The sequence below is a fragment of the Acinonyx jubatus genome, chromosome X (assembly GCF_027475565.1).
Source record: "Acinonyx jubatus isolate Ajub_Pintada_27869175 chromosome X, VMU_Ajub_asm_v1.0, whole genome shotgun sequence".
Taxonomy (NCBI): Eukaryota; Metazoa; Chordata; class Mammalia; order Carnivora; family Felidae; genus Acinonyx; species Acinonyx jubatus.
Window position 1 is genome coordinate 32,740,869 of NC_069389.1, and position 121,896 is coordinate 32,862,764.

The window sequence follows — 121,896 nt, forward strand, 5'->3', positions numbered from 1 at the left end:
TAAGTACTTCTAGAAGTATCTCCCTGGGATATTTTTTCTCCTCCCCTGGTTTCTACCTTTCTTCTTGGTTCATAGGCTCACCCAATCTGTGCTGGCATCTATAAAGCTGTTGCTGATTTGGCCTTGTTCCCAATGTCTCACCAATTGGCATCCTCTCTGTGACCTTTTGTCAACGGTAGAGGAGCCTGAACTCTCTGGGCTCGTAGGTCTGCTGGTCCCTGTAGACTTCCTGTTATCTCAACCACGCTAAGTTCCCCTCCCCCAGCTGAGCTCCTCAGGCCAAGTAGCACCAGGCTCTTCCTAACCTATTTTTCTTTACCCTCTCCACATCCTGACCACTGCTGGAGGTTTCATTTCCTTTTTTAGTCAGGAGAAGCTGTTCCAGCGTCTTATCCTACGTTTTCTCTTTACTGTCTTCTAATAAAACTTGATGTTCTGACCTCCAAGCTTTGTTCTTGGTAGAGAGAACACCTCGCTTGAGGAACATTTGAAGAAAAAGAAAACATCGAGAACAGTGTTGTTTCCCAAATGATCTGTGGCAAAGAACCAGTTCCTTTGTTTTTAATTTTCCAAGCCACCTCAGACTAACACTTTTTTTTTAAATTCTGTTGTGTCGTGATTCCACAGATGACACACTCCTTTGGCATGTCACTGTCAAATTTCTATAAAAGTTTTTAAATGTTATCAGTTTTGTATGTGTCTTGTCCCAGCACCAGTATGTAAACCACGTTTAAATATTTTTATTTTTTTAAGTTTTATTTATTTATCCTGAGAGTGAGAGAGCACACGTGCAAGTGGGGGAGGGGCAGAAGGAGGGAGAGAGAGAGAGACCCGGGCAGCCTCCACACTGTCAGCGCAGAACCCGATGTGGGGCTCGAACGTATGAACTGTGAGATCATGGCCTGAGCCGAAGTTGGACGCTTAACCGACTGAGCCACCCAGGTGAACCACATTTAGAGCAGCATTGCCACAGACCCCACCTTTCCTAGGAAGAAAGGATCTGTATTTACTGCAGTCCATCTTTCATTTTTCTGATGTGTCTGTATGTCCATCTTTGTACAGTCTTTTGGTACCTACAAATGTGCACCCTCAAAAGCAGGAGTACTGGGCCTTGGTATAAGAGTGACCAAGACAAAATTATGTGGGTATATAATACAGTATAATGGTCGTGAACACAGTCACTAGAGGAAACCTGGCTTATTTGGAATCCCCCCTCCACCACTTGTGCGCTGTGTGGCCTTGGGCACGGGTTTTAGTCTCCCTCTGCCTTGTTTTCCCTCTCTGTAATATGGTAATGATAAAAATAAGTAACACCAAGTGTTGATGTGACGATTGCATGACTTAACGTATGTAAACCAAGACCCTGCAACAGTGCCTGGCCTTTGTAAGTAAGTGCTATGTGAGTGTTTACCATCATTTTTACCATGAGCCATAAGGTAAAGGAGTTAAGGCAAGTGTACTAATGAAGCCGGAAATATACAACCCAATGTAAAATATAATGCCACATGGGTAACAGAACAGATATAATTGATTATGACTTGGGTAACGTGAGGTATAATAATGGTTTCTTTTTGGCTTTGCATTTGCTATCTGAGGAATTCTGTGGCTTCACATGGAACAAGAGTATGTGACAGGGAATGATGCTAGGCATTTGGCATTAGCCATTCCTTTTGATTCTCCCAGAAACCCTACGAGGTGGATATTATCAGTATCTCCAGTTTACGTAAGAATAAACAGGTTCAGAAGGATTAAATAGCTTCTTTAACATAGTAGGTAGGAAAGCTGGGATTTCCACTCAGAGCTTCCTGACTCCAAAACCTGGAGTTCTTGCAATTGGCTGTTTGAGTTGTCCTTTGGAAACCCGTGGGAAGTTTTAAAACTACAGTGCCTTACCACCAAATTCTTTAATTTGATTAAAAAAAAAACCCTAGCTCTACTGAGAGAAAATGCACATACCATGAGATCTACCCATTTGGAGTATGCAGTTCAATGTATTTTTAATATATTCATACGTTAAACACCATCCCCACAATCTAATTTTAGAACATATTCATCCTGGGGTGGGCCTGACATCAAAGTCCCTGAGGTCTTAGCTTCAGGGCTACAGACCCTGTAGGAGATCTTGAATGGACTTCAAATGGTCGTGAACCTTTTTTAGGATCCACAGCTCTTGTTATCTTTCCCAAAGGAGTAGAGACGCAGGGGTGCCTGCGTGGCTTAGTTGGTTGAGCCTCCACCTTTGGCTCAGGTGATGATCTCACTGTCTGTGAGTTCGAGCCCCGTGTCGGGCTCTGTGTTGAGCCTGCTTCGATTGTGTGTCTCCATCTCTCTCTGCCCCTCCCCTGCTCATGTTCTGTCTCTGTTTCTCAAAAATGAATGAACGCTAAAAAAAATTTTAAGGAATAGAGATGCAGCTCAGATGGTACTAAGAGACTCTAGACTGGTGTGTTCTCAAACTTTAGGGTGCATGCAAATCACTGGAGCCTCTTGTTAAAATTCAGGTTCAAATTTAGTAGGTCTGGGATGCAGTCAGGCACACAATAATTTTGATTATAGGAATACTAACATGAAACAGATAAGTGAAACATTATCTGCCCTACAATCCCATTCTTCTCATTGGTGAATCTGTGTTACCAAAAAACCAATCAACAAACAAAACAGACACGAATATTCAATCATTTTTTGTTTTTTGAATTTTGTCAATAAAATATTTCTGGGCATCTGTTTTCTCTTATTATGTAAGTATCTACAAAATAGTTTTGCCTCTTGGACCAGAAAGTCTAAAATATTTACTGGCTGGCCCTTAATAGAAAAATTGTGTTAACTCCTAGTGTAGACCAAAGTATAACCACCTTCGAGGAATAAATGTTATTCATCTTACTCTCCACAACTCTTTGCTGCATTTGGCAGACATGGCGTTACCAATCAGATGGCTAAGAATAGTAAATATGAGGGGCAGCAAGCTGGCTGCATTTATGGATACTTCTTCCTCTAGAAAAGAGGTCTGGGTAGGTGAGAGTCAACTTTTGGTTTAGTTTACACATAGATCTTCCTGGAGTTGCAAGCTACTTGCCTGAATAGCATGGATAGCTTTCCACAAAGGATCTAGTGTCTTCTCAGCTAGGTCATGTTGACAAGACTTTGGAAGCGGGATTCTCTAGGAACAATTTGCAATCCACAAAGACAGCTTGGTTAATTGGGGTTGGATGCCAGTTAGCTGAACTTATTGGCAGAATGTTGCATCTTCTTATACCGGCCTTCAAGCCCCCTAATGTTTAAGGTGTTTGTTAAGGGTTAGGGTTATCTGACCATGAATTTTACATGTATGAAGACATTTCTGCTGATTTTCCAACATTAGCTCACTTTGATTCCTGTGAAAAGGATCTGCTAAAACATTATGACTCTTCGAAATTCTCCAGGCTTCAAGTGGTCTCCTGCGCTATAATCTTTATTATCAAACTTCTTCTCAGGTGTCCATCTTGAACTATTCTTTCCTTTGGTTTTTGATAAACAACTTCAGATATCCTTACCAATAACTCATTTTTAGCCTGGATCTCTATTGTCTGTCCATGTATCTATCTACCTTTGATGCAAGACGTTGTCTGTTCTCAACACCCATCCCAAATAATCCTTGTTACCACAGGGTCCATAACTGATGGCCAGATTTTAGCATGCTCCAGGGGGACAAGTACAAAGTGTGACCTTGACGGAATTAGATTATACACCAAGATAATTGAAGGATTTACTAATTATATTATTAGAAGGTAGGTTGTTAGGGCAAGGAATTTGTGATATAACCCTGGATTGGGGTGAATTTACTGATACGGTGCATTTTCCAAAGATCCTGGGTTTAATGTAGTACTTCATGTAGCTGGAGGGATTTGTAACAGTTTACTTGATTGGCTAATTGAAATATTAACGGTGGCCTACATAGAGTCTAAGTGATATACTTGACTCTCCGTTCATTAGACTCAACTGCATACCCCACTGTGTTGATTATCCCTTCTTAGTGTTTCATCAGCTCATTTGTTCCTTTGTCCCTTCTTTAATCATTATTCATCATGCTCCTATCCCGGGCCCTCTTCATATGTTCTCACTTGCATAACCTTAGGGACCACATAAGCACCAATGATTCCCACTGAAATACCTCTAGTGTAGATTTCTCTGATACACTGTAGTTCCATATTCCAACTGCCCTTTTGGACAGATCTTTGTTGATGTTTGCCTCATAAGCACTTCGACCTCAACGTGTTCAAATTTCAATTTTTTCTCTCAACTTCTTCTGTCTTGTATCCTCTATCTCTGTTAACAGCATTACCATCAGCATTCCATTTACTCCAGTCCTATTGAATCAGAATCTCTGGAGATGAACCCTCCGGAATCTGTTTTTGAACAAGTCCCATAGGTGATTTTTATGTACACTAACATTTAAGAATCTTTATAGTTCCCTATGCTGGAAGCCTCAGAGTCATACCCTCTCCTGTTTACCACCTACATCTAGTTGGTAGCTGGATCTTATTGAGGTCATCCCCAAATGTCTAAAAAATGACCCTTGGGTCCTTCCCCACTACCCCACTTTTACTTCCTAATCTGTCCCTGGCACTCCTGCAGGAGCCTCCATGCTGTCTGCATAACCTCTGCCCTCTCTTTTGTATAATCACTGAATGCTGATGTCTTTCAAAAGCCAAATCTAAGAGAGAAAGCTGACTGTGCTCTTTCTTGGCTTAAAAGCACTCAACAGCTTGATGGCATGGGAGCAGTTTTCAGACTTTTTAAGGTCGTGGAACTCTTTCTTCAAATAAAACCGTGCCAGGAAATCTAACTTATAGAACAGATAAAAGCAGAGCTGCTCTGTTTGAAGCAGGGGTCGGCGCCACAGCCTTGGCCACTCAACCTGCCTTGCTGCGTTTCCTAAGAAACCATTCCCAAAGACACAGTTTGAAAAACACTCGATAAAGTCCAGATGCTTTATTTGGATACCACATTCCTCTCTGGCTGGCACCCTCCTTCTTCTCACCTCTCCACCATTAACTCGGACCCCAGCCCTGGGATTATTCATTATTCCCTGGACTAGTTGTATGTTCTTGTGACTTTTCGTATTTACTGTCTTTACATCCTTGAATGGCTACTCGCCTCTTCCTAATTGTTATTTTTCTTTGAGTTCTCAAAGCCAAATTGGCATTTATAAGACTGTTCTTTTTATGTGTATGTCTGTCTCCACTAGAAAATAGAAAGCTCCTTGGGATATAGCCCATGCTTTCTTCCTCTGGGTATCCCCTAGATCCAGCATAGTTTCTGACACATGGTTTTACACATGCTTATTGTGACCCATTCTCTCTCTTCTTTGGTTTTATTTTTTTCCAGACTGAACATGTCTTAATGAATTAAACATTACCTTAAAAAACAACTTTATTAACCTCAAAGCTATATGACAATACTACTGAAATATTTTCCTGTTTGATATCCGAGCATAGTAATCCATGGATATATGCATTGTGTATCATGGCATATGAAGCTGAGCTAATACTGGTACAATGTATTTTTGACAGCATTGACATTTGCTGTCATTTTTTATGGATAGTGTATGTTATGTGTATTCATTGTAGAAACGTGAAATTAAAGACAATTATAAAGAAGAAATTAAAATATAGCCATAATGTAACTCCCCAGAGATAGACCTAATATTTTGACTTATTTATTTCCATTCTTTCTTCTGTAATATTTAGGTGTGTATACATTTCCTTTTAAATTGGAGCCATAGTGGCACCTGGGTGGCTCAGTTGGTTAAGCGCCGACTTCGGCTCAGGTCATGATCTCACAGTTTGTGGGTTCAAGTCCTGTGTTGGGCTCTGTGCTGACAGTTCCAAGCCTGGAGCCTGCTTGGAATTCTGTGTCTCCCTCTCTCTCTGCCCCTCCTCTGCTTGAGCTCTGTCTCTGTCTCTCCCTCAACAATAAAATTAACATTAAAAAAAATTAAAAAATAAAATTAGAGCCATAGTGTGTAAGTACTTTTATATCCTGATTTTTTTCACTTCATATTATGAGCCCTCCATCATCATATAGTCATCATATACGAGTCATCATGTACTAGAATCTTAGTATTGTTGAGAATCTTACTAATAAAAATTGTGGACTTTCTAAGCAATTTCCAAGAAATTTCTGAATTCTTTTTTTTAAATGTTCATTTTTGAGAGAGAGAGAGAGACAGGGAGGGAGTGAGGGAAAGAGGACATAAGCAGAGGAGGGGCAGAGAGCAAAGGAGACACAGGATACAAAGCAGGCTCCAGGCTCTGAGCTGTCATCCCAGAGCCTGACGTGGGACTCAAACTCACAAACCGCAAGATCACAATCTGAGCTGAAGTTGGATGCTTAACTAACTGAGTCACCCAGGTGTCCTTGAAATTTGTGAATTCTTAATGGAAAGTCTAGGAAAGTAGAGAAACACACCTGTAGGCATTTTGTGAATCAAAGGGAATGGAGGAACATTTTGACTGATCTTTCTTAGTGACATATCGCTTAACTTCAGTGTAAAGGCAAATGGATGGAGGGGTCTAAGATTTTCGAGCATCTGTTATGTGCCAGATACTGTGCTTTATATACATTTCACATTTTATGTACATTTTAATACATGTATGTACATTTTATATATACTCTGTATACAAACATTTGAATATTCACAACAAACCAAGGAAGTGGACATATTCCCATTTTGCAGATGAATAAACTAAAATGCAGGAACGTAGAATAGCTTGTCCAGGTTATTATCTCAGAGAGTCAGATTTTAATTCCATTTGTTTCTCAAGCTTCACACTGCCTCTAACAGCAACTCTGAGAGGGTACACCGAGGTTGCCTTTGATTGTGAAGGCTTTGTATTAGCAACGCTTATCCTGTGGGGTATAAACCTTTGGGTAACCACAGTTTTTGAGCCCCTGAAATTACCTCTCTTTGTTAGACATTATACATGTCTATGATACATTAGAATATATTTATACTTTTTCAAGGTAGAGAGTCTGTGGTTCTTGGCTGTCTAAGGTATCCTTCAAAAAGCTTTATCTCTATTGCAGATAATGGAGCATCCACAAGTCTTGCAGAAACCCTTTGAGGAGACTGTAGTTTTACTTGCCAGGCCCTGCACTGAGAACATTATATTTTCTTGCTCTCTTACCTTTTCGTGTATCCCTGGAACCCATGGAATACGTTTTCTCTGGATACTCACCAGTACCTTTGATACTGTTTGTTTATAAGAGAGTCTCATACAATTTCCATGTCTGCTAACTGTGCTACCAAGTCACTGATATGCGTTCCTGTGTGTAAAATAATAATAACTCTTGCATTCTTACTTTTTCACAGCTGAGCATTTCAAACCAGGCTTTGCACATCTAAAAGTACCTATACTTGTACTGACCCAGTAGCTTCATTCCTATCAAGAGCTCAAAGAATGCATGACCCTTGATTTGCAAACTTCCTGGTCACCACACTCTTATACACCTAATATATTAGGAAGTGACATATGGTAAATTAGAGAAGGGTACAAATTCTTCACTACAATTCCATTCCATTGGGATTGAATTCACTTCCTTTAATCTGGGATGACTTTAGTAATTTGGTTGACAAATAAAACATGGTAGAAGTACTGTTCTGGGACTTCCAAGGGTAAGATTTAAGACGTCTTGCAGCTTCTGCTTTGGCCTTTAGAATGCTTGGTCTAGGGAAAGACAGCTGCCATGTAAAAAATCTGACTACTCTGAGACCACCATAAGGGAGAAATCACATATGGGTGTTGGGGTCAGTAGCCCCAGGTGGGCTCCCAGCCAGCTGTTGACATCAAGTACCAGATATGTGGGTGTGTCGTCCTTAATATCCTACCTAGTCCAGCCTTCAGATCACTTTAGCCCCAGCTGCCATCTGACAGCAGCAACATCAGAAACACAAAAATGAAAGCCTCCCAGTTAAGCCCAGTCAATCCAAAAAACTGTAAAAAGTAGCGATACTTTGTCTGAAGTCACTAAATTTGGGGATAGTTTGTTACTGAACAACAGGTAACTGAAACATGAAGGAATGAGTGCATCTGTTGTATTTGGAGCTAATAAGCTCCACTTATATAGAAGGTTTCCAAGGAAATTCCAGTAATGTTCTTCCTACATTTTGTATGGTGGATCCTTCTCTTGTCCTCACATTCTCCCTGCTAATTTTTTTTTAATTAAGTGAACTTTTCTGTTCATTTTGCATACATCTGTTGTAAAGACGGCAATGTTTTATGACATTCTGTAACAGAATTATTGGAAGAGGGCTGTCTGATTAAATAGAACCTACTGCAGTCTAAGAAGATGGCATCCATAATAAAGAGGCCACCATCATGTCCTTTACAGTCGTTTCAGGGGTAAATTCCACTATAAGCCCATTAGTATCGCACTGATTCCCACTGAGTTGGAATATTGTCCAATTTTTCCATCCCAAGCATCTGCCCAGAATATAGTTTCTTTTTCCCAATTTCGTTTTGACATAGAGCATCACCCCAGGCTGATTGAATGTTCTCCCCTGAGATAAGATGGTATATATTCCAAGTTTTATTGTAGGCATTGCTTCTAAGATGTTTTATTTTTTATCTCATCCGTTAGATGTCCAAAATAAGTCTTATGGCTAAAATCATGGTGTTGGCAGGACTTCCTTCTGGAGGCTCCAGAGGAGAATCCATTTCCTTGTCTTTTCCAGCTTGTAGGGGCTACCTGCATTTCTTGGCTCATGGCCCCTTCCTCCATCTTCAAAGCCCATTTCTCCAACCTCTACTGCTATCATCACACCTTCTTTCCTGACTTTAACTCTGCTACCTCCCCCTACTAAGGACCCTTGTGATTACATTGGGCCCATCTGGATGATCCAGGATAATCTTCCCTTCTTAAGATCCTTAGTCACATCCGTAAAGGTTCTCATGACTAGCACATGAGCGTCTTTGGGGCTGTTATTCAACCTATCAAAGGTACCTAAGCTAGATTAGGAGTCAGGCATTTAAGCAGATGCCTGTGGATACTTAGGAGTTAGAAGGTGAAGAGGTAAGGATAAGGTATTCCAGGCACAGAGGCTTTTAAGTAGAAAGATCTGGAGGTGAAGAAGCCACAGCTGTTTTAGAGGAATCAAGTGCTGAATGTAGTTAGATGGTAAATACATGAGAGAGATGGTAGGCAAGAGCCAGATAATAAAGGGTTTTTAAAACCATATTAAACAATTGGAACTTCTAAGAGCAAAGGGAAAACACTGAAGGATTTTAAGCACGGGAGCAACACTGGTCAAATTTGTGTTTTGGAGGAATCTGATGTAGGAGAGCAAGATGGAAGCAGGAAACTAATACTGAAAAGCCAGGGTGGTATCACCCAATGCGCAATAAAATTCATTATTGACCATCAAAACCAGCGCATCTACCCAGCTTCCCTGTTGCTGGCAATGTCACCTGTACTCTTTTAAGTTAAAATTCTTAAAATTATTTTTGGCTTCTCTTTTTTCCTTCTAACCCCACTCAGCCACCACACCTTCCTGCTTCTTGAATGTTTTAAATATATAAAACATATGACTATATGAATGTGTCTCAAATAATAAACAATATGGAAATAAATTTCATTTTTTCTCTAACCCCTGACAGCCTAGCTACCATCCCTATAGGCAACATGATTAGCAGGTCTGTATGTATTATTCTATGCCTTTTCCTATGTCTTTGTGTATATTATAAATATGCATATATCAATGTCATTGCATTAGACACATATGCATTTGAAATCATAAATATAATCCCTATTTTTACTAGCAATGTAGTTTAGATATTCCCATGTTGGTACATATTTTTAAATATTTTCCTTTAATATGGAACCGCAGTATTTCTGTAACATGAGGCTATTTCAGAATTTTCACTGCGGATAATCAGGCTACAATGAATAGCTATTCATTATCCTCACATATACACACAGTTATTAATTTTTCTGTAACATAGATTCTTGGGGTGCCTGGGTGACTCAGTTAAGCATCAGACTCTTGATTTCAGTTCAGGTCATGATCTCACAGTCTTGAGATCAAGCCCTGCATCAGCCCCCATGCTGGGCATGGAGCCTGCTTCAGATTCTCTCTCTCCCTCTCTGTCTGCCCCTCCCCTGCTCACACGTGCGCATGCGTGTGCTTGCTCACTCTCAAAAAAAAAAAAAAGATGGATTCTTAAAAGTGGTCAAAAAATGCATGTCTTAATTTTTATTTTTTTTATTTTATTTATTTTTGTATGTCTTAATTTTTAAAACTTCATTGAGGTATGAATGACATACAAAAAGCTGTACATAGTTCATGTACACAATTTAATGAGTTTGGAGATGAGCATACACCCATGCAGTTATCACCACAATCAGTGCCATACACATATCCATCACTTCCAAAAGTGTACTCCCATCCTATGTATATGTGTATATATATATATACACACACACACACACACACACACACACACATATATATATATATATATATATGAATGAAGGGTAAGGCACTTCGCAATTTTTTTCAGTGTATAACACAATGTTGTTAACTGGAGGCATTATGCTCTACAGTGGATCTCTGGGGATTACTCATCTAGAATAACCGAAACTTTCTACCCTTTGACCAATTTTGAAAGATTTAACTCATCCTCTAAGAAGGGTGACAAGAGATGTAAAGCCTCTGAGATTTTACCCTCCTTTCAAGCTACCAAGTAGGACTGTCATAGTTTTGTGGATGGTGATTAAAGACCTCCCACTCCGGGGTCAGATGCCGTGGACTTGATTACTCAGAGCACAGAAAGTCTCATGAGCTTCGTGTTGGCATCGGTTGCCCTTGTCCTCGAGTGCCCAGGTGAAAATAGTGCATGCAGTGGACTTGTGTAACAGCTGAGGAACCCTGAACTTAGGGAACCCAAATTTTTTACAGTGAGCTTCCAGCAAATCTGCCCTCTGCCCTGGAGAGAGACTTTTGCTTTGTTGAACAGATCGTAAGCAAATCTGTCCTCGGCTCCAGAGACAGACACAGTGTCTTTCCTGGCTGGTCACCAAACAAACATCCTTGGAAGGACTCCCCAGAACAGAAGGGCAGCTAGTGCCTCTCCTCACAAGACATGGTAGATATGGAAGAGAGCCACGGAGATTTCTCTCTCAGCTAGGGATTGAACAGATTTCTCCTTCCATCGGTGGGGCCTAAGCCTGCCCATTTCCACACACTCTCATTAAACGATTGGATGATACACATTTTTGTATTTTACATTTTTATAACCTAGTGGGAAAGCTAAAATGTTTTCTCCTTGTTATAATTTGCATTTATATAACTAGTGAGCTAACTGAGCCTCTTTTCATGTTTCTCTGATTCGTTTCTGAATTGCCAATACTGTGAGTTGCCTATTCTTATTTGCACCTTATTTTATTGGTTCATTTTCTTGTATTTATCTCTTTAAATTTTTTTAATCTTTATTTTTGAGAGAGAGAGAGACAGAGCACAAGTGGGGGTGGGACAGAGAGAGAGGGAGACACAGAATCCAAAGCAGGCTCCAGGTTCTGAGCTGTCAGCACAGAGCCTGACGCGGGGCTCGAAGTCACAAACTGGGAGATCATGACCTGAGCCGAAGTCAGACGCTTAACCGCCTGAGCCATCCAGGTGCCCCTTGTATTGATCTCTTTATATTTTCTAGATATGAATCCTTTTCCTGAATTATATGGAACCATCACTTGTTTTCACCTTATTTGCAGTGGCTTCCTTGGTACACTTACTTTAAGTTTATATATGATCTATTCTCTGAAACTTTTGCGGGGGACAGTATAGAATTTTATATAGGTCTTGGTAGTTAAAAAGCATGTAGAGGAACTATCAAATAAGATTTAAGTCTGTCTTCTCATTTTTCTTTAAAATCTTTCTCTTTTGAATTTATTTAGATTTTCTCCTTGCTGATTTCTCTCAGGATAGAAATAGTCTTCTAAAAGAAGTAGGATAAAAAGTCTTTGCTTTAGAAATACCAAAATACGTGATGCTGAGATAAGAACCAGTTAATGTCAGATATCTTTTTTCCAAACTGAGGGTTCTGTGAAAGTTCACAATTAACATTAGAATATTAAAGACTCTGAGAAGTTCTGTAGAAGAAAAATAATTTGATTTAACTCAATATGGAAAAATTTTTGTTGGACTGAAGAACTTTTAAAAAAATTCCATAGAATATCTCATGACATCTTACGGGATGCTATTGCTTCCATGGAGGCATTGAGAGACAGTCACATGTCACATTAGAAGCAGGGTCCCTGAAACCACAGTGCTCTGAATTACTACCTGAGCATGTTAATTAACTTCTCTAGGCCTCAGCTTTCTCATCTATGAAATGGGGGTATTAGGATTTATTTTGCAGGGGAGTTATAAGGATTAGTTGAGTTCTATAAGTGTTAGCTATTACTGTGTAACATTCTGAGGATGCCACTCTTGGAGCATCACTGTAAAGCTGGTAATATTTTTAATTGGCCTCCCTAATAATGTTCAGAAAATCAATACATTGTGAAATTTAAAAAAATTCAATTATATTCCCATTGAATGTTGCACACAGTTGTCTATGTAAGAATAAACTGCTGTACTGAAAATAATGCTTATAATTTCACACTATCTGCCTTTGAGTCTATCATAGTGACAGAACTATTTATTTCGCTCCCCACGGCGTGTTTATCTCTATGGTCATTCTCACCATTTGACAGTCATGTGGATTCTTGCCTGCTTGTCTATTTGAAAGACACTCCCAAGTGAATTTTGCAAATGCTGTTTCGCCTGTATCCTGAGCATTTCTAAGTCAGCCAGAAATCTCCCTAACCATTGTGTTGTCATACAGTGACAGAAAAACAGGAAATTGATTTTATTTTTATTAATTTCATCCTAAGGGCACTGCCAGAAGTAGTTCACTTCTAAAGCTGCATTTCAAGTACTCCTTAATAAGATATGTTTAGGTCTTTCCTTTGACAAAAATATCAACCTGCATGATTTTTAAGTGTGTTACTCAAAAAATATGCTTTTAAAAAAAATACGTATGTATCTTGGTGACGCTGTGAGAATTTTTTATTATTGCGTCTTTTGTGGTGCTCAGCAGTTAATGATCTGTCCCAATCTGTCTATGCTGAAAGGCAGCAGAACGACTTAGGAACAATTCTGCCATCTTTTTGAAAAGTTGTGCAGTTTGTCAAGGCTGCTGGCCAAAGAGGGGAAAATCTACATCTAAAATGTTGACGTAGAGAGATATGTTGAAGTGAAAGTATTGAAGAATAAAATAAAAACGGATTCCTTCTCCAAATCTGACTAGTGTTTTCGCAGCACATTTAACGAAAAGAAAGAGGATCGACTCTAGATAAAATGCTCTTAGGGTTATTTTTACTTCTTTTTTCTTACCTAAGTAAAGGGTGTAGAGGGTACAAGATTCTCCAGAAGGGTCTATGAATTAGCTAAAAAGAGGCATCAAGAAATTGTACAAATTTAGGTGAATTCATCCCACGCCAACTGCTGGTCCTCCAAAGGCTCATACTTTTTTTTTTTTTTGGTTGGTGTACAGAGAACAGATTAGACATAGGTTCAGACTAAACACAGAGGGTTCCATTGGCAGGACCAGGACATCCACTCCTTAAAAAGGAGAGCTCTATGGGAAGCCAGTCCACAATCAGAAGTGTCCAGGAGGAAGTGAAATTCAAGCAAGAGGATATTTCCCTTTGGTTGTATGATTTGAGTGGTTGTGTGTGTGTGTGTGTGTGTGTGTGTGTGTGTGTATTGAAATTCTAGTTAACATACAGTGTGATATTAGTTTCAGATGCACAATGTAGTGACTCAACACTTCAATACATCACCCTATGCTCATCACCACAAGCGCACTCCTTGATCCTCATCCTCTATTTAACCCATGACCCCACCCACCTCTTCCTCTGGTAACCATCAGTTTTCTATAGTTGAGTGATTAATGTCATGAAATTTGCCACACTGACGCCCCATCCTGCAGCATGGAGCATGCACTGCAGGGAGTAAATGGGTTATTTTCATTTTGAGGCCCGAGTGATTCTCCTGTGCTCAGAACCTGGATGGGCATCGTCAGCCTCTAGCTCCTTAGATCTCCTATGTCTATGCCCAGGCTCACTTTCTCCTCTGCCCCATATTTCTCCAGGACTGTCACCAGTTAGATTCCATCCTATTAAATTCACAGTCCAGTCCTGCCGCCTGGAGGACACACTGATTTTCTTAGTAAAGTTTTGGCTACTTCTTATCTATCTCTTTGGCCACTCATTCATAAATCAGCTCTGTCAGTCCTGGTACAAATGAGAAAAAATCCAATTAGGGCTAATTTTGTTAATTAAAATCTTACAGGGAAATTTTATTTCTTTTATATCCTTGTCTGATTTCCCATCTTCTCTGTCACTTTCAGATGCTCCGCCACGGTGTCACTGCCCTCCCTCTTTTTATTCTCTTCACTGGGCAGAGCCATGGACCTTTAGAGGGCAGGTCTGCATTTCCAACCAGCAAGGATAACCATAGGCTTCAGATCAAGCATTTTTGTGGCTCCCAACCCCTTGGATAATCTCTAAATACAATTCTATGGAACATTCACATATGACTTTCTAAATCTGACATTTCGAATATAAATATGTCCTAAGTGAACCAGGCTATAATTATAGCATATTCATTCATTGAGTTACCAAGTGGTTTTTCCATTTCAGTGTGAAACCAGATGAACCACACAAGGGGTGGAAAAACCAGTTCCGCTCTTTATCTGAGGAGACCACAGTGGACGGTGATGCAAAAACCAAACCATTAACCTTTCTGAAGAGCCCTTTTTGCTGTAACCTTGTGGCTTTCTGTTCTTGTCAGCCTTGGGGCTCTCTGATCCCTGCTGCCTCTAGGACTTTGGAGATGGAAGAAAAGGCCTCGAGTCAATCTGGAAAGTCTGTGCTGACCAGGGCAGTTTTCTCAGAGGGGGCTAGCTCTTGACCTATAGGAAGAGGTTCTGTTCTGAGTCATTTCAGCAAAGTTATGGTTTGGTGTATACTGTATAAAACAGACACCTAGGGACTTGGAAAAGTTAGGCTCTGGACAAGATCCTGTCCTTTCATATCACCTGAGATTTTGATGTCAGCCTAAACTTAGGGCAACTGGGAGGCCCCAAAGCAGCCTTTGAGTAGGTATCTAATTATGCTTGGAAACTGGCTATAACCAAGCAAGCCAAGCGTAACTTGCACGTAGACTGTAGTCCGTAGACCTGGGAAGGAAGCTGAGGGACAAGGTCATGGGATGAGGCCACATCACAAAACCAGATAGATCACTCTGAGAGTCCTCATTCGTAAGGGGATGTACAGAGAGAATCCAGGTACCAAGCCAGTGAAAGAATGTGCTCAAGAATTAGGGTGAGGAACGCAGCCTGGAGTGCTTCTTATGTTGACATGGGGTAGTTTTGTAACATCTGTTTCACAGTATGTAATACACACCTGGAATAATTCACAAATCTGTACATCATGAGATATAAACACTCATCTTGAGAATAAAACATTATCCAATATGGTTGAAGTTCCTGTGTTCTCTTTGATTGGATCTCTGAATTCCCCATGAAATCCCTTGTATTTACACTACAAATGTATATATTCCTAAATTAGATATAATGTTGTAACAAATTGTTTCCTTCACATATATGGCATCATTCTGCATGAATTCTTCTGTAACTTGATTTTTTCCCATTCAGTGCTATGTTTGTGAGAAACATTCCAGTTGATACACGTAGCACCGATTTATATTTGTCTTGACAGCAGTGCTCTTTGCACAGTGGTCCTAGTTGGGGGAAGAAGGGAAGGAATAGGAGGGAGCCACTTAATGGACAGTCCAGTCTGTGCAGTTAGTGTTCCCCAATCGTGACCCCGTTCACCCATGGGTCAGCCACAAGGGTGGTAACAGCACTGGCTGGCAAAGGAAATTAATTATAATGGAAGAAACTGAATTTGCACAAAGAACCTGGAATCAAGGAAGTATAAATTATATTTCATGGTAATAAAACACATAGTAATTATTTAATGGTTGCATGTTGATTTTTTTATTTTTTTTGAGTAAAGTGGATCACTGTTTCAAAACTTAGACACTATGTGCTATGGGAACATGGCCTAATTAATTCTAAATAATTTTTCTCTCCTTTGCTTTCTCTTTCTTCCCTTTGTGTTCTGTATTCTACCCCAGGTCATCTGATTCCTGCTTTGTAGCATTCTGAAGGATTGACCTTCTTGGAATGTAATCCCAGTGGCGTCTCTTTTCTGTGTAGCCCACTCTGCTATCAAACAGCCGAGTGACTCCGGGTTGATCAGGGGCGCCTCAAGAATTGCAGATATCACTTCACCTGGAAGATTCACCCACTGCTACTCAGAGCGGTTTCTGAAATACCATGTCTAAGAACTCGGAGTTTATCAATCTGTCATTTTTGTTAGATCATGAGAAGGAAATGATCCTGGGAGTCCTAAAGAGAGATGAATATTTGAAAAAAGTGGAGGACAAGAGAATAAGGTAATATTCTTTTCTCTTTTCTGCCCTTCCCGACTGCTGTCTGTTGGAAGCAAGCTAGATTAGAAATTGGGCAACTGCGACCCTACTGGAGACAAATGTTGGTCAGTGCCTTCGTGGGTTCCCAGCAGTAACCCACATATTAGAAAACATCTTTGATGTTTTATCACTTAGCTGGATTGAAGGATGGAATTGAGCAAATAATATAGTGTTTTTTTCAAAAAATATTCATGTTTATTTATTTTTTGAGAGAGAGAGAAACACAGAGCACGAGCGGCAGTGGGGAGGGCAGCGAGAGGGAAGACACAGAATCTGAAGCAGGCTCCAGGCTCTGAGCAGTCAGCACAGAGCCTGATGCTCGGCTTGAACTCACAAACCATGGGACCATGACCTGAGCTGAAGTCAGATGCTTAACCGACTGAGCCACCTAGGCGCCCCAGGGATAATACAGTGTTGATGAGAATGCCCATTCACTAATATCATCATAAGTAGTAGTTAAGTGGAAGGACTGCCAAGGTTTGAATTCCAGCTCCTGGATGTATTAGTTGTGTGACCTTGAGCAAGTTACTCAATTTTTCTGTGCCTTGGTTTCCTCATCCATAAAAGAAAGATAATAAAAGTGCCCACCCCAGAGCATCATTGCAAGGATTAAGGAAGATAATACATGTACAGTGCCTGGTACCTAAGTTCACAGTTATTTATTTATAATGCCTTTCTCAGGTCAGTCTTTCTGGGAATTTGTTCCCACCATAGCTGAGAAAAGAAGAAGAGGATCTGGAGAGTGAAAAATTCTCATTTTACCCCAGAAGTCACCTGAATTTTTAAGAATAAGTCTCTAGGGGTGCCTAGATGGCTCTGTCAGTTGAGCGTCTGACTCTTGATTTTGACTTAGGTCATGATCCTAGGGTTGTGGGATCGAGCCCCCCATCAGGCTCTGCCCACCCTGAGCATGGACACAGCTTAAGATTTTCTTTCTCTGTCCCTCTGCCCCTCTCCCCTGCTCACATGCTCTCTTTCTCCCTCTCAAATAAAATTTAAAAAATAATATGTCTCTGTATGAGTAACGTGGAGAAATATGGGCACAGTTGAGTTTCACATCAATTGTAGGCAAGGTTGATATTTAGCTGGATCCCCAAGCATGACCTTCCCTATGTTTCAGCTAGCATCCATTCTGATTGGTTGCATCTTCTGTTCTCAATGGTCACAGCCTTGTTCTGATTGGTTGTCACATACATTGGGATTGGTTGCAGCCTGTACTGTGCTGCTTGTGAAACATATTTAGATATTACATCTCACCCTGATGAGAGGAGCAGAAATAAACACAGTTCCCTTCTCAATGACCACCTACTGTGCAACATATAGATTTTGTGTTTTATGTGTCTCTCCAGACTGCAGTTATTCTGACCACAATGCTGTGAAACTAGATGTCAACCACAAGAAAAAATCTGGAAAGACCACAAAAACTTAAGTTTATTCTCTTTTTTTTTACTCAGGAGAAAACTTGTCATAAGATTATCTTTATATATTGCAAAAGTATTCAATGTGCCTAAAGGAACCAGGATCCTAGAATTGGAAATACATTGAAATATTCTTGATTGATGCTTACTTCATAGTTAAGAGTCCAGAATTTTTATTTTCATCACTAATAGGATTCAACCAATCTTAAAGAAATAAAGGCTTTCATGAAAATTATTGCAATTTTTCTATGCCTAGAATTCAGGTTAGTGCAGTTAATGATTTTTAAAGAAATCAGAAATTATGTTTCTGGCATTTGTATTCCAGTCACGAAAACTGACTAAATTTTCTATTCTGCAAAAAGTTAAATTGTTTATGCGAGGTGAGGTACTAGCTAGTAACTGATAACATGCTGTGGGGAATTAAAAATCACTCTATTCAGGAAAATACAAAATATTTTTTCTTTGTTTTTTTAAGTTTTATTTATTTATTTTGAGAAAGAGACAGACAGTGAGAGGGCAAGCAGAGGAGGGGCAGAGAGAGAGTCTCAAGCAGGCTCTGTGCTAAGAGCACAGAGCCTGACACAGGGCTCAAACTCACGAACTGTGAGATCACGACCTGAGCCAAAATCAAAAGTTGGACACTTAACCCACTGAGCTGCCCAGGCACCCCAGGAAAACCCAATTTAATAACCAGATCCTCACAAACACTGAAGTACAATGAATAGGGATTTGTTCAGAATATTTGCTTCTGTCATTCACAATATCTTTTCCTAATAATCTGTTTTACTCTGTTTTCCTTGTTTTCTTTCTTCCCTTGCCTTTTTTCCTTACTCTTTATAAAGAAATGTAGGCAAATGTGTAACATACAACAGAGCTATTGAGAATAAAGTTGTTGATTTCCTGGCCCTTCAAACTTGTTTCTGGAAAGCAGAAGAAAGGCTTTAATAGATCTAAGAGATACTTTTATAGAAAATAGATATTTTTAAAGCTACTATATCTTGTTGCCTTCTTTAATAGCAGCAGTGGCTAATATTTTGTTGAGTTATTTTCTGCACTAACTGTATTAGATATGTTGTCTCATTTTGTCCTGAGCTACCAAGGTATGAGCTCAAGCCAGATGACTCAGGCTCTGCTACTCTTTTTTTTTTTTAATGAGAGAGAGAGAGAGAGAGAGACAAAGTGGGAGTGGGGGAGAGGGGCAGAGGGGGGAAAGAGACAGAGAGAGAGGGGGAGAGAGAGAGAGAGAGAGAGAGAGAGAGAGAGAGAGAGAATCCCAAGCAGGCTCCATGCTCAGTGTGGAGCCTGACACAGGGCTCAATCCCACAACCCTGGGATCATTACCTAAGCTGAAATCAAGAGTCCGATGCTCAACCAACTGAACCACTCAGGTGCCCCTGGCTCTGCCACTCTTAACAGCTTTGTGTATTGAGAAGCTACACCGAAGTGAGTGGCATGGTATTTAGAGTGTGTGTTGTTGAATCACATATCCACATTTATTGATTGAAATCTTCGTTAAGCCATGAAATCTTTGTGTCACTTTAGATAGGTGTGTTCCATGAATAAATCGCTCATTTGGTGAAACAGAGATAATAATAACATTAGGTACCTCATGAGGTTGTTGTAGGGATTAAATAAGCTGATATCATCAAGAGTTTAGAAGAATGCTGGCATACAGTAAGTACTTACTAATTGCTGGCATTAATCATTAGCCCTATTGTTGGTATGTGCTGTAGTGAACACTGTCAGTGCTCCACTGAGATCCATTAGGCTCTCTTGTTGGATCCATGCTCTTATCTTCCAGTTTCCACATGCTTTACTGCTAAGGATGGTCTCTATTACCTTCTTTAGAGGCCTACTTTGAGTGGCCAGAGTTTCTCCTAGGACTAGAGAGCCACCAGTGCCAGGTAACTTTGAGTTTATGTCCCTACTGGGCATCCCCAAGCCAAGCCAATGGCTTTGCAATGCGATTTCTGCCTCACAGCTTCCTGTGGAATCATACTGCCGTCACCCAAAGACCACAACCTTACTTGGCCCCTCTCTGCTTATTTCTCCTGCCTTCCCTATTCCCTTACAGGTTCCTCCCAAGAGGACTCTGTAAATCACTTGCACACAAATCTACTTCTCAGATGAGCTTTTGGAGAACCCAACCAGGAGATTTGCCAGATGGAACAGGGAACTTTGTTCTTTTTCCTTGTTATCCTCTAAAATCATCAACATAAGGAATTTATGGTGTAATCAATTTCATTACAACAGTAAACATTTGTACTAGCTGTTGCAATAATTGTTTTCACCATGCCACAGAGGTGTAAGTTGATATTTTGTTGGCATCTACAGGGAAGCATAATTAATTATGAATAAGATAGAAATTGAAGGACTTGTTTCACAGAAGAGGTAACACTTGAGCTTGCCCTTGACATGTGAAAAAGATTTGGCATTGGCAAATATGTATCAACCGCATTTTAGCTGTTTACTATGAACCACAAAATTGCCTTCAAATGCTGCTAATCGGTTTCAGAAGGAAATGGAAGCCAAAGAAAATTTTTAAGAATTATGACGGTTACAGAGAAGTAACTGATATGGAAAGTTAGTAAATTGGACTTTTGAAAGCAGTGGATTTATTGTTTCTTTCTGTGTTTACTTGTTTAAGTAGGTTATTCTTAAAGAAAATAGAAAAATGGAAGAATGTAAAAATTGTGTTGAATCAATGCATTAGGACTGATGCTCAACTTTGCTCTATGGTACACATAGCCACTCAAGTGTAGCATTAATTAAAATGGGATTTGGTGCTCCTGAAGGTGCTCTGAACCCAGAAGGCACATGGCAAGCCTGATAATTATCTCCAGTCATAAATTATAGGCTGTGAAGAGGGGTCTACCTACTAACAGAGCATTTTAGGTTCACCCAAGGGGCTTAAATGTATTAATTTTCCTTCAGACCAAGCAGGAAGAAATGGTAGGAGATATCTAGAACCAGGTTTCAACTACTACAGAATAAGAATATTTTAAATGTTCTCTTTGAAGAACAAATCACGTGGTTTTAGTGATGGCTTTAATGCAGTGAAGACAGAGGGCGGAAGTGATGCTAATAAAATTGAGTTATCAACAGTGAATGCAAATGGAAAAAAATATAGTTTGGAAGCACACAATAAAGACCTTTGCTGACATTTTGTACCTTAAGTTTTTCTAATTTTGGAAGAACTCACTCTAACGTAAAAGATGAGATGGTTCATGGTATCTACTCTAAAAAAATCTCATTGACAAAAATCTTACTCTGCTTGATCTTCTCTGTGTAAAAACAAACTGCTACATGTATAGGTTGTGGTATTGGCCTATATAAGAAATCTTCAATTTGTAAGTGACTCTTCATTTCAGCAGTTCATTTGGGCTTTATCTTTACTAAGAAGATTTCATTTCCATTTGGCCACAATACATGAAAACATATCTGGACTTAATGTTCTCTTTGGCACCTATTCTTGGGCTTGTCTCAGTCATGAACTCTGTTGGTTGCCTTACATCCCCCTTTTGTTCTTTTCTTCTTCCCTATCCAAATCTTGATTTTGCTCAGCTCCAGCAGTGGATTTTTTAAAAAAAATATTCATCCCTTGACTAATATTCCTCTAGCAACTCTCATTGGTCTTGAGGTAGACATGAGACCAAAGATGACCCACTCAAACATATAGCCCATATTTATAGAAGGTTCTCTTTCCCACTCGACATATTCAATGAGACCTGTTGTCATTGTTGCTCTTGAGAGTGAAAGCCAGCACAGTGATGAAGCTGAACCAAAAGAATGACAGAAAATTGTCGTTAGTATCCTGATATACTTGAACCTGCCACACCTTTGGGCTTCTTCTTTAAGCAATGTAATAGATTTCCATGTTATTTACAGCAGTTTGAATCTGGCTTTCTGTTACATGCAACCCAAAGCATCCTGTAATCTCTAAGAGCCAGAAGTAATCAACATTTGTTGAAAACCTTCTATAGGCCAAATGCTATATATGTATTATCGGAATAATAAAGGTGAGCAGAGACACAATATTAATGTTTGTTGGGTCCATAAACATAAAGAAGTTTGCAGTCATGGATCAGACTATACATGGCATAGACCAGAGGTCAGCAATTTTTTTTTTCTGAAAAGAGCCAGATAGTAAATACTTTAGGCTCTACAGGGTATATGTTCTGTATTATGATTATGTTAGCCTGCTTTTGTAGTATAAAAGCAGCGATAGACAACATGTAAACAGACGTGTATAGCTATGTTCCAATAAAACTTTACTTACAAAAACGTGGTGGGCTGGATTTGGCCCAAGGGCTATAATTTGCTGACGTTTAGTGTTGAAAACAATGCCTTGGTAGGTTCTCGCCTCAAGAATAGCTGTATACACCTAAAATCCTTGGTAAGCCATCTCAGTGAGCAGCAGGACATTTATAGTCTAAGAGAGAAAATGGTGTTAGACTAGAATCCATCAGCTATCAGAGATAGAGCATGGGCTTCTATCTGGGAGGCTAGATGATTTCACAGAGTCCTACCATCTCCAGGAGATTTTTATGCCTCACTCAATCTGTAGTGGCTTATGTGCTGGAACAGCTTAAATGTTTCATTGCTTCTCTAGGAGAACAGTACAACGAATTTGGAGGTAGAGAAAATACCAAGAACTAGCCGAAGGTTCTGCAGAATTGTGAGGGACAGATTACAAATTCATTTTCCCAATGAGGTCAGAGCTATAAGTATCCTATTTACAGATGGCGAAACTGAAATGGAAAGTTAAGTAACTTGTCCAAGGTCGCCCAGTTAGTAAGTGGCAGAACTGTGGTTTGTAGCCCCACCATCTGGCCCCAGAGCTCACAGGCCACTCTCGGTCACTTTTAACTTCTAGGGGATGTATCTGACCCTTCTGAGGACCAGGACAAAAAAGGAATCGTACACTATTCAAGACCTGCCTCACAAAGGAGAATGTATTACTCACTTCAAAAATGTATCCCCACTTAATCCCCATGTCATCTGTGGGGTAACTACTGTTATGATGGGCTACAGCTGTGGCAACTGAAACTTGTTAAACAATTGGCCAAGCTGGTAAACATCAGAGACAAGGCGCTCACATTCCATATTGCTTCCCTTTTCTCTGTGTTGTGTTGTTTATGCAATAAAGGCACCTCTTCAGATCCTATTGAGAGTCCACCCATCGCCTTACTCTTAGAGAAATGGAGCAAAACAGAAAAAATTTCTTTAGCCTGGTATTTATGGACAGCTCTGACCTATGAGCTGTGTAACATTATCTCAAGTTACTATGACCTTTGTAGAAGCATCGCTTTTACACAGTGAAAACTGACAAGAGTTCCTCATGCTGTTCTAGTCCTTATGCTGACTGAAACCAAAGGGAAAGTGTATTATGCTTTGTTCCAAACAGTTGGCTCAGCTGACATGGGCCACTGAGCAAGCCAGAGTCTAGTGTCATCAAGAGACCACAGATCCCAGCCTGGAAATTGCCATTCATGTTATGGCTTTGTCTTTGTGCAGTTGGTTCCATCATTTTAGAGCAGGGTGGGGAAGGGAAGAGAAGGGAGAAACAGAAGGGGAATGTGTATTCAAATTGGCTATTTGTAATCCTGCAGATAAGTTAAGTATTCAGTTCAAATGGATTTGAATTGATTTCAAGAGTTACACATTCAGCCTGGAAGTTAGGGAGACCAGTAAGTGCCAAGTGGTAATATCCTCTTAATCCTCTACAAATATTTGATCTCTGGGGCTGTTCGTTTTTCCAAATCTTAGCACTACCACTAGGAACAAAATTAGTTTGACCTTCTGAAAAGCCTAAAGACTCACTGTCTCCATAAAACACCAAGAGAACTATAGGAGTGGACTTTTAGTTTGGTAAACATTTTGTTTCAATCCTAATAGAATTGCCATGAAGCTTCTTAATGGATTAACAGAAACTCCCTGCCTGAACATACTGGCTCCCTAATAAAACCCAAGCTCTTTGTGAGTCACAGAGAAATGAAAAAAGAAAATCCAGCTTTGCTTTAAGTGCGTTTATTTATTTATTATTATTATTGTTTATTTTTTTTATTTTTTAGTTTCTACAGATGTTTTATTCAGGCTTGGAGTGAGTTTGTTCTGATTAACAAGGTTTTTGGTTTTTTTTTCAATTAAGTACACATATTTTTTTTCTTTTTTTTCTTTTTTTTATTTTTTATTTTTTTTCAATATATGAAGTTTATTGTCAAATTGGTTTCCATACAACACCCAGTGCTCATCCTAAGAAACTTAAGAGAAACCCATGGGGGAGGGGAAGAAAAAAAAAAGAGGTTAGAGTGGAAGAGAGCCAAAGCATAAGAGACTCTTAAAAACTGAGAACAAACTGAGGGTTGATGGGGGGTGGGAGGGAGGGGAGGGTGGGTGATGGGTATTGAGGAGGGCACCTTTTAAGCGTGTTTAAAACCTTGAAGATTTTCCTACCAAAGAACTTAAGAATTTCGATATATATGCATATTTAGGGAAACTAACTTCAGTTTTTATTCTGCATTCTCCTCCAAGTAATTCTTACTTGTAGGGCTCACCATGGGAAAGGGCCACAAATACCTGGTATTTGGGGACATTTCCAACGTTGGATTCTCCAAATAAATAAATATATTTGCCAGACCGTATTTTTTTTTTGTTTGAAATAATGTCACCATAGTAATAAGTAAAACTGTCACATATGTAGAATGTGTGTATATACTATATATGTATATCTCTCTTTATGTGTGTATCTCTCTCATCTTTGACTCCTCTCCAAATTCCTCTTTTTGTACCCTTTTTCCCGTCTAATGTACTGCTCTAGCCAGAACTGGTGTAAAGGACATGCCCCCATGCAGCATGGGTTAATTTGCACTCACATCCAGGAAACTACCATTCCTTTTTATTGTAGGTTGAAGAAACAAAGATCTCTAAAGCCCATGTTGCCCAAAGGTAGGTCAGTTCATTAGGGAAAATCTAATTAAATAAATGCCAACTGAATTACTGAAAAAATAGGCATTTTATTTCTAAGGAAATAATACAAGTGAAAACTTCACTAACAAAAATGTCACTTCTTTTTTTTTCAATTTTTTTTTAACGTTTATTTATTTTTGAGATAGAGACAGAGCATGAAGGGGGAGGGTCAGAGAGAGAGGGAGACAAAGAATCTGAAACAGGCTCCAGGCTCTGAGCGGTCAGCACAGAGCCCGACGTGGGGCTCAAACTCACAAACCGCGAGATCATGAATGACCTGAGCCGAAGTCGGACGCTTAACTGACTGAGCCACCCAGGTGCCCCAGCTTCTAATATTTTAGATTTCAGGCATATGACCATTTTATGTCAATAGTTTATGTAAATGTTTATATCTTAATAGAAATTAGGGCTTAATTTATTTAAGTCTATAATAATATTAGGCTGACATGCATTTAGTAATTTTTCTAATCATTATTTCATTGCAGAGAAATTGTCACTGGTAAACATTCAATGCAAATGTTTAAAATTAATGAGACTTTTATACAGTAAGGGATTTTTCAAGTGTTTAAACTCACTAGGATCTGTAAAGGGCATAAGTGTGTACAATATTTTTTATATCATAAATTCTCAATCCAGTGATAGAAATATTTAATATCTTCTGATACATTTTTCATTTTAGAAGTAATGTATTCATTATAAAAAAATTAGAAAATACATATAATTTGAACTTTAAAACCTTACTTCTCCTCTTCCCAGAGATAGTTTCCTCTTGTTGAATTTCCTTCCTGTCACTTTGCTGCATATACATTTAATTTTCATATAGTTGGAACCACATTATATATATAATTTTTATCCTCTATATTTGCTTGATATTATTTAATGCACATTTATCATCTCACTTAAAAATTCTCTGGAAGCATCATTTTTATTGTCTGGATAAGATTTCATAACATGGATGTGCAATATTTTGTTCAATTTCCATGAAAATCCTTATTTGCAAGTCTTCGGTCTTAATTTTTTTATTATATTCTAATTCATATTTTGATTTATATTTCTTTTAAATTGAAAAGTTGTTTTCTAAAAATATGTCAGTTTCCTCTTTACTAAACTATTACATTGTACCACTGCCTACATCAAAATTGTTGCTATAAATCTCTAATATGACAGTGTCCTATGTTAATTTGCACTTATGTGTTTATTGGTATTTATAGGATTTCAAGCCATTTGTATTTCCTCTTGTGAATTTTTTATTCACATTGTCCATTCACTATCAGGTGTTAGTGTTGTAGACAATATATATTTGTTTGAATTCTTTTTGTCATATTTGGGAGATACATTTCCAAGATTGCACAGAAATTCATTGAGTACTTATATGCAAGGCATAGGATATGGACATGAATTAGTTTCTAATTTAACAGAAGCAAAATTGTATTTTATTGGATTGTGCAGTCTCCACTTTCACAGTGACTTGAGCCAAATTGATACATTCTTTGTGTAAAATATAAATAATTTACAACTTTGACAGATGCTATATGCATTTATATTTTACAACCAGGATTTGCATTCTCCCCTAGTTCTGTAATAGTATCCATACTATTTGTAGGTGTACAAATTAGGGTAAGTTTAACTCTGAGTGTCATAAAACCAGAATAATAGTAGCTTAAATAAGCGAAGTTTATTTATTTTTTATTTTTTATTTTTGCCTTGGTAAAGTCATGACGAAAACAATCCAGGACTGGTAATGGTGACTCCATGCTCATCAGAGGCCTGGGGTCCTTCTAACTGGTTGCTCTGCTATCTTCAACATGGGCTAACAATCTGTTAAAGTAAACTTAAAAAGTTATTTTGACACTTATTAAAATGGTAAGGAAGACTTTTTATTCAGGACTACTGAAATACGTTTTAACTCTTTCACACAAAAAATTAAAAACAAAATATTATGTTATTTTGGTAGGGATTGCATTGAATGTGTGGATGGCTTTGGGTAGTATAGACATTGTAATGTTGAAAAAGAAAACCAAAGCTGGAGGCATCACAATTCCAGACTTCAAGCTGTATTACAAAGCTGCCATCATCAAGACAGTATTGGTACTGGCACAAAACAGATCAATGGAACAGAATAGAGAACCCAGAAATGGGCCCACAAATATATGGCCAACTAATCTTTGACTAAGCAGGAAAGAATATCCAATGGTAAAAGACCATCTCTTGAGATGGTGCTGGGAAAATTGGACAGTGACATGCAGAAGAATGAACCTAGACCACTTTTTTACACCATACACAAAAATAAATTCAAAATGGATGAGAGACCTAAATGTGGGACAGGAAACTATGAAAATCCTACAGGAGAAAACAGGCAGCAACCTCTTTGATCTCGGCTGCATCAGCTTCTTACTAGATGTGTCTCAGGAGGCAAGGGGAACAAAAGCAAAAATAAAACCATTTGGACTTGATCCAAGATAAAAATCTTCTGCACAGCAAAGAAGACAATGAAACTAAAAGGAATCCGACAGAATGGGAGAAAATATCTTCAAATGACATATCAGATAAAGGATTAGTATCCAAAATCTGTAAAGAACTTAACAAACTCAATACCCAAAAAAACAAATAATCAAGTGAAGAAATGGGCAGAAGACACAAACAGACACTTTACTGAAGAAGACATCCAGATGGTCAACAGACACATGAAAAGATGCTCAACTTCACTCATCATCAGGGAAATACAAATCAAAACCACACTGAGATACCACTTTTCACCTGTCAGAATGGCTAAAATGAACAACTCACGGAACAACAGATGTTGGCCAGCATGTGGAGAAAGGGGAACATTTTTGCACTGTTGGTGAGAATACAAACTGGTGCAGCCACTCTAGAAACCAGTACGGAGGTTCCTGAAAAAATTAAAAATAGAACTACCCTACTACCCAAAAGTTGTACTACTAGGTATTTATCCAATGATACAAAAATTCTGATTCAAAGGGGGTACAGGCACACCAATGTTTATAGCAGCACTATCAGCAATAGCCAAATTTTGGAAAGAGCCTAAATGTCCATCAACTGATGAATGGATAAAGAAGATGTGGTATATATATACACAATGGAATACTACTTGGCAATGAAAAAGAATGAAATCCTGCCATTTGGAACAATGTGGATGGAACTGGAGTGTATTATGCTAAGCAAAATAAGTAAGAGAAAGACAAATATGATTTCACTCATGTGGAATTTAAGAAACACAACAGATGAACATAGGGGAAGGGAAGGCAAAATAAAAGAGAGGGAGGCAAACCATAAGAGACTCTTAAATGCAGAGAACAAACAGCGTTGCTGGAGGGGAGATGGGTGGGAGGTTGGGCTAGATGGGTGATGGGAATTAAGGAGGGCACTTGTTGGGATGAGCACTGGGTATTATATGTAAGCGATGAATTACTGGGTTCTACCCCTGGAACCAATGCTACACTGTATGTTAACTAACTTGAATTTAAATAAATAAATTTTAAAAAGGACCATGGCAATAGGGGAGAGAGATCCAGGCCACCTTCAGATGCAGCAAAGGCAGCTGGGGATTTATAGCCAGTGAGCAGAGTGAGGGGGTCAGTGAATGGAAAAACTTACTGAAGGCAAGCCAGGGTGACATCAGATATCAAGGGTAGGGAGATTCTCGCTATACCGATTTAGCAGGATTCTTGCTAAATCTGGTCTATGCAAGCTAAAAATAGGGCCCAAGGACAAGATCTAGTCAATGAGTGGCCTCAGAAGAAACCATCTAAAATACGGTCAAGAAGACCATCTTAGTCACACTTCGTGGTCCAAGATGGCTGCTGCAGTAGTTGTCATACTGTCCTTATTCTAGTCAACAGGGAGAAGGGCAAAGGGCAGAAAAAAAGGTTTCCTTGCCTTAGGATATTTCTGAGAAGTTTCATAGATGGCCTTGCTTTCATCGTGTTGGTCAGAATGTAGTTGCATGACCGTACTTAGCTGCAAGGAGTTTGGATATGTAACGGAAATGTATTCTTTGTTCTGGGTGGCCATGGGACCAACTACATTTGGGGTTTTTTATTGGTAGAAAAGAGTGGAAGGAATATTGGGGAAACAACCAACAATCTGAAACAATGGGTGCAATTAAGAATTATGAATTAGATTTGTTTATTACTCGGCATGAATTATATCTTCCGTTTCGTCAAATCTGAAAGCAATTGTCAGTGATTACTTTCAATGAAGCATATAAGAAAAAGCACATAAAGAAAACACTATTGCTATTCATACTCAATGAATTTCAAAGACATAGTGACTTTACATTCCTTGTTCTATTTACTGATGCTGATAACCAGGAAAAGTGCTGGAAGTGGTTTTTTTTTAATCACCTTTAATGAGTGAAAATATGTGAAATATGTAAAAATATGTGAAAATAAAGGTGAAAATATGAGTTCCCATAAGCACCACCCTAAAGAGGTAAAATGGAAAAAATTACAACTGTCTCTGCTGGGCATGTAAATCCTTCCTTGATGCATTTAAAATAGTTTACGCAAATTCAAGTTATAGACATTTTAGAATAAACATCAGCTCTATGGTTTATAAAAATTAAAACCAGCATGTACCCATATTCAGTAGCACAAGTGGTTTTAAAGAATTTTTCAAGGGCAACATGTTGTCTTTAAGTTATCTTTTTCTGGTGTGTGAAAGCCCAATTTCTTCCCATCAAGATAATCCTCACATTGTCAGAGCAGTAATCTTTAAAAGCCTAGTATTTTATCCATGTTTTTTCTTTTTTGCTGCACTGATTCTATCTCCACCCCCTCTTTTTCTGAATAATTTACCATATCGATAACAGAATTTTCTGCTGTTTTTGAAACTCACGAAATGTATCCTTTGGATTTTAGATTAGCAAAACACTTCCTTATTTCATATGAATTATGGAACTTGGTTTGCTCATTACATACGGGATCAGTTTCTGCCACGATTTTAAGACGATAGTCAATAAACAATTGTTTGTTTACATAGCTTTGTGAAATCTCCCAGTATATTCCAATGAGCTGAGTGTTTTAGTGCCAGTAAGTGCTTGGTGTCACCTGCAGACATGAAGGTTCCACAATGCCCTCCATCCTTGAGACAATTTCTAAACACATTAACTTGGCACAATTCACAAGATTTGTCTAGATAAGTGTTCTTTCAATCTTGTTCTTTATTTTTCTGAAGTAACTTTCTCTGTAGACAAAACTTTTTCCCAATTCTCAGATGGTCTTGATTCTTTTTAATAGTCTTTGATGTAGGGGCGCCTTGGTGGCTCAGTTGGTTAAGCATCCAACTTCGGCTCCGGTCATGGTCTCACACTTGCAAGTTCCAGCCCCATGTCAGGCTCTCTGCTGTCAGTGTGGAGCCCGCTTTGCATGCTCTGTCTCACTCTCTCCCTGTCCCTCTCCTGCTTGTGCTCTCTCTCTCAAAAATAAACATTTAAAAAAAAGTCTCTGATGTGAAACTAATCAACAGCTTTATAAAGTTTATTAGGACCAGAGTCGTGTTTGTTGAAGAACAGCTCCATTGGGGAATGTTTATCATAAGAGACTTTGTGATAAGGGGTTACTTGGGCAGATGCCATTTGGTGGGAGAAGTCAGGCAAAAACAACTGTTCATGTTTACTGAGGCTTAACTTTTTGAAAAATTTATTTTGGAGAGAGCACAAAAGCTTGGGAGAGGGGAAGAGGGAGATAGAGAATCTTAAGCAGGCTCCACACTCAGCATGGAACCCAACACGGAGCTGGATCCCACAACCCTGGGATCATGACCTGAACTAAAATCAAAAGTCAGACCCTCACCTGACTAAGCCACCCAGGTGCCCCACTGAGGTTTAACTTTGAGCGTATGCAGCATGGCTTTGCACAACTAGGGAAGAGATAGCAGTTTTTAATACACGCAGTGTCTTTTCTGAGCAAAAATATGTTAATAGAATAAGAATTAGCCAGAAGAATCTGAGGGAAGAATGCAGATTGTGAAATATAAATTTCTGGACCTGAATCCTGATAGCACCGCTTAATAACCTTGTGACCCACAGCAAGTTTCCTCTCTGAAATTACACTTTCATATTTATAAAATGGGAATAAAAATGTCTTTCTCATAGGACACTGCCAAAGCTTAATGACATGGCATGTAAAACTGTGTGCCTGTCGTTTTTGTGGCCAAGTGTTGTGCTGTTTAGATTTCAATAATAAGTTCTGCACACAGAAGATACAATCAAAATGAAAAATGTATTTTTATATTCAGAGTACAGAAGGGAGATCTGATCACCCCTGGATTTTCCTTAGGCAATTATGAAATAGCCCCGGCGTTGATGGCATTGCCTCTGGGTGCGAATGAAAGATGGGGGTGCTAGGAGCACAATACTTTTCATCAGCCACGGTGGTTTTGCTGTCTCAAAGGAATATCAAACTCTAGTTCTAGAGAAGGATTTAGCATGCAGGCATTGCAGCAGAAGCCGAAGCAGAACCTGATGGCAACGTTTTTGAAAACGCCTAATATTTACTGAGTCCCTATTGTCTTTATTGGACAATAGTTCTGGCTATAGGTGACAGAAATACATTATAATAGCAGCTTAAGGGGCACCTCGGTGACTCAGTTGGTTAGCGCCCAGCTTCAGCTCAGGTCAGGATCTCGCGGTTCGTGAGTTTGAGCCCCACGTCAGGCTCTGTGCTGACAGCTCATAGCCTGGAGCCTGCTTCAGATTCTGACTCTCCCTCTCTCTCTGCCCCCTACCCCAACTCATATGCTATGTCTCTCTCAAAAATAAATGAACATTAAAAAAATAGCCTCAATAAGATGGAAATGTATTGCTCGTTAATATTAAAGCCTGGATTGGTTGGCAGCTTTGTGATTTTGTTCTGGTGGCTCCATGATAATATGAGTCTGGGTGCCATGCCTTTCTTGTTCCACCACCTTGACAGTTTAGCACTTAATCCAAGATGGCTCATTCCTATGTTCTCATCCGAGCCTCTGGAAGGGACGAGGGGTTCAAGGGAAAGGGCTCTTTCCCACTAGGCCATGACCTTGAGGTTGCCTGTGTCATTTCTGATCATATCCCATCAGCCAACACTGAGTCTCAAGACAAAACCTAACTGCAAGGAATACTGGGAAATGTAATCTTCATTCTGAGCGGCCATGAGCCTAGTTAGACATTCCATTAATATAGAAGAGAAGAACAGGTGGAGAGACACCTACCAGAATTGCCTATTCTGTAATTACTACATGTCAAGCTGGGCTTAACTTTTTACTTAATGTTCACAACAACCTTATGAGGTTGCAACTATTATAATTCTTTTTTTACAGAAGGAGTATCTTGAGGCATAGAGAAGTTAAGTAATTTTCTTAAGGTCTCAAATGTAATAAGTGGCAAGGCCAGCATTTGAACCTAGGCAGTCTGCCTCCAGAGTCCTATCCTCTTGGCCACTAAATAATCCTTGCTTATTTATTTCTCTCGGGCCTTGGTGTGCTCTTCTGGATGAGATTGGGGATTGTCTAAGGCATCAAGGAATCAAAGATGCTTTGTGAATTGTTATTTATAGCTTCCTCTTCCAGGCAGCTAATTGCGTCCATTCCAAAATTCCCATCTTATTTGGTTCAAAATAGAGTTCAGTACAATGGAGTCTAGATGGGGTAACAAAAGAAAAATAGTGCCACACGAATGTGACAGGAATTTTAATGAAAGAAATTCCTGATTTGAAAGAAGTGTGTCTATGCAATGATAAAGCAAGCAGTCTTTGTAATACATTGAATGTTTTTGATGGGATGGAAAAAAATGAATTCAGTATATCACCAGGGTACTGCAATGAAAAGATTCTATCATTTAACTGAAGTTGAGATAGTTCATCTCTTCAGTCTTTAAGATTTCAATTACATATAGCTCCTCAATTTGCATGTTAATATCAGTGCATCTGTGTAGCAAGAAGGAAATCTAAAGAATAAGCTGATATTTTAAAATGCAAGAGCATCCTGAGTTCATCTCAAGTAAAGAGCTGGTGTTAGCTAATATTAAATGTCTTAAACTTTTTTCTTTTTCTTTTTCTTTGTGTTTTGCTTATGTCTGCTACACTTTGTATCTCCCATACTCTTTTTTAAAAACAATTCATTTATTTATTTTGAAAGAGAGTATGAGCAAGAGGAGGGGCAGAGAGAGAGAGAGAGAGGGAGAGAGAGAATTCCAAGCAGGCTCTTCACTGTCAGTGTAGAGCCTGACACGGGGCTCAATCCTATGAACCGTGAGAACAGGGCCTGAACCAAAATCAAGAGTCAGACGCTCAACTGACTGAGCCACCCAGGCACCCCACACCTCCCATACTTTTTGTACCTCTTCAGAGAAGACCCAACAGTAAAGGGTTAGATTTTTAATATTTGCAAAAATCAAAATATTTTTCCTTAACACTGTAGGAATGAGGTTAAGAAAGACAGAAAAAGTGCTGGAAGTAATTACTTAACAAGTACTTGAGAGAATTCTGTAGTTTGCTCAGGCTTGAACTATTTTTTTTTTTTCAGAGTATTTTTGATCTCAATTTTAGCCAATTTTAATTTAACTTTATCCTTAACAGACTCAACATTGTACTTTGTTTCCCTCTCATTCTCCTTTTAATAATGATGACTTCATATTGTAAAGGCTTTTATAATTCACAAAGCACACTATCGTACTTTATTGCCTCTGACTCTTACACACACCTTCAGAGGGAGATATGAAAGTAATTCTTATCTTTATTTTGAAGTTGAAGTAACTGAGACCCAGAGAGGTTAACTCATATGCCCAGTGACATCTGGTAAGCAGCATGGCTGAGTTTTCCTTCCTTCCTTTCACTCTTTATCTCTTTTCTTTCTCCTTCCTCTTCCTCTTTCTCTTTTTCTGGCACTTGCTATTTTGTGCTCATGTTTTCTTTTATTCATTTAACATAATATCTATTATGTTCCAGGCACTAGGTTGCAGTGAAATGCACAGCTGAACAAAGCATATATAGTCTTGCCCTAATGGAGATTACAGAGGAATTGACAAGACAAACCTTAAACTAGTTAAAAAAAAAAAACCTACCGAATAAATGTATAATTAAAAATTATAGGAGTGCCTGGGTGTCTCAGTCGGTTGAGCATCTAACTCTTGATTTCTGCTCAGGTCATTATCCCAGGGTCATGGGATCAAGCCCCACATTGGGCTCCATGCTGAGCATGGAAACTGCTTGGGATATTCTCTCTCTCTCTCTCTCTCTCCCTCCCCCCCCCCCTCTGCTCACATGCTCGCTCGCTCTCTCTAAAATAAAAATTACAGGGAGTGAGAATGAGATGGGTATCTGCTGTAGATTTTGTCATCAGAGATAGCCTCTCTGGGGAAGCAGAAATAAAGCTCAAGTAAAAAGGATATAGGGAAGTCAGGTGAAGAACCAGCCAGATGAAGAACTAGGCTGGACTTAGCAGTGAGGATTGGCTAAGTGATGCTGCAGTAACAGCCTCAAACTTTCAGTGGCTTAAAGCAATGAAGGTTTATTTCTCATTTGTGCTACGTATCTGGAAGAGGATGGCTGAGGACTCTACTTCATAGCATCCTCAGACCAGGATTTAGACTTACGGAGTGGAAACTATCTGGGACATTACCATTCTCCATGCAAAGAAGAGGGTATGTGGTAAACCACGCATTCACTCTAAAGCTCTTACCTGGAATCACACACCACATTTTGTGGACTGGTGCAGGTCACAAGACGACGTTTAATGTCAGGAGGGCAGGGATGTGCCATCTGACTTGTTATACTTTCCCAGCCTCCCTTGTAGCAAGTGGTGGTGATATGACAGTGCATGATCAAGGAACCCAAGGAGAAGTCTGAGGTGAGGAGCTCTAAGTCAAGTTTTGTTTTCCTGTTAAGAGACAGGTACAGCTGACACAGCTTGCCCCTTCCTCCTGTCTTTTTACAAAAAAAATTTTAAATGTTTTTATTTTAGAGAGAGAGTGTGGGGGAGGAGGGGGGGTACACAGAATCTGAAGCAGGCTCCAGGCTCTGAGCTGTCAGCACAGAGCCCCACAAAGGGCTTGAGCTCACACAGGGCTTGAACTCACACACTGTGAGATCATGTCCTGAGTCGAAGTAGAATTAAGCTCACTGAGCCACAACGCACCCCACCCCTTCCTCCAGTCTCAAACAAGGATGGGGTTCTCCAGCTGGCTGGCCATTTTGCATAAGAATAAGTCACACCTTGAACATAGGGGACCATTGGGATGAAAGGATCTTGAGTCTTTAATGACCTGATTTGCAGCTGAACTAATGCAAGAACTGCCTAATTCTGGATTTCTTGTTATGTAGGGAAAAAACGAAATCTATTTTTAAGCCTGTTACTTGGAACCAGAAGCATTTCTAGCTTACGTGGTTGGGTGGGGGGGGGCGGTGATGAATAGATACTGTGCTCCAAACCCAGAAAGTCAGCTTCCTCAGATACCTTTCTGAGACTGGGTCAGCAAGGCAGGAACAAAAGAAGACCCGCCTTGATTTTTGTAAATGCTGGCTAGTAAGGAAGAGGGAAGAGCCTTCTCTCATCCTGTTCCTCTCTTCTAGCTGCCTATACTCCCTTTCTCCTTGGTGTTAATTCTCCACTTGCATACTTTCTTTTCCCAGTTGCAATTACCCTCCCTCAAACCTTCCTCCTCTTCTTGAGTGTCTGAAAATGGTTATGTCCATTTAATGTAAATTATCCTAGGCATGATTAAATTAGGACAATTGCTAAGAGAGATCTGAAAAATCAGCAGGCTGTTTAGTATTTTGTGCCAGTCTATGGAAGTCTTCCCATCTTTTCCCACAGTCTCAGCGATAGCTTCTAGAGTATGTGGGACACTTAGCAACAATTGCCTTAGAAATTCCATTACTGTGTTGGGACCTTTACATTCTTGTTTCCTTGTGGCATGATTTACATGGGGCCCCGAGTCTTTTCAGACTTTAGAAATGCCCTAAGTCAAACCTGATTGCTAAATAGTCTTACCAGTAGAGCACAAAGAAAGATGCGATGAAAATGTTTCACTCTATGGCCATAATTTCTCCAAGTGGTCTCACCCATTCTGTGGAACTAAGTGATTAAGGAACTGGTAAGTGATTCACGCAAGTGGTCATGGAATTTTTTTTTCCAGAAGAGGATCTGCCCATCAGCCTATTCAGCTAGGACTGCTATCCATGATTGCTGTCTTTGCTCTACCCATTTTAATTTGTTTCTTTATCATTGTTGCATGAATTGTTGTAGATTTCAAATAAGCAGTGTTTTATTTCTCCTGTGCCCTGAGGTATTCAGACATCTGTTGTGATTCTCCGGACAATATAATCGTGGTCTTCGAATGAGAACTCATTTTGTTATCTTAAAGCTTGTAGCTTCTGCAAGTTTTCAAAAGCAAATTATGTGGAGCTTTTCTTACATTCAATTTCTTAAGCCAGTTGTTCATGGAAAAAAAAAGGGCATAAGGGTACTTTGTAAGCTCTAAATCAGGGATTAGGAAAATTTGCTGTGGGTTCTTGTCATCTGCGTTTTGGTGGACAAGAAGGAGGACTTGAGAGCATTCTGTATGGCTGCCTGTTGTAACGAATGAATCATCTTGCATCATTTGTCCTCTTCGTAACTAACATTGAGGATACTGGGAATCCTTAGCAGATCATCCTGTTTTTACTCGTTTTTTGTCTTTGAATGCGAGTGCCCAGCATACACTAGGTAGTCAAGAAATGTTCGTTGGATGAATGAATGAGACAGTTAATCAAAGGTTTTGGAAACCTTATTCCTTTTTTAAACTCCCCGTTAGGAATCTCTCATCAGACTAGCAATTAAAAAACCTAGTTTCTGGTTTTGTATAACAGAGCTCAGTACCACAAATGTAAAAGGAAATGTTATGAGATGTATGAAGTGATCCCAGGATGTTTGTTTCTTCTGGAACATAGAAATGTTGTGTTCAAGAAGGGTCTGGAGATGAGCCTATCTTTTAGAGTATTGTTTCTCCAAATTTGGCAGTATATTAGAATAAATAGTCACACGTTGAAAAAAATATCAGAGTCCGGGGGAGGGGAGACTAGAGAATCAGTACTTTTAAAAATCCTCCCAGGTGATTCCAGCATATAGCCAAATTTGAGCACAGATGGTCCAAAGCTGTGCCTCTGAAACTCGGATCACCTGGAGATTTTGTGACCATGCAGACTCTGATCCACTAGGTCTAAGGTGGGGCCTGAAATTATGCATTCCCAGTAAGTTCCCTGTTGCATCACTTTGAATAGCTCATTTCTATGTGTATATTTAAAAAAATTACGTGTCAGGCATTAAACAAAGGGACGTAGAACTAGCATTTATTTAGTATATGCCAGGCACCATGCCGGTAACTTTACGTATATTATCTTGCTCAAAGTTAAAAACAATCACGTAAGAACATTATTACCCCTATTTTAGAAATGAAGAAATTAAGGTTTAGCTGACAAATCATTGCCTCAGTTTGGACAGCTGATTCCTGATAGAACATACATACAGGTCGGCGGTAGTTGTCGGAAACCATACAATGCTGAGAAGTGTTGGGACATGTCTTTGTAGAAAACTGTTTATTGGATCGCTTGGGGAAAGTGTCAGTGATTTCACACTCTTGCTTCATGTAGTGTATCCAGGCAGGTAAGGAACATGGTACTGGGCGAGCTGCCAGATGGGTTGTACTCCCGCGTTAAGATATCGGAGACGTACTGGTGAAGTTAGAGTAGCATGTGAATCAGTACTAATAGCAAAATAGTAGTGGCGGTGGAGGACGTCCGAATTCAAACGTAAAACACAAGCGCTGTGGTTTTCCACTACTGATATCGAAAGATTACCGATGTTAGAGAAAGAAATTGTGTTTCCTCAAAGCATTTGGCTCTGACTCCTTGATTCTCTCAAGTGTTCTTCCAAGTGAAAATACCCCTTAAGTGAAGAGAGCTCTGTACCTCTGTTTTCTTTTTGTGTTCAGCGATGTTTTTTCTCCCTCTCCTTCCAGGAAGCTGAAAAATGAACTCTTAGAAGCAAAACGTAGAAGTGGGAAGACTCAACAAGAAACCAGCAGAGTCTGTGTCTACTGTCAGAGAAACCTGGGCTTAATATTCGACCGAGGAGACCCGTGCCGGGCCTGCTCACTGAGAGTGTGCAGCGAATGCCGGGTCTCGGGCCTTGACGGCAGCTGGCAATGCACCATCTGTGCCAAAGTCGCGTGAGTTTCTTGTCTTTGTGCGGAATGCCAGATTTGATGACTGAAAGGATTGGAGTGGGGAAAGAAAAACAGAAAAAAGTATTTAAAATTTAGGGATAGAGAGTAGAATACAAATATAGCCCAACACAGGCTCAGCAATGCCTTTGTAGAATTCTGGAGAGGGGTGTGTGTGTGTGTGTGTGTGTGTGTGTGTGCGCGCGCGTGTGCGTGCGCACGCGCGTGCGCATGAGTAAGCATACACTAGCAAAATAGAGAACAGTATTTTTAGTTTTAAAGACTGTAAAACAGTCAAATTGGAAGCCTGGCAGAATGAGGTCTCTTTCTACATTTGAAAACCATGCACAAGCTTTCTTCACTTATAGCCCCACTTGGCTCACATGTCTTCTCAGAAGGCACAGGCAATTCCCCGAAGCCATCCTTAGATGTGTGGGGTGACTGGCAGGAAGAGTACGAAATATCCATCCAGCCTGCTTTCCACGTCACATGCGGGGCAAAGCTTTTTCTGCGTCTATTGAAATGAGCATATGGTTTTTATCCTTTCTCTTATTGCTGTGACGTATCACATTGGTTGATTGATTTGTGAATATTGACCCCCTGCCTTGCATCCTAGGAATAAATCCAGGTTAATCATGGTGAATGATTTCTCTGATGTGTTGTTAGATTCAGTTTGCTAGTATTTGTTGAGGATATTTGCATCTATGCTCATCAAAGATATTGGCCTGTAGTTCTCTTTCTTTTTTATTTGTAGTATCTTTATCCTGTTTTGGTATCAGGGTCATGCTGACCTCATAGACTGAATTTGGAAGGTTCTTCCCTCTACTATTTTTTTTAGTACTTTGAGAAGAATAGGTATTAGCACTCCTTAAATGTTTGGTAGATTTCAACTCTGAAGCCACCTGGTTTCTTGGGAATTTTTTGAGAACTGATTCAATTACAATTGCTGATAACCTGTTCACATTTTTTTATTTCTTCCTGATTTAGTTTTGGGAAGTTACATGTTTCTGTGAATTTATCCATTTTTCTAAGTTGTCCAGTTGTCCATATAATTTTTTAAAATATTCTCTTATAATTCTTTTGTATTTCTGTGGTATTGGTTGTTATTTCTCTTCTTTCATTTCTGTTTGAGTCTGCCCCCACCCCCACGTTTTAGGCATATATTGTCATACTTGACATTGTATTATTTCATGATTACCTTGATTGAATTTTATAGATATGCTTAATTTCACTGGTTTTCTGCTTCCTACTTTTCTTACTCCTGCCTATGGTCCTTTTTTCCACTCATTGGATCTCCTTTAACATTTCTTGTAGGATTGGTTTAGTGGTCATGAATTCCTTTAATTTTTGTTTGGAAAACACTTTATCTATCCTTCTGTTTTGAATGATAGCCCTGCTGGATAGAGTATTCTTTGCTGCAGGTTTTTTCTTTCAGTACTTAGGCTATATCATGCCACTCCCTTCTGGCCTGCCAAGTATCTGCTAAAAAAAAAATCAGCTCAGGGAGCCTGGGTGGCTCAGTTAGTTAAGCGTTCGACTCCAGCTCAGGTCATGATCTCACAGTCCGTGAGTTTGAGCCCCATGTTGGGCTCTGTGCTGATAGTTTAGAGCCTGGAGCCTGCTTCGGATTCTATGTCTCCCTCTCTCCTCCCCCCCCCCCCAACTTGTGCTCTGTCTTTCTCTCAAAAATAAATAAACATTAAAAAAAGAATTTACAAATTTCTTGGAAATTACTTAGAAAGTCCACAGTTTATATGTTTTCTATTCATTTCTTAAGGGTCTCACTGAGATCCTCCATTCTTCTCAAATCCAGTGAGTATCTCTATGATGATTGCTTTAAATTCTCTATCAGGCATATTATTAATTTCCATTTTGTTAAGCTCTCTTTCTGTGATTTTGCCCTGTTCTTTAATTTAGGGCACATCCCTCTGTCTCTTCATTGTGTCTGTCTGTGTCTGTTTCTATGTGTTAGAAAAGTCAGCCATGTCTCCTGCTCTTAAAAGTAGTAGCCTTATGAAGAAGAAGTCCTAGAGTGCCCTGCGATGTAGTGTCCGCTTTTCACCAGAACCTGGTGCTTCAGGGGTGTCTCCTATGTGTTATGTGCACTCTACTATTGTGGCTGAGCCAATTTGCCTTCAGTACACTTGTCTGCAATGGCTCTCTTTGCCTGTTGTGGGCAGGGTTTGCGCTCTCTGGGGTTAGTGGGCCACTCTGAGGCTGTCTTATGCTTCATTTAAGTCAGACCTGGCATTTGCCAGGTATCCAATGGCACCGAACTGCAGGGCACTCTCCCTGAGTTGTCCCCTGGGAATCTTTTGTTGGTGAGCAGTCCCTGCAGTCAGACCAGGTGTCTTCCCCCCAGCCCACTGTTGGGTCTGTAGTGGTGTGTGTGGGTTATCTTCCCCTCTTCCTGGGGCAGGGGTCACTTTGGAGTTTCACCGGCCTCTGTCAGGGCTGCTTTCACACTGCTAGGCTTGTGGCAACACTTTGGATGAGCTCTGGTCAAAGCGTATTGGAGGCGGCAGGTCCATAGAAGAATGCTAGGGCATGGCACACTGTTAGCAAGGTGATGCCCTTAGGTGACTGTGTGTCTAGATTGGGGGTGGCGCAAGAGAGGGAAATGGTGCCTGCCAGCAATGTTGTTCTAGGAGAAGTCTCCCAATGATCCCTGCCCCTCCAGCACATGCTCTGAGATTAAGAAACAAGTCTCCGTCCCATATACCTCAGGTGTTTTTCAAACTGCTTCTCTGCTTTATCTCAGTGGAGCTGTTTGTTGTGCTCCTTAAGGATGGGGACTCAGTTTCCTTTCCCCCTCCTGGCTGTCCCAGAGCCACGCCCCCTGATTTTTAAGGTTCCAGGTGTTAAGCCCCGCTGATTGTAAGAACTCAGAAAATAAGGTCCCTCTGGTTTTCAAAGCCAAATGTTACGGGTTTTGTCTTCGCCATGCAGGTGCCTGGTGTGGCGATCTCCTCCTCCATGCCTGCAGTGTTCCTTTCTCCCAGGGACAGTCCTGTGAGTCTGTTTAGCTCCGAACTACATCTGTGCTCTTCCTACCCTCTTCAATGTGTCCTCTTGTCCACATTTAGGTGTGGAAAGTCAGCTCCGCCAGTCTTTGGGTCATTCTCTGGTTAAGTACACTGGTGTGGATGTTACCTAGTTGTATCCATGGATGAGGTGAGCGTAGGAATCCATCTTCCTCAGAATTCCCAAATCTGTATTCATTTTCTAAATGAAGTTTAGTCATCTGCAAATCAGGATGTAAAAATAATGTTAGACATCTTAATTTCACATGAAATCAAATCGTTTCCTTTGGCTATTTCTCCTTATGCCTGTTAAGAAAAGCTATCAAAAGTTGATCACTTTGCTTTCTCGTCGAAAATAACACGATACATCTGTGAGTCAAGTAAGTAATGCAGAAGTTGCTGTTTTCAACTCTGGACATTTTTTAGAAAGTTTGTCTGAGTGTGTTGTAATAGCTTTCTCCAATTCTGCTCCCCTTAATTTGGCATTTCAGAGTTGGCTATAAAGGCTCTTCCAGTACAGTCAGATACTAAGTCACCAAGGAAATAATAAATTAATGGACAGAATTTTCTCAATTTTAGTTTTGCGTCTACACAATTTTGAGGGACATTTCTCCCTCCCCATTCTTAGTGACCACTAGCAGGCAACAAATCGAATTTAAAAATTAACAAGAAGCAAAAAAGAGAAATAGAAAAACTTGGATGGAGACTAATGTCCTTGTTTTTTATTGACCCTTATACAAATGGCCTTCTGGGTTTCTTTTATCAGAGTTAACTTACACAAAAGAACACAAGTAACAAGCATACAGCGGAGTTTGTCAATTTCAGCATTACTGATATCTTGGTTGATATAATTTGGAGAGTGACAGTGTCTAACGCACTGCAGGATGTTTAGCAACATCCCTGGCCTCCACCCGCTAGATGCCTGTAGCACCCCTCCTCCACCTTCCAGTGTGACAATGAAAAATTCCTGCAGAAGGTGCTGAATGTCCCTTCTGAGGGAGGAGGAAAATTTGCCCCTGCTTGAGAAGCACTGGTGAACGGCTTAGGGAATTGTAACAATTTCTGTGCCGTTATCTCTAAGGTAAAGAAGTAGAACATTATTAATACTCCAGAAGCCTTTCCCATTCCTCCTCCCAGTCACTGCTCCCTTTTTTAATCTCCCAAAAAGAAACACTATCCTGCTAACGTCATAGATGAGCTTTGACTCCTTTATACTTTATGTAAACTTAATGACATGGTGTGTATTTGTTTGTTGGTAACTTTGTTAACATTATACTTGTGAGACTAGTGTATTTTGTCACCTCTATTAGTCATCTATTCGTTTTTACTGTTTGGTAATGTTACAGTTTAGAAGTATACATGAATTAGGGGCGCCTGGGTGGCTCAGTCGGTTAAGCGTCCGACTTTGGTTCAGGTCATGATCTCACGGTTCGTGGATTTGAGCCCCACATTGGGCTCTGTGCTGTCAACACAGAGCCTGCTTGGGATCCTCTGTCCCCCTCTGTCTCTGCCCCTCCCCTGCTTGCTTGCTGCATGCTCTCTCTCTCTCTCTCTCTAAGGTAAACAAACATTAAAAAGAGAAATATACATAAATTGATAAACTATTCTGTCATTAATGAATATTTGGGATGTTTTCAGTTTTCACCTCTTACAAATAATGTTACTATAAATATTCTTGTACATGTCTCTTAGCACACATGTGTATGCATTTCTGTTGGATGTATACATAGGACTAAAATGGCTGTGTCCCAGAATACGCATGTGTTCCATTTCAGTAGATGATGCCAGATCAAATTTTAAATTTTCCGGAGTGGTTGTGCCACATTACCTTTTCATTAGCAGTGCACGGACATTGTAATTGTTTACATTTTTACTTTTTTGCTTTTATAATTTTGTTGACTGTATAGTGGAGTAATTTACATTTTCTTTATTACTAACGAGAATGAGAATATTTTCGTATATTTATTGACCATTTGAACATCCTTTCTGGTGAAGTGCTAGTTCAAGTCTCTTGCCTATTTTTCTGTTGTCTTTTACTGACTAATTTGAAGAACCTCTTTATATATCCTGCATGCAAACCACGTCGGTTATTTCTGTTATAGATACTTTTCTGACTTGCCTTTTTACTCTTAATGGTGCCATTTAATGAACAGATATCTCTAATTTTTAGTGGCTCAATTCGTTTATCTCTTCCTGTTTGATTAGTGGGATTTTTTTTCTATATCCTGTTAAAGAAAACTTTCCCTAACTTTCAAATCATAAAAATATTCTCCTATGTGATCTTCTGTATCGTTATAGGTTTAACTTTTACCTTTAGACCTACAATCTGCCTGGAACTGATTTTTGCGTATGCTTATGATTTAGGGATTTATTTTTATATTTGAATATGTATATGCACATGACCCTGGAACATTCATTAAAATGGCCATCATTTTTTCACTGTTCTACAGTGTCATTTTCACAAATCAAGTATTATTTATGACTAATCTATCATTCTGCCAGTGCCGCAGGTTTAGACTTGCAACCCTGTTCTTTTTGTTCAGAATTCCCTGGTTATTATTGACCCCTGGCATTTTCATATAAATTTTAGAATCAGCTTAACAGTTCCCACAAAATAAACCCTGTTGGCATTTTTATAGGAATTGTATTATATCCACAGATGCTTTTGGGGGAGTATTGACATCTTTCAGAATTTAGTCTCTCTGTACACAAACACTATGTGCCTATTTATTTGCTTTTAATTTCTCTCAATAAAACGTTATAGTCTCTGGGTACAACTTTTACACATTATTAGATTTATTCCAAGTATTTGATTTTTATGTTATTCCAGACAGTATCTTTTTAAGATGTTTATTTTTAAGAGAGAGAGAGAACAAGCGAGCAAGTGCATGAGCAGGGGAGGAGCAGAGAGAGAGGGGCACAGAGGATCTGAAGTGGACCCTAGGCTAACAGCAGTATGCCAAATGTGGGGCTCGAACTCACAAACTGTGAGATCATGATCTGAGCCGAAGTCTGACGCTTGACTGACTGAGCCACCCAAGTACCCCGAATAGTATCTTTTTTAAATTTTATTTTCTAATTGTTGCTATGTGGAAATACAATTGATTTGAATAGTCTGACCTTGTATTTAGCAATCTTTTTAAATTTACTTGTTGTTTATAACAGTTTCTGCGGAGCCTTTCAGATTTTATTTATATACAATCATGTCATCTGTGAAGAATGACTTTTATTTCTTCCTTTCTAATACTTGTATCTTTTTTGCCATATTGCATATTTGTTTTGAATTTTATTGCTTTCTGCCTTCTTTATTTGTTTCCTTCTTTTTGCTTTCTTTAGATTTAATGTATCTTTCACTAGTGACTTTTTTGCATCTTGGATATTTAATTTAGAAATTGTGAATATAATTAATATGTTTAATAAAAGTCACTTTAAAGCATGGCCAGTCTATAAAAGAAGGTTATTTCAGAATAATATCATTCCATTTCCCTACGTGTATTGGATGACTTTTAGGTGAATAAATGTTATAGCCTTGCGTCCCCCTATGGAATCCTCTCTATGACATTTACTCTGGACTGAGATTTGGATCCCAACTCCTTCTCAAGTGACTTTAAAGCTGTGATGACTCAAACTTTTCAAGTTTCTATATTCCCTGATATTTGAATGGATATATTCTCATCCTTTAGTACATCTAGGTTCCATATTTTATATCTCCTTCTCCTTTTTTTCCATTTTTTTCGTTAATGATTTTTTTGATTCAGGTGTTTAGATACTTGCTTTCCTAGCCTTTGTTTTTTCTAACATATGCATTTCAGAATATAAATTTTCCTGTTTTCACTGCTTCAGCTGCATCCCACACATTTTTATGTCAATTCATTTTAGTACCTTTACTGCATTCTGTTTAATAATTTCCATCATCTTTTTCGATATGAGATCTTTATAATTGTCTTTTTTCTAATTTTATAAAACTTTATCTCTTTTTGATAGTGATTTCTAGCTTAATTCAATGCAGTCAGAGGAAATTCTCTGATTTCAGTCTTTGAAATTTGGCTCAGCAAATGGTCAGTGTTGTTAAATATTTCCTATGCCATTGAAAGAAAAAATTCTGCAGTGTTTATTTGAATATCCTAGATATATCTATTAATGATGTTTGTTAATTGTGTTGTCCAAATCTCCCATATTCTTACTGATTTTTTTAATCTGTGTATTCTATCCAATATTTAGAGAGGTATATACTAACCTCTCTCAATTAATGATTATGGATTTTCTATCTATCCTTTTAGTTCTTTTTTTTAAGATTTTATTTTTAAGTAATCTCTATACCCACTATGGGGCTCAAACTCACAACCCCAAGATCAAGAGTCACATGTTCTACCAACTGAGCCAGCCAGGTACCTCTCTATCCTTTTAGTTCTGATAATATTTTATTTATATATGTTAAAGTGATCGTCTTGAGTGCTTAAATATTTTGGATTTTGATATTTTATAGGTGTACATTATGAAAACTTGATCCTGATGGCAAGTTATGATTTTTTTCCTTAATGTTTATTTGTTGTTATGGCTGCAGCAGCGTTTTGTGTGTGTGTGTGTGTGTGTGTGTGTGTGTGTTTCTTTTAGTGTATGGTTGGTAAATCCTCTTTTATCCTTTTACTTTCAACCCTTCTGTTTCCTCATATTTAAGGTGTCTCTTCTGTAAGTAGCATATAATTGTGCACGTGTGTGTTAAATCCTATCCAACAGTTGTCATTAATTAAGATATTTATTCCATTTGTACTAAAAAAGTTACTCATACATTTTACTTAAAATCTACCACCTATTTACTTGCTCTTTGTCCCATGTATTCCTTTCTTTATTTCAAATTATTGGCCTTCATTTAGGTTGTCTAAGTATTTTTTCTATTTCTCTTCTTTATTATTTATAGATTTTTTTTATCTCTCATCTAGTGATTACTTGAGAGATTACGACATACATTCTTGACTTACTAAAATCTAATATAAATGAGTCCTTTTGGCAGTTCCAAGAAATACCAGAATGTTAAAATCCTTTAACTCCCTGTACTCCCCTTCTAGTGCTATCGTACATGTAGAATATCTGCATATCTATCTATATCTATACATAGACATACACATGTATTTGTACTTACAGAGATACACATATACACTTTGTCTTAGCCCATTCAGACAGCCGTAACAGAATAACACTGACTGGGCGGCTTATAAACAACACAAATTGATTTCTCACACTTTTGGAGACTGAGAAGTCCAAGATCAAGGTTCTGGCAGATATGTTGTCTGCTGAAGGCCTGCTTCTTGGTTCATAGACAGCTGTCTTCTCATTGTGTCCTCACATTGTGAAAGGGGCAAAGAAAGTCTCTGGGCTCTCTTGATAAGGGCCACAGTCACCTGCCAAGGGCTTTACCCCCAAATACCAGGACATTGGAATTGTGTTTCAACATGAATTACAAGGGGGACACAGACATTCAGACTAACATACTTAATCACATAAGACAGTACTGTTATTTTATAGTTAATATTTACTTAGATTTATTGCACTGTTACCCTTTCCATTGCTCTGTATTTTTATTACTACATTTTGTGCTTCCTTCTGGGATAGTTTTCTTCTTGCCTAAGGGTTACCCTTCAGTGTTTCCTTTAGTGTAGTTCTCCTGGTGATAAATACTCAGTTTTTGTTTTTGTTTTTGTTTTTGTTTTTGTTTTTGTTTTTAGCAATGCTTTACTTTATCCTTAATTTTCAAGCATGTTTTTGCCAGTTACTGAACTCTAGGTTAGAAGTTACTAACTTTCACTTATTTGAAGACCTTATTCCATTGACTTCCGGTTTCCAATGCTTCTATCAGGAAGTAAGATACCACTATATTGTTGCTTTTTTGAAGGTACTGTTGGCCCTTGAACAACGTGGGGTTAGGGGCACTGATGCCCCACATAGTTAAAAATCTATGTATAACTTTTGACTCCCTGAAAACTTAATAGCCTCTCTTGACCAGAAGCCTTACCAGTAACATAAACCATTTATTACCACATATTTCGTATGTTACATGTGTTATATACTATATTTTGACAATAAAGTGAGCTAGAAAATCTTAGGGAAGAGAAAATACATTTACATTACTGTACTGTATCAATACTGTAAGCTAAGTTTACATCATCTGTTTACAAGATGAATCATCTGTCAGTACCTACACCAATATTGTCTTCTTTGATATAAAATACTGTAGATATTATATATATTACATATATATATTAAAGATATATATGATATCTTTGAAAGCAACGTTAGAAGATGGTAAGGAAACTAGTACATTGTTCATTGTATGTTAAATATCACTCACCTTATGCCTAGGTGAGCGTAGGCTGACCATTTCCATACATGTCTTGCACAAAATGTTCCACGCAGTGAATACTTAGGCCATGATGATGATGACACAAAATGTCTCATACGTTTCTTAACAGCATAGTTAATTAGATTTTCACACAGAGACACACACACATGTAACAGATAAGTTGATTATTAACTCTATGAACATAGAAGTTTATTAACTGTACAGCATGATGATTATTTACTATTCATTAAGTGGAAGTAGATCATCACAGAGGTCTTTGTCCTTGTCGTCTTCATGTTAAGTAGGCTAAGGAGGAAGAGGAAGGGTTGGTCTTGCTGTCTCAGGGGTGGCAGAGGCAGAAGAGGTCGAGGAGGTACAAGAGAAGGCGAGAAAGACAGGCACCCTCAGTGTAACTTTACAGAAATCCATTGTAATTTCTGACTTTTTTGCTTTTTCATTTCTCTAAAAATATTTGTGGTACCAACCCTTCTTTCATGGCTTGCTTTAGTTTGAGTGCCCCTATCATAGAAGGGTCTGTGTTGTGAAAGAAACCAAAGCCATGTTGAGTAACTGAGACTCCTCTGCTCAATTAGCTAATTTCAATTTGTTTTCTGGCACCACTTCTTCTGTGTCTTACTCTTCATCATCTGTTCTTGTTCAGAAGTGCTAATCTCCATCAAGTCGTCTTCTGCTAATTCCTCTGATGTGATGTCTGTTAGCTCTTGAACTTCTCTAAGATTCATACCTTGAAACCCTTTACTCCTCACATTTTTTGCCATAACCAGAATCTCTCATGATTTCCTTGGCTTGCTCTGTATAAACCCCGTGAAGTCACGTACAACATCTGTGCACAGTTTTCGCCAGGAGAAATTTATTATTTTGGGCTGATGGCTTTTGTGGATTTTCCTATAACAATAGTGGCATCTCCAGTGGTGTAATCTTCCCATGCTTTCATGTTTTCTCTATTAGGGTTCTTTTCCATAATGTTGACAATCCATTCCATAGAGTACCGTGTATAATGAGCCTTAAAGGTCCTTATGACCCCCTGCTTTAGAGGCTGAATTAGAGATACTGTGTTTGGGCACAAGTAGACTACTTCATTGGTGTTGAACTCATGGTCTTCTGGGTGGTCAGGGGCATTGTCCAAATCAAAAGAACTTTAGAAGGTAGTACTTCACTGTCAAGGTGTTTCCTGACTTTAGGGACAAGAATCTTTGAAACCAATTTAAAAGCAGGGTTCTCATTGTTAACACCTTCTTGTTGTACAACCAAAACACTAGCAGCTGATGTTTATCTTTTTTCTTCAAGGTTAGGGGTTTAGCGGCTTTATAGATAAGGGCAGTGCTGATGATAAACCCAACTGCATTTGCACATAAAAGTACAGTTAGCCTATCCCTTCCTGTCTTGGATCCTAGTGTTCGCTTCTCTTCGTTACTAACAAATGTAACAAATGTCCTTTGTGGTATTTTTCCCCCAGAATAGGTTACTTTCATCTGCATTAAAAACCTATTCGAGCAAATATCCTTTCTCCTCAGTGAGTTTGTAAGTGCTGTCTGGAAACTCATCTGCTGCCTCTAAGTTGGCTAAAGATGCTTCTCCTCTTATCTTGACATTTTTTTAAAGGCAAACCTCTTTCTAAAATTACCAAACCATCCTTGGCTGGCATGAAATTCTCCAGCTTTAGAGTCTACACCTTTCTTTTGCTTTAAGTTGTCATATCATGATTTCATTTTTTCCCCCAAATCACGTTAGAGTCTATAGGTTATGCCTTTCTTGTGACAGTCCTGCACCTACATAAAAGCTGCATTTTTTTATACAAGATAGAGAGGTATTTTGCAAAAAGTGCAAGGTTTTCCCGCCCGCTGGTGTAACTGCAGCAATGGCTTCATGAGTTTCTTTTTCTCTTTTTTACAATGGTCCTCACAGTGGATTCATATATCTTGAATGGGCGGGCAACCACAGCCGCAGGCCTCAATCTGTGGTACATATAAAGCAATTCATCTTTTTCTTATAATATCATGACTTTTGTCTACTTCTTGGGAGCACTTCCAGCATCACTAGTGGCACTCTGTATGGGTCCAGTGGTGTCATTTGAGGTTTGAGGTATTGCACTAAACGCGAAAACTATGAGAACCATGAGGGATCACTTTTTACTGTGATGCGTGGTTTACTGTAGAGATGAACTATTCATGCAGAGATGATTAGTGTCACATGGCACCTTAAGTAGATACTTGCAACTCTTGAGCTCACCGCAAGAGCAACAGGAGGGGGCTACAAAATTACTACAGTAGTAGAGCTTATACTACAGGTAATTTTATGCAATCATGATTTAATACTGCATCTTTACTTTTGTATACATTTTTCTCAACTGCAAATAGTGCCATATATAGTCTCTAAGTCTTTGTGTACATAAATGTTGATAAGGTTTAACTTTTTATGATATATTTGTACATATTTTATGGTAGTAAATGGTAACATAGACTAGTGTCCACATATATTTTATGCAATTCATGACATAGATTTTCCTTAATTCTTTAATATTTCTAGGCTGTGCATTTCCTCTGAGTTTTCCAAATTGTCACAACTCTCCAAATCTCAATTCTTTTATACTTATTAAGGGCTGTTTTGTGACCCAGTATGTGATCTATCTTGGAGAATGTTCCATGCACACTTGAGAAGAAAGTATATTCCGTTGCTTTGGGATGTGGAATTCTAAATATATCTGTCAAGTTAATCTGATCCAATGTATCATTCAGGGCCCTTGTTTCTTTACTGATTCTATGTCTAGATGATATATCCATTGCTGTAAGTGGAGTATTAAAATCCCCTGCAATTACGACATTCTTATCAATAAGGTTGCTGATGTTTGTGATTGTTTTATATGTTTCAGTGCTCCCCAATTCTGCTAGAACTGATACATAAATTCAGCAAAGTCACAGGATGCAAAATTAATGTACAGAAATCAGTTGCATTTTTATACACCAATAATGAAGCAACAGAAAGAGAAATAAAGAAACTGATCCCATTCACAATTGCACCAAGAATCATAAAAGACCTAGGAATAAACCTAACCAAAGATGTAAAAGATGTATATGCTGAAAACTATAGAAAGCTTATGAAGGAAATTGAAGAAGATACCAAGAAATGGAAAAACATTCCATGCTCATGGATTAGAAGAATAAGAGAGTGAGTGAATGAGTAGAGGGTAGTTTTCCAGTTAAAGCATTTCAGGCTTAAGCAAGTTATGAAACATAGGTAGTTTTCTTCTGTCAGAAGCGTAAGTTTAAAAAAATACGTTAAAAAATATGAGCCATGTCAGATACATTTGACCTTTGAACAGAGTAAATTTTCAGCTGTCAAAGATGTAATACAAGCTATTGTCAGAAGGATGTAAGAATAAATAATAACAAATGGAAAGTTCTTTGTCTTCCTTTGTAGATGTTAATGCATCAATACAGAACTTCTGAATCATTTGTACTTCTTTTATTGATGAAGCAATAACTTAATAAACCCAACCATCCACCTAGCTGATTGATCCCATCAGTGTATTCATCCATCCCTTCTACAATATTTATTGATAACCTGTTGGTACACTAGGAGATAAGAATACAAAGGTGAATAAAACATGGGTTACCCTGAGTGGTTTAACCCTCTAAGGAGGAAGATGAGTTTATTACAGTATTGTCTCCTCAGTAGTATAAATTCTGTTTTTATGCATTCAAATGTCCGGAGGAAGAAACAGAGCTTTCAATTAATTCTTATGCTTCTGTGACTACAGCTTATAATCATGTCCTTCTGTGACAGTTGGAAATTTACATGGTGCGTATCTAATTTGACTTATTAAAATCCCTCCTTGTTTTTAAAGCTGAAAACAGAGACCATTACTTCTCCACTATTCCTGCTACTAGCCTCTGTGATCTCAGAGACTTAAACTATCTGTCAGCATTAGGAGTATCTTGTTTGCTGTTTATGGAGTGGTTTTCAAAAAGGAAGCGTGAATGATATTTTATGGGCAGTGAACACCCTTTGTTTGTTGTGAGAGAATGCTGCAGTGCCACTGGGCTGTCTCCATGTTTAATAGACCATAAAATTGAAATTCTCACCCTGACCTCTAAGAGAGGAGATGAGTCAGAAAGTGACTCATTCTTTAATCAGTTGGAAGCACAACCTTTATTGTCATTTACCTTGGATTGGATAAAAGTAAAGAGATTTTATTGTTGGACCACTGGAACGATTTATAGCAAGGACTGATGGAGGGAGGCTACCTGTTACAATGGGCTGAGCAGCCCTTGACATTTTCTACAACCCCTTCTCATTTTAACAGGTTGGTTGCTATAGGTCTAGTTTTAAATTTAACTGCAGAAACATAATGAAAGGGACCCTGATGCAGCCAGTTAGTTCATTTTGCTATCTTAATGAGACCTACAAAATTCCACATGATTATGTTAGCTGATGCAGTTGCCATCCAACACAGAGATAGTCCTAATGATCATTTTTCTTAATCAGCACCGCATTTGAACTCAAAAATGAGATAGGGAACTAAAAAGTAAGCTACTTCTATGGCGTTGATAACTTGATCTTCTATTCAGGCCATGTCATTACGTTTCATGTTGTTGTGTATCCTTGTGAGAGTCTTTGTCTTTTAAAGAAGGAGAAAATTGATGTTTTTGTTTTTGATGAATTGGTAATGATTACTGAAATAGATAAAATATAACTGAAATGGATAAAATAGGAGTCTCTGCCAGTAAACTTGAAAGCAGATAGTACCCATGGTTGGAACATAGAGAGAGTGCAAGGAGGGACTGTATAGTCCTTTGTTATGAGAAAGAGAACTACAGCCCCTGACGTGCAGAAACTGGTCTGATGTTTACAAGCAGGCTTTGATGCTGTTAGAAGATGAGCTGACACTCACAGGTAGACCATGGTATTCATCTGTTGGACATAATCTCAGCATCAGCATCCCACAAGATTACTCTGCAATCATGATGAAGTGAGACAAAATAAGAACAATTCATAGCCCTGTCTAAGCATAGAAAAAACAAGGTGCCTGTTTAAGCCAGAAAGTATGAAACATCCCCTTTTCTTGACTCATGTGACCTGCTATTTCCTTAACAATTGCACCTTTAGCCTTGTTCTTGTTTGCCCTCCTTCTACATAAAACTTATGAATATACCTGTCATAACATTGTCCCTGCTTATTGACTTCACCTAATCTTGACCAAATCTCTGCTCCCTAGAACTGTCTCCAAAATTACCTAATGTCAGCCCAAATCCTATATGAAAGTCTTCCAAATGCCCTGTTACTGAGATGCCCCATGGTTCTCCATGGCGTGTATTTTCCTTCATTGCAATGAAAAATGTCTCAACTTGTTCACCCATATGTGGGTTCCTGGTGATCTTTGGTTTGATGGCCATTAACAGTTGCCACATAGTAATTTCATAACCACCCCTACTTTAGCAAATTTCTGTAATCTAGCTTTGTTAACTGTAGAATAGTATCTTAATACCTACATAGACTAGAAAGATTTTTTTTAATGTGAAAATATCATACACATCAAGATACTCTATAATGTATATGTATAATTTAAACAATAATAAAAGGAGTATCCATGTATTCGTCACCCAGTTTAAGAATGAGAACATTCTTGGGGCCCTTGGATGGCTCAGTCGGTTAAGCATCCGACTTCAGCTCAGGTCATGGCCTCACGGTTCGTGACTTCAAGCCCTGCATTGGGCTCTCTGCTAACAGCACAGAGCCTGCTTCAGATCCTCAGTCCCCCTCTCTCCCTGCCCCTCCCCTGCTCACACGTGTGGTCCCTCTCTCAAAAATAAACATTAAAAAAAGAACTCTTTAAAGAAGAATGAGAATATTCTTGTTTTGTATTTTTCATTCCCTTGCTTTACTTTATGGTTTTGCTGCACTTGGATATGTCCCTAAGTAATATAATTTTTCATTTTTGAGTGCTACAGAAATGGAAATCATACTGTATGTATTCTTTGTGACATTTTTAGCTCAACATTTTTTGTGTGTGAAATCTATCCACATTTATGTGAGCATGATTACATTCATCTTCACTATTGTGTCATCCTATAGTGTATCTATTTTCTTGTTGATGGACATTTATACTGTTTCAATTTATAATGGTAGATAAAATGCTCCTGTGGCATTCTTTTTTCCATTTTATTTCATTTTATTTTCATCATGATAAATGTACTCTTTAATCCCCATCCCCTATATTCCCCTTCACCCCACCCACCTCCCTTCTAGTAACCATCAGTTCTTCATAGTTAACAATTTTTTTCTTGATTTCTCTTTTTTTCCCTTTTCTCATTTGTTGTTTCCTAAATTCCACATATGAGTGAGATCATATGGCATTTGTCTTTCTCTGATTTATTTCATTTAACATCATACTTTCTAGCTCTATTTATGTTGTTACAAATGGAAAGATTTCATTCTTTTTGTGGCTAAATATTCCATTGTATGTATATATATCACATCTTCTTTATCCATGCATCTGTCAGTGGACACTTGGGTTGCTTCCATAGTTTGGCTATTGTAAATAATGCTGCAGTAAACATAGGGGTGCATGTATGCCTTTGAATTAGCGTTTTGGTATTTTTGGGGTAAATACCCGGTAGTGTGATTCCTGGATCATAGGGTAATTCTGTTTTTAGTTTTTTGAGAAGCCTCTACACTGTGTTTTATAGTGGCTGCACCAACTTGCTTTCTCACCAACAGGGCAAGAGGACTTCTTTTCCACCATGTCCTCACCAACACTTGTTGTTTCTTGTGTTTTGAGTTTAGCCATTCTGACAGGTGTGAGGTGATACCTCATTGTAGTTTTGATCTGCATTTCCCTGATGATGAGTGATACTGAGCATCTTTTCATCTCTTTGTTAGCCATCTGTATATCTTCTCTGAAGAAATGTCTGTTCATGTCTTCTGCCCATTTTTTAGTTGGATTATATGTTTTTCGGGTGTTGAGTTGTATAAGTTCTTTATATACTTTGAATACTAACCCTTTATCATATATGTCATTTGCAGATATCTTCTCCCATTCATTAGATTGCCTTTTAGTTTTGTTAATTGTCTCTTTCACTGTGGTTTATTTTTGCTTTTATTTCCCTTGCCTCAGGAGGCATATCTAGAAAAATGTTGCTCTAGCTGATGTCATAAACATTACTGCCTGTGCTCTCTTCATGGATTTTTCTAGTTTCAGGTCTCACAATTTAGGTCTTTTTTTTTAATAAAAAAATTGAAATTTGTTAAAATTAGTTTTTTCAATTTTCAATGTTTTTCACTAAAAGACAGGTTCAGTGAAGTTTATAGTAGCTTTCTTCTTTTTTTTTTTCACATTTGGGTCTTTTATCTGTTTTGAGTTTATTTTTGTGTATAGTGAAGAAAATGGTCCAGTGTCATTCTTTTGCAAATGGCTCTCTGGTTTTCTCAGCACCATTTGTTGAGGAGACTCTTTTCCCATTGTATTTTCATTCCTCCTTTGTCGAAGATTAATTGACTATATAATTCTGGGTTTACTTCTGGGTTTTCTGTTCTATTTCATTGATCTATGTGTCTGTTTTTTTGGCAGTACTATACTGTTTTAATTACTACCACTGTGTAATATAATTTGAAATTGGAAATTGTGATACCTCAAATTTTGTTTTTATGTTTCAAGGCTGCTTTGGCTATTCAAGGTCTTTGGTGGTTCCATACAAATTTTAGGATTATTTGTTCTAGTTCTGTGAAAAATGCTATTGGTCTGTAGATTGCTTATGAATTATTTTAACAATATTTGTTCTTCCAATCCATGAGCATGGAATATCTTTCCATTTCTTTGTTTCATCTTGAATTTCTTTCATGAGTGTTTTATAGTTTTCAGAGTACAGGTTTTTCACCTTTTTGGTTGTTTATTCCTAGATATTCTGCTCTTTTGGGTACAATTGTAGATGGAATTGTTTTGTTAATTTCACTTTCTGCAGCTTCATTATTAGTGTATAAAAATGCAACAGATTTTTGTACATTGATTTTGTATCCTGCAACTTGTATACTGAATTCATTTATCAATTCTAGTAATTTTTCTGGTGGAGTCTTTAGGGTTTTCTGTATATAGTATCATGTTGCCTGCAAATAGGGAAAGTTTTACTTCTTCCTTACCAATTTGGATGCCTTTTATTTCTTTATGTTGTCTCATTGTGGCTAGGACTTGCAGTACCGTGTTGAATAAAAGTGGTGATAGTGAACATCCTTGTCTCATTCCTGACCTTAGGGGGAAACCTCTCAGTTTTCCCCCATTGAGTATGATGTTGGCTGGGGGTTTTGCATATATGGCCTTTATTATGTTGAGATATGTTTCCTTTAGACCTACTTTGCGGAGGATTTTTTTTAATCATGAATGGATAGTGTACTTTGTCAAATGCTTTTCCTGAGTCTACTGAAATGATCTTACTGTTTTTATGATTTGTCATATTGATGTGACATACCACATAGATTGTTTTGTGAATATCGAATCACCCTTGAATCCTGGGAATAAATCTCACTTGGTCATGGTGTATGATTTTTTTTAATGTATTGTTGGATTCAGTTTACTAATACTTTGTTGAAGATTTTTGCAGAAACATAAAGTTAATGGAGAGACTGGTCTGTAGTTCTCTTTTGTGTGTGTGTGTGGTGTCTTTATCTGGTTTTGATGTCAGAGTGATACTGGCCTCATAGGATGATTTTGGAAGTTTTCCTTCCTTTTTTTTTTTTTTTTGGTATAGTTTGAGAAGAATTGGTATTAACTCTTCTTTAAACGTTTGGTGGAATTCGGCTGTGAAGCTGTCTGGTCCTGGACTTTTGTTTTTTGGGAGTTATTTTGATTATTGATTCTATTCTATTGATGGTGATAAATAAAAAATAAATTCTATTTCTTCCTGCTTTAGTTTTGGTAGGTTATATGTTTCTCTGACTTAATCCATTTCTTTGAGGTTATTCGATTTGTTGGCATATAAGTTTTCATCATATTCTGTTATAGTTGTTTGCATTTCTGTGATGTTATGTCTCCTCGTTCATTAGTAATTTTGTTTATTTGGATCCTCTCTTTTGTAGTGAATCTTGCTAGAGGTTTATCACTTTAGTTGATCTTTTCAAAGAACTAGCTCTTGGTTTCTTTGATGTGTTCAATTTTTTTTTTTTTTAGTTTCTATATCATTTATTTCTGCTCTTCTCTTTATTATTTCCTTCCCATTGCTGGGTTTGGGTTTTGTTCTTCTTGCTATGACAGTCTTGTGCATATGGCCTGACAAACATGTAGAAGAGTTTCCCTAAGGTGGGGTTTTAAAACTGGCTCATGACCCTTTAGGGGGCTGTGATTGACCAGCACTAAAAACAAAATAGAATAGAAAATGTCAGTATGCTTGTAGTTATATGTGTGTGTGAAAATATAATAATAAATGTGTGTACGTATATATGTGTGTAAAAGTGTATGTGTATATTTTCTGGATTGTGATATAAAACATTTTTGGGGCACTGAGGTGGCTCAGTCAGTTCAGTGTCAGACTCTTGATTTCAGCTCAGGTCATGATTCCAGCATCATGGGATCCAGCCCTGTATAGGGCTCCACTCTGAGCATGGAGCCTGCTTAAGATTCTTGTGTGTTCTCTCTCTCTCTCTCTCTCTCTCTCTCTCTCTCTCTCTCTCTCTCTCTCTCTCTCTGTCTCTCTCAAAAAAATATATATATTCTTTACTGTGACCTATGCCAAAAATGTTTGAGAAGACTTCTCTAGGTGGTGCACCTAGGAATGAACTTGCAGGGCAAATGGTATGAGCATTTTCAACTTTATGAGATAATGTTAAATTGTTTCTCATGGTGGTTCTAGCAGTTTAAACTACCTGCATTATATAATTTTTTTTTTTTTACTTCACAATCTTACCAACACTTGGAATAATGAAAACTTTTAATTTTTGCCAAACTTGGAGATATAACTAGGTATTTTACTATGATTTTAATTTGAATTTTTCTGATTACTAATGAGGTTGAGAATCTTTTCATAGGTTTATTGGCCTTTTTTGGTTCCTTTTCTGTGATAGGACTATTTATGTCCATTGCTCATTTTTCCATTAGACTGTCAGTCTTTACCAATTTGAAGTTTTCCTTTGTGACCCTCTTCACTTCTAGAAATGCTTTAGTTTTAAAGTTTGTTTTGTCTGCTATTAATATAACTACATCAAGTTTTTTGTTGATTAGTATTTACATCGTATATATTATTCTACCATTTGACTTTCAGCCTTTCTGTATCCATATGCTTACGGTGACACTCATCTATATAGCATGTATGCTATTTTAAATTATATGTATTTAAATATTTGCTATACATGTATGCTATATACATAATACTTGCGTTGTAATACATATACATGCTATACATATTCACTGTATATAATTTTTAAAGTTTAATCTGGCAATATTTTTCTTAAACTATGGTTTAAGCTATTTACAGTCATAATTACCATGATATGTACATTTGTTTCTATTATAGTGATCACTGTAATATTTGCCTTCATGTATTATTACCTATAGATTTTATTTGCTTTTATTTTTACTTTCTGCAGGTTGATTAAAGTATATTTTTCTCATTCGATTTTTTTTTCTACTAGTGCAGATATTATATATGATTTTTTATTTCCAGTGATTATACTAAAAATCACAAAATTCATTTTATTTTACTAATCAATAGTTTTAGTTTTCTTCTAATTAATAAAAGGAACTTGATATTCTTAAACTTCACATATCTTCTCCCTGGATTATACATACTTTTTGTTCTGTTTTAGACATATCTTTTTGTTTGCTTGCTTTTTTGTTTAGATATATATTTTTTAAATTCATTTTAGATATTATAATTGTTTATACATTTGTGTTTCTTCGATTTATCCATGTGCTGTTTCTTTCTATACCTCAGATCTATTTTACCTCTTCTGAAGTACAATCTTTGGAAATTCCTTGAGTGAAACTCTATTGATGGTAAATTATTTCAGTTTTTATTTTGCTGAAATTTTTTTTATTTCACCTCATTTATGAACAGTGGTTTTTTGTATATACAATTTTAAGGTTATTTTCTCTCAGAACTTTGAAGATATCATTGACTGGATTCTGGGTTTTATCATTACTGTTGAAAGCCAACTGTCATTCTCATTGTCATCGCTTTGCATGTAATTTGGGGGAATTTTCCCGCTCTACCTATTTGTAAGATGTTCTTTTTTTCTGGAGTATTCTGCAGTTTTACCTTAATGTGTCTAGGGATTTCTTTTTTAATTTTTGTGTTTGGAAAGGAATAAATATAGACCATCATCTCTGTAAGGCCAGGGTTCTTGTTTGTCCTATTTGCATCTTTACTCCTAGCCTTAGCAGAAGGCTAAGTAAAAATGCAATAAATATTTGATGTGTAATGAATACATTTGTAAATCTAATTAGTTTTCTTATGAATAATAAGAAGGAAACTCCTATCTTATCTCAGCATAGCTAATTAACATATCTTATCTCAGATGTCTCCAGTAGTTAATAGAAGATAACAAGGAAAATGAATATTTTGGTCAGTCATATTCTTTTTTTTTTTTTTTTTAGGGTAAGATTACCTATTTTCCCTCTATAAATCTAAGGAGAACTTAACTTGACTTTACATTTAAATAAGCTTCCAAGTGAAAGTTTGGAGTCCCAGGAGGTTGATGTTAAAGAAAATTAGGACCTAGAAAACTCCGAATAAGTAATCATTAATGACAAATGAGTGTAATCTGCTTAGTTTCAGTCAAACTCAGTTTTTGGAGCATGACTTCGAGGAAACACCGAATATATTCCAAGCCTTGTATTTTTCAAGTAGTAGACTGATGTGACTGATAGGGATATAAATTTCACAGTGGTTGTCATGTTTACTTTCTTTCGTCTTTCACCCTTCCTTTATTCATGTCACTCTAATGCCAGTGTGCGCGTGTGGATGTGTACATGCGCACACGTGTACAATCATAGCCCATCATATGAAATGCTGTGTATTGTTCCTTGGCTTCTATAAGTTTGCATCTTTGCTTAAAGGCTTGTTATAGATGACAACTATGAGTTCTTTTTTTGACAGTTTAGCCAAATGCAAAGGGTATGACCTTTTAGTATAAAATCCTGTTTCTGCCATAATACCTTTATAACTTTGGCATGTTATTTAAACTTTGGGAGCTTTAGTTTTGTCATCTGAAATAGAGAATAATAGAGGCGCCTGGGTGGCTCAGTCGGTTGGGCGTCCGACTTCGGTTCAGGTCATGATCTCATGGCTAGTGAGTTCGAGTCCCACGTTGGACTCTGCTGACAGCTCAGAGCCTGGAGCCTGCTTCTGATTCTGTGTCTCTGTCTCTCTATCTCTCTGTCCCTTCTCCGCTCGCACTGTGTGTGTCTCTCTCTCTCTTAATAAACGTTAGAATTAGAGAATAATAATAGCTACTTCATGGCTTAGAGTGAGGATATATAAAGTACAGAGGTATATATAAAGTGCCTAGCACATTACTTGGTACATGGTATATGCTTACTCAGTATTAGCTTCCCTTTCTTCCAGCAAGACTCCCGTGTACCTCCAGGACCTGAGAAGGTGGCAAAAGCATAAGCCCGAGAGATTGCTCTGATGTTGCAGAGCTCTGAAATGACAAATGACTCAAGTGCCTATCTAAGTTGAGCAAATACAGGGATTATAGTTATTGTTTCTACAAGGAGAGCAAGAGGTAATGACTAACAATTCTGGGAAGTTCTTATTTGTATTAGGTGTTGGCAGCTCTAGGCATATATGGTAAAGATGATGTGGAGGACCATTTCCTGGAGCCTGTAGACTGGTTGTGTCCCGTTTTACCTGTCACATGTGAAACTGCTGTTCACACGCCACCCGTCTCAACCCATATCCCAGGAACATTAAACACACACACACACACACACACACACACACACACACACACACAGAAGTGAGATTTTGGTATGCCGCTACTGGGTGGTTTTCAGTTGCTGACCTATCTATTATTTCCCTTGTTCTTTCTTTTTTGCGTAAACCCTGTCCTATTGAAGAGGTTGTCAAATTTTTAAAAAATACAATTCCAGAGAGTAAATACTGTAGACTTTAAAGGCCACGTGGTCTCTGCTAAAACTACTCAACTATGCACTTACAGTAGAAAAGCAGCCAGAGACAGTATAGAAACAAATGAGCATGGCTGTATTCCAATAACACTTTACTTATGGACACTGAATTTTGAATATAATTCATTTAATTTTGTGTGTCATGAAATATTTTTCTTCTGATTTTTTTGAACCATTAACAAGTGTAAAAAAAACATTCCTAGCTCGTAGTCCATACAAAACAGGTAGTGGGGTGAATTTTGCCCACACACCATATTTGCCAACCTCTGCCCGTATTGGTCTTCTGAAGTTTCTGTAGTTATTTTCTCACAACCTGTGCAGGTCATTTCCTGAGTTGAATTTTTTTTAATGTTTATTTATTTATTTTGAGGGACAGAGAGAGCACGAGTGCAAGTGAGGGACAGAGAGAGGGAAAGAATCCCAAGCAGGCTCCACACTGTCAGCGCAGAGCCTGATGCAGGGCTCGAACCCGTGAGCCCTGGGATCTTGACCTGAGTCAAAATCAAGAGTTGGATGCTTAACCAACTGAGCCACCCAGGTGCCCCGAATTCCTGAGCTGAATATGCAAACAAATATATTTCAATGTTTAGTTATTGTTTTACTTTTCTTTTGCCATCATAACAAATTTAGCAGCTTAAAACAGCGCAAATATATTATCTCCCAGTTCTGTGGCTCAGAAATCTGGCTTGGCTTGGTCTCTTTCTGTACTCAAGGTTTGCAAGGCTGAAATCAAGGCTTTGCTGGCTAAGCTCCTATTGGAAGGCTTTGGAAAGATTTCACTTCCAAGCTCAATTTGGTAAGCAGAATCTGGTCCTTGCATGTAGACATTTATATCTCAGAGCCTTCTTAAAAATCTTTCTCACATGTGGAATTTGACTTCCCATTCTGTAGCATTGCAGATCTGACTTCTGCCTCCTCTTCCTGTTTTTAAGGGCTCTGTGATTACTTTGGGTCTGCCTAGATAACCTAGAACAATCTCCCTATTTTAAAGTCAGCTGCTTAGTAACTTCAGTTCCATTAGCAAAGTTCAGTCATAGCAGTACCTAGGTTAGTGTTTGATTGAAAAACTAAGGGACAGGAACCTTGAAGAGACATCTTTAGAAATAAGAATAGCACACTTAGCACCTATATTTCCAACATAAGTAATGATACATAAGGCTGTTGAGTTCTTAAGATGTATCCAGAAATAATTTAACCCATTCAAGCATTTGGTTTTGGTAAATTAGATCTTCTTAGATTTGATATATTCCATTAATATATCATATGTAGTTTCTAACTAATCCAGTAGCCCTTGCTTCACAACAGGTGATCTAGCCACTTGGGAATAAATCTGAGATTTACATGCTATATATAGTCTTTCCTTTCAATGAATAATTTGCTCCCAACGATAACGTTTTCACTTCTTTTCCCCAGTAGTGGAACTGTGTTTCGTATGTAACTTAATTTTGTCTTTTCTATTTAGAAGTAGCATTTCAGTGTAGTTGCTGTGGGGAACATATTGACATATTTTGGGGATCATTTTTAGATAATTTAGGATCCAATTATTAATTTCTAAGTCCAATATATTACTGAATCACATCTATATGCTTCTTGGGGCTTTTCTCCAGCCATCATGTCTGACTTGTCACCAGTCTTGCTGATTGTCATTCTCATTGGCCCAAGAATCTATACCTTTCTTTTCACCCTTTTCACCTTATATCTTTCTTATCATTACTGATATGCATCTTCGTCATTTCCTATTCTATCTATTGCAATAACTTCCTCATCGGCCTGCCTCTGGTTTCTCCTTTGTGCAGATAATGCTCCGGAGATTATATGAGACAACCTGAACTTTAGAAAAACTAAGAGTTCATTCCAACTCCTTACCATGACATTCCAAGATTTTCATTATATGACCCACTCCTACCTTTCAACCTTTTTTCCAGTACAGTCCTCTGTAGAAGTGTTCAGACAGTAGTAGTGGAACACTACTTTACCAACACATCTATAATCCATATTCAGAGAATGGTAAATACCCTTTGTAACTGGAGTGAAGGGTTTGTGTTATCATTGTAGGTGGGGCTTTAAAAAAATGGGTTTGATTGTTCAAAGATTCTTCTTTTCCACCTTCAGCAGTTGGTTGTAAAATTCAGGCAGACCCTTCTACCTCCTACATTTTTATTTTATTTCTTTATTTCTGTTAGTCTTGCCATTGCCCCAGCATGAGTCTTGTCATCTTTCCCGGACTATTGCCATGGCCAACCTGTCTTGTTCCGTTTGCTCTTTACTCTAAGCCAATCATCAGAGTATATCAAGGTATCATTCTAAAACACAGTCTAATTGTGGCCCTTTTGTAATTCAAAACCTTCACTCATTCCCCGTTGTTTCCAATGAAGATTATTTGCCCTCTAATGCGGTGGTTAAGAACTTGAGCCCTAGACCAGACTGCTTGGAATGGGATCCTGAGTCTTTTACTTATTAGCTATGTGATATGAGACATGTCATTTTATTGCTCTAAGTGTCAATTTACTCATCTACAAAATGAGGATGATAATATTTACACAGAGTTATGTGAATAAAAATATATGAAGTATGAAGATCAATTAGAAAGTACCTGGTATATAGTATACGTTCAACTAATAGTTGCCATTATAATCACCATAAAATACTCTAGAAATTGAGATAGATTCTATAAAGGACTGGCTATTTTTTACTCAATTAGGGATTTTTGAGAGTTAATTATTTGGCCAGATAACTGAATTTCAATGCTCTCTCTTTTTCTCTTGAGTAGGCAGCTAAGGATTGTAACCGGTGAATGGTTTTTTGAAGAAAAGGCAAAGCGTTTCAAGCAAGTCAATCTTCTGGGCACTGATATAGTCCGACAGTCCATCTTAAGAAGAAGCCCAGGTAACTAAAGCAATTATTTGGTTTCAAAACTGCCTTAATTTTTACTTTTATGAGCTAAATAATTCCCCTGTATATGTTGCAAATAAACATAGTTGAATTTCCTGAATCCCTTAGGTCATTTCAAAACTCAGCATGAAATCTCAATCTGTAATTCATACAAGGGAAGAGGACATCAACAGAACCACAGTGATTTTCCATATAGCTGACATGCTGAGATATTCAAAGGAAGTATTTATTTTCATCACACATAGTTCTTTTCCTGAATGCACTTCCAATATTTTACTTAACATTTAAGACAGTAACATAAAACAGATGAATTAAATGATTCACATTATGAAAGCACTCCTTGATTTTTCAACATGATATATTTACATAAAATTGCTTTTAAATGTTCCTTTTATGAATCCAATGGTTCTCAACCAAGGGGTGATATCGTGTACCAGGCCCTCCTCCCTCAAGCCAGGGGAGCATTTAGAAATACAATGGGGGCATTACTGGTTGTGGCAGTGACAGAGGTGGGATTAATAGCATGTAGTGGGTGGTTAATAGTATTTAGCCAGAGATGCTAAATGGCCTGAAATGCTCAGGACCCTTTCACTCAATGAAGCATTATACTGTCACCAAATGTAAATGACACTCCACCTTGAGAATGCTATTCTGTGCACTCAAACTACAATTTAACTGGTTAAATATTGAGTGAAACTTGTGTGTAGGAGCATATTTCTCATGTGTGGCCTAGTAAAGGTGGAGCAGGCATCTTCTGGCTTGGTCCTAGGGTGTCTCATGTTTCATATACGGAGACAAATCCCCTCATTTTTAAGTCTGGCAGGTAAAGCTGGGAGGCTTGCAACTGATTCCAGCATCACTTCTGGATGTGGCACTAGCAAGGAAGGGCTTCCCCAGATGGGTAAGATCAGGTGTGATGCCACCGGAGGACAGAATGGAGTAGAGTTAGAATTAAGCCGCTAGCTCTGGCTGTTTTCCCACTCATATCTCAGCAACTTTCAGAGTGTAGACTCTCTCTCAAGTCATGAGGTATACGCAGGAAATCTGATTTATGTGCTCAGAAATCAGGGTATTGTTTCTACAGTCCCGTCTCTAGGGATTTGGAGTTCTCATGAACCCAGGCCTAAAAATATCTGTAGAGGGATGATGTATCATTCCTCCATTGTGGACATCCCTAGAAAGCTTATCTCAGCAAACCTCCCACAGATGAGTCCTCAACTTAGTCTTCATTTAACTCTGGAACACTCAGCAGATTAGAAATAACTGTGTGACTAGGAAACAGGATGGGAATGTCATTGCCAATTATTGTGGACTTCTTTGTCCTCTGCTAACATAGGAAAGTGAATGAAGAATAGAAAATTGCTCTCGTTTCTGGCCATTTTGTATGTAAATTTATCTTCTGATTGTTTTTAATGAGGAACTGAAGAAATACAAAGTCAAGAGCAACCCCACCAGGATGCAGAAAAGGCAGACACTTCACCTTCTGCCAGGCAAAAGGCCAGTCATGATGGACCCAGGAAAAAGGGGTAAGACACACTTTTTACAAGGGCATATTTGAATTCATTCCAGAAACTTCTGAAATAAAGACCCCTTAGTTTTTCTTTTTTTTTCCTTTTCTTTTTTTTTTAAATATATGAAATTTATTGTCAAATTGGTTTCCATACAACACCCAGTACTCATCCCAAAAGGTGCCCTCCTCAATACCCATCTCCCACCCTCCCCTCCCTCCCACCCCCCATCAACCCTCAGTTTGTTCTCAGTTTTTAAGAGTCTCTTATGCTTTGGCTCTCTCCCACTCTAACCTCTTTTTTTTTTTCCTTCCCCTCCCCCATGGGTTTCTGTTAAGTTTCTCAGGATCCACATAAGAGTGAAAACATGTGGTATCTGTCTTTCTCTGTATGGCTTATTTCACTTAGCATCACACTCTCCAGTTCCATCCACATTGCTACAAAGGGCCACATTTCATTCTTTCTCATTGCCACGTAGTACTCTATTGTGTATATAAACCACAATTTCTTTATCCATTCATCAGTTGATGGACATTTAGGCTCTTTCCATAATTTGGCTATTGTTAAGAGTGCTGCTATCAACATTGGGGTACAAGTGCCCCTATGCATCAGTACTCCTGTATCCCTTGGGTAAATTCCTAGCAGTGCTACTGCTGAGACCCCTTAGTTTTTCAAGTTCGATGTCACTTCAGTGACCCAGAGAAGGTCAACATACCTGACCAAGTCAATATTATCCTATCATTCCCCCTAGAACATGAAGTTTTACATACTTTCAGTCTTAAATAAATAAAGGTCACCTTGGACCTGAACATATAAATAAAACTTTTTATTTCATTTGACATATCTGGTCTTGCACTAAATGGTTCTCATTACTTCTAGGTAGAAGGTTTCATGTCAGGGCCAGCCTTGTCTATAAAGAAGTGACAACTGCCTTTGTTGTAGAATGCCAACACTCTCCCCCAACCTGAGTGCTGATACATGAAATATCCAAATCAAAGATTTATTAATTGGGCTTAAAACATAATGTCCCCTCTTTCAAATGGGGGCTTCCTTAAGGAAGAAGTCACATTTGGCTACCTCAGTAACTTAATTCAGAAAATCTATGTCTCAAGTACTAAGAATAAGAATGGGAGGCACATAGGGAAGCAAGAGTCAAGGAGGCACTAGGAAACTGGAGGCAACACGGCTTCTTCAGGGGAGAAAAGAGACCCCTAAAATGCAGGCTAAAAGGACCAAAAGGCAAACTTCTGCTTCCTGGCTCTTCATTTGTTAGTCTTCATTTCTCAGGCAACTGTTGATCTGTTTTGTGGCTTAGTGAGGGTTCTAATGTCCACCAGGTCACTTTATGTTCTTTCTAAGTAGCATTGCTTTGTTCTCTCAGCCGAAAGCGGTGAGCGAGACTGCCAGTATCTGAGCCTTGATCTGGCTCTAGAGAACGTCTGTTTTTGTTTTGGTTTGGTTTTTTAGAATCTCAAACTGTGAGTAGGAGTGAAAGCTAAATGTCCTGTAACGTAAACACCCATGACTAACCATGTCTTCATCAATTAGCAGAGATAAATGTGAAAGATAGCCTAGAGTCACCATACATCCTACGTATTGGTCCTTTCTGTTGTACTGAATCCATTGGCCACCCATCAGAGCTCCCACAGTGCCATGTGCCTGAGTATCACTCTTACATTGCAGTCTGACACCACCTTCTCCCAAACACACACACACACACACACACACACACTTAATTGTGAGCTCCCTTAGTGCTGGACCTGTGGCTTTTTTTTTTTTTTGCTTTTGTGCTTGATTGAACATGTAACTCAGAGCCCACAAGTGCTTGTAGGAGCTGTCGTTTGCAGACCCCAGCCCTGGCTTCACTCAGTACGTTACAGAATGATGTACTTGGAGCTGGGAGACAATAAGTAACTTACCAGCACAATGAATTGGGTGCGCTCTGAATTAAAAACAGCCATAGCACTGGCCTAAGCCCTGCTGGAACTCAAAACTGAGATCTGATGGTTCTGTTTTCAGGGAATTTAACAGTTAGTTGGGTAGAAAAGGTACATACCCGAAAAGTTAATATGTATAGAAGAATTTTAGGAAAATGTAAGATGACAATATGAGCTGCCTGACAGCCTTTCTAAAATAAGACAAGGTGTTAATTAACTATAAGAGATATCATAAGGATAAGTAATTAAGTAAATATTAAATAAGGGGCTTAGATAATAAAGAAGTGAATATTAAACAAGGGGCTTAGATAATGTTGGGAGGTCACAGAGGACAATGGGAAAGACATAAAATTGTAAGTGTGACCAGATGAGGACCTTGAAAGACAAGAGTTCAGGATAGCAAAAGGTGGGGAAGAGTGATTCCACATGGAAGAAACACCTTAAGTAGAAGTATGGATGTGGGGATATGAACAAGGTGGTTCTCAGAGCAGCATAGATTGACATTATATTGAGCACTATTCTCACCAAAAAAAAATGTAATTTTCCAGTTAGATTGAAGCTTCCGACACTTTGACAAGACACTCTTTATATATCTTTGAAACAGAGACATCTTGGCAGATTCTATTAAGATTGTCCCAATACCTTTGGAATACATTTTCTCCCTAGAAAACTGGAATATAAAGTAAATGAACCGATTTTTCCAAATGCTGTCACAAAAAGAATATAACTTTGGTTGTTTATTAAAGTATATTTGGAAACCCCCATGTTTTGGGCCTTCACTGGCCTGGATCATGACTCAAATCTCAGTTCCTGAAAAGCTATTTTTGTTCAAGTTCTAAATAATTTAGTCAAATGGGAATACAGTCAGATTTCATCCCACATGAGACACCCCAATGTTCAAACTTCATTCCCGCAGGGAGAAATGTCCTGAAAGATATAAAGATGGTTTCCACCACATGGGTTTAGTCCTTCATTCCACAAGAATTGATTGGGTTCTACTATGTGCCAGGCATCACTTTAGGCTCAGGGGACCTGACAGGAAACCAGCAGGGCAGGGTTGCTTTTCTCATGGAGCTGTAGTCTAATAAATGACCACCTCAGTTTGTCCCAGAGGATCCATCATTCTAGCACCCCTCTCTGAGCAAGATGAGTTCAAGCTCCATAGTCTTTTTTTTTTTTAAGAGAGAGTGTCATGGTGTGAGTGGGGGAGGGGCGGAGAGAGAGAGAGAGAGAGACACAGAAACTGAAGCAGGCTCAAGGCTCTGAGCTATCAGCACAGAGCCTGATGCAGGGGCTTGAACCCACAAACTGCAAGATCATGACCTGCAAGCTCCCTAGTCTTAACATCCCTGCATACAGGCTCAACCCAGGCAGTGTTTCCCTATTCCCAGGTAAGTTCCAAAGTTGATGGTCTTTTCCCTAGCAGGGACAGAGGCCTGGCTTACTGACAAGTGGTATGGCCTTGGGAGAATGTCATAACCTCCTCTACCACTACCCTTGATGGCATACTACCGAGGCACTGGGAATTTCCCAGAACCTCTCAGCCCCAAGGCTGCTTTATTGAAGAATTATTTACTGTTGAAAATAATTAGAAATGGTATTCTTGAAATGACCTTTTAAAATGCTTTTTTTCTCTGATGTTACTTCTAAGTACATATATATTTATATAATTTCAGATTTCTTCTTAGCAAGTTCAGATCAGCAACCAGGGGAGAAATCATAACTCCAAAAACTGAAAGTGGGCGGAGCTACAGCTTGGACTTAGACGGCCAAAACTTTCGGAGTTTAAAGTCCATCCCTGGTTCAGACAGGTAAAGCACATACAGATTGCACAATGGTATAGCCTGAGAATAAGGTTGACTTATTTCCATCCAAACAGTGCTTCTAGGTACCTGTAAAGTATTTCTTCTTGGAGAACTTGTAACATAACATGAAAAGCCAGGAGGGTATTTTTCAGTTGAAATGGGAAGCACTTAGCCTTCTGGAATTACAGCTATCAGAATCATCGGTGTGATGTGTAGGGACGGGACTTGATGTTTGGGGGTATACAGGGAAAATACATTCTTTTCAGTGATTTCTTGATCTTTCTCTGTTGAAGCTTCTGAAAAGAAACATGTGAGCATTAGATATAGTCCTTGCAGCTTTTTAGAAGTTATTAATAATTTCATCACTTGAACTGCTCCAGAGAATTTCCATAAATTCCACCTCTTTCTAATTCCACCTCATCCAACTTGTTATCAGTGGGGCCAAGTGAGAATCTCCTATGCCCAGGGTTATCACCTTGTCAAGAAAAGCAAAAAGAAAGGATAGCCAAGAGCATAGTCATTTCACATCAGGCTTGATTTTCTTTATCCTGTCGGGGTATAAGTCAAGGCTTATTTTCATGATTAGTGTACTATCAAAGGCAGTGATGAGAAAAAAAGATGTACCCTCATGTTTCACTGGTTTGTCCAAATGTTAATTCCCTTTCATTTTCCTGGAGTTGCAGTAATTCTACAAATCCAGCTAGTGAAGCCTCCTCAGGCTTTGTGAGCAGAATTGCATTCTTCCCTGTAATGTATTTTAGAATATGGAACAGCAAATTCCCCTAGAGAGGACCCTCTTATGACTTTGGTTTTTTCCCATGGTGGCTCTCTATACTGGTTTCTTTTTTCTCTATAGCATTGCTGCAAAGTAGTGCATTTTATGTAAAACAACACACAAAAATGAGGAAGTATAAAATCATTTATCATCCACTCTCAAAAGATCACGATATTCAGTAGTTTTCAAATTTTCAAGAATGTAGATATATTTCCTTTATGATTAAAAAAAAAATCAAACCATAGTTGCTTTTGTCCTTGAAATAGTCTCCTTGACTTACCTTGGGGCAGCCCCCTGCCATGTTCCACAGAATCTTTGTATAAAAACTTCATTTTTGTTTGCGGTTGTTGAACTTCTGACTCTCAGACAGTGGTCCCCATTATTTAGAGGTAAGAACCAACTAACTTAGTGTTGCTATTTTTGCCCAGCTTCTTGGGGACTCCACAGATGAGCCATTTTGGCATAGACTTCAGGCTAATATTTAAGAGGGGTGATGTACACACACACACACACACACACACACACACACACACACACACACCACCTGGATGGACTGGAAGCTAGCTGCAGAGGAGGCCCAGAAACAGGCCGGGCTGCCGCCACAGAGCACTGACAGCACGGTGGCCAGGGTCCCCCGACCCGGGCCTGCAGAAGCCGTCACATCTTCGGTGGCCACGGGTGCCTCTCCTGGCATCACCCTGACAATGTATTCAAGGCCCGAGAGCCACCTGGACCTCTTCAGGAGTCCAGAGGCAGCCCAGGCCCTTCCAGCTCCGGCCAGCAGATTGTCAGCCAAACGGCTGGCCATCTGCCGCGGGGCCGCTCTGGGGATGGCGTCAGCCACGCTGACGGCCTGGCTGGTCATCCACGTCCTGACACTAGCCGAGTGGCTCCGAGACGGAAAGGAGGCCAAGAGTGGCCGCGCCCACAGGCCTCTACACCTGTCCCCCTACAACAGCACCCTGGGGACCCAGTGTGGGTGGATGTACACTTTGGACCACACCTAAAAAACAAAACCTTCAGCCGGCACCTCGTGTGATGTGACAGTTCTGTCGAACTGGCTTTTTCTTCTCTGCTCTTTAGGAGGACGTCAGTGGACTGGAGAGGGACAATCCTAGGGTTGCTTCAAATCGGGAGATTTCAAATCAAAACACAATCAGAAAAACCAGTTACCCAATTAAAAATTACATATTTCCTAAAAAAAAAAAATGTGTGTGTATATATATATACACACACACACACACACACACACAGGGAAAATACATAAAATAAAAAATACACATACAGGGAAAATATATTCTCTCTCTCTATATGTATATATATGTATATATATACATATACATATATATACATATACATACATGTATGTATATACACATGTATATATACATATACATGTACATACATATATACGTGTATGTATATACATATATACATATATGTATATGTACATGCGTATATGTATATATACACATATACATATGTATATGTATATATGCATGTATACATACATGTATACATGTATATATATACGTATATATATGTCTGAAGAGGAAAGATGGAGTTCCTGTTAGAAACCAAAAAGTCTCCTGACCCAGCAAATAGATTATTCCATTTTAAATTAATTAGTGTTACAGTTATTCAACAAGAATACGGTTTTGCTGGTCTTCCAGAATCCATGTGCCTGGGTTTATTTCTTCTGTGTTATCTACTGCTGAGTATAAATAATCATAATATTGTAAAGCCATATGGACATGTTTCACCAAACACTGTTGTATTGACCTAGGGTTTTCTTGTTCTTGTTGTAAACTGAAAGGAGGCAGACTTTATCTTCTAAATCCTAAGTACCTGAAATGGTTTATAGAAGATCAGGATATGGTAGTCGGGGATGCTTTGGCTTAAGCATTCCAGGAACAGTGTTTTCCCAGTAAGAAAGAGAATAAAGCCATTGGGGAGATCAGTAGAGCAAAACGTTCGTTTCCTAGAATGTGCATTTATCATAACGATGACTCATTAATGGACTGCCACAGTGAGATGAGTTATATTATCCCAAAACTATTCCTTGGAAAGTTGGGGCGGGAAGTAGCCCATCTTTTCCTAACTCCCCCACCAAAAAATATTAGCTCTTTTTTGTTTGCTTGAAGCTGCAGTAATTCTGCAAAGCTAAGTAGTAAAACTGGCAGACTTCCATTCCTCCTTAGCTTTTGCAAGCAGAATTGCTTTCTCCCTTGTAACTCATTTTAGAATATGGAACAGCAAATTTCCCTAAAGAGGCTGTAAGGGCCCAGCCAGTCTCTTTGGTCTGTTACCTTCATGGTCCGTTGCTCTTTTCCTGGAGCAGCTGGGCTTGGGAATTCTTGTTTAAAGCTCCTATCATATCAGAATGGAAATGATGTTTTACCAGATGCCTGGTTAACTTTCTTTTCAGTAGTTTGAAAGCAGGGAAAAGTATGAATGGGTAAGGCAAGGCCCAGCAGCCTCCCAGAGGTGCACAGCACACGGCCCTTCCCTTGCTGCTAGGGACTTGACAGATGAGGCAAAGGAGACTTCTTTTTTTCAAAAGAATATGCATGGAAGCTATGGTTAATAAATCGAATGCTCTTCAGGGCAGCGGGTCCTAAGCCCTTTTACGTTGTGATGAGTTTGGCAATGCAGTATGATTTGTGAGGGATCTGTGTGAAATCACGCTCATCCAGAAACAAACCCTCAGACAAGGATTCATAAGTAAGTGATTTATTAATGAAGTGATTCCAGGAGAAACCAGTACAGGAGTAAGGGAAGCAGAGTAAATGGGAAGAACCTAAGCAATGTGCTTTCTCAGACGAGGTCTGAATTTGAGAACTCCGCTTGATCCCTCAAGGGATTCTGGAGCTATAAGATGTGTCTCTTGAGTTTTTCCATTTTGAGGAGCTGGACCATCACACTCCTTTACCAATTCGTCAATGACTCTGAATTCCCTTGGATAGGGTTTCCAGATTTAACAAACAAAGATACAAAGTATGCCCCATGCAATATCATTTTCATTCATATACTCTATAAATATTAGTATATTTTTGTACTAAAAATGATTCGTTGTTTACCTGAAATTCAAATGTAACTGAAAGTTCTGCATTTTGTTTGACACCTCTCCAACGGGGGTCTGGGAAGACCCACTCCAAAGCATGTCTAGGCCCCTTGCTCTAGTGCTAAAGGGCAGATCTCTGAAGGCCATGGGTGCAGGCCATTAGCAGGCAAGCTCTCAGAAGCTGGAGATGAGCGTGCAGAGCCAGCACAAGTGATATAAGGGGATCTGGGTAGGACATGAACAATGTCCCCTAAAACACATAAGGGAAAAACGGAACTTTGAACTTAACCTTCACTCAGTTCAGTACAAAATGGACAAAGGAAGATGCTGTGTTTCTCTGTAGCAGGTCTGTCGTCACATTGGAGAATATGGCAATCGTATCAGATTCACCAGTGTTTCATGTGCTTAGACCGTGACCCTATCGGTGGGAGTAATATGAAGTCTGGAGTTGCCAAATACATCTTCAGCTAGAAACTTCTGTTTATTCCACACAGTCATCCCTTTCTACTTATCCTTTGCCCATCATACACACCTACCCTGATTTGGGTCCCCTCAGAGCAAACCCCGAAATAAGGATTCAAGAGCACGTAATTTATTTAGGAGGTGGTTTTGGAAACCCAAGAGGAGTGAGGAAGTGAGCCAGAGAAAGGAAAGAAGCCGTTTACTACTATGGGGATCCAGTGCTCACTCTCAGTGGACACCTGTAGGAAACAGTGTACAACACACTTTAGAATTATCTAGTCAAGAGATTGGGAATCTGGGGTATTTATACACCGGCTCCCTGTTCATCACTGGCTGAGGACTAATTCTGGGGCACTGACTCTTTGGCACTTCTGACTTGTTCTGTGCACAGGTGCTCCATGCTCTTGTGATCCAAAAAATGTCCTTGGACATAGAGTTATGGGTGTTCACAGTAAATAGGATTCTGTGGGTAGAGGTGAGTGCCAAGGGAACTGGGCGGGGGCACTGGGGTCTGCTACAGCATCCTTCCCAGACTGCTCTTGGGCCTCTTCCAAAGGTGCAGTTTGTCAGACCACTGGTTGTTCAGCTCCTGATTTATGGTAACTTTATATAGGTGTGACTTTCCTTTATGTAATGACAGTAATTTGAGGAGTTATGGAGACTTGGTCGTTCAGCCAGACTCTTGATATTATACTTTGGTTGGATTACAACTGGGTTCTTGACTTGCCTCGTTCTTGTGGTCAAATGATTGTGAGCCCAAGGACAGCTCCTTTGCTCTCTCATCTGTTTCTGCAGCCATTTCTCAAAGATTCACTGCCTTGACATGTCCTATTTCTATGAACTAAATTTAACACATTTCCCCCTTCCGGTATAATAATTTTTTTCACTCAGGCGTATTTTGTGGTGTGTCCATTCTCAGGGTATCTAAGATACACCAATGGTCTTCTCCATCTGCAAATCATTAAGGTGTAGAGGTATATGACTGGCTCACCTATGAATTTTATTTATACAAATAATTTCAACACACAGTTCTGTCAACATTATTGTCCTAGTGCCGTATTCCAAATGGTAGTTAACTGTGGAAGGTTTTAGACAGTGATATTATTCCACCCCTTCATGAACATCCAATTTGTCACGGAAGATTGATATAACCACATAATTTCAAGACAATCTTGTATCGTGTTAAAAAGATGTTCTGTGTGCTATGGGAAAACCAGAGAGAGGCATTTATCCTTTGAGAGGATTCAGAGAAGCTTCATGGAGATGACCTGTAAGCAATTTTAAGGGATGAAGAGGACCCTGCCAGGTGAAGAAAGATAAGAATGAAACAGAGGAAATAGAAAGTATAAAGGAAAAGAGGCATAAAGTGATGTTGCGTATACTGGAAAATGAACTGTTGGGGGATTTTAGAGTGTAAAAATTGAAGTGTTGTATGAAAGAGATGAAATTAAGAGCTAAGTTGGACTGAGATACAGATGGCTTTGGATACATTGATGACCTGTTTTTATAAGCAACATAGCATCCCAGATGGAACAAGAGTTTGGCAAATTTGAGCTATTAAGTACAGAGCATGTGCCTTTTCCCTTTAGTTCCTGAAAGTTAAGTTCGGCTAAACACTTGTTTTCCTTGGTGTCTACACATGGAGGCAATCGGCTTTCTTGCCCCTGACTTCCAATTTACCCAAGGTTTTTCATGGCTGGTGGCCTCTCTCTTCAAAATGGCTTTCATCCATTATTTAGAAAGAAGACAGGGGATCAGGATTCTATTGTGATGGTAAAAGACAAAAGTATTTTCAGACTGGGAGTTTTACCTGTTCTTTTCCTTCATACCCACTCAGAATCCTTCCCTCATGGTGACTGTCTCCTCCACTTTAAGGAGAGTCTTCTTAAAACAGGTCCTTTATGCCCATCACGCACTTGCTGGGATGAGCACTGGGTGTTGTATGTAAGCGATGAATCACAGAAATCTACCCCAAAAACCAAGAGCACACTTTACACACTGTATGTGAGCCATTTTGGCGATAAATTGTATTAAAAAATAAATAAAGCAGGTCCTTTAAGAAAACGCTAAACAGTTTCAAACCCACCAAACAAATCACCCTTTGTTTTAGTAAATCAAATATAAAGGTTCTTGGGGGCGCCTGGGTGGCTCAGTCGGTTAAGCGTCCAACTTCGGCTCAGGTCATGATCTCACCCTTTGTGAGTTTGAGCCTCATGTTGGGCTCTGTGCTGACAACTCAGAGCCTGGATTCTGTATCTCCCTCTCTCTGCCCCTCCCCTGCTCACACTCTGTCTCTCTGTCTCTGTCTGTCTGTCTGTCTCTCTCAAAAAAAAATGGTAAAGAAAAATTAAAAAAATAAAGGTTCTTTATATAATTAACACTATAATTCATTGAACAAAATTTCACTGAGTACCCACCACATTGTAGCCTTTCTCCAAGAAGGAGACAGAAGGAAAATATGTGTAATTAAATCACAGAAACCCAGTGACTTCAGAGGAAACTGCAGCTAGAGAAGCTTCCTGATGAACTTGTACTTTTTCCTCATTTCTCTGCTTCCCTAATTCTGCATTCCAAAGCTCCTATGATGGTTCACCTATGCCTAAGAATAAAGCACATACATCTGTACACATGTATCCACACATGCACACAGTACCTGAAATTCATCCTTTTAGGATGTGTCAACCTCTCCAAAGAGTTTTATTTTTATTTCTTTTCTTTTCTTTTTTTTTTTCACTTTAGAAAGAGCACATGAGTGGGGTTTGGGGGGGGGAAGAGAGAGAGAGAGAATGAAAATGAGAATGAATCTTAAGCCAGCTCCTTGCTCAGCCTGGAGCCTGATGCGGAGCTCAATCCCACAACTGTGGTTGGGATCATGACCTGAGCTGAAATCAAAAGTCGGACACTCGACCGCCTGAGCCACCCGGGTGCTCCAAGGATTTGACTGTTAAATGGAGATACCCGTATCTGTATGTTGTGTGCCTGTGTGGATGGGCAGTACTCACAGGGGTCAACACAGCTTCTGTAGATATACAGATAGTTGATAGTTTGAGCTTTTTGGGCCACACGGTCTCTGTCTCAGCCACTCAACTCTGCTCTTGGAGCAGCTGTAGACAATAGATAAATGAATGGGCATGCCAGCATTACAACAAAACTTTATTTATAGGCACTGACATTTGAACTCCATGTAATTTTCGCATGTCACAAAATATTTTTTTTTCAATTACTTAAAAAATGTAAAAACCACTCTTGGCTCACAGGCTACAAAAACAGACAATGGGCTCAATTCTGTCCATGGACCATAGTTTGCTGATTCCTGGTACAACACGTTCACTCACTAACAAAGAAAGTGTCCTTCCATTTATCCACAGGCTAAGTCTTGAGGACAGATCATTTGTATTGATATGATTACTGAGGTTAAGAAAATAGTGGTATGAGGGGGCAAATTGCAGATGGAGAGATGTCTGAGTTGAATAAATTCAAACTAATCAACAGTTTAGCCCAGTGTTTCTCAGCCTTGGCTGTATATTGGAATCACTGGGGGGTGGTGTCATTAAAACATATCGATCCTATGGGCCTAGATCCCATGCTCAGAGTCTGATGTGATTAGTCTTGGATGTAGTCTAAGCTTGGAGATTTTTAAAAGCTCCCCCACTGTTTCTGATGTGCAGCCATGGATGAAGACCACCCATCTCGCATAAGACTGTTAGGAAAGGCAAAGCATTTTGGAATCACCAGAGACTGGAAAGTTGACCTATGTTCAGCTTTTTTCTCTTTTCTTTCTCATGTTTAACAACTTTCCCATTTAATGGGATCACTTCACTTTCTGTTACCTCCCTTGCTTTTCTTACATATCCATTTCAGATCTGATATAACAAAAAAAAAATTAGGAAACTGCATAAACCACAGAAAGAATATGCAGTCTCTGTGTCATGCTATGCACTAGCCTCATTGTCACAGTGAGTGTTAGTATCTCTGATATTAATGCTGCCTTTTGGTTGAGCTTTCTTGGGGGAGTATTCATTTAACCATGCGGGCACAGACTCAACATTGTCAGGCCACTCTGGGAAGGTTGCATCCTGGGAAATGCTTTCCGGACTACAACTCCTGGGAGATGGTTATATAATCCACAAAGGCAACTCATTAAATTATAGTCTCTGTCCCTTGTCCTTAGATCCTTTATCTAAAAATAAATCTAGAAAGCCATTATCAAGATTTGGGGCCATTGTGAAATTAGAGATAACAAAATGGAAGGCTTTTAAAGTATATTTCATAAGCTAAAGTAAACGAGACGGTTTCCTACTCTAGGCAATGTGTCTTTCAGGTAACCTGGGATGTCTGAGCTCCCCAGGCCGTGTCCTATCTCCACACTCTGGGCCCTTCTAGAACAGGAAAAATCTCTCTCTTTCTTTTCAGTTTCCCTTTAAGCAAATTTTAGCTAGAAGTTTTGTTGACACTGATTTCTAACACTTCCAATTTAAGTATCAGTGACCTGATATCTGAATCAAAAAAAGCTCTTTCATTTTTTAAGAATAGTTGACACAGCGTCACATTCGTTTTAGGTGTACAACAGGGATTCAACCACTCTGTATGTTATGCTGTGATCACTGGAGGTATAGCTACCGTCTGTCACCACGCAACACTATTACAATACCATTGACTATATTCTCTGTGCTGTACCTTTTATTCCTGTGACTCGCTCATTCTATAACTGAAAGCTTTTATGTCCCACTCTCCTTCTCTCATTTTGCCTGTCCTCCCACTCCCTCCCCTCTGGCAACCACCAGTTTGTTTTCTGTATGTATACGTCTGATTCTACATTTTGTTTCTTCATTTCTTCGTTTGTTTTTTGGATTCCACATATGAATACAACCATATGATATATTTTTCTGTGACTTATTTCACTTAGCATTATACCCTTGCCCTATAGGTCCACCCATGTTGTCACAGATGATAAGATCTCATTCTTTTTTATGGTTGAGTAATATCCCATTATCTATATACCACGTCTTCTTTATCCATTCATCTATCAGTAGTCACTTGGGTTGCGCCAATATCTTGTCCATTGTAAATAATGCTGCAATACACTTAAGGGTTCATATATTTTTTTTGAATTAATGTTTTTGTTTTCTTTGGATAAATACCCAGGAGTGGAATTACTGGACCATATGGTATTTCCACTTTTAATTTGTTAAGGAGCCTCTACATTGTTTTCCATAGTGGCTGCACCAATTTACATTTCCACCAATAGTGCACAAGGGTTCCCTTTTCTCCACATCCTCACCCAACTCTTGTTATTTCTTGTCTCTTTTTTTTTTTTTTGAGAGAGAGAGAGAGAGAGAAAGAGTGTGCACACAGAGGAGGGGCAGAGGGAGAGGGAGAGAGAGAATCTTAAGCAGGCTCCATGCCCAATGTGGAGCTGGATGTGGAGCCCGATGGAGGCGCGATCTCATGGCAGATTGTGACCTGAGCCAAAATTAAGAGTTGGATGCTTAACCAACTGGGCCGCCCAGGTGCCCCTTTCTTGTCTTTTTGAATCTAGCCATTCTGAAAGTTGTGAGGTTAGATCTCGTTGTGGTTTTAATTTGCATGTCCCTGATGATTAGTGATGGTGAGCATCTTTTCGTGTGTCTGCCATATGTATACCTTCTTTGGGAAGATACCTATTCAGGTCCTCTGACCTAAAAAATAGCTGTTTCTTAATTGAACTTTAAACTTCTTGAATTTAGACTTCTTTTATCCTCTTCCTATTTAAGTGGCGATGATTTGTGTATTTTATGTCATATTTTATATAACATCTAAGAGAGTTGGCACCCAACTATTTATGATATTATGCCTCATCAGACTGAATCTTTTTTAGTCTAACCAACTGAAACAACTGACTGAGAGGAAAATATTTTTGAGAAGCTCACGGTAAATGTCAGGGACAAATGTGAAATTATATGTCATTTTTGAGATAGTGCTTCTGGCAACAATTTCCAGTAGCTGACTTATAAGAATTTTTTTATTATTACAGGATAGCCTCTTGAATGTCATCACCACAATTAATCAACTTCTGCCAGAGCTTCTACATAAGTAGGACTTTTGGTTCTAGCGAAGCTCATCTGAGATGGGGACTTTTTCAAAACCACCTGGGTCAAGGAGAACTTTCAGGACAGGCACAAGCAGATATATCTACATGAGTCCCTTTGGATCCTAACTTCTTGGCTCATTTCTGCAAGATTAATGTCTAGCCCTTGTTTTTTAAAGGAGATTTTACCTAAAATAGTAGAAAAGTTTTGTGGTTCCACCACAGTGTTCCTGGGTAGGTCTCTAAGATCTTTCTAGGTAGGACTTCTGAGATGAGCAAAATCACTCAGATGGTTAACTGTCGTCAAGTGTAAAAGTGTAGCACCTGAGCTTGGAGGGCTCTGGAAAGTCTCCAAGGAACTTAGAATCCCAAATTATATAAATTTATTTAATCATAAAACTTTGTTCTCTTGTCAGAATCAAGACACAGTCCTAGACCCTTCCTGAGCAATCTATAATTCATTGAGGGTGCCATATCTAGAGGAAGAAGCCAGAGACTGTTTCTATGTGGTATCATAGGAATGCTACCCAGAGAACTTTTGGTTCTTTTCATCAGATTCCAAGAAACTAACCCCCAGCTCTCTCACCCTTGAATTGTTTTCTGCTTGATGGCTCCTTCTAGCAATGTACAGCCTGCCTGGTTCTATCAATTTGATGTTGGTGAGTGATGAGTAAGCAACAGGAGAAACTAGAATGAGCATAGGCTTTGGGTAGGCAGGCAATTTTCAGTTTTTATCCTGACTTTATTATGTACGAACTGTGAGACGGTGTGGTGGTGGGGGTGGTGTGTGTTGTGTGTGTACACACACCTATGCCTACGTACACGGAATAGTTGTCTAACCTCTTTAGGACTCAGTGTTCCCATCTTTAAAATAAGAATGTTTTCCTTACCGGGATGTTGGGACATGGAAAGTGTCAAACACCTAGAAAATACTCAGTAAATGTAGCTTCTCTTTGCATAATTTTTGAAGGTGGTGGTAGCCAGGAGTAAAAATCAGGGCATATTTGATTTGATTTTGGTGGCTTCTCTGGTGCAGAGCCTTGAAAAAGTTAGGAGCTGTGGTTGATAGCTGCAGTGGTCATTGCCGGTTCTTTCTTCTGCCAGATTTGTCTTCCAGTAATGTCACATGCACAGTGAGACATCCTTTTTTTTTTTTTAAAGCACTCTTCCTCTATTCTTTTGCATATCTTTTCTGATTGGCTCAAACGTAAGTTCTAATCACTGTTAAATATCACGTCTAGGGTTTAACATGCTTATGATTATAGATGCACTTATAACTTACTAAATAGTAAATCAAATAGTGAAATTCACAAAGGCTTATGTTTTACCACTTAGCGTATTTTGTGTTCACTGAGGATAAAGAATAAAATAGAACAAACACTTCTCTTAAAATCTAATTTGTCAAAACTTATACTTATGAAACTCCATGTAATCAGAAAATCATGATCACCTCAAAGGCAGGAACTATTATTTTATAATCATTATTGAATGGGATTGAATCAGTTTTAGCAAACAAAGTGAGTCAAGCCCATTTACCAAATGTCATTATTTTTATGCCACATTTATTAAATGTGTACCATGAGTCAGACACTGAAACAACATAGGGAAATAAAACATAATTCCCACTCTTTGATTAAGTATGTACTGAGTGCCTCCTTTGCACCAAGGCATTTATGAAGGTGGTAGAGATAATGTGGTAAATATGTCATGAACTCTGTCCCCAAGGAGCTCAGGTTGAAAGAGGCAACAAGGCCCATATATGTGGATCACTTAGAAGCCAAATAAGACATCCTGGAGTGAAGTGCTACATAGTTTGGCAAAGACTGTGAATCAGTAAGAACGGAGCAGAGCAGAGGTTCACAAGAAGTGCCTGATAGGGGAGGCTGGCCTTCATCTGGGCCATGAAGGATGGCGAAGATTTGCATAAGTGCAGAGTGGCAAATAGAGCATAGCAGGTGGAGAGAACATGAGAAAAAGCCTTAGAGGTAGAAGCTGGAGCGGGTGCCGTGAGTGTGGCGAGTTGAGAGGAGAGCGGAGAACCTGCGCAGGTGGGAGGATGCTGGTGAGCAGTAGGAAATAAGGCTGGAACGGTCGGGTGAAGCTCAGTTACAGAAACCCTGGAGTCAGACAAATGGGCTTGAGCCTAGTGAGTCTCTGAGGAAGACAGCGACCGATTCCAGTGTGGCTGCAGTGCGTCTCGGGGGGGTTCACTTGTCATCATCATTTTCTTGGAAGCTTTTCCATGGCTGTGTCTTTGCTTGCTGGTCTGCATCCTAGTTAAAGTCAGAATATTCTTTCTCATTTAGGGGAAGCACTGGTTCATCAGACCTTTATGACCAGGAAGCTGGCCCGGCAACTCGGAAGAGCAGCCGGAGCAGTGGAGTGACCCCCGTCACGCAGAGGTCACCGGCTCCAAGCACACGCAGCGTGACCTCAGCCAGCAGTAGAGTAAGTCCACAAATGTGAAAGGACACCCAGCTTCCGAGACTTGACCTCACCACCATTGCCTGGTTGGGTCGGAGTTCTCAGGATCTTGAAGCATGTTGTTTATGCTGTTTAATTGTAGATGCTTCGTTATCAGGACTGAACTTCCTACACCCTTAGCTCTTGGTGGGAAGCCAGAAATGTGAAGGAAAGGGAAGGAGCAGGTTCAAAGGTGGTATTTGTATGATGGGGGGTTAAATGGCTATGTGGCTTAAACAAAATATAAATAATGTTTAGAAGTCTCCTAGTTTGATCTTCCGTGTTATTTGCCAAGAATTCCTAAGTTGACTGCACTAAAACTTTCCCAGACTGATTTAAATCAGGAAAAGTAGAATCTTGAAATATTTGAATAGTTTTTCTTTATGCACACCTGTTAAAATTAGGGATCAACACACCATAAAGACTTAAATTGCATTATACATAAAATATAGAGAGAATATGGGTTGCCTGTGTGGCTCAGTCCATTAAGCCTCTGACTTCCGCTCAGGTCATGATCTCAGGGTTCATGAGTTCAAGCCCCACATCGCACCCTCTGCTGTTGGCACAGAGCCCGCTTCAGATCCTCTGTCCCCATCTCTCCCTGCTCCTCCCTCCCTCCCCCCCCCTCAAAAATAAACAAATGTGTGTGTGTGTGTGTGTCCACACACACACACCTTCCACATATACATATATGGAAATGGTTCTTTTGAATCAATGAGCATCTAGATTTTTTGTTAAGCAGGAAGCTCCATACATAGAGCTGACATCTATGTTTAAGAAATCTTGGTCCTGGTCAAGCAAACACTTGAAGTGAAAGAATTAACTATGCAGGAGTCTGGAGCAAGGTGTTTCTCCAGGCAGGGACAGCACTGATATTCAGCAGGTACACATACAGGGAAGGCTGTTCCAATTACTTATGGCTGGCCTCCCTCTTGGATGGTCAAGGCACTGTTCAACCAGTGCCTAAAATATTTTTAACGTCCCTAGAGAAACAGCCAGTGCTAAGACTCTGAAGTGGGAACGTGCCTGGTATGTTTAAGGAAGAACACGAAGGCCAGTTTGGCTGTTGTGAGTGAACAAAGGGAGGAGGAGGAGGAAGTGAGCTCAGAGAGGTAATAGGGACTGACCACTGTATGCACTTTGACATTGACTTGGAGTAAGCTGGGGACAGCTGGAGGGTTTTGAGCAGAAGAGTGACACGATGTGGCTTTTTTGTTATTTTTTATTAGTTTTTTTAACTCCAGTATAGTTAATGCACAGGATTGTATTAGTTTCAGGTGTACAGCATCCTGATTCAACAATTCCATACATCACTTGGCGCTCATCGTGACGACTGTGCTCCTTAATTCAAAATATGTACAGAACTTACACAACCCAACACCCCAAAACATAATCCAATGAAAAATAGGCAGAAGATGTGGCTTCTTTTATACAGGATCTGGAGGCTGTGCTGAGAAGCAGCTGTAGGGGAACAAGTGGAAAAGCCAACAGATCAGTTAGGATGCCGTTGTCTTCCTGCAAGTGAGACACTGGGCTTTGGAACAAGGGGATAGAAATGGAGGTTGTGAATCCTGTGCACTGTTGGTGGGAATGCAAACTGGTGCAGCCACTGTAGAAAGCAGTATGGAGGTTCCTCAAAAAGTAAAAATTGAAGTACCCTACAGCCCAGCAATTGCACTACTGGGTGTTTACTCAATGAAAAGGAAAGCATTAATTCAAAAAGATACACGTACCCTTATGTCTGTTGCAGCATTATTTACAATAGCCAAGATATGGAAGTAGCCCCAGTGCCCCATGATAGATGAGTGGATAAAGAAGTAGTAAATGTATGCAATCGAATATTGCTCAGCCATAAAAAAGAATGAGTTCATGAGGCGCCTGGGTGGCTCAGTCGGTGAAGCGTCCGACTTCAGCTCAGGTCATGATCTCACGGTTTGTGGGTTCGAGCCCCACGTCAGGCTCTGTGCTGACAGCTTGAAGCCTGGAGCCTGTTTCGGATTCTGTCTCTGCTCCTCCCCCACTTGTGCTCTGTCTCTCAAAAATAAATAAATACAAAAATTTTTTTTAAAAGAATGAGTTCATGCCATTTGTGACAATGTGGATGGACTTAGAGGGTATTATGCTAAGGGGAGTCAGACAGAGAAAGAAAAATACCACATAATTTCACCTATATGTGGATTCTAAAAATCAAAATGAATGAACACACCAAGACAAAACCAGAAACAGATTCATGTATACAGAGAGCAGACTGGTGGTTGCCAGAGGAGAGGGGAATGAGGGGGTTGGGTGAAATAGGTGAAGGAGATTAAAAGGTACAAACTTCCATTTATAAAATAAGTTAAGTCGTGGAGATGAAAAGTGGAGGATGGGGAATATAGCCAATAATATTGTAATAACATCCTATGGTGACAGATGGTGACTATGCTTATGGTAGTGAGCCCTGCATAATGCACAGAATTGTTGAATCACTATGCTATCTACCTGAAACTAACATCATATGGCAATGATACTTTAATAAAAATAGTTATTATCTAACTACTGAATATAAAAACTAAATATTTATTTAAAATATCGACTCTTCCTATAGTGCAACTTCGGAAAGATAAATCATAAACTTAAAAAAGAAAAGCAGAGACTGTAAACAGCCAGATTCTATAAATATTTTTCAGGAAAAGCCAAAAGGCATCCAGACAGATTGAATAAAAATAGAAGATTTCTTTAAATACTTATAGTCTGAATTGTACTTGCTGATAAGGTAAAAGGCAGATTTAAAATTTATAAATATTTATACTAAGCTCAGCAAGCAGTAGTGTTCCATACCCAGAAAAGTGCATTGATAGTTGGTGATTACCCTTACTTCGCTGGCAACCTAACAAGGAATGATATTCAAAATATTTAGTAACTGATATGGCAGAGGCACTGAGCTATCAGAACAGACTCTGGTGCAAGGCTGGGGCAGTATCCTGGGAGCCCTTCTGTGCCATGTGTTAACCTGGATTGTGGGTCACGGTCTTCTGTTAAATGGGGGTGTAGGAGGTAGGGGGTCACTGGGGAAAGAGAGTGTTGAGAATGGGGACAAACATGGGAGAAAACAGAGTACTATGCTTGTGTATAACTCCGAGGATGCAAAGCTAGCCAGATTCTTTTTTTTCTTTTTTTGAAAATTTTTTAATGTTTTGTTTATTTTTGGGAGAGAGAGAGAGACACAGAGTGCAAGCTGGGGAGGGGCAGAGAGAGAGGGAGACACAGAGTCTGAAGCAGGCTCCAGGCTCTGAGCTGTCAGCACAGAGCCCGACACAGGGCTCGAACTCAAGAACCGTGAGATCATGACCTGAGCCGAAGTCAGCTGCTTAACCGACTGAGCCACCCAGGCACCCCTCTATATATTCTTATATAGAGTTCATTTAAGATTGGAGCTGTACCTATATCATCTTTCTTGCTAATTATATATTGGAACACTCGCAGTTTTGTGAATGTAAAATTATTTGGAACAACTTTTGTCCTAATTAACAAATGGGTTTTATAGAGCGGTTATTGATAGTAAGTTTTAGAGTTATATGGACCCCTGATGAGGACCCCCCCACCGCTAATGTTAACTAGCCCCTCCAAAAGAGTAATACAACATAAATGTGGTTGTACTGAAGTATATTAATATGATTTGAAAGTAAACTACAGTCATCATAATGTTCTTTTTTCATTTTTACTTTGTGAGAAGGAACATGGTTTCGAAAATTCCATGGATTTGGCTGCCCTTGAAAGCACATCTGACGACCTCACAAAGAGTCGTCGCAGAAACACTTCTGGCACACCGTCCATAGCAGTGTCTGAGGTCTCCCTCTCCTCAGGTGGGTATTTACAGCATGACTACTCTCTTTTAAATTTATTTATTTATTTTGAGAGAGAGAGATAGAGCACACGTGAACATAGGGGATAAGCAGAGAGAGGAGCGAGAGAATCCCAAGCAGACTCCACGCTGTCAGCACTGAGCCTGACACAGGGCTCCATCTCACAAACCCTGACATCATGACCTGAGCCACAATCAAGAGTTGGAAGCATAACTGACGGAGCCACCCAGGCACCCTTGACTAAGTCATTTGGAATTGACAGTCTTGTGTGACATTAAATGGATATTTCATGCTTTAGAAAATAATCGTCTGTCCCTTGACCCGTGATGGTAGGTCCATTCCATAAGAACAGGTTAAATGTGGACCCAGGCGACACCTTGAGCCTCCTGCATTCATGCAAAATCCATTTATTAAGTGTATATGCTTGTCAGTCAAGTTTCAGAGCTATACCAAACATCAGTATAGGAGTGTAGGAAATATAATTGGTTCATTTGGTAGAAAGATAACACTTTTCCAGAATTCAGGGAAATGATAGTTCAGTAGACATGATGGTCTAAAATACCCTATATCTAGAAAGAATAATTATCCTGTGGTTTAAATAAAAAGTTACTTGTAAGCTGCATTAAAGTGAGTAATAACCCTTTTCATTCGGATGGTACATTCAAATACTGTATATCATTTCACGTCTCCATCACAACAACCCTGTGAAACAGGTATTATTTATGTTGCAATTTTATTACCTATGAATAAGAAAATTCTTTAGAGACATTTGCAGTAGTCCCTTATGTAGAATTACAATCATGACAGAATCCTCAACATGGAAAGGTTAAATGTTACCTAATGATGATATTTGCATAAAGCCTGAGGCTAGATTCTGTGTGCTGAGTTGAGGAGTCTTTCCTAGTCATGTAGCTCACAAAGGGTTTTCTAAATATATGTGGTTCTTGTTGCATTTTGTTCAGGACTGCAAAATTGTTTCTCCTGTTAATAGAAAAAATTTTAACTAGTCTACAGGCCAACCTCATAGATTATATTTCTACTCCTTCTAGTCAACAGCTCTTGTTTTTTGATCACATACTGTGTCAGGCACTGTGCTAAGCACTTCTGCAGTGTTTCATTTACCATTTCAAACTCAAGTACGAACTTGCTCTCTTTAATCTTTCTCATAGTGAACAACTATGTCTATCCCAGCAGGGCTTTGACATAGAACCACCACTCTGTATAAATGAACTGTCTTTGTCTTAGTAAGTTGTCTACAGCATTACTGAGTGGTGCATTGTTCTTTAAATTATATTTTTAAGAGGTACCTGGGTGGCTCGGTTGATTAAGCATTTGACTCTTGATTTCGGCTCAGGTCATGATCTCATGGTCATGAGATTATGCCCCACGTCAAGCTCTGTGCTGAGTGCAGAGCCTGCTTAAGATACTCTCTTTCTCTCTTCTGTCTACCCCTCTCCCTGACTTGTGTTGTCTCTCTTTCTCTCAAAAAAAAATGATAAATAAAATTAAATAAAATTTTTTTTAAAAATTTCAAACAATTACATATTTGAAAGCAAGATGTTCCTCTGATGAAAGACTGTTCTTGTGCCTGAAGAAATGGAACTTCCTCTTAGTTTCCCTATGGCCACTCCCTTTTTATGTGAAAGAAATTTGTTATATCCTTTAATAGCATTGTATGTCAAATGTAAAAACACAGTGAATTCTCTAAATATATAAATCAAGAATGATTAATGCTTTATTTTTTTCTAAGAGCTCATTATATTTTAAGGCCCTGTTCTGTGAGAGTTTTTTAGTCTATGAGAAAAACAGAAGTCTTAGCTTAAAAATTTGCATTTTACAATAGAACATTTAACTTCCTTTAACCAAACGTGAAATGAACGCATCGGTGTTGATAATGCCGTCAAAGAAAATTTGAAAATACTATTTAAAAAAAGTATGTTAGTGTAAGCAGCATGAAATTTCTCTGACTGTTGCTTTCTTAACACTCCATGCCCTGTCCCTAGAAAGAATGGAAATAATGATAAAACATTGGCAATGAAAAATGAGATTGTAGCACCTGGGTAGCTCAGTCGGTTAAGCATCTAACTTTGGCTCAGGTCATGATCTCATGGTTTGTGAGTTTGAGCCCCATATCGAGGTCTTTGCTGTCAGTGCAGAGTCTGCTTTAGGTCCTCTGTCTCCCGCTCTCTCTGTCCCTCCCTGGCTCACATGGGCACTCTCTCTCTCTCTCTCTTCTCTCTCTCTCTCTGTGTGTGTGTCTCTCTCTCTCAAAACTAAACAAACATTTAAAAAAATGAAATCTTCTAACAAAATTAGCTGATTGATATCTCTCCTGTTCTCTTCCTTCCTCCAGACCGGAGTCAATCTGAATTAGATTTGAGTGGGTCATTTCCAGAAGATTTAGAGAATACTGTAAACATAAGAAGCAAGTCTGTCCCTGGGGCTTTAGACAAAGACTTGGTAAGTTGTATGTGGAAGAAAGTCTAATGATCATGAGGAAAGGGCATGGTCTTGTTCCAAACCTTCCCACTTTTAGGTGAGAATAAAGTGAAGATATATGGGAATCTGTTTCTACTGGTCTTCACAACCAATATATAAAAACAACTAAAGCATGTTTTAGAAGGGCTCCTGGAGTGGCTCAGTTGGTTGAGTCAAACTCTTGATTTAAGGTCAGGTCATGATCTCATTGTTGTGAGGTCAAGTCCCACTTCTTCGAGCTCTATGTTGAATGTGGAGCCTGCTTGAGATTCTCTTTCCTTCTCCCCTTCCCCTGCTTGCTCATGTGCGTGTTCTCTCTCTCTCTCTCTCTCTCTCTCTCTCTCTCCCTCTCTCAATTAAAAAAAAAAAAAGAAAAAGAATGATTTAGAAAAGTTAACTGGTAATCAGGTTAATGGGTGAAGATTATCCCTAAAAAAAATACCTCTTGGGGATTTCAACTCCTGGCTTAACATCACTTAATCTAAACCTGGAAAATGAAGGATGCCAACATCTTCTAAATCATATATTACCAGATTTATCTGACTATATTTTATATGAACATTTGTACATCTCAAGTTACCCCTAATAAACTACCTTCATAACTGAGATTAAATTATGTAAAAATTAGTGCAAACGTGAACTTGTTTTTGAAATCAGAAAGTTGAGTTAAATTATTAAGTTTCCTTCTAGTTCTAATACCTTGATATTCTGATTTCTGTAATTGCTATAATGCAATTTGAATTCTTTGAAAGAAAGTTATAAAACAATGTTAAATGATAGTAGTATAATTTTCCAAAGCAAGCCAGGAAACTTGGGTTCTAAAGCTCACTGTTATTTACTAGAGTAAAAAAAAAAAAAAAAACCTGGAAAGTATTTTAAAATCTACCACAAAAGGGGGTGGGGCAATAAGATCAAATGGTTTCAAAGCTTACTTGTGTTCAACCTTTAAAGAATAGCTAATTCCAACATTATGAAACTATTCCTGATCCTAGAAAACTCCATAATTGAAATTAAAAATACACTAGAGGGAATCAATGGCAGATTAGAATATGAAGAACGACAAATAGATGATCTGGAAGACAGGGTAGTGGGAGGCAAGCAAGCTGAACAGCAACGAGAAAAAAGAATAATACAAATTAGAATAGCTTATGGGAATTCAGTAACATCATTAAGCATAATAATATTTACATTATAGGGATCCTAGAAGAAAAGGAGAGAGAAAAGGAGGCAGAAACTTATTTAAAGAAATAATAGCTGAAAGATTCCATAATCTGGGTAAGGAAATAAACATCCATGTCAAAAAGGCACAGAGAGTCCACAATAAAATCAACCCAAGGAGGTTCACATCAACACACATAATTAAAGTGGAAAAAAATAATTAGAGAATTTTATTTTTTAATATAATTTATTGGCAAATTGGTTGCCATATAACACCCAGTGCTCATCTCAACAAGTGCTCTCAAAAGCAGCAAGAGAAAATAGTTACATACAAGGGAAACACCATGTGTCTATCAGCTGAGTTTCATCCAAAACTTTCCAGGCTAGAAGGGAGTGGCATGGTATATTCAAAGTGCTGAAAAACAAACAAACAAACAAACCTACAACCAAGAATACTCAGCAAAGTTATTCAGAACTGAAAATGAGATACAGAGTTGCCCAGATGAACAAAAGGTAAAGGACTTAAACACCAAAACTGAATCAAGAAGAAATAGAAGATTTGAACAGACCAGCTAGTAACAATGAAATTGAATCAGTAATCGAAAAACTCCCAACAAACAAAAGTCCAGGACCAGATGGCTTCACAGGTGAATTCTACCAAATATTTAAAGAAGAATTAATACCTATTTTTCTCAAAATTTCTAAAACATAGAAGAGGAAGAAGACTTTCACATGAATTCTACAAGGCCAGCATTACACTGATAACAAAACCAAATCAAGACACTGCAAAAAGAAAACTATAGGCCAATATCTCTGCTGAACAGAGATGCAAAAATCCTCCATAAAATATTAGTAAACCAAATCCAACAGCACATTTAAAAAATAATTCACCACGGAGTGCCTGGGTGGCTCAGTTGGTTAAGCGTCTGACTCTTAGTTTCGGCTCAGGTCATGATCTCATAGTTCCTGAGTTCAAGCCTCACATTGGGCTCTGTGCTGACAGTACAGAGCCTGCTTGGAATTCTATCTCTCCCCCTCTCTCTGCCCCTCCCCTGCTCGCTCGCTCGCTCTCTTTCTCTCAAAAATAAATAAGTAAATTTAAAAAAATCATTCACAATCAAGTGGGATTTATCCCAGGGATGCAAGTGTGGTTCATTATTCACAAATTAATTAATATTATACATCACATTAACAAGACAAAGGAAAACTATATGATCGTCAGATGCATTTGACAAAGTACGATATCCATTCATAATAAAAACCCTGAACAAAGGGAAACTAGGGGGAACATATCTTAACATAAAGGCCATATATGAAAAAACTGAGAGCAAACATCATACTCAATGGTGGTAAACTGAGAGCTTTTCCTCTAAGATCAGAAACAAGGCAAAGATGTCTACTCTTACCACTTTCATGCAACATAGTGCTCCATGTCCTAGCCACAACAATAAGGAAACAAAAGGCATCCAAATTGATAAGGAAGAAGTAAAATGCTCAGTATTTGCATATGACATGATACTGTGTATAGAAAACCCTTAAGACTCCACCAAAAAACTACTAGAACTGATGAGTGAATTCAGTAAAGTCACAGGATACAAAATTAATACACAGAAATCTGTTGCATTTCTATACACTAATAATGAAGTAGCAGAAAGAGAAATTAAGAAAATGATCCCATTTACAATTGCACCACAAATAATAAAATACCTGGAAATAAAATTAACCAAGGAGGTGAAAGACACTCTGAAAACTATAAAACAGTGATGAAAGAAAGAGCACTTAAGCAAATGGAAAGATATTCCATGCTCATGGAGTGGAAGATCCAATATTGTTAAAGTGTTCATACTACCCAAAATGATCTATGGATTTAATGCAATCCCTACCAAAATACCAACAACATTTTTCACAGAACTAGAACAAATAATCCTAAAATTTGTATGGAACCAGAAAAGACCCTGAATAGCCAAAGCAATCTTGAAAAAGAAAAAGCTGGAGGTATCACAATCCCAGATTTCAAGATCTACTACAAATCTGTACTAAGGAGTATGGCACTGGCACATAAAGAGACACATAGATCAGTGGAACAGAATGTAGAGTTCAGAAATAAACCCACACTTCTATGTCAATTAATCTATTGCAAAGGAGACAAGAATATGCAGTGGGGGAAAAGACGGTCTTTCCAACAAATGGTGCTGGGAAAACTGGACAGCAACATGCAGAACAATGAAACTGGACTAGCTTCTTACACCACACACAACAACAAACTCAAAATGGATTAAAGACCTAAATGTGTGACCTGAAACCATAAAAGTTCTAGCAAAAAAATATAGGAAGTAATTTCTTTCATATCTGCTGTAGAAATATTTTTCTAGATGTGTCTCCTCAGGCAAGGGAAATGAAAGCAAAATGAAACTACTGGGACTACACCGAAATAACAAGCTTTTGTCCCATGAAGGAAACTGTCAACAACAAAAAAGGGTAACCTACTGAATGAGAGAATATATGTACAAATGTTTTATCCGTTCAGGGGTTAATGTCCAAAATATAGAGGGATGTTATACAACTCAAATCCAATTAAACTGTGAGCAAGGGGCCTTAATAAACATTTTTCCAAAGAAAAGGTACAGATTTCCAGCAAACACTTGAAAAGATGCTTAGCATCACTAATCATCAGAGAAATGCAAATTAAAACCACAATGAGCTGTCACTTTACACTTGTCAGAATGGCTAGAATCAAAAAGACAAGAAATAACAAGTGTTGATGAGGATGTGGAGAAAAAGGACCCTTCATGCACTGTTGGTGGGAATGCAAATTGATGTAGCCTCTGTGAAAAACAGTATGGAAGGTCCTCAAAAAATTAACAAGGGATGGGGTGCCTGGGTGGCTCAGTTGGTTAAGGGTCCGACTTTGGCTCAGGTCATGATCTCACAGTCCATGAGTTCGAGCCCCGAGTCAGGCTCTGTGCTGACAGCTCAGAGCCTGGAGCCTGCTTCAGATTCTGTGTCTCCCTCTCTCTCTGACCCTCCCCCGTTCATGCTCTGTCTCTCTCTCTGTCTCAAAAATAAATAAACATTAAAAAATTAAAAAAAATTAACAAGGGAATTTCCATATAATCCAGTAATTCCACTACTGGGTACTTATCCGAGTAAGACAAAAAAGTAAATTGAAAAGATATACGCACCTCTACATTTATTGTAGCATTATTTGTAATATCCAAGATATTGAAGCAGCCTAAGTATCCATCCATAGATGAGTGGGTAAAGATATATCCACACACACACACACACACACACACACACACACATGTGCGTGCACACACACACACACACACACAGATGGACCTAGAGGGCAGAATTCTATGTGAAAAAAGTCCGAGAAAGACAAATACCATATGATTTCACTTATATGTGGAATGTTAAAAAAAACAAATGAATAAACTAATAAAAAGCAGAACTAGACCTGTAAGTACAGAGAAGAAACTGGTGATTGCCAGAGCAGACCGGGGTGGGCAATGAATGAGTTCATGAGTTGGAGCCCTGCTATGGGCTCTGCAGGGACAGCACACAGAGTGGGCTTGGGATTTGGTCTCTGCCTCTCCCCCACTCGTGTGCACGCACTTACTTACTTGCTCTTTGTCTCTCTCTCTCTCAAAAAAATAACCAAAAAAGAATATTCATAGCAACTTTGATAATGATAGAAAAAACTCTGGAAACAACCCAAACATTTAGCAACAGAAAATGGATAAAGTGTGGGGTATGAAACCATTTGACTAATAAATAAAAATGAACAAATGATAACATTATGCAACAATTTGGATGACTCTTAAAAGACTATAATGTTGAGACAAAGAGGCAAAACCCAAAAGAGCCTCTTACATTTCATTGTATTTACATACAATTTAGAAACAGGCAAAACAATATCATATTGTTTAGGAATGAATGCTTAGGTAGCAAAAATAGAAAGAAAAGTAAGGATGTGATTACCATAAGAGTTAAGATATTATTTCAAAGATGGGAGAAAGAGGTCTGTGACATTGACAGAGCACAAAGGGGGCTTCTACTCGATCACTTAATATTATTTTACTGTACAATTATGTTTGATGCACTTTTCTCCATGTGTGATATTTTAGAATTTGCTTGAGTTTAAAGCACAGAATTATATATATATATGTGTGTGTGTATATATGTGTGTGTGTGTGTATATATATGTGTGTGTATATATATATACATATATATATCAATTTATAACAACATGGTTAAAGGAAATTCTTATGTATGACTGCTCAGATTTCTGTGTGCACAATTTTATATGATTTTTCACATAAATAAGGAGATATGGAATAGAATATATAAAATATTAGTTTTACCTGGGGTGAGAGGAAACGGAGGAGAGGAGAAGCAAAAAAGCAAGGTGTTCGTGTAAAAAAAAGTATGCATGATATATTCCACTTATGTGTGGTTGTGTATGTAGGCATGTGTGTGTACATATCATAAAACTATTGAAACTTGATCATTAAGATATTAGTGGGAGTCCTGAGTTTAATTTATATTTATCTATATTGCTTGCAAATTTTTACTGTAAAAATGCATTGCATGATTAACCAAAGGAAAAACCACTTTATCATGTAGGAGAAGAAAAGCAGAATCTGGAATTTTGGACAAGAATCCAGTGTCTAAAAGAGTTAATTCTGTTGGAGAGATTTTTAAGATCTATTTCCCCATATTGACAGTATACACACATGCATAAACCCATTTTCTTTTTAGTTAAATAATTTAAGTACCTTGCCCAAAGCTTAGAGATCAGGGAGGTAGAAATTGAACACCCAGGTTTGTGCGATTCTAAATTTCATGTTCTTTTCATAAAACAAGCACCAGTAGGAAGGAGACCCCAATCCTCTGATGAAATAATTCACGTTGAATGGATAGCAAAAGAGAAAAACCTCAGAATAAGGTGATTTATAGATACTTGTATCTAATAGTTCAAGGTATTTTAAAACAAAGTGGTTTTTGGAAGTGAAAACTCTTTCTAGGAAAGAAAGAAACTAAAGCACTGATGTTCTCCTCCTTCCTTAGGACTCCTTGGAAGAGACTGGGGAAGGCATTAATGACTTAGTGTCCTCACGGTTTTCGGCAAACACCCACAGTCTAGCAAGTGGCCTGTCAACTGTAAGCATTTATCTAGCCTGTGACTGGGAGTTTCTTCTTTCTCTTGTTGATTTTCTGTACTTTTTTTCAAAGGAGATAGGAATGTTCTTGGGAATATGTGTGATAGTGAGTTAAACGTCATTATAATCATCTGCTTGCCTTTTGGCCACAGAAAACTTTTTGGTCTAATTTTGTATGGGTTTTTCCTTCCCTCTCCTTCCATGGTCCTCACGCAGTTTTTTAAAACATCTTCCCTCCCCAGTTCAGGCTCTCATCACCTCAAACCTATAAACTATCATAGTTCTCTGCATACATTTATTTCCCTGCCCCCGTTCTCTCAATTTCCCAACTGTCCACCATGCTGCTGCTAGTCGTTTTCCTCAAATACATACCCAGTCGGGTTTCTCTCCTACTCAGACAATGTCCATAGCTTTTCACTGCCTGTAGAATAAAGTCCCTTCTTACTTTCATGTTCAAGGCTTTGCTTGAGAAGTAGGCTTTAGGAGCCCCCGTGTCCTCATATCCATCTATGTGTATATGCCTGTAGGTCTTTTTTTTTTTTTTTTTTTTTTTTTGCTTCTCTGATTTCTGTCTGTTGCTCTAATACCCTTTTTCCTTTTGACCTTTGGGTGACTTTCTTAAAGAGTTCTCCAGCAGGCTCTGACAGGAAGTGGACCTACCTGAATGTCCCTGATGCTGACTCAGACACTGTGAGTTTTCAGTCTTTCCTTTGCCTTCTTTCCAACCATACTTCACAAATTTCATGGTACGGGAAATCTGATAAGGTGGGCACATTTTCCAGCATTTATCTTTTCCTGCCTTGTGTGTAATTAACCAGAGTTTCTCTTTAAAGGGTAAACAACATTATCAGAATCCAAGTAGTCCAAGGGAAGAAAAGATCATTAAACATGAGAACCTGAGTGCCAGTCAAAAGACACATGGTTCAAAATGATTTACCATTTACGAAACCTCTTTGAAATGAACATCTCTATTTTAAATCACATTAACTTGGTTAAGAGCATACCGGTTGGTTAGGAGCAAAATTGCCTTAATTTCTCCCAAGCTCCAGCATTTGTGGGTTCTTACATTTTCTTCTATCTATAGGGTCCCCCTGCTTACTGAGGACCTTTTTGAAAACGTGGCTACTGAGGGATGTGATGTCGACACAACTTAGTGGGGAGGCATGGTAGGGAGGTCCTCAAACTAAAAATCTGAAGATCTTGCTTCCTGCCTTGGCTCTGCCAGTAATTTCTGGAGGCCAGAGTTTCGTCTTCTGTAACAGGGAGTAGAGGCGTATTCTTGAAGCCCTTGAAAGTCAAAGCATAGTCTATGCACCAGCAACATCGCATCCCGTAGGGCAGAGACTCTCACACTGTCCATTCACAGAACCCCTAGTGATTCTTTGATCCTACTCCTAAGCCAAAAATAACACCTGACCAACCCATGTATCGAGTAGTTAGTGATGAGAAATGTTGGGGTCTGGGAGTGAACAGCCAAGAAAGAATTCTTGAGATGTCTTTGGTGGAAAAAGGTGGTTTTGTGAAAGCACAGGGACAGGCAGGAAGAGCTTTCTGTGGGCAGAAAGAGCTGCACTGGGGGTATGAGGAGTGGACTGGTTATATACTTTCAAAGTGGGAGGGGGTGAGGGATAGTATAAGCCTCTAAGGAATTTGGAAGCAAGATTTCCGGGACCTTGAGGGGCTAGCTGCTGTGAAAGGTAAGGGTATTTACATAGTCTAGTAAAACCTTAGTCACGAGACCCTTCAGATGTATACCAGGGGGCCGTATGCTTGGAGGATGATTGCTAACATGTATCTTGCAGGGAGAGGGGGAGCGGTGGGTAGAGATAAAGGAAGTTTCCAAAGGGATTTTTATGTTAGAGACTTACAGGGTCCTGGAGGTCAGGCTGATGTCAAGCTAAGGTTGCCTTTTGCCTCTAGCAAAGTATTAGCATCAAGGCAGTTGAGTTCCTGGAGGAAAGTCACCCTGCCTGTCTCAGACTTGTCAATGGGCTGAAACGGAAAATTTAACTTTTTCTAGATTTCTTTTGCCTTTGTTCTCCACATCGGTTAGGTTAAAAAACTTAATAAGCACTGCTATGCTAACCACTTAGTAGACAGGTGGAACAATAATACACATAAATTGAAAGAAAAATATTTTTATTCCACTCTTAAATAGCTCTTATTCCTTACTAATGGGATGTGGTTGCCTGTTGGGCACTTCACAACTTGTCAAATCTTGGACTCTGATTGAACAGCACCTCTTTTATTTCCTGTTCCACATTGATTTTTATGCAGCACTTTTTTTTTTTTCACGGCAACTGTCAAAAACTCAGCTTCACACCGTTAGGACTTACCTGAAAAGAATAAATTGTGATTTAATGTTGACATCGTGAACTACTGTAAACAGTTTGCACCATGTCTGATAGATGTCGCTGTGTTTCCCTTGAAACTTTAAAATATCCTGTACTGCCCCTGTGCATGTGCTGTGGTACTCTGGGATGCCTCAGTACACATTTTAGAAGCTGTGGGCCTAGGCGTTTGTTAGAAAAGCAGACTCTCAGACCCCACTGGGGACTAACTGGACCCGAATCATCATTTGACAGAGATCCCCAGGTGATTTATGTGCAATTAAAGTTTGAAAAGCACTGCTCAAAGCCACCTGTTATTATGAAAAATTTGTTTCATTTTAGGACTGGGAAAGACAAATTAGATCACTCACTGGCTCTCTTGAAATTATCATTTTTAAGTAATCATGGAATTCTTAAGCCCTAGACTCCAGCTGAGAAGAGATGCTGGCCACGTCACCCACATCCTGTTCTTTGATCGGTCTCTACTCTGAGTAACTAGAAGAACATGATGACTTTTGTCAGGCATATCTGAAAAGTGGGAAGCCTGGGCTTGGGCTCCCTTTGTACTTACTATAATCCTTCCCACCAGTTCACAGACAGGGCTTTTGAAACTACTGGGTCACTCATGAAAGCCTTTCAAGTGGTCTCTTGTGACAGGTGTGTTGCTAAGATACAGTTTGGACACTAAAGGATACTTTTGTTACATTTAATTTAAATATGTCCCTTGCCATTTATTCATTCTGGTAGATTTGGACTGTTTTTCTCTCACATTTTATTTTATTTGTTGGTTGGTGTGTAATTTTTTTGCTTACTCTTCGATTTTGTGGGTTGTTATTTTGTAGAGGTTTACAAAGTTCTGGTCTCATACTACCCGTGTGACCACAACAGCTGCTCAGGGAATTCACAACAGCCAAGGGTATATGATGCTCTTCTGGCCTGCCCTTGTTAAAGCTGCAGTTACGGCTTCCCAGAGACTGATGGGATGCTCCCTGGGGGTGTCAGAGAGGAAACCTTGTGTCTCCTGCTAGCACAGAATATATGAGCTTTTCTTTGTCCTGATGGGTGCATTCTAGACCTTGAAGTAGACTGACCTTGAGTCTACCAGTGAGAAAGGTGAAAGCTACATGAATCAGGAGAGGATGTGGGATTGGAAATGCCTCAGTGACCCCGTATTCATTAGAAGTGAATAAACAAAGGCTATTTGCCACCCAGAAAGGCAATGCTTCCCTTCTCAGCAAGTTTCCTGCCTTCCTTACTAATGCTCCTTAAGTCTTCTTGTCCCTTCCCAGGCTTGGACTTTATACAATACCAGAAAAACAAGCAAAACAAGTGATTTTTGTTTTCTTCTCTCACCCTACACCTTCCTGCTCATTATAACGAATAAGAATTGTAATTGAATGAAGGGGGTGGCTTCTGTGAGGAAACAATGAGAATAACACTGGACACCTGTCTTCATCTCGTTTATTCCAGACCAGCCTTAACAGCATGATGAGTGTTTACAGCGAAACAGGAGACTATGGCAACGTGAAGGTCAGTGGTGAAATCCTTCTTCACATCAGCTACTGCTACAAAACTGGCGGGCTCTACATTTTTGTCAAGAATTGCAGAAATCTGGCCATAGGAGATGAAAAGAAACAGAGGACGGATGCGTAAGCATATAGCATATACCTCAGACTCTTTCAATCCCTGCTTCCTTTGTCAGTATGTGTGTTTTTGTTTCAGAAGACTCTTAGCATTCCTCTTGATTCGGAGCCTTTTCAGGAGGTTGTCCCTTTTCTCCTGTGCTACACTTCTAGATATTCTCTTAGGTGTACATATAATGATTTTGTCCGTGATTATCTGAGTTTTTAAAAAGCTGTTAGTCACCGTGATTCAGGACTGGCACATTTGTAGTTTACGCAGAGGCAGCTGTTTGAGATAGAGGCTGGCTGACACATGGGCACACCCCAGGATGTGTGAGTGTCCTGTTCTGGGAGAACCTCCAGAGAAAATCACCAAGCTGTTAACCCACTTGAACGACTCAAAAGGACAATTTTGAGGCTCTCAGGATTCCAGGTATCAGCTGGGAGGCAGATGGGGACCATGACACATTGGAAGGGAACTAGATGAAAGATGTGTCAGTGCTTCCCAAGATCACTGCCAGGTTTGCTGGTTTACTAGGAGGACTCCCGGAACTCCACATGTAGTGATAATCAGCAAAGAAAAAAGGCATATGTGGTGAAGTCCTAAAGAATCCAGGCTTAAACCTCCAAGTGTCCTTTCCCACTGGAGTTACACAGGATGTGCTTAATTTTCCCAGCAACAAGTTATGGCAGCATATGTACAATGTTGTCCACCAGAGGAGCTCATTTAGAGACTCAGCTGGTCACATACCAAAATTCCAGTGTCCCAGAAGGAGAGCAGGTGTTCTGCATAAGCCATATTATTTTTACACATAGTTTAGTCACAGTGAGCCCCTTTATCTGTTCTGGAAGGGATGAGAATCCTCCCGGAATCCAAGTTTCCAGACGCCAGCCAACCGCTAACCTTGTAAGCAAGCGTTTCTAAGGACAGCACAATGAGGCCTGCTGTGTTATGTTACCCCTTTCCTTCATAATAGGTGACCTAGGTTCAATACACAACTCAAAGAAGCTGTTTCCAAGTGTCTTAAGATCAGAGAATAGTTTGGTCTACCTACTTCCTCAGCTAACTATCAGCGGGCTTCAGGACCAATATAGTCATTTAGAGTAGCATGGAAACAGGTCATTTAGAGCTCTGGTAGATGCGCTTCACCATCTTGTACATTGCAGTCTTGTACATTTCTAAGTCTGCCTTGACTTGGATGCCCCCGCTCCAAGAGACTCCTGGGATAGCTCAACACAAGGTGTTGGGTAGAATTGTTATTGTGACATCAGGTTATTATTTCCTATTTGTTCTTTTCCGTCATTTTCCTTCATTTACCCATCACCATTGATTCCACTCATCTTAAGTCCTGACATCTGAATGGAGAAGAATACAACCCTGTGGTATTTTCTGAGACCATTGATCCTATAAATAGATGACATTTATTGAGTAGTATAATATGTCAGCTCCCTGTACATATCAACCAATTTAATTCTTAGAATGCTATAAGTTACTGTTACTATCCCAGTTTTCCAGATGAAGAAACTGAGGCATAGAGAGGTTAAGTAATTTCTTGAGTTAACCAAAACCAGTGAGGCATGGAGTGATTCAGACCTAGTTGGATCTCCAGAGCCCACACTATTTATCACTATACTACTTTTCTCTTATTGAAGGTCCAGAGTTATATTTTAAGGTGTCCTGCTGTGCAGACTATATTCTCTTTGGGTTTCTCATGTGTGCTGGCCTATTCCCTTCACCTCTTTTATTCGCTGAAGCCCCTATTTCTTGCAAAGTAAGTTTCCCAATAATTACTTTCATGTGTTATCATTTACAGTTATGTCAAGTCGTACCTTCTCCCTGACAAGTCCAGAAACAATAAACGCAAGACCAAGATCAGAACAGGCACCAATCCAGAATTCAACGAGACATTAAAGGTAAGTACGTGCACTCTCATATTAACTCAGGTGATACTGTTCACACCCTCATTGGGTTTAAAAGTAACTTTGGAGGATTTGCATGTCCAGGCGTAAATATCTTTTAGAAAAGTAGAATGTGAATAAATTAGTGTAATACCCTTGGCTTTCCTGACAGTTCTTGGAAGAGAACAACTGTAAATCGCTCTTACTCTGCTTATTTCTCTGCTGCTGCTAAAGTTACACCTTAAGTAAATATGATCCAGTGAAATTACATTTGAGCTGGTGCATCTTGTCTAAAAGACATTTCACACTTGGGAAAGCTATTTTTTTTTCTAGTTCCCCTTAAGAGGAGTTTGTCACAATTTTGACACTAACTCAGGAAGTCACTTTGTACACACTCATTGTTCTGCTAGCACAGCATGAATATGTACTGTTTCTTGTGAGCTTTCAGAATTTGGCTAAATTTAGGCTTGTGGGTAATGAACAGTGGAGATGCAAGGTCGGATTTGGCTAGTCTCCAATCCTAGAGACATTACTTTTCCCCATGGGCTTCTATGTGACAACCCCTTCTCTCACCCTGGGCCAATCTAGCCTGGTAAGAACGATCTGAGGAGACTGGAATGTAGAAGTTATTGCTAGTTGCAGGGAAATTTATCGACCTTGTGCCCAGAGTGATGGAGTCAGAGTCCACCATAGCGGGAAATTGGTGAATGGGAACATCCATCAGTGGGGTCACGTTTAGAAGCAGGAGCCAATAAGAAGATAGATGAAAATGAAAACGAATGAATATAGGCAGGGGGTGAATCCAGTGGCCATAATAGGACAGCAAAGCTGAGCCCAAGCAGAATAGATAGAGTGACCTGGCAAATTCAGGAAGCAGGAAGCCAAGGTTAATCATGTCAGGAAAAGTAAGGACAGGTAAGGATGTAAATCCAAGATCAAGAAGAGGTCTGAAGTGTGTCTCAGGTGGTAGTTGCAAGCAGGAGATTTGAGGGTGTGTAGGCATGAGTCAGTGGATAATGTTCTGCTGGAAAAAGAAAAGCTACCCCAGCAATATTTTCTTTCTGCTCAGTCTACATATTTGTCTATTTATTCCTGCACTTATGCTACCCTTTATGGAGTTTGGTGTTTGCAAGTTTCTCACTTATTGTAGACTCTGGGTCTGTAGTTCTCTCTTGTCCAGCAAGAGAGCAGATGCAGGATTGAAATGTGAGAGAGGCTAATGTCCCAGAGGAGAAAAGTGCCCAGAGTAAGGGTCCTCGCTCCGTTTTTATTAGGATCAGAAGGCTTATATGCTAACTAATTTGGATGTAAATTAAAAAAATAAAATAAAATTGAAAATAAAAAAAAAGGAAGGCTTATAAACCTGATGGGTGTGCACAAAGAGACAATGAAACTGTGAACATTAACTCATGGGCATGGGGGCAAGGGAGTTTTGAAGATATGTGGTGTTAGGGGTTTGGGTCAATACAAAACAAAATTCTGGTGCTGGGCATAAGGTTGTTTATAGCATACACGAGGCCCCACCTGTTTACCTAAACTGGCCTAGGGTGCAAGAAAGACCGAGCATGCTACCTCAGGGCCAACAAGGCACCTTTCTTTTGCTAATTAGCTCCACTCTTGGCAACTTTGCCCTGCTGGGGTCTAAAGTCCTGTTTACCTGTTTACCTATTTTGGTCCTTCCTTCCTGTGAAAGCAGCTTTCTGCTGTTGTACTAAGTTGAGGGATGTTTCCACCCTGAATTCCTAATCTTGTTTACCTCAGTTTTCATGCTTTCATCCTGAGGCCTTTCTATTCCTATATCTTTGTCCTATACTGGGGGACTTTGCCCTGTTTACCTAATCTTGTTTCTCCAAACTTGGGTGTGTTCATCCTATGACTTTCTAATTCTTTATGCCTCGTTAACCCATCAGTGCAAGCTCAGGGAATTCCTAAGCTTATTCCCCACACTCACTGACAACACTTTTCTGGATTTGGGGGTTCTCATTATGAATAAAATAAAAGAAGTTGGAGGGCACCTGAGTGGCTCCATTGGTCAAGTGTCTGACTTCGGCTCAGGTCATGATGTCATGGTTCATGAGTTTGAGTCCCTTGTCGGGCTCTATGCTGACAGCTCAGAGCCTGGAGCCTACTTCGGATTCTGTGTCTCCCTCTCCATCTCTGCCCCTCCCCTGCTAGTGTGCTCTCGCGCTCGCTCTCTCTCTCTCTCTCTCTCTCTCTCTCTCTCTCTCAAAAATAAATAAACATTAAAAAAAAGTTGGAGAGTTGATATATCAAACCTTACGCTTACAGAGTAGATGTTGGAAAAATGATTAGCAAATGAAACCCAAGTAAAACTGGAAAGGAGACAAGCTTCATCACTTATTAATATATTTGAAGTTTACTGACTTTGTCCTCAATGATTTGCTGAAATATCTTTCAGTGTGAGGTCTAACACAAAATCAGTTTATGGAATAGAACCCCAGTTGTAGCGTAAACAAAGAAAAATAAAGTTTTTGTGTTTGTTGTTCATATTATAACGTTATAATGCATATTGTGTATGCATTATATATAACGTTGTTCATATTATAAGGTTCATAATGCATATCCGAAAGATGGTGGAAATACATTTCAGCCCATTGTAGAATTGGGCAGAGCCCTCCATGTGGAGTGTGATGTTGTGAATCTCATTTGCAGTACACCATCAGCCATACCCAGCTGGAAACAAGAACTCTGCAGCTCTCAGTCTGGCATTATGATCGATTTGGACGTAACAGCTTCCTTGGGGAGGTGGAGATTCCTTTTGACTCATGGAATTTTGAAAATCCAAGTGATGAGTGGTTTGTGCTTCAGCCCAAGGTAGGAAATGCTTCCAGATTAATTAAACAGTTTTGCAGTGAGACAAGTTATGAACAAAATTGATGTCATAGGCCTAAAGAATCTGAAGACTTCTAATACTCAAGTGATAATCTGAACAGATTAGTGCAGCTAATTTTGGAATAATAAAATAAACATAAATCTGTTCCTTGGAACTCGTCCTTTAATACAGACTGTATAATGCAAGTCACATCGTCGTGTATATTATTAATTTGACTTGCTAAAAATGTATTCATCATTTGAAGGTCTCCATGGATAAACAAAAGGAACGCATTATGTGATCCTATCATAATAGAAAGTACTCAATTTCACATAAGCAAAAACAGATCCATAGAGCCAATCGGTATCAAAGCATTCTCTCTATTCCTGATTCTCCACTATTCAGACAGACCGAAGCAGGAGTGATCTTGCCTTGGCTCACATAAGGAAGTAACCAGTAGCTAAAGTATCTGGTTTTCTACATTCCCACTTTTGAGATTCATAACCTAGGTCTTGAGTTATATTCGGAAAAGCCATCTTAAAGCTGATTCTAGAAATTAAGTGCAATATAGCATGTTCTGAACGAGACCAGCAGTACCTTGGATTCACTCTATGCAACGGAGTCTCTCTACAGTACTTTTTTAAGTCAAAAGTGAGATTAAAAAAAAAAAGGTCACATTTATGTAACCAAAGATTGTTCTTTATATACGGAGAGGCAAAAAGAACATGATGGTAAAGAGAGTAGACTCAAATCAGACTTTCTGGGTTCAGTCCTGGCTTCGTGACTGTCTGTGTGACCTTAGGCAAATTATTTAACTTCCCAGGCTTTGGTGTTCTCATTTGTGATACAATAATTGGATATATCTTACTGGGACGTTCTGAGGCTTGAAGAAGCACCCTATATGATGCTCACAGTACTGCGCCAGGCACATTTTAAGCTCTGAGTCAATGCTAGGTAGTATTTATGTTACATTATAGTCCCTATGTTGCAAGTGACAGAAACCCCAGCTCATACTGCTCAAAAAATAAAAGGAAATTATTGGCCAGTGATTATCAAGCATGGCTTGATCCAGATGCTCAAATCTTATCAAGGCCCTGGACACTCTTGGTCTCTCTTCTGTCTGTCGGCTTCATTTTTAGACCTCATGCAGTTGGCTTCCCTCACTGGTTCCAGTATGCTTCTCTTGGCCACTACAACACCTGGAAGCCTCTCATGCTTGCACCACACTGTCCAGGAGAAGAAAGATGTCCTACTCCTCCAGCAGTCCAACTAGTGCCCTGGGCCTGGTTCTCATTCTAATTACATCAGTTGCCCATCCTAAGCTAATTGCTGTGGCCAGCCGGGGAGGTGGGGTACATCAGCTGACTTAAGACGATCAGAACATACTCTGGTCCTGAAGGTGGTATTGCCCCAAAGGAAATCTAAAGGAATGGTGGGTGAGTTGATGCTAGACAGAAAAACATGCATTGATCATCATCAACAGCAGCACTGTTCACAGCTAAAGGTGCAACAAACATTGTGAGATAAGTGTCAGTATTTCCTTGTTATGTGTGGAGATTGAGGCTCAGAAGTTACATACGGCTTTCTGGTGGAGTTTTATAATTGTAGACCTTAAGCTTGGTGTGAATAATTCATGGAAAATCTTTGGGAAGTATATTTGGGCTGGGGTAAAAGTGATAATAAAATATAATAAAAGTCCTGAAAATAACTGCAAGCCCATGACTCACATAAATATGATAAAAATAGGAAGTGCAATATTAACAAGAAATAAGTCCACAGTAGAATTAGCATTCCCCTGACATGAACTAGGGGAAATATTTGGTCATTACAACACTCAGTCTCTTGGAATTGAATGACAAGCCCTACAATAAAGGATAGCACTTAATCTGACTTTACAGTCTCCTATCACTGTCTTCCTTTTGTGCATAATGGGTGAGCACCATAGACTCTTAAGTTAGAAAATGTTCGAGACATTATGTGATGCAGGACACAGATGAAGGACAAGTAACATTCATTTCAATACATAAAATTGTCATAAATTTAACGTTAAAACACAGAGGGGCTATTTGGAAAACAACTTGGAGGCTTCCAGACAGTTGCCTGGAAATGGTTGAAGGATGTGCACTGGGGCGCTATCTGAGCTCTCCCAGGCATCCTCTGTGCTCAGGGACCAACCACTTTCCATGGCAATCACCTTCACATTACCACCGAGTGATTTCACTTTCTATCGTAAGGGAGAAGTAGTTCTCTGAGCCTGCTCAAAAGTTCTGATTGCATTTAATGTCTTTCCAGAGAAAGGAGCTCTGACTCCTTGGTCCTCTACCAGGTCACCTTGGATTCCTTTCACCATGACTGCTAGGAGTTTTGTCTCCAACAGCTTTCACCTGAGTCTCTGTTTAGAAGCCTCTCCTCAGGCTGCTGTAGCTTTTACTCACGTGAGCAGAGAGCCAGAAGCTCCTAGGAGCTTACATACGCCCTGCCACAAAGCAACCCTTTACCAATAACTAATAGATGGGGGAGTCTGAAAGCACAGTTAATTCCCTGAGAGCGGTGGGGGGAGGGGGGGGCGGCAAAAGGAGTGGTGCCCCAAGGCATTACTTAGACTCTACAGCTTTGCTGCTGGATCAGGCTATGCCCTTGCCTGGCTTCCTCTCCTTCCCTGACCTTTTTCCCATCGCCCCTTGGCTGGTCTATCCTGGGAGCAATTCTTTTGTTGAGTGCTTTATTTTTATTTTTTAAATTTAAATCCAAGTTAACATAGAGTGTACTAATAATTTCAGGAATAGAATTTAGTGATTCATCACTTGCATATAGCCCCTAGTATTCATCCCAACAAGTGCCTTCCTTAATGCCCCTCACCCCTTTAGCCTTCTCCCTGCCCAACACCCCGCCAGCAACCCTCAGTTTGTCCTCTGTATTTAAGAGTCTCTTATGTTTGTCTCCCTCTCTGTTTTTATCTTATTTTTGCTTCCCTTCCCTTATGTGCATCTGTTTTGTATCTTAAATTCCACATATGAGTGAAATCATATGATATTTGTCTTTCTCTGACTGACTTATTTTGCTTAGCATAATACATTCTAGTTCCATCCATGTTCTTGCAAATGGCAAGATTTCATTCTTTTTGATCACCGAGTAATATTCCACTGTGTGTGTGTGTGTGTGTGTGTGTGTGTGTATGTGTGTGTGTGTGTGTGTGTGTACACATATACACACACACACACACACACACACACACACCCCATCTTCTTTATCCATTTATCAGTCAATGGACATTTAGGCTCTTTCCATAGTTAGGGTCACAGTGCTGCTATAAACATTGGGGTGCATGTGCCTCATCGAATCGGCACTCTGGGAGCAATTCTTAATAAGTCACGTGCATAAGAATGCTCACTTCAGAGTCAGCTTCTGGGGAACTCAATATAGTTCACGTCTCTAATCCAGATCATCTTTCTCTGCAAAGAAATAGATGACACCTATGGATACATATAAGTGTCTCTGACACGCATAGAGGAAAGCCCGCAGATTCGGCCTCGCTTAGGTGCCATGCCTTCCAGAAATGGGGAGGGCAGGTGCACTGTAACTCTGTACACTGCCTCCTGTCCCTTAGTGGCCCGTCCTCAGGAGGAGCTGGGCTCTGTGTGGGCTCTGTAGTTACAGCTATGAGAGATGTCACTTCATTTTCAGTCTCCTGTCTCAGACGCTTCAAGGCAGTAGTCACTTCATCAGCTGTACCTACAGGATGAGCAGCCTGGAGTCTTGATGTTTTCTTGTAGATTATCCAGCTGAGGAGGTAAAGTGTAAGCTGCAGAGAACCGATTTCTTTAGTGATAGAGGATCAGAATTAATAGTCCTTTTAAGTATTTGGAAATACTGACATCCTTTTGCAGTGGGAATACTGGAAGGACAGAGTGCCTTATTTCTTATTGACTCTGTGTTAGTGAAAGTCCCTTGCCACCTGCCTTTGTCTTTGCTAGGTCTTACAGCACTAAGCCGGTGAGGAGGCTGGTGCAGACAGAGAAAGAGCTCAAGACGTCACGCGTACTGTAGTTTCACAGTATAACTTCTATTTCACTGCATGACATGAGCTTGTTTATTAGCTGTAACTCATTATCTTTCTGAAAGGCATGTTAGGTAGTTAGACAAGAAGTGTTTGTCAGTATGAATTGCCTTTCATGTCTTCCCAGAAGGTGCTATTATAAAAACAAGGAGCTTTGAAAACCAACAGCAAGCTCAAGTGTTTTCCAAGGAAATCTTCTCTGTTCTGCCTTCAGGCAGAGAGTAAATGTAAGTTCCTGTGAAATTATTACCTAGCTAAAAGGCTCTCTCTGTATTTGGCAGTTTGGGCAGACACTTGTCCATAATTTATTACCACCACCTTACACCTATAAATGTACTAGAAACTCCGCTTTCAACTCTGATGGAATGTGGATCTCTCCTTTCAAAACGCAGACGATAACAGGTGTTACCTGATGACGCCACACCTCTGCTTGGTCCGCTGCCTTCACTGGTTCCCAACTGCTTATGGATATGCTTTGAATAAATCCTAACCCATCACCCTGGTACTTAGTGGCCCCTTGATATGGCCCGGCCTTCTGTAACAGAGGAGGATGCCAGTGCTCTACCTATACCCCCACATTCATGCATATGTGGTTCCCCATGGCTTTCATTCACATAAGCCAACACCTGCCAGTCTTTGTAGGCGAGGAGCCAGCCCTTAAGCTGCTGATGTGGTCTTGGTCTGTGGGAGTGGAAAGCCAGAGCAGCCTGAGTAAGTTTCCTGGAGGTTGAGGGCAGAGCCCTTGATCAGGAAGTGATGGGTGAAGGAACATACATAATAAACACTCTGATTCCCTTGTCTCTGGTTGAGACAGCTCTGACATGTGATCTGTCTTGTCTCCAAAGCTCCCCTGTGGAACTGAGCAAGTTGCTCACCATATAAAACTTTGCCTGATATCACAGCCTTCTTAAGTCTGTCTTCATTTTGTGGTCCCACTTCTCCACTCCCTTTCCTAATAAAACACTCTAAGATAAAGTTGTGTCTTAAAGTCTTCCAGGCAACCCAGAGTAGACACCTTGTTTCCATCCTCCTTGCCACAACCTCCCTTCACACACACCTCTAATCACACCTGACTTCCTACCAGTTCTTAAACACATTTTATACAGTCCCCACTATATTTTGCTCATGAGTATCTTCTTTCTTAACCCAGACTGACCTTCTTCCCATCCTGTATTTATCAGTCATCATATCTCCTCTCCTTTAAGCACCAAGCAAAGGCCACCTCTTTATCCCAATCTAGATTATTCTCTTCCCACAGTAGTTTCTTTGCGTCTGTATCAGAGCAACTGTCATCCTTTGACCTGAGTTTGAAATAGTAGGTCAGTTAATAAAGCCACAGAAATTACATACCTACAAACATACACCCCCAGTGCATTTCTTAATCATTTATTTTAACTTAAATGTGCATTTATTTTGAAGTCTTCTAATATAGTAATAATTCATTTTGTTTGAGTATAGTTTCAGTGATTAGAATTCTTCCTTATCTTCCTGGCATAAATTCTGACCTTAATGCATTATAATCAGTAATTTCTAGTTTGAGCTTTTCTAAAGTGCAATAAGAACCTAAGAATGCTTTCAAAGTAAACCAAACATAAAAGCTTTCTAAATATTCATGATTATTTTTTTCAGTTTATTTTTTCATTTTATTTATTTTAGAGAGAGAGAAAGCATTCATGAGCAGGAGAGGGGGGGAGAGAGAGAGAGAGAGAGAGAGAGAGAGAGAATCCCAAGCAGGCTCCACACTCAGCATGGAGCTTGACGTGGGGCTCGTTCTAATGACCCTGGGATCATGACTCCAGCCAAAATCAAGAGTCCAACGCTCAACCTATTGAGCCACCCAGTGCCCCTCATGATTGTTTTCTAATCTTTTACAGCTTTGAGCCCAAACATAACCCAATAGCAAATTTATTTTCAAATACTTAGGTCTTCAGAAGTATTCGGCTTAATTTTGGGGCGCCTGGGCGGCTCAGTCAGTTAAGCATCCGACTTCAGCTCAAGTCATGATCTCGCAGTCTGTGAGTTTGAGCCCCACATCGGGCTCTGTGCTGCCAGCTCAGAGCCTGGAGCCTGCTTCAGATTCTGTGTGTGTCTCTCTCTCTGCCTCTCCCCTGCTCATACTCTGTCTCTCTCAAAAATAAATAAATATTTTTTAAAAATTAAAAATATTCAGCTTAATTTTTATAGTAGTAGTTGTCTTTTTCTTCTCTTTAGTTTATTGATATTAACTTATATAATTAGAACCACAAACATGCCTGGCATAAAGAGCCTGGGAGACTAATTCACCTAGCTTTTGATGAGCACAGTTCAGCTGATAGAAGTAGGCATGCATGGTCTTTGTATAGAGGATCTGCTCTTCATTGGGAATGGAGAACATTAATCTGATGAATCAGTTAAATAAGGGCAGATTAATAGAGCTTCTGTTGAATATATGTCTCCTGGATAGAGTGAAAACTCATAGAAAGCAAGGTCTGTGTCTTATGTGTCCCTACAGCACTCAGCAAAATGCCTTAAAAGCATTACTACAAGAAGGTGTTCCATATGTGTTGGTCAATTGAATGCGTTGAATTATACCATTTTTCTGAGCAGAAGTTGGTTTAATAATGTAAGATGTTGGTATGTCAGAAGATGACATTGCCTTGGAATTTCTGAGCAAGAATGCCAAAAATATCCCAAGACATTAGTATATGTGCTGCCAAAGCAAGCACATATCCCAAAGACATTAGATACATGCAGGCTAGAAGATAACTCCCTCCACTGAATTTCTTTGGTATGTGTTTATAATGCTACAGGACTTTATCTGTACTATTTTCTACTCATAAGATTTCAAGACTGGGGGCACCTGGGTGTCTCAGTCTGTTAAGCGACTGACTTTGGCTCAGGTCATGATCTCATAGTTTGTGGGTTCAAGCCCCGCGTCGGGCTCTGTGCTGACAGCTCAGAGCCTGGAGCCTGCTTCAGATTCTGTGTCTCCATCTCTCTCTGCTCCTTCCCCACTCACAGTCTGTGTGTCTGTCTTTCTCTCAAAAGTAAATAAAACATTTAAAAAAAGATTTGAAGACTGTATTTACAAAAAGTCACCAGTATATTTTAAGCTAAATACCAATGGAACATTAATAAATCCCAATAATGCATGTTTTAGCCTCTACTAATATACTATATATTAGTATGTGATACCCACACATATCACTTTTTCCTAACAACATATTTTCCTATCCAAAACTTTCAGCCAAAAGCAAATAGAGCCTGCATTGGTTAACTGTTGTATAGAGACTACCCTAAACCTTAGTGGTTTAATGTTTATTTTGAGAGAGAGAGAGAGAGAGAGAGAGAGAGAGAGAGAGAGAGGAGACATGTGAGCAGGAGAGAGTCAGAAAAAGAGGGAGAGAGAAATCCCAAGCAGGCTATGTGCTGGGCCTGACATGGGGCTTGAACCCACAAACCGTGAGATCATGAGTTGAGCTGAAATCAAGAGTTGAGCTGAAATCAAGAGTTGAGCTGAAATCAACCAACTGAGCCACCCAGGTGCCCCTAAACCTTAGTGGTTTAAAACAATTTATTGCACATGATTCTGGGGATGACTGAGCTCAGCTAGGTGGTTCTCATTTAAGGTCTCTCATGTGGTTGCAGCTAGATGGTAGACTGAGGCTCTGAAGTCATATGAAGGCTTGACTATGCTGGTTGTTCAAGTTGGCTGTCTCACACTTAATGTTAGCTGCCAGCTGGGAATTCAGCTAGGCCTGCCAACCAGAGCACCTACATGTGGCTCCTCCATGTAGCTTGGGCCTCAACATCATGGCTTCTCGAAGGAGCACCCCAAGAATATCCATTCTAAGAGGGGAAGTAGAAGCTGTTAATCTTAGGGTTGGGGCCCAGAAACTGGCACATTGTCACTTTTGACATGGTCTATTCAAAGCAATCACAAGGTCCACTAATCCAAAGAGAGAGGATAAATACCCCACCTCTCATTGGCTGTAGTATCAAAAAGTTATGACGTCTTTAATCTGCTATAATGTCCATTAGAACTTTCCATTTGTGACATTCTCATTAAGTAAAATTTACTAAAACTGTCAAAACAAAATTCCTTTTACAAGGCACGTGACTTACAACAGTTAAAAATTAGATGGATAGTCTATTTCACCATCCAATCTCATGTTTACCCCTAGTAAGAAGATTGAATAAAATGCTTCAAATGATTTTTCCCACCCTTACTAATAAGTTTTACCACGACCAAGAGGAAAGTCAGGGAAGGATTCCTTTTCCTGGTAATGGTCTCTGTCTTTGCTGAAGCTTGAACAGCCTCTGGCTTCACTGTGAGTTTTGGGGTTTCTGAATTCTTTTGGTCTACCCTCTTAGAAGACAGCAGTTCTCAGCCCTTGACTCAGTGCTCAGCAGTCAGGTACCTGAAGGAAAAGCCTAAGAAAGTATATGACTTTTCTTACCCCACTTATGAAAAGTCTTAGTTCTGTTGACTCCATGGCAGGTAGGAGCCTTACAGAACAAAGGCTCTTGGTGTATGTTCACATTGAATTTTTGAATTGAAACTTTTGGTTTTGAGGTGATTGTAGATCCACATTCAGTTATAAGAAATAATGCAGGCAGATCTCATGTACCCTTTACCTAGTTTCCCCCAGTGATATCATCTTGCAAGGCTATGGTGCAATGCCACAACCAGGGTAATGGCATTGATACAATCCACCCATCTTCAGATTTCCTCAGTTCTCGTGTGTGTGTGTGTGTGTGTGTGTGTGTGTGTGTGTGTGTGTGTGTGTTTAGTTCTATGCAATTTTATCACATGTGTAGCTTTGTTTATATACCACTACAGCCAAGATGCAGAACAGTTCCGTCACAGCAAAGATCCCTTGTGATCTTTTATAACCATACCCACCTCCCTCCTGCCACTCTTCCCTAACTCCCAGCAACCGCTTATTTTGTCACTTCAGGAATGTCATTTAAATGGAATTGTATGGCATGTATCATTTGAGATGGGTTTTTTTTCACTCAGCATAATTCTGTCGAGATTCATCCAAGCTGTGTATATTGCTAGTTCATTCCTTTTTATTGCTGAGTAGTGTCCCATGGTATGGCTGTACCATAGTTCATTGAACCAGCCACCTCTTGAAGGTCATCTAGTTTGTTTCTAATTTGGGGCTATTAGAAATAAAGATGATATGAATATTTGCATACAGCTTTTTATGTGGACATAATCTTTCATTTCTCTGGGATAAACGTCCCAATGTACAATCGCTGGGTTGTATGGTAGTTGTATGCTTAGTCTTATAAGCAACTACCAAACTGTTTTCTGAAACGGCTACACCATTTTACATTCCCACCAGCAATGTCCAAGTGAACCAGTTTTTCCACATTGAATGATTTATTTATTTACTTTTTTTTAACTTTCAACTTATTTTTTTATATTAAATATAATTTGTCAAATTGGCTTACATACAACACCCAGTGCTCATCTCAACAAGTGCCCTCCTCAATGCCCATCACCCATTTTCCCTCTCCCCCCCACCCCCCCCACGCCATCCACCTTCAGTTTGTTCTCTATATTTAAGAGTCTCTTGTGGTTTGCTTCCTTCCCTCTTTGTTTGTATTTATTTTCCCCCTCCCTTCCCCCATGGTCTTCTGTTAATTTTCTCAAGGTCCACATATGAGTGAAAACATGGTATCTGTCTGTCTCTGACTGACTTATTTCACTCAGCACAATACCTTCCAGTTCCATCCATGTTGCTGCAAATGGCATTTTATTCTTTCTCATTGCCAAGTAGTATTCCATTGTATGTACAGGAGTGCTGATCCATAGGGGTACATGTACCCCAATGTTTATAGCAGCGCTTCCACATTGAATTTTAATGATGTGAATTACCAGCATTGTTTTTAATGTCTGATGGCTTGGCAGCCCAATGTGAACCAAGCATTACTGCCTACTTTCCCCCTCTTGGTCACTTAGGAAAGCCTTGAGACACCAAGAACAGACAAGGAGAAGGATCTTCTGGGGCTGTTTTCAGTGGTATCTTTATTTCCACCTCATACCCCAACCTATGTGTTCATTGATGGGTTCCAGTCCTCATTGTACCATAGACTGTCAGTAGCCACTGACTGACCACACGTGTGTCCTATATCTCCTCTCAAATTCCTTTTACTTTAATGTTAAAAGTTACAGAGAAATACCTTCATAGAGTTTTCCAGCCTCTCTTTTTCTTATACCTAAGGCATATCTTAAACCAGTAAATTCTAACATAGTTGAATGGAAATGGAGTGTCATATTTAATCCAGCAAGTTAATATTGTACATTCAAACATGGGCTACAAAATAATAAACCAAGCATTGTCACGTTTTCTTTTCACGTGTTTTCCCTTGGCCAGGTGGAATTTGCTGCTGACATAGGCCTTCACTATAAAGGAGAGCTGACAGTTGTCTTACGTTACATTCCCCCAGAGGAGAACCTGGTGCTTCCTCTAGAACAAGTTCAAGGTAGAGTAAAAATTGGTGACTTTGATCAAGGACATTCTGTATCTAGAAGCGTGGGAATAGGGCTCAGGAATTGTTGGATTATGTTACTTTCCCATTATGCAGATGAAAATGTAAAGGATTAGGTGTCACTAACTTTGGAGAGAGTTGAGAAGTATATCTGACATACGGGAAAGGGTGCAAGATCTTTACAAGTAAAGGGCAAACTTCATACTTAGAAACCAGCCTTAATGGTGATATTTGTTTCCTGGAAGTCCCAGAGACCTAGAATCTTCCCCAGGATGGAGTGGGGAGGGAGGGAGTGGTACAGTCTGCTGAGAGGGGAGGTGTAAAAAGCTGCTGTACCTATTTATGATATTGACAGTTACTCAGGGAGTCTTGAGGAGGAAGTTGACTAGAACACACCAAAGGAAAAATCCAGATGGAGTCAACTTTTAAATCCCTTTTGCCCTTCTACCATCAACTCCTATAGCCAGCTTCCTCTGTCCTTCCATTCGTTATCACCCTCTTCATTGTGAACCTGTGCAAGTAATTACTGTCTCTCAGCCTCCGTTTCCTTACTTCATAGGGTTATTGCAAGGATTAAATAGGTTCATTCATGTAAAGTGCTTAAAGCAGCACTAAATAAAGGTGGTGGTGGTGGTGGTGGTGGTGGTGGTGGTGGTGGTGGTGGTGGTGATTATTCACGTTGAGCACATTTCATCAGAATAAAAATGTGACACAGGAAGAGTTTTCTCTCACTCAAAAATGTAGTTGTGCCTGGGCTATATATTGCCTTTGGAGCTGGCCTTGCACAGTTCTCAATTTGTAAGACTGAAACATCCAAGAAGGAAGTTATGGAATTTTCTCTTTTGGAGTCTGCACACTTGTGTGTGGCGTTCACTGTCGCTGTTTCTCACTGAGAGCAAGAATGTGGCTCAGGCAGCTCTCAGGGTCTTTTCCCTTTTCTCTCTATATATGCCTGTGAAAAGATATTCCTTGTTGGGGAATAAAGTTTTAAATTTATTTGTTCCTGGGGGGTGGGAGGGAGGGGAGGGTGGGGGATGGGTATTGAGGAGGGCACCTTTTGGGATGAGCACTGGGTGTTGTATGGAAACCAATTTGACAATAAACTTCATATATTGAAAAAAAATAAATTTATTTGTTCTTGTTTTTCAACAAACACAAATGGGAGACCTATCCAGAAGGAATCCAGTGGGGTAAAAAACATTTAAATAAATACATGGAAAAATACACGGTAGCGTAAAGACCTGATTCAGTCAGCAAATGAAATAAGTATTTGCAGATTTTCTTTCTGAACTTTGAAATAGAACCCTCTCTCTCTTCCCTTCTTTCACTTCCCTTCTCCCTCCCTCTCTCTCCGTCTCTCTCAATCTCTCTCATTTTGATGGCTGATGCAGGAAAGAAGAGCTTCAAAAGGGGAAAGAAGAAGGAGTCACCTGTAATATTTGGAGGAATACTGGAAGTGTTCATCAAAGAGGCAAAGAATTTGACCGCAGTGAAGTCGGGAGGCACTTGCGATAGCTTTGTGAAGGGGTAATTTTGTTTTAACTCATTTTAGAAAATACTTAATGGGAGATGAGAGGGTCTGTGATCCATGAGACAGTGGTGGCTGTGAGACTTCTGTGTTAGTCTTACTCTAAATGTACAAGGTAAGAGCTACCCTTAAATGCTGCCTTTTTTTTTTTTTAAGTTTATTTATTTTTGAGAGACAGAAACAGAGAGTGAGCAGCAGAGGGACAGAGAGAGGGAGAGACAGAATCCCAAACAATCTCAAAAGTTGAATCCCAGTGCGAGGCTCAGGGATTCCTCAGATTTCCTCAGTTCTGTGAGATCATGACCTGAGCCAAGATCAAGAGTCAGACACTTAACTGACTGAGCCACCCAGGTGCCCCATAAATACTGGCTTTTAGATATGAAACAACACAAGTATAGAGGGGGCTGCTTATTCTAGCTTTCAGCTTGCTTCCAGCATATTTCAGGATTTCTCATCATTCTCATCCTCAATACTGGCAGATTTTCCTGTAAGATTCATTTCTCAAAGGAGGAGAAAATATGATTTTCTACATGTAATATATGTTTTATTGTGCTTTGTTATCATTTGATACTGGTAATATACAAAAGCAACAAAAATATTAGATCATTGGTGTTTTGTTCTCTTAGGGGAAATTGTAAAAAGTAGAGATTTCAGAGCACCTTCCCCAGAGATATCAACTGGAGAGTGCTTTGGCAGAGGCATATTTCTTTTTTCCAGTTTTTTCTTGTGATTGATTTCTAGTTTCATACCATGGTGGTCAGAATAGATACATGGTATGATTTCAGTCTTCTTAAGTTTATTGAAGCTTGTTTTGTTGCCTAAGATGTGATGTATTCTGGACAGTGTTCCATGTGCACTTGAAAATAATCTGTATTCTGTTGTTTTGGAACGGAACGTTCTGTATATATCTGTCATGTCCATCTGGTCTAATGTGTCATTCAAAGATACCTTTTCCTTATTGATTTTCTGCCATTGATTTAAGTAGGGTGTTAAACCCTACTGTTACTATGTTACCACCAATTTCTCTTTATGTCCATTAATATTTGTTTTATGTATTTAAGTGCTCCAATATTGGGTGCATAGATATTTACAATTATTATACCCTCTTGTTAGATTGATCCTTATCTCATTATGTAATACCCTTCTGTGTCTCTTGTTACAGCCAGCCTTTGTTTTAAAGTCTATTTTGTCTAAGTATTATTGCTCTTCCAGACTTTTTTTTTTTTTTTTGCTTCCATTTGCGTGGTAAAATTTTTTCATCCTTTCACTTTCACTCTGTATGTGTCTTTAGGTCTGAGGTGAGTCTCTTATAGGCAGCATATAGATGGATCTTGTTTTTTTATCCATTCTGCCATCCTCTGTCTTTTTATTGGAGCCTTTAGGCCGTTTATATTTAAGATCATTTTGAATAGGTAGGAGCTTACTGCCATTTTGTTCATTGTTTTTCTGGTTGTTTCTGTAGTTCTTCTTTGTTCCTCTCTTCTTCTCTTGCTCTCTTTCTTTGTGATTGATGATTTTCTGTAGTGTTATATTTGGCTTTCTTTCTATGTTTTGTGGATTTATTATAGATTTTAGGCACGAGGTTAATTCTTTGAGTCAGTCACATTACTGTTCTTCTCATCAATCCTTCTTAGAAAAGTATAATTGTCTCTATAAGAAAATGAGTCAAACTTTTACCCTCACAACATTCTAATTTTGATAAAGCAAATAATAAAGAGAAGCAGATATCTGGGACTTTCCTGCTGGTGAGTGTGTGGGCCTGAGTCCCAGTCCATCTGTCCTTCAGTCTTTCTCACAGTAGTTTTAAGCACAAAAGATATGTTTTATTTGTATCCTGCCATTGCATTTTCTCTCATCAGCCCCACCATCCATTCCGGCCTCTTCCTGCTCACTGTCTGGTGGGATGAGGGGATGGCTCCTTCCTATGGCCTCATTGTCACCTTACAGGGGTGATTTAACATCTTTTGAAATAGTTTTCACTGTATCTTGTTGAACATTTACAAAGCAGAGATAATAAAAGATAGTATCGTTGTTCTATAATGAAAAAGGGCCTATAACTTTCTAGTAAATTGTCTCCCTAGTTACACTTAAATATTGAGCTGATTTTCAAGAGACCTTACATTTTTTTAAGAGAGCTTGAGAAAGCAAAGTTTTTTCTGTTGCATGTAAACAAACACAAAAGGTAAAGTATCTAGGGCAGGTATGAAAGCTTCATGATAATTAGCGACCCATGTTTCTTCTGTCTTGTTATGGTATTCACCTCATTGGCCCAGGTAGCTGCTGGAGTTTCAGCTATGCCATCCAAATTCCAGCCACAAGGTAATTCCCAGAAACTTCATATAGAGCCACTTTTTGTGTCCTATTGGCCAGAACTTAGTACACAGCTATATACGCTGCAAGGGAGGCTAGGAATGTTGTCTTTATTCTGGGCAATCTTGTGCCTAACTAAAAAAAAAATTAGTATTTTAAAGAAGAAGGAGAGAATGAATATTGGGAGATAAGGAGTCTTTTTCTTGGTACATGAAATGCAATCTCAAGTGTTGCAAGGTGTCTTATTTATTGTAAGAACCTACTATAGGAGATATTTTCATTTCAAGATGAGGGACCAAATAGGATTAGAAAGGAAAGTGCAGGAATTTTACTATTGCCCTACTTAAAATAAACAATAAACCAATCCACTTAAATCTAGATTTAAGCATAGAAGAACCTAGAAGAAAAAAATCAAACACACACACACACACATGCACGCATGCACACACATACACATACTAAGAATTAGGGGAATTGATTGGGGGTGCCTGGGTGGCTCAGTCGGTTAAGCTTCTGACTTCAGCTCAGGTCATAATCTCAGTCCATGAGTTCGAGCCCCACATCGGGCTCTGTGCTGACAGCTCAGAGCCTGGAGCCTGTTCCATATTCTGTGTCTCCCTCTCTCTCTGCCCCTCCCCTGCTCACGTTCTGTCTCTCTTTCTCTCAAAAATAAATAAACATTAAAAAAAATTTTTTTAAAGAATGATGGGGAATTGAAATGACTACTCAAGGATGCCATTGCTACTGTCTCACTGATGGCTTGATTGCATTTTCTCTTGCAGCTACCTGCTCCCTGATGACAGCAAAGCCACCAAGCACAAAACTCTGGTAATAAAAAAGAGTGTTAACCCTCAGTGGAACCATACTTTCATGTTCAGTGGCCTGCATCCCCAGGACATAAGGAATGTTTGCCTCGAACTTACTGTCTGGGACAAGGAGGCCTTTTCCAGCAACATCTTTCTGGGAGGAGTTCGTTTGAATTCTGGAACTGGTGAGGGACTTGGGGACCCTGAGATGGTCTGTGACGAGGCATGGGGCAGAAGAGTGGTTCCTGCCGGTTAACGTGTAGTAGATGCACACATAGTTTCAGCTTAACTGATTCCTGAAATTACCACACATGCTCCATCCCTTTAGCCAAGAATCTGTTCATTGTTAAAAATAGTACTACATAAGTTTGCATCCTTTAGCTATAAGTTTAAGATATAAAATGTTTGTATTCAGTCCTTTTATAAAATATCACCTACATCTTAGTCTAAGTGAATTTCAACTACCTTCTTGGGTGCTATTTCATGTTTTGCTCAGGAGAAGATCACCAAGACAGCACAGACTTCTGACAGGGGAGAGAACAATTTCCAAGACCAACTTTACTTCATCCTCTTCTCAGATTACTCACTGGTTGAATTGAAAGGAAACCCATTTTCCCCGCTAAAAAATAACATCTAATGTTGTTTAAACAGATTATGGAAGCATACTACTGATGCCACAAGGTGCAAGCCAACAGGGTGAATTGGAGGGAAATGACAGTAGTAGAGCACATGTAGCCCCCCAGATTCTCATTATTCCATAATTTAAGTAAGACATGGAGGGTCTGCATGCACCATGGTCTATATTCCTGTTAAGAACAACCCTGCCTCTATGATGCTCTACTTTGTTATAGATTAAGGAGAGCCAAGAATATCTATACCACTAAAGTGAAAAATCCCCAGGTCAGTGGGGAGTTTAACAAGGGGCCTTGTTAAAAAGCGAGTGCTTCAGAGACCCGTTCAGCCTGTTCTTCTGTCAGGTTAACTCAGTCCAGAAGAGAGCCTGCTCTGTGATAAACTACCAAATTGGAGGGTGGTGGAAATGACCCACTAGGGCCGTCCTGATTTGTTTCTCTTCATCTTGGCAGAAGTGAGTAGTCAGACTACAAAGGAAGTCTTTCGTTCTAACTAACACTACTCACTAGATGCGGTAAGGAAAAACAAGCCAGTGAAGGACTCTCTGCTCAAAAGACCCCCTTAGAGGTTGATAAGTGTCTTCCAGAAAATCGAAATGTTTCACCTGTGAAGTGTAACACTCCTTTTCCCCATCTTCAGGTATGAGCCATGGGAAGAACGTGGATTGGATGGACTCTCAGGGGGAAGAGCAACGCCTTTGGCAGAAGATGGCCGACAATCCTGGGACTCCCGTAGAGGGTGTACTCATGCTCCGTTCCAGCATGGGGAAGTGTAGACTCTGAAGGTACCAGTCTCCAAAATGGGGCCTCCAGGCACTGTCTGGCTGCCATTTCCTATTATTATCAGGCTTGGTACCTGGGATTCTGTTTCCCTGCCATTTCTCACCTGAGGGAACTGGGACATGCGGGGAGAGATGTCAGTGTTATGAACATTTAGGGACTTGCTGAGTGTCTATAAGAGCATGTACCTCCATATGTCCATGGATCAAGGCCTTTTTGATTGGATGATGGAAAGTGTGTCACATTGTCCTGTCAGCAAGTAAATTGTACAGTGATTCATAGGCTTTATACCATAAGGGAAATGGTGCAAGCTTCTTTGAAACTACAGTAGAGATTTGGAGTCCCTAAACTTCTATTAATGAGTTATTTTAGGTTTCTTAAAAGGGTTTGAGGGATAAAAGGGCCACTCATAATATAGATCACTTGAAGAGTAAGAAGGAATACTGTCTACCCTTTTCTCACCCTGGGAATCCCCACAGTCCAAAGAAGGCATGGTGGGGATGGTTGCTTGGACAAGGAGGTGGCCCTGTTATTGTAGCAAACTTGTGGATTAACCAGGTAAGTTTTCAAGATGAACTGAAAGGTTTTTTTGGTGACTATGTAATTTATAATCTAAATCAGCCCACTTTTGAGAATGAGAAGAACGAAATTATTATACTGGAACAACAGATGTAAACCAGGATTGAACTGGGAAAATTGGGATGTAGGGTCACCCTAATTATGACCTAACAATTAGTTCTATTATAAACAGTTAGTTTATAAAATATTCTAAGCCACTAACTACAAGGAAGTAAGAACTAATGCACATTTTGAGCTCCTGCTTGTATCATATTTACTGATATCTCTTTGGTCAAAGGAAGTCATATGGCCAAGCCTAAAATCAATAGGCAGGAAAATCCATCTGTGCACGATGAAGCCATGGCAAGGTTGATATGCAGAAAGGGAAGAAGAATTGTTACCAGTAGTTCAGTCTACCATACTTTCTGTTACCTGGAATTCTAGATGCTTTAGCCACCAAACTTAAATGCCAAGGTAGTTGAAGCAGAAAGTTACCTCAGACCTGTTCCTCATTTTGCATATTCCAAATCTGAAGCCCAGGGAGCTGACATGACTTGGCCAAGGTCATATAGAAGCTATGACTATATTCAGACTTAAATCCAGGCTGTGATTTATAGGCCAGTATTTTTTCTACTGTAGCCCCTGGCATAATCTTGTGCTTATCCAGGTGGAGAGGAGGGCATAGATGAAAGAAGGTGGAGCAGAGTCGGATTACTTCAGTATGAAGTACCTGATCGACTTTTCTGCCAGAGTCCTAGTCTAGCCCCTCAGCTCATTTTTTTACTTGAATTCATATAAAATCTTTGAAAGGATAGAAACTGAATTTTAGTGGTAAGAAAGGTAGAATCATCTTTAGGCTTATTCAAGCTAATTTTTCCATATTCTAAATTTCTTCTTGAATTTTGAAAACTGATTTAAGAATATATTTAGCATTATTCTGAGGGAATAAGCAGTCCATTTTCAGCATTATTAAAAAAAGGCTAATTCTCAAAAATTAAAGTTACCAGTCTAGTGTAGCTCAGTATATATGGAATATTTTTTAAAAACTCAAACTCCCATCCCTATGTTGCCCTTCTTAAGAAACAAAACACAAAGTGTAAGATCATCACTACTTCCTGTATTGGAAAACTTGTCTTCAGACTTGACCTGACCCATTCTGTCTTCATTGATATTTTGGGGACACGTGAGAGGGAGATGATAGTGAAGTATGGAGACATCTCTAAAGTAAACAAAATGGGGGCGCCTGGGTGGCTCAGTCAGTTAAGCGTCCGACTTCGGCTCAGGTCATGATCTCATGGTTTGTGAGTTCAAGCCCCGCATTGGGCTCCGTGCTAACAGCTTGGAGCCTGGAGTCTACTTCTTTGGCTCCCTCTCCCTCTCCCTCTGCCCCTCCCGTGCTTGCTCTCTCTCTCTCTCTCTCTCTCTCAAAAATAAATTTTAAAAAAATTTTAAAAATACAGTAAACAAAATGAAGTAGATTTATTCGCTAACAATAAAAGTGGCAAAATAATAAATTCTAAAATCTATAACTTAAACTCTAGATGAGCATAAACTTTATGTGTTCAGATCTTTGCCACATTTAGAGCAGTTTTCTGTATTAGGGTTTCATAAAATCCAACATCTAACTGGGTATTTCCACAATGCAAAACCTAGGTATGCAGAAGTCCATCAGAAACCTGCAATGTTGTTCTCAGAGAGAAAAGGTAAATTGATCTTCATGTCATTCTTTTTACTAAGTATTGTGTAGAAGTACAAATATTTTTAAATCTAGATTACATATGTG

General features: G+C 39.3%; 1 protein-coding gene across 3 annotated transcripts; it reads left to right on the top strand.

The window, feature by feature from the left end:
- The first annotated feature begins 2,870 nt into the window (after nucleotides 1-2,870).
- SYTL5 (synaptotagmin like 5) lies at nucleotides 2,871-121,533 on the top strand. Of its 3 annotated transcripts, XM_053202229.1 has the most exons (18): nucleotides 2,871-2,942; nucleotides 16,223-16,543; nucleotides 37,958-38,167; nucleotides 63,427-63,542; nucleotides 64,966-65,074; nucleotides 68,670-68,804; nucleotides 81,473-81,614; nucleotides 85,345-85,474; nucleotides 87,828-87,934; nucleotides 94,184-94,276; nucleotides 94,900-94,965; nucleotides 98,076-98,254; nucleotides 100,042-100,141; nucleotides 102,800-102,961; nucleotides 113,385-113,493; nucleotides 114,891-115,026; nucleotides 118,120-118,328; nucleotides 119,416-121,533. In XM_053202229.1, the coding sequence occupies exons 2-18, from the start codon at nucleotides 16,425-16,427 to the stop codon at nucleotides 119,556-119,558; spliced, it is 2,265 nt and encodes a 754-aa protein (XP_053058204.1). In that variant the 5' UTR covers nucleotides 2,871-2,942; nucleotides 16,223-16,424; the 3' UTR covers nucleotides 119,559-121,533. The 3 variants fall into 3 exon arrangements, with proteins under 3 accessions (XP_053058204.1, XP_053058205.1, XP_053058206.1); XM_053202230.1 differs by lacking the exon at nucleotides 94,900-94,965 and having other exon boundaries at nucleotides 2,872-2,942; nucleotides 85,342-85,474; XM_053202231.1 differs by lacking the exon at nucleotides 94,900-94,965 and having other exon boundaries at nucleotides 2,873-2,942.
- The last annotated feature ends 363 nt before the right edge of the window (nucleotides 121,534-121,896 follow it).

Excerpts from the sequence above, each read along its gene's own strand:
- SYTL5 (XM_053202229.1), top strand. The coding sequence starts at position 16,425 with ATGTCTAAGAACTCGGAGTTTATCAATCTGTCATTTTTGTTAGATCAT. Across the intron at positions 98,255-100,041 it reads AAGAAACAGAGGACGGATGC|TTATGTCAAGTCGTACCTTC; the intron begins GTAAGCATATAG and ends TATCATTTACAG. Across the intron at positions 113,494-114,890 it reads TCCTCTAGAACAAGTTCAAG|GAAAGAAGAGCTTCAAAAGG; the intron begins GTAGAGTAAAAA and ends TGGCTGATGCAG.